The sequence below is a fragment of the Bidens hawaiensis genome, unplaced genomic scaffold (genome assembly GCF_021521415.1).
Source record: "Bidens hawaiensis isolate Kalapana, Puna unplaced genomic scaffold, B.hawaiensis_p1.1 tig00008125_1, whole genome shotgun sequence".
NCBI classification, from domain to species: Eukaryota; Viridiplantae; Streptophyta; class Magnoliopsida; order Asterales; family Asteraceae; genus Bidens; species Bidens hawaiensis.
This window is the reverse complement of record NW_027491578.1, coordinates 360,903-505,081: the sequence shown is the minus strand read 5'-3', so window position 1 is coordinate 505,081 and position 144,179 is coordinate 360,903. Positions and strand designations below refer to the sequence as shown.

Below are 144,179 nucleotides of genomic sequence, written 5' to 3'. Positions count from 1 at the left end.
AGATTCGTTAGCACCGTTTCGCCTTAAATGCTTCCTTGATGCGTATAAAGGGTACCATCAAATCCACATGGCCGTTGACGATCAGGACAAAACCGCATTTCGGACGCCCGATGGCACATTTTTTTATCAAATGATGCCATTCGGACTTAAGAATGCCGGGTCCACATACCAACGCCTGATGTACAAAGAGTTTCATGCCCAAATTGGGAGGAACTTGGAAGTCTACATGGATGACCTGGTCATCAAAAGCCTTGACCCAGAAGCGATGTTGAAAGACATCGAAGAAACATTCAACACACTCAGAAGGATAAACATGAAGCTCAACCCAAGCAAGTGTTCCTTTGGGATGGAAGAAGGGAAGTTCTTAGGAGTCATTGTTACAAAAGATGGCTTCAGAGCGAACCCTGAAAAGGTCGAAGCCATTATCAAGATGGAATCACCTACTACCATCAAGCAAGCTCAGACACTGAATGGACGCCTAGTTGCACTTAACCGCTTCTTGGCAAATCATGCGGATAGGTCGTTCCCATTCGTGTCGACGCTGAGAAACTGTTTAAAGAAAACGCACTTCCACTGGACACCAGAAGCGGAAGCAGCTTTTCAGGAAATTCGGTCACGCTTGATCGAACTCCCAACGCTCACAGTGTAACACCCCGACCAAGGGCGGATTATACATCGGGGCGCCACATATTGTTTCATTACTCGTGACACTATTGGGTGTCAATATTTAATAAATACATTCATTCGCGCACGCGCAAGTAGACATAAGATAACATAGATCATCATAAATCAATATATTATAAATCATAATATTCGAACAGCAAAAACTTGTCTTGATACATTTTAATCTAGGTCCAAAATAAAGAAAACTTCCTACGTGTCCACAAGCTCCAAAACAGCTACTGCAAACCTGAACATGTGTTAAAATAAACGTCAAACACTTGCGTGTTGGTGAGAAATCAAGTTTAATACAATACATAGATAACCATAAATCTGCGCGCAACACGTGTATGTCTGGTGTTTAACAAGGGTGTAATCAGATTGTGATCAAGCCTAAATAGATCATAGCTCATAGTTCAATCCGTGCTCCCAAATGAGCACAAAAACAAGAAAACATCTGTGCAAGTGTAAACAAAGAAAACCGTAAACGATAGGTCTCCCGTGTTCATCTAATGGATCCATGAAAACTTCGGAATAGGCCGAACAAAGCGGTTAATGATACACACATACAAATAAACAGCCAAGTAAACGTCCTCAACACATGGGATACTGCGCGACTAAAGTTCATAAACCAGTTTAAGACTCAAGTTTGTACGAACACATGAACATCCCAAAACATTAAAAAATAAAAAGGGATTAGGTACGAGATTACTCACTTGATAAACGATGCGGTGTAAGATAAAGCAAGAACCAACTTTAAACAAGCACAAGTTAACCTATCAACAAGATTATTGTTTTAATGATTTGTTTTAAGTCTTGATTACAAGTTAGCATAATTAATAAGTAAGTTATTATATATAATATATATTACCGGAAAAGCAGGGCAGAACAGGGAGGAAGACGGAGGCAGAGAGGAGGACGGCAGAGAGAGCAAGGAGCAAGAGAGAATAGGAGAGTTTAAGTGCTTTGTGTGTGTAGTGTTAGGAAAAATAACATTATTATTTATAGAGAAACCCTAGGGAACACAATCCCTAGAAAAAGGGGAAAAGATCTCAAAAAGCAAAAGATTCCAAAAGCAAAAGATATCAAAAGATATGGCAGCTGCAGGGGGCAAGATAAAGCTGACAGGGAACAGTAAACAGGCATGGGCGGGTCAGATAAAGGTACTGGTCAGGCATGGAAAAAGCATATCTCAAAAGATAATGTCAGTCACTTTTTCTGCCAACCAATGGGGTTGGTGCGCATGCTGCGCCGAAAGTAACTTTTCAGACATAAGATAGGTCAGGTCAACAACACAGGAGATAAGACATCACAAAAGCAAACGGCTAGATTAAACAGAAGAAAACTCAAAGGGTTTAGCGCGAGAAGGCTTGAGCGCACGCGCGAGGGCGAAGGCAGACAGAACGATCCTTAGCGCGCCGCGGGAAGGACTATTATCCTTAGCGCGCCGCGGGAAGAACTACCATTCTTAGCGCGCTGCGAGAAGAACTACAATTCTTAGCGCGTCGCGGGAAGAACTACCATTCTTAGCGCGCTGCGAGAAGAACTACAATTCTTAGCGCGTCGCGGGAAGAACTACCGTTCTTAGCGCGCTGCGAGAAGAACTACAATTCTTAGCGCGTCGCGGTAAGGACTACCGTTCTTAGCGCGCTGCGAGAAGAACTACAATTCTTAGCGCGCTGCGAGAACAGTTCGCCTCGCGTATCGCAGGAACAACTGGTCTTCACGCAGGCTTCCTTGTAAGGAGTCTGGCGCGTGGAGCTGCGCAGACAACCTTAGGCGGGAAGAACCAAAGGACAAGCAAAGAGTTAAGAAAAAAAGGGGGGGTTCAAGACTTAAGGGCGGGACGGCGACAAGAGAGAAAAGAAGGCGGGACGGCAACAAGAGGGAAAAGAAGGCGGGACGGCAACAAGAGGGAAAAGAAGGCGGAAAGAAAATATATTATTATTATTAAAAGTAAAATATAAGTATAAATAAATATTAAATCATAAAAGAAAGAGATCGGGTCAGAGAAACGGGTACCTGGGTCGGGTCGGATCGGGGCAGATGTCACACACAGCACCAGAAGCGGGAGAGGAATTAATCCTATACCTCTTCGCCACAGATAGAGCAACCGGGGCCGTCCTGCTAGTCGAGCGAAAAGGCATCCAGATGCCAATCTACTATGTTAGCCGTCTCCTAACAGACGTCGAAACCCGGTATTCTACCCTGGAAAAATTAGTCTTAGCACTTGTACAGGCTTCACGCAGGCTAAGACGATATTTCCAAGGTCACCCAATCACCATTCTCACCAACTTCAAACTTGCAAACGTTTTAGGCGAACCCGAACTGTCGGGACGCCTAGCCAAATGGGCAATAGAATTGGGAGAATACGCGATAAAATACAAGCCAAGGCCAGCCATAAAAGGCCAGGTCTTGGCCGACTTTATTGCCGAAGTCCCCGCCTCGCTGGAGAAAGAGTGCCAGGACGAGGCTCAACCCTCTCCAGCACAGGACATCGATGATGTCTGGCGACTTTACACTGATGGAGCAGCCAACAACGAGGGCTCAGGCTCAGGGTTAAAACTAACCAACCCAGCAGGCCAAGAATACACTTACGCTATTCGACTAGATTTTCCAAGTACGAATAACGAGGCTGAGTATGAAGCATTCTTGGCCGGGTTAAGGATTGCGCGTAAGATGGGAGTAAAGAACTTGGAAGCCCATGTGGATTCCATGTTAGTAGCCAATCAGATAAATGGGACGTACACGGCTGTGAACGACACAATGGCCTTGTACCTCGCTCAAGCAAAAACCCTCATGCGCGATTTTAACGATTGTAAGGTCATACACGTCAAGCGTAGCGAAAACAAATCTGCGGATGCGTTAAGCAAGCTTGCGTCATTGGCTTTCACCCACTTGGGAAAGGACATCCGCATTGAACTCCTTGGAGCACCATCAGTCCCACACAAAGAAGTTTGTGTCATCCAAACCGGCACGGAAACGTGGATGACACCAATAATAAATTACCTTGCAGCGGGTATACTACCAGAGTCGAAAACACAGGCAAGAAAACTCCGCTGTAAAGCACTGAACTATCAACTCATCGATGACATCCTTTACAGACGTAACTTTCTTGGCCCACTCCTCAGATGTGTTGACGACCAAGATGCCGACTACCTCCTAAGGGAAGTACACGAAGGCATCTGTGGGATACACGCAGGTCCACGCGCAGTTGTAGCTAAGCTAAACAACGCGGGATACTTTTGGCCGGGGATGCATACAGATGCACTGGCATACATCAGAAAGTGTAGGTCTTGCCAACTCTACGCACCCAACACGCATCGCCCGAAAAATGAACTTGTTCCAGTCACCTCTTCATAGCCATTTCAGAAGTGGGCCATCGATGTGACATGCCCATTTCCCACAGCAGCAGGGAACGTTCAGTTTCTAGTGGTCGCCATCGATTACTTCACCAAGTGGATAGAAGCAAAACCCTTGGCCCAAACGACCGCAAAACACATCAAAAAATTTATTTGGGAATTTATTATTTGTCGTTTCGGGCTTCCACCGAATTTGGTGAGCGATAACGGCACCAACTTTGCTGACAAGAAGCTACAACAGTGGCTGAAAGAACTTCAAATCACCCACACCTTTACCTCAGTGGCGCACTCGCAGGGTAATGGTGAGGTGGATTTGGGTTTGGGAATCAGTAGGGTTTGGGGATTTAGACGTGTAAAATAAGGAGTTGGAGGCTGAGGCACCTGCTAATAATAAAGTGGGGGGTTTGTAATTGTAATTTGTGGAGCAGAGGAATTTCATACCTCTTCGCATCAACACATATTTCTGCTGCGGCTGCATCATTTGCGATTCTCAATTCAATTGGAAGGGTTTGAGTGGGCATGTTAATTAATCAGGTTTTCTTAGGAGGGTGTTTGGGATGCGACGTTACCTATTAGCATACATGATCCCAAACGTCCCTTTATGAAGGTAAAGCCACTTTTTAAAAAAAAAATAATTACAATTTCTTTTAGTAAAGTATATTGTTTCCGTCCATTTCCATGTGGTGGAAAGACGATATTGCTCCTTCCTTACCCCTCAGTATATTGTTTGCACGTAACACACGTACCGACTTTTGGTTAAACATTTCTCTACCCATTTTTTCAACTTTTTTTCTTCTTTTAATTTGATTTATTTTGACCTGTTAAACATTTTACTTAAGCGCATAAAAACTCTAATGAGTTGAATTTGGCAGGACCGTCACAAGAGCGACATCAAGAAACGTAGGAAATAAAAGAAAATCCTATTAGAAATATACGTCGGCTACCGTACCATACGATATATCGTGAGATAATTGATAAACAATAAACATGTATCGCGTTTTTAATTGTCAGCGTCGCCGCATTACACGGGTTTTCTACCGGTGATTTTTTAAGCGTATGCAACACTTGCAACGGTGTCTTTCCAAAGGATCATAACACTTGCCAACTCTCATTACCAAATTCAAATCCCACGTACAGTAGTTCTGTCCATATTTCGGAGCAAGCATGTGAGCTGGGATTCGAATCGAAATCCCCCCCCCCCCCCCCCCCCCCAAAAAAAAAACACTAAAGTGGTGATGGCATGGAGCATAAAGTCCTATATTAAAAGAAATCTAATTCACGAAATAGTCCCAAAATCTTCAATTTGTTACTAACAAGTAACAAATAAAGGTGATTTTACTAAAATACTCAAATTTTTAACTAATGAAATAGTGTCATGTCGATTTTACCCAAAATGAACGTGACACTCATAACTTGAACCCATAGTATCTAAATCGCACTCACCAACGTGATTATTTGGCTTCAACATCGGGTTAGCAATGTCAATCTTCGTACCCGGGTTAGCAATGTCAATCTTCGTACCCGGTGTACCCGAACAACCAAAAGCACTTGATGTTTCATGAAGGTGATGTGGCGTCATATTACGCACAACGCCCCCATCAGAGGTTATCTACTACACACGGTCCAATGAGCTTTAGCTCAATTGGTGTTGGAGAAGTAAATATTTGGGTTGAAGACTACAAAATCTTAATCTCGAATTCGATCGTAACTGGGTTTTCCCCTGAATAGGAAATGGTGGGCTTGAGGCTACGCAACATTGTTTGCAATCACGGATATACGTGATCTCATTTTTCCATTAAGTTGTCCTATACAACCGAACTTTATTCATAGGCCGTTTAAAAAAATTATCACAGTTTGTTAGAAAGAAAAACAAGTACTACATAAACCGACATAGATAAACTTCCCTATAATAGTAAGTTGCTCCTTTTAGAAAAAGGCTCCCATAAATTAATGTGACAATCCAACAAATACTTCCATTATTCATAGCACGTTCAAAAATGAGCCTCAAGAGTCACTTTTTTATTTCACACATTTACTGATTTACCCCTAAATGTACAAACAACAAAGCATAGAGTACAACTCACAATCACTATCTTCATTCTTCACCCCACTAAAATAACTCTAGCTAAAACAATTTAAAGCAGCAATGATAGTATACTAGTATGGTACCATCCATCAATGCAAATCACCATCACCATCACCATCACCACTTTAAATTTATTTAGTTAATTACTGTAATTAGGCGAAGTGGCCCCAGCCTCACACGCCTTCGCCGCCGGCGACGCCTCCACCGCCGGCGACGGCGTAACGGGTGTCACCAACAGCTCCGACGGCAGGTCAGCAGACAACCCTTGTAAGTAAAAGGTGTAGAACAGCTTGAACGGAAACACCAGCTGCTGAAGCTTCACTTGACCGTACGCTCCGGCGAACACTCCGGTGCCGCCGGTGACGGAGAGGTAAGTGTCCTCTGTTGTCACGTATGCGCCTTGCACTGCGATCTGCCCGTAATCTCCCAAGTGGAAGCTGTAAATGGCTTCGTATCGGTCGCTTTTTGTCTCCGGCATGTTCTTGATTAGAATGCATATTCCGGCGGTGATTCCTAGTCGAGTTTGAAGGTCCGCGCTGTACACCTGCATCGGATTTAATAAAACTTTTAGGTCTTTGTTCTCGTCTTTTGAACGAACTAAAAATTATATCGAAAATATAATACAGACGGACAACATACTGCGGTGCTAAACTTTTTGAATATGAAAAAAGTTTTTTCAAAGTTACATTTATAGGAGTAACTTATAACATCATTCTTATTAACCAATAATATTAACCTGTTAGACTTAACTAATCAGCTTAAGACGACTAGACGTAACGAAACCAAAAGGAACTGATGTAAATGCAGCAAATATTAAAAGAAAAGAAATTGCTTTGTTGGTGAACAGAATAACGTAAATGTAGTAAAAATTAAAAGAAAAGAAATTGCTTTGTTGGTGAACAGAATAGAATGCAAACAGGTAACAGGATGCGCCGATAACAATTTTTTAACAGATAAAGTAAGTTTTTGAAAACTACATTAATAAATATTGGGGTTGTAACATTATTATTGGTGACCGTTAGACTTAACTAAGTAGCTTTATAGGCTTAGACATAATGAAACCAAAGGCAATTAATGTGATTGTCACATAAAATTAAAAAAAAAACTTTTCTTGGATAAAAAATGGGTAGCAGTTTATTTTTGTTAGTTGGCGTGATCGGGGTATTTTTTTATGGCCCAGTTTTTTTTTTTTTTTTTTTGCTAGTTTTGCCTTATGAAATTAAGTTGCCTTTTAGAAATTACCTTGTTGGTAAATGGAACAAGATCACCGAGCGAATTCACCGGCTTTTGACCCAATCGAAGATACGCCGGGCTTCCACGGTCTCTTTCATTGATCTCATACACGCAGAGTTCATGAACTTTCGCTACAGATCACACAAAACATCAAATTAATTAAAAATCCTAAAATAATTTTTGTTAAATAATTAAGGTAAAGACGAAAATGTAAAACAGTAACAGAATGTAATTCAATACAGGGTTACAATATATAAAAATAAACCGGTCAGTGAACTCGATATTAAAATCCTAAATACTATACTTTCGAATAGAAACTCCACTTACTGGGTCTGGAAGATTCTGAGGGGCTGCTTTGACTCTTGACACTAAACGCTTTCCGGCTACCGGAAACATTGACTTTGGCGGTCAATTTGTGAGAGAAAACCGGGTTAACGGAGCTTCTGAACGACAGAATATTAGGAGATGATCCAGTGGTGGTGCGTGATAGCTTCAAAGATGAAGGGATTGATTGGAGAGAAGCTGAAGCAGAAGCAGGCGCAGCCATTGAAGCAAAGAATATTATTAGTGTTTATGATGAAACTGGTGAATTGTGATTTGGAAAGTTGATGGTGGCATTGGATATTTGTGGGCATGTATATATATAGAGAGGTGTATGTAATTAAAAAGGAGAATTGAGTGTGGTGGAGAGTAGGTGGACGGTGGGGCCGGAAAATGGCCGGAGATTTTAAAAGCGGGGTTTTCTTTGCTTATTTTAACGTTTTTTGATTTATTGTAAAGACGAAAATTTGACGCACGTGAAAATTGAATACACGCTACGACCGGCCAGGTTACATTTGACCAACGTTTAGTTAACATGCTAGTATTGTACTTGTAACATAATCTTTGTTAAAATAAGTTGTCTAGTTTTATCGGTAAACTATAAAAATTGTCCTTTATGTTTACACCAAATTTCAGTGGTTATCCTTAATCTTTAAAATTAACACTACTTATACTTTATGTTTCCAAATATTACACTATTTGTCCTTTGACCATAACCCAGTTAGTATTTCTCGTTAATTCCGGTTACATGATTTACACATGAGAGCAAATAGGCCAATCAACATATTTACTTAACAAAATTAATAACTAAACTAACACGCATATAAATATAAAACAAATAAAGTATCTCTCTCCCTCCTATATCTTCTGCCACAAACCTACCACCACAACACCATCATCACCACCGTACCGCCAGCACCATCGACACTCACCATCACCGTTAACATCAACCCTCACTACTGGTGTCACCATCAACACTTGTTACCTCACTCCGGTGAGTAATCGGCGAGATATACGCGAAATTAAGCGGACTTAAACCGGCGGCGGTGCTATTAGATCTGCCACACTCCTCGAAATTGAGTTGTAATGTTATGGCCTCCACCACCACACGATGACACCGCCGTCGGCCAGATCTGTGGAGGTGGTGGTGGTTGGTGACCCAATTTTTTCTTCTCTCGGTGAGTGGCGGTGGTATGGTGGTCGTTGTTGTGGGTGTGGTGGTAGAGAAAGAAAGGTTGGACTTAGTGGTGATAATGGGGATCGTTTTGTTGGTCGGATTTGGTGGTGATAGACGTGGCGGCGTTGATAGGAGGTGATGGTTGTGATCACACAGTGGGTTGCCGGAGGTTGAATGGTGGCCAGTGGTGGTGTGGTGATGGGTGGTGATGGTAGGGTTTGGTGTTGGTGAAAGATTTGGAGAAGGTGATCTTATATATCTATACTATATATAATGTATGAGTGGTGCCCTGCTTGTGGTGCGCACATATGATGTATATATGTGTGAACCCTCGGGTGGACAAAAGTGAAATTGCACTAATTTTGACGTTATTTTACTAATCTCGTGAAAATAACGTTAAAAGTGACGGACGGTTAATCAGGCATCATGTAGTGGCGTTGATAGCCGAAAGACAAAGGTACATGCACCGATCAGCCGGTGTCCCGATGATTGAGTGCTATGTGCCTTATCTCCAAGGCTTGATGCAAAACTACTATCGAGCCGGGGGTCTCACCGAAAGCAGCCTCTCTATCCTTATAGGGTAGAGGTAAGGCTGTCTACATCTTACCCTCCTCAGACCCTACCATAGCTTTGCTATTGGTGGGATATACTGAGTACGATGATGATGATGATATAATGTATGAGTGATGGGCAAATTAAGACACTTAAGTTTTAAGTAATTTACAACTTAATTAACAAATTGTACAACTTACATAGCATATTGAAGAGGGGCAAAATAGTCCATTAGAAAATATGATGCACGTTAAACTAGGGCTGGCATATCGTGTATACCCGTACACGATAAGACACGAACATGTAAGGCCCCGTCACCGGTAACCCTACTTTCGTGTTGGATTTACTCATAAACGCAGTTCTAAATATCAGAGTTAATTAAAACATTCGCGGAATTTAAAAACTTTCATAAAACATTTCATAACAAAACACGTCTTGTCTTAAAACATCATTTTGTCTTTCAAAATAAACGAAACATTAAACTTAAACGTCTTGAGTCTTTCGATGCCAGCCTCTTATTCAGTGCCACGTGTCTCCTCAAGCGAGCTGCCTCATCCTACTCACCTGCGTGCATACTAAAAGTCAGCTACGCTGAGTGAGTTCTAGTTAATCACATAATCATACAATACATTATTACATTTCATAATTAACCTCTTAACTTTCTTTCATACACACCTAAGTGCATATACTTTGATTCTTACCTTCGTACTTTCTTTACATACATAATCATACGTTTTAAAGAGCCTTTCGCCCTATAACCTCACAGATATTATAAGGGTCTGGTCCCTAACATCACAGATATTATAAGGGTCTGGTCCCTAACATCACAGATATTATAAGGGTCTGGTCCCTAGCATCACAGATATTATAAGGGTCTGGTCCCTAACATCACAGATATTATAAGGGTCTGGTCCCTAGTTCTCGAATATTAGTAGGGTTCGATTCCCTCTTCGTTACCATACAACCATACATCATACCTCGAGTATTATTAGGGCTCTGTACCCTTTTCGTAACCATACAACCATACAACCGTCTTTTTCTTCTTTTATTAACTTTATTACGTTCATACACATAAGCATACATATCATACTTACCTTATACATAGCGTTACAACCTGACAGTACGTGCAATATCCGAAGATCGTTCACGTACCATCAAGCAATCATTCATACATATCACATATATCACATATGGCATACACTTATCACTTAGGATAAATGTGTTAACAACACATCGAGTATGCACACAGCCCCGAAAACATAACAAGGAATGGGGCTAGAAACTCACCTGAACACGGTTACGTTCACCGTTAATCGTAATCCCTTTCTTCAGTTGTGCACGGCTGACTGTATAACAAGTATACGTATCAATTAACTATCACTACTAATATTATATTTCTATCTTTATATGACCCACAACGAACGGGGGTCCGGGGGCAGCGCCCCTGGCAGCGGGGTCTAGGGGCGGGAGCCCCTAGCAGGGTCCAAGGGGCAGAGCCCCTGGCCGAAAAATTTTATTTCCATTAACTGTCTTAACACATTTTTCATTAGGTTTTTAATTTATTTCCTAATCGAACTTGACTTTAAGTGAAGTTAAACCTTAGGCGAACTTAGCTTTAAGCGAAGTTAAACCTTAAGCGAACTTAGCTTTAGGCGAAGTTATTAGTTAGGCGAACTTGGCCGTAAGCGAAGTTATCAATTAGGCGAACTTGGCCTCAGGCGAAGTTACCAGTTAGGCGAACTTGGCCGTAAGCGAAGTTATCAATTAGGCGAACTTGGCCTCAGGCGAAGTTACCAGTTAGGCGAACTTTGCTGTAAGCGAAGTTATCAATTAGGCGAACTTGGCCTCAAGCGAAGTTATCGCTTTGAAGGCGAAGTTATCGCTTTGAAGGCGAAGTTATCACTTTGAAGGCGAAGTTGCCCAGTTCAGCCGCTGTTTGGTTTCTATCAAGCATTTTTGGCGATTTTAACACCCTTGTTATGGTTCGACATCACCCACTACGCTCCCCAACCGTTTTCGGTCGTATAAACACTATAAAGCTTGGATCTTTAAACTTCAAAGATCAAGAATCATACTTTTTTGTGCTTGTTTGGATCTCGTTTAACTTGTTTAATCACAACTAATCGCTCACTCTCTCTCGGATCTCGCTCGTTCCTCTCCCTCGGCCGCCGGCGGTGTGTGTGGTGTGGGTGTGTTTTGGAGTGTTAGAGAATAAGATGGAATGAGTGATGTTTTAGGGTTTAGGGGATATTTATATCCCTTAAAGCCCATGGACCTAAGACCCATTCTCATTTAACCCATCTCAGTTAATCTAAGTCCATGATCCGCTCCTTACTCGACATTAATTAATCAATAACGCGAAATCACTAAACATAACTTTCTTTATTCAACATTAAAGTTTAGGATGTTACAGAACACGAAATGTGTATATCTGTACACGACATGAAAACTTATCATGTACCTGTAACCCAAACACGAACACGAACCTTTTACTACCTGGTATACATGATAATACACAATAATGGACAACGACGATGGTTTAAGATGGCCGGAGAGGGCTGAAGATGGACAGAGAGTGATAAACTGATGGTCGGCGACGGGTAATGGACATCAACGAGAGATGGATGATGGGCGGAAACGAGAGATGGATGATGGTTGGCGACAGGCTGAACTCTAAAGATGAAATGGCTGAGAGTGAAAGGTAGTGGACTGTGGAGGCTAAGAGAAGTGATAAACTGAGAATGGAATTTTAGAGTTAGGACTTACGATATAACATAACTATTTATATTTTATCTATATCGATATCTATACTATATATAATAAATAAGAAAAGGGTAAATTAAGACACTTTATTTTAAGAGTTTTGCAAACACTAATGCATAAAGTACATGTGTAATTAAGGGTAAACTTGTCTGTTAAGCACAATTCACCCAACTTATAAGTTTGCCCTCTCATTTTTAACCATATCATGTTTTTAGTTTCAACTTCTCACCCACGATTTTTGAACGACATTAAGTTTTTCATACTTTAATATTTTTATAAAAATGTTGCACCATAAAAACGAGTATTTCATTCTCTTTAATTTGAGTATAATATTATTATAATTTTTTCAATTGAAAAAATTAATATGTTACGTAGGAGTGTTCAATGCCTATTTTGATTGTTTTTAAACGAAAACTAAACCATTGAAAATTAAAACCAAACTGTTATTAACGGTCTGGTTCTGGTTTGGTTTAACAGTTTAAGCTTTGATCATAAAATTTGCTTAAAATGATTATTAATTTAACCGTACTATCAATTCCAACTAAGTCAAAATATGATACTTGAAAGGATAAAGGAAGTAAAAAAAACGACTGAAAAAAAAAACCCAGCCGTTAAACCAAACCGATGACCAGTTTCAAGGTTTTAAACCGAACCATAAACACTCTTAATTGTTACGTGATTAATAGAGTCCGCGCTCAAAAACCCGCTGCATCGCGCGGGCACTCGTCTAGTGTGTGTATATATATATATATATATAATTTTTAAAATAACCAGGTATTAATATGTATTTTACCTGTAAATATACGAAAATTAACAAGTAATTTCGTGTCCACCTCTTTAGTATACGAAACCTGTTAAGGCCTTACATGTTACCTGTTAAGGTCGTTAGGTACGTGTCGTGTATTCGTGTCTCGTTTATAAATTGTCAGCCCTACGTTAAACTTCATTTCTTTAAACATAGTTACAATCTTAACTCTTTAACTTTAATTAGCTTATGTAAATTTTAGTATTAATTACAACCTTAGCCCTTTAACTTTTAACTATATATTCTTTTTAATTTCACATTTAACCCAACTTCCACCCACGACTTTTAAACGTTTATAAATTTTTCATACGCTAATATATTTTTAAAAAATTGGCACCATAAAAATGAGCATTTTATTCTCCTTAATTTGAGTATGACATTGCTTTATTATTTTTAGTTAAAAAAAGTAACATTTATGTAGCGGTGTTTGCGATCCGGTTTCGATGGTTTTTAAATTAAACCAACGGTTTTTGGTCATCGAAAACCAAATAGAACCGTTAAAAATTGAAACCAAACCATTATCAACATCAATTGTATGTGTTCCCGCTGCATCGCGCGGGCACCCGTCTATTATTATATTTTATATACATTTTAGTTTAGTTATTAATTTTGTTAAGTAAATAGGTTGATTGGCCAATTTTCCCTCATGTGCAAAGCATGTGACCTGAGTTAACGAGAAATACTAACTGGGTTAGGGTTAAAGGACAAATGGTGTAACATTTAGAAACGTAAAGTACAAATTGTGTTAATTTTAAAAATAAAGGATAACCACTGAAATTTGGTGTAAAAATAAAGGATAATTTATGTAAATCTGTCGTAAATTATTAACGTTGATTATAAATTGATAAGATAATCATTTTAATTAACTTTTGGGTGTCAAAAGTAAAATTGCACTAATTTTGACGTTATTTTACAAATCTCGTGAAAATAACGTTAAAAATAGCGGAAGGTTAATCAAGCATCATGTGGTGGTGTTGATAGCCGAAAGACAATGGTACATGCACCAATCGGAGGTGTCCCAATGGTTGAGTGTTATGTGTCTTATGTCAAAGGTTTGATGCAAAACTACTATCGAGCTGGGGGTCTCATCGGAAGAAGTCCCTCTATTCTTAAAGGGTAGAGGTAAGACTGTCTATATCTTACCTTCCTCAAACCCTACCATAACGTTGTCATTGGTGGGATATATCGAATACGATGATGATGATGATGATGATATATATGTTTTGCTATAAGATATTGGACAAAATACTGATATAAATTATTGAAGTGACTATAGATGTGAAGTTAGGGTTTCACCCTTGTGAAACTTCTAACTGTTTATTCATGTTGTCGTAAACTCACAGCCTTGGTCTGGTCTAACGAACCTAACTAATTGGTTTCTCGTTTCCTGAAACTATAGTTAGTTGTTTGACTATAAACTTTCGTCAAAGCTGACCACACCAAACTGTGATAACCCTAGAACTATATATGTGATTATCAGAGCTAAGTGACGAGGAAAAAATGAGTTAACCGATTGCTTTCAATTAATCATGCCTCTAAAAATAACTGAAAAATCATACTAATTACAAATGGTGTAACTATTCCGGTCCCTGGCCAAGAAACTATACCTATTAAAGCAACTAACTAAATAACAAATATTTATATGCAAGTATAAACGGGTGTTAGCCGGCTATTTGCCGGTAATTCTAACACCCCTTTCAGGTTGGAGGGAGAGAAAGGGGCACTTTTTTCATATGATCTAATCTAATAATCGAACACTTTAAAAAAAAAACTATTGTTAATAATATAAAGTAATCGACACTTTACTTTGTTATTTTATTTGTCTTTATCTAACAGGAGTGTATGAAAACAAGAACCGATAGACAAAACCCAACAGTGGCAAAGCTTGGACTGAGGCATCCCGATGGAAGGGGGGCTCAAATTTTCGGCCACAAAATACTAAACTTACACTACGTATAAAAATTTTCGACCGAAAACAGGTAAATTTACACTACTGCGCAAATAAAGGGGGGCACCCCGAGCCTCAATGAAACTTCACAAGTGAAACCCAACGTGCATAACAATTTATTTATGTATGTTGCGTGTGTATATATATATATATATATATATATATATATATCTTTTCATCTGCATGGCAAAATATTAAATCATTATTATATTGAAATATATGGTTTTGAACTTGATGTTTTATAAACACACTGTTATTCAACAATCACAATAGTCTTATAATAAATATAAAAAATGAAAAATTTATCTATGATTTTTTAGACTAAATATTTATAAAAGAAAAAAAAAATATTATTATAGCTTTCTTCAAAATAAAGATGTCTCAAAAAATTAAATGTTAATGTACTATTTAAACATAAACTCTTTTATATGTACATTTCAATCTTAAAGAAAATATATTTATGACACATAATTATTATACTATATTTTTGTATATTAAATATGTTTAGAATATAATTTATTTATTTAATAATTCAATCCATAGAGATTGACCAATTAGTATTGTATGTTAAATTTACAATCAATACTATATTTAGAACCAATTTTTTTTTCTTTTCCATTAATAGTAGAGAAGTGATTTTGAAGGGAAATTGATAGTAAAAATTAACATCAGAATGACATGTGTCAGAATTATTTTCTTTTATTAGTATAGGTAGATTTACATCATCGTTATTATTTTGTAGCATCAACCAATTGTTATAGAATTGATTTAGTCTTTAGGCAACGACAAATATTTGGAGCGGAACTTTTGTATTTTGTATAATCCAATAATATCGTCGTAAAGTGAACTTTCTCTGGTGTCACAACTGGTGAGCTTCTCTTCATTGTGAGGTTCCCTATGCTGGAGTCGGCATTGTCTCATTCCATGGCCTTGAGGAGCATATTTTGCCATTACCTCTTGCGTCAGGCGGTGAGTAAAACATTTATCTAACATCTTTATTTGCATAAATGTTTTGTTTTACATATGAAGTTATTTGATTTGAAAATTGGTTAGATCATCTTGTTTATTTACTTATGTGTAGCATTTATCAATTGCTACAGTTAGGCTTTAAATTGATATAGCCTTTAGGCATCGATGTAAATACCTGGAGCGAAACTTTTGAATTTCGTAAAATCCAGTAATAATCGTCGTATAGCGAGCCTTCTCTGGTGTCACAACAGTGAGAGGCTCCTGATGCCAGAGTAGGCGTTATCTCATTCCATGGCCTTGAGGTGCATATTACATTACCTCTTGGGTCAGGCCGTGAGTAAAACATTTACTAAACATCCTTATTTGCATAATTGTTTTGTTTTACATATGAAGTTATTTGATTTGAAAATTGGCTGACCATCTTGTCTATTTACTTTTATGTAGCATTTATCAACTGCTACACTTAGGTTTTAAATTGTTATAGCCTTTAGGCATCGTCGTAAATACCTGGAGCGAAACTTATGAATTTCGTAAAATCCAGTAATAAACGTCGTAAAGCGAGCCTTCTCTAGTGTCACAACAGTTGAGCTTTTCTTCACTGAGAGGCTCCTGATGCTAGAGTAGGCATTATCTCATTCCATAGCCTTAAGGTGCATATTCAATTACCTCTTAGGTCAGGCCGTGAGTAAAACATTTATTAAACATCTTTATCTGCACAGTTGTTTTGTTTTACATATGAAGTTAGTTGATTTGAAAATTGGCTGATCATCTTGTTTATTTCATATGTAGCATATATCGATTGTTACAGTTAGTTTTTAATTTGATATAGCATTTAGGCATTTACAGTTTGTTAATACAAGGAGCGAAACTTTTGAATTTCGTATATCTTATAATAAATCTCGTAAAGTGAGCCTTCTTTTGTCACAATGGCTGAGCTTCTCTTCACCGGGAGGCTCCCGATGCTGGAGTAGGCTTTGTCTCTTTCCATGGCTTAGGGGAGCATGTTTTGCCATTACCTCTTGGGTAGGTCGTGAGTAAAACATTCACTAAATATTATCTTTATTTACATAATTGTTTTGTTTATATATGAACTTATTTCATTTGAAAATTGCTGATCTTCTTGTTATATATCAATTGTTAGTTAGATTTTAAATTGATATAGCCTTTAGGCGTGTCAAGTTATTTTACAAAGGGGAACAAAAATGAGAAGGATGAGAAGCCATAATTAGTTGACATGTGTCATGTAGGGACCAAAGGAAAAATGGTATAAAAGTAATATTACACATTTTCTCTCTCCACATGCAAGTCACATGTTAATTCTCTCATTATTTTAAACGTCTATAACTTTTTCATATGATATTTTAAAAAAAAAAAAAATTCACAGTAATAACAAACGTTTTTTTACATTTAATATGAGTATAATTTTTTTATATAAGAATAAAAAATAATTTACGTCATTGTGTCTTTCTGTTTGTTATTGTGTTTTTTCGCCATTGTGTCTTCCATCTGATCATTGTGTTTTTTTAAAATACTAATAGCCCCATTATGCAATAGTATATATATAATGAAAAGTACTAACAAATTATCTAATACATAAAACACAATGATGAATGCATATTACACAATAACCTGAAACGTAAAACACAATAATGAATACATATAACAACACAATGGCCTGAAACGTAAGACACAATGATAAATTCATATAACACAGTGGCCTGAAACGTAAGACACAATGATAAATTCATATAACACAGTGGCCTGAAACGTAAGACACAATGGTAAATGCATATAACACAATGACCTGAAACGTAAGATATAATGGTAAATGCCCTGAAACGTAAGACACAATGGTAAATGCATATAACACAATGGCCTGAAACGTAAGATATAATGGTAAATGCATATAACACAATGGCCTGAAACGTAAGACACAATGGTAAATACGTATAACACAATGGCCTGAAACGTAAGACACAATGGTAAATACGTATAACACGATGGCCTGAAACGTAAGACACAATGGTAAATACGTATAACACGATGGCCTGAAACGTAAGACACAATGGTAAATGCGTATAACACGATGGCCTGAAACGTAAGACACAATGGTAAATGCGTATAACACGATGGCCTGAAACGTAAGACACAATGGTAAATGCGTATAACACGATGGCCTGAAACGTAAGACACAATGGTAAATGCGTATAACACGATGGCCTGAAACGTAAGACACAATGGTAAATGCGTATAACACGATGGCCTGAAAAGTAAGACACAATGGTAATTACGTATAACACGATGGCCTGAAACGTAAGACACAATGGTAAATACGTATAACACAATGGCCTGAAACGTAAGACACAATGGTAAATACGTATAACACAATGACCTGAAACGTAAGACACAATGGTAAATACGTATAACACAATGACCTAAAACGTAAAACACAACGGAATCTATATATTACACAATGCCTTGAACGTAATACACAAAAAACATAATACTATTTTTCTCAAATTAAGTGAATATTGATCACAATTACTAAAACACAAAGATAAGTATAAAGACAAATGTTGAGCACAAAGACACAATGCAAAACATAATGACCGAAATATATAACACAATGCATAGAAAAACTCAATCAAAAACACAATGAACAACCAAATAATACAATATAAAAAAACCCATCAACTTTTTTTTTATTTTTATATAACAATATGATATTCGTATTAAAGATAAAAAAACGCTTGTTATTATGGTGAAAAAATTTTCTAAAAAATGTCGTATGAAAAAGTTATAGACGTTTTTAAATGATGGAGGAATTGACATATGCCTTGCATGTGGAGAGAGAATGTCTTCATAAGTGGGTTATTACCTTCATGCCATTCTCATATATTTTTATTCAATTTTTATTTTTGAATTAATCTCCACCATCCAAATCTAAAATCAATGGATTAGATTTTTTCCCACCCTTCTCATTTTTGTTGTCCTTTATATTTTAAAGTTACCCTTCTTTAGGCATCAACGGTTTTAAAGTATGGAGCGAAACATTTGGAATTCGTATAATCCAATAATCGTTGTAAAGTGGTCTTCTCTGGTGTCACAATGGCTGAGCTTCACATTGTTGAGAGGCTCCGTAGGAGACGTTATCTCATTCAACGAGCTTGAGGATTATATTTTGTCATTACCTCTTTAAATTAATATTTTTATTTATTTACACATTTTTGTTTTACATATGAAGTTATTCAATTATGAAGTTATTCAATTTGAAAATTGGCTAATGATGAATTTGTATTACATATAATAATGCCTGCTGATGAATTTGTATACATATGATAATTTTCTTTACTTTGACAAATTCATTAATTTAATTTGTTACATTGACGTATCGCACTCCGTTTTTTAGTAGATCTAAATAGTGCTATAAGTTTTGAAAACATACAATTGCTCCTTGATGTAGCGAAATCATGGCAATTAGGATCTTAAGACGCAACAACACTTATGATGCAAGGAATAATAGACTTACATTACGGTATTTTTTTTCTTCCTCATTCTTATTTTAGTTTTCGTCTCACGGATCTTGGTTGCACTTAAATCACCCTCGTGAAGAGGTGCACTCCGATACCATTGATGTCCAATAGCTTTGATAGCAGTGGCGTAGCCAGAAATTTTTTTCTACGAGTTCGGAATATTTCGAGAGACGAGCGACCGATTGTTTATCACTTAGATTTGGGTTTTCTACGGGTTCGATGTCAAAATACACTAATATATAAGACTAAAACAAAATTTTGTACGGGTTCGTCGGAACCCGTTCCTCTAAAGCTGTCTACGCCCTTGTTTGATAGTAATGGCTGGATTTAGTACTACCTCGTCCATTGAGTATAAGAGAGCAAATGATGGTATTTTCATTCATTAGTTAGTTAACTTAAGTCAATCAAAGGACGGTTGGAACATATAGATTTCTATGTTTGTTGTTGTCAATAAACACGAGCGAACAAAGATAAAGATAATTAAATGAATGTAAATGAGCACAAGTTTACACAGATGAACATTAGTGAACATACTTATGTACATGAAAAGCTTGTTTGAAGAGTGTTGTTCAAGTTTTGGGTCCATAAGAAGACGTGGAAACCGATCTATTGTCCATCAACTTAATTTAAAATGGAAGAACATACACTCAGTGGCGGAACCAGAAACTTTCAGACGGAGGGTCAATGTATATTTAACTTAGATTTTAGTTAAACCATCAGTGAACAGAATTAAAAATTTTTAGTGTAATAATAATAATATTTTTTATTAATAAAAAAAAATTTAATGGTAAGCTAAAAGTAAAAAAAATAAAATAAAAGCTAAATAAAAGACTCAGTTAGTTTGTTGATTATTCATATTAAAATTAATGTTAAATATTATTATTGTTACTCTTATTATTATTATTTAATTCTTATTACACGCTTTCTTTAAAGTATCTACAAGAAACATGTAGCAAGACCTAGACTATAGGCTTTTATTATTTGGTTTTAATTTTAAAATAAGCCCTCATCGATTCTCGTGTGCTTCATCTTCTTCAAAACTTCACGCAACACCTTCCATATCTGTAAATCTCACAACTTTCCGATGAACCTTTTTAAAATTTTCTTCTATAATTTCACTGCCATTTGTTGCTACTACTCTTCAACTAACAACTTAGGGGTCAAGATAAGAAAAACCTATTGGGTGAACGAACAAAACGTACATGGTCGGAGCATGACCGGAGGGTCAACTGACCCCCTTGACCCTCCCGTAGTTCCGCCGGTGCATACACACGAAGGCTAGCAAGTTCAACAATAACATAATTAGGGCTCAATGAAAGAATAAAAGCTCTAAGAAAGGATTTACTCAACTAGGAGCATGTTTAATGTCATTTGAAATGGGCCAAGGTTTTTTTTTTATTGGGTTTGAATAGTAATAAACAGGCTTATACTGGACAACTCCATATCGCGCCATGTACTCATGTAGTCCAATCAAAGCTTACACGACACTGACCAAGTCTTGTGTAGCCTATTCAAATTAGCTCAACACGGTTCACACTTCACATGGCACTAAAATTAGCATAAAAATTCTGACATAATAATATACAATAACTACAGTATGCATATAATCTGTTAGCAATGTAAATGATTTACAATTGTAAAAAGAACATTATAACAATGCAAATTCTTAATTGGTAAACAAAGAACATAAATAACTTTAATGAAAATTATGTTCACACAATAAGTAGATAATCGGTCCATCTTTATTGGACACATGGCAAAATGAGACAAGATAATTTACCAACTTGTGACTATTCAAACTACTATGTTCATCATTATTATCTTGTTAATAGATTACCACTCTGAGGAAGAAGTGGTTGCATGCTTAACTTCTTAGTTTTTTCTAATGCCAATAACATTAAAAAACCATAGGGCCATTACAAGAAGCAAAGGCTGAAAACATAAAGGAATATAAATAAAGGACAAACAAACAATTACAATGAGAAATTAAAAAAATTAAACTAGCACCACTTCTATCATTCAAGGGTGACACTTTTGCTTTTATATTTTACCCATAAATAGGAAGTCGTTTTTATATCGTTCACCACTTTAGATACCGAAAATGAGACATTATAAATAAGATCCTTGATCTCCAAATTATCCAACATGTAACCGCCGAGATGGATTGCACTGCCTGACACTCCGCGTTATTTCTTAGTTATAACATGTTAAGAGTTTATACTATGAACTTTCAATTTTATTAACATTAATTATTACCATTAAAGTAAATTCCCGTTGGACAGGATTCTCTATAGATGATATACGGGTATGGAAACTAGAGCATCTTAGACAAAGCCGCATGACTATAAATCAAAGTGTAAAATGTCTTGCCACTACGAGAGATGATTTCTTTCCGTAACCAACCTTCGAAATTATGATGTGGGCCCAAGTATAGAAGACCGGGCAATTATGTTTTTGAAGGCCCAAGATCGCGCTACAAAAAGGGCTTCATGAAAATGGGCTTAACTTGGGCTACAGGCCTTCGTTTCTAGCGTTTTACCAGTTAAAACGACCGTTGGAACGTGGGCCAAGTCGTGGTAACCAGCCGTAGGCGGGTTATCCCATTTATTTTTCCGATATAAGGCCTCTAGATATACTTTTGGGCCACTTTTATGTTTTTCGTCTACTTTTTGTGTTTTGTTTTGGGCTGTTGTTGGGCCTTTAGTTGTTTATTTCGGCCCAAACCTATTTTGGCTTATTTATTAATATGTTATGAATGTAATGTGACTGATCATTTATCAGAATTAATAAAAAACTTTTGACTTTTCAAGTTCTTTGACTTTTGGGTCGAATTTGGGGGTTTGGGAAGGATTTTCACGGGTATTCCAAGAATCAACGTGTTTAGCCTTCGGATTCTCATTGTATGCTGCATCACATTAGAATAAGTATTCGTTCAACAAAGGCAATATAAACACTATACATAAAAGAACGACATATGCTCTAACCTTTTTCCCTTAAATTACAAGGTATGTTGATGCCCGGGACAGTGTGACTTTCGAACACTGGAACAACAACCCACATTCTCCCCGGACCCGGAGTATTGCTGGTCGGATTCGGGTCAAATACCATATAACATATAAAAATTCAAAAATACAAACTATAAAAAGAGTATAAAGTATTTAGAAAACATATATTAGAAAGAAAAAAAAATAGTTGTAAGGTTAAGTGGACAATAATGGGAGTGGGGGATAGTAGGGCTAGTTGGATTGACATAAAAGAGAGTGGAATCTGTTAGGGTAGGGGCTGAGGGTATAAACAGCCCGAACCCATCGGCACCTACCTATAATAATATTAACAATAATACAATACAAACCCCCAAAAAAGATTTCATTTCATTTACTCGTTTTAAAACAATAATAATAAAATAATAAATAAAAAGGAGACCTAGAAACAGACAAACGTCCTACATCCACCCACCCCCAGCAGATCCGAGAAATGCGTTGATCAGTCCCTCACTCTCTAGCCCACCACTACCCTTTCCTCAGCGCGTCAATCCACGCTCCATACTTTAATAAAATAATATTATTTTATTAATATAAAAGTTGTTAAAAGTTGCAAGATGAAATTGTAATTGAGGATGTATGTTGGAGTTATGGTTGCATAACACTGTTTTAGTAATAGTAAAAAGCTGAACACTAACCGAATATTGTAATGTGTCATGAGTACTGTTTTAATGTATCAAACATTTTTAAAATTAAAGTATATAGGAGGAATAATGTTTATACGGTTATTTAGACGTGTAATGTATATCAAACTAGAGGAATGCATACAAGTATTTGTGTAGTTCTCACGATCAACTTAAAAATGATTATATAATGAATGACATTCCATATATAAAGTATAACATGAAGGCTAACATAAATGATGATACAATGTGCATACATCTAATTACATTTTCACACAAAAAATTCTTTTATTGTTTATAGTATGTAATCTGGATGTTGCTCGAACGTTGTAAACATAATATCTTCTTGATAACTATTGCAAAATACATGACCATGTATTGAGTTTGCACGATACAGTTATGCATTCTTAATTTTGAGTATTTTCTGATTATTTCTTGAAGAGTCAAAACAATTTTTTTCAACGCACATATTTACCTCGACATGAACAATAATGAAGCAAATAAGCATATATACAATGATACAATTATACATCTTTACCGATAAATTTGTGAAAAAAATCATGGAATACTTTTTTATCGTATGGGATTTCCTTAAGATTACAAAACCAACAGCTTCTTTATTCAAGTTCGTTAGTCTTTTTTTAGATAATTAATCCCTTAAAGATTATTAGAAGAAAGAATTCTAATGATACTGTACAATTGTACTCGATCCACCATTAAACAAGCATTTTGATATATTATGATTCTGTTTATGATTCTTATTATTTTAAAGATTTTGTGTATTCATGTATAACTAGACTTGGTATTATGGTGGTATAAATGTTATCTAAATACTTAAAAACAAATTTATAAATAGTTTTGCATATTTATTTGCTGTGAATAATTGGATTGCATAAGAAGGTGTCCATGTGACGTCGTTTCAACAACAACCAAGCAAAGCCCTCAGAATCCGACAAAGTCTGAAGCCATTTTACCCCCCTCCCATCAAACGTGTGATGCTAAATTCATTTTAGAGTAACTTGTAAAAAGTCCTACCCTATGATATGATATGATATGATATGGTTGACATTACGAAGATACTACTCCTCTTTTTTTTTTAATTATATTTTATTATTACAAATATTCTTTTTAATCTTTAAAACTTTTTCAAAACAAATGATTAAAAATAGTATGTGGATCAAGAATTTTCTTTTCAACTCCTAAATTTTAAACTTACAAATTACATGGAAAAATCAAATAAAAAGAATAACAATCCTAACAATTGTATGAAAAAAATTCAAATATTCAATTATGTTAACCATTTAGGACATGGGCGTGGTGGTGTGGTCCATGGAACGTTGAACTTGTCACGTATGCGTCACCTTATTTTTACATTATTTTCATGCGAAGTAAAAAAAAATATGGAGCATGGTCAGTCACGCAAGAAAAAAAAACAAGTCAACAATCATTTGATATATTTTTTAAATGGTCCATTAACAACTTGTTTTGTTTATTAAGTTAGCCTTAACTTGTTACCAAATTAAAACCACAAACCTCAAATTTGTAACTTTCAAAAATATGTTACTTTGCTAAAAACACATGGACGTTCTGCAATTAATTCTTATCTCAAATTATACAAATGATATAATCGAATGTTAAATGTTTATTCTATTTAAACATTTATGTCATACTTAGTTCACAAAATAATAACAATTGATATTGTAGGATTACAAATGTAATAATTTCTCTAAATGGCTATATCCATATAATTGATTCACGCTAGCGTCTCTAACCTCATTTAAATACATTGAGTCATTGATTAGTTGTTGCCCTTCGTGTGATCCTTTAAGATCATACGCCATTGGTTACGTCACCAAATACCGCTACTTAGGCATCTTGATTCTACATTTATATTAAGTGGTCATCTTTATCATTTGAGTGAGACATAAGCTTACAAAGGTATATAATCGGTAAGTTAATTACTAAGAACTGAAGAAGTTTAATTAACTAGCGTATCTATGAGAAACTTGTAAAGACGGTCATAACCCGTTCTATTTGTTTAAATACTTTCGTGAAACAAACTACTGGTGGATACTAGAAACGGACATAAACGCAAGTTCCATCTATTTATTTACTTCCGTGAAAGTTTGTGTATTTATGTTCCTTTACCTTCATTCGTTAAGGTTATTTTATTTCGTTCATTTTTTTTAATTTACATATTGATGACAACAACCCATCAATTCATTTCAATTTTCCTTAATTCGCAGACAACCGGATTTAATATGCACGGTGAAGTGTTAATCCTTATCATGGATTAATGATGGTGATTTGGATATGTGAGTGAAAATTTTGAGGCTTGCAATTTGTTTTTTAAACATTTTTTTTAGAAAACTCATAACCCTTAGGTGATTAAGAGGTTTGTATATGCTACCGGGCCATCAACTCGAGGAAATTTGAATTTTGTGTTTTGACTTAGAATTAAATTAACACAGTGTTGTCGATTTACAAAATGTTGGATGTTATTGAGTGATTAGGCCATTGGGTATACTTTAACATCCAGCATAAGTTAAGATGATACGACACTTTAAATATGCATTAAACCACTCATCACTAGTGTTAAGTGTGTTAAAAAACCCTTGGATTATGCTTGTTCATGGGTTAAAAGGAACAACATGTATTAATTACTAATTTATTTGTTATTTTAATTATGGGTTAAATGAGTTAAACAATTTCCGTTAGATAACATAGAGTGAAAGAGAAAAAAATGAGAGATGTAAAGCTTATGTGGAATTAAAATGGGTTAGAGTATACCCCATGACCTAACGTTATTCAAACTTTATTTTGGATATTAGTGTAAGTTTAATTTTAATCGAAGTCCGGTTTGGATATTCTTGTTACATGTAATTTGATTCATGTAATTTACTTTTAGTTTGATATTAGACTATAACATGGATATTGATATATTTAGACATTATTTTTTTATATTATTGTTTACTTTTAGTGATTTTCGTTTATGCTTTTTTTCCGGTTTATTTATGTTTATTTAGAATTCTAAAGAATGATCAAAAATCAACAAAGTCAAATTCATTTTTAAGCGAAGAAACAAGAACAAGAAAATTCATTTGTTAAATATATTCATATTTATTCGCTTGTTCACTTAATAAAATGAGTGCAAATATGCTTAGTTCGTATTCATTTGGTTTATCTATAAACAATATTAACAAATATATCAATCAATCAATCAATCATACCCAGTAAAATCTCACCGACAGCAAAGCTATAAGTAAGGTCTGGGAAGGGTGGGATGTAGGCACCCTTCCATTCACCAATTTGAATAACTAAAAAATCTCTCCATTTGTGAATCTTTTTCATCCACCACCTTCCATTCACCACCTCTCAGTTTACTCTGTCATCTTCCACTATTTGTGGTGGTGATGACATGCATATTTGGCTTTTGCTTTTCCATAATTCAGAATAACAATAATAACAATAATATATCTTAAATATTAAAAAAATAAAATATATATATATATATAGATAAACACACGGCTAGGTCAAATGCCAATCTGCAAAAGGCGCAAATGTGACATCCAATAGAATAAAACACCAAATTTACTTTAAAAATAGTTCAAAGTGGTTTTATAATAAGGAAGACAAAGTGAAGGGATCAAACCAAAAATAGTCAAAATATGTTACGTACGTGTACTGTAACAGTTTGGCCAAAAGTGTTCGATGTAGTAGTGTCGGGACTGATTGTAAACGTGAACAACTTCCAACTACGAAACTTTCTATTGAATATTGCATGAGTGAAATCAGCCGGGGCCAACAACAAACCATCACCACTTCTACTCGAACACTAAAACGATGTTCATATAAAAGAGATACTTTTTTTTAATTAATCAAACGAATGACTAATACAATGAAAAGAAAAACATACGATGAAAACAATAAACCGTAACAACTTCTATTTCAAATAAAATTAATGCCATAAATAAAACAAGTTATAGCATTCATTGGGACATCATATCTCATTGGTGGTACGCAGATTATAGGTTCAGATATGTATTCTTAGCTTTTTAGTTTTTACTATGCCAATTTTGACTTGGTATTAAGTATCACACATCTAACAACTTCTAGTTAATATATTATACTTTGATCGATTTGAAGATTCTTGATGTTTAACAACGTTAGATTTTTATTGTGGTTTTCATTTTTGAGATTTTGCAGTTGAGCTTAAGAAATTAGATGAATTAGATCTCGAAGTTCAAAAGTTTGATTACACTAGATGAATTAGTCGATTTGTAATTGATGATATTGATCACAAAATTAGTCTTGGGTTATTTACGAATTTGTCACACCGCGATTGATTTTTAAATTGAAATCGATGCTCAGTATTCTTGCGTACGTAATGCACGATAACTGATTATTGTACATTAACACTCTCTTTCACACACACATGTGTGTGTGTAAAACAAGTCTATATCATTTCTTGTCTATACCATAAGTAAGCAAGTTATATGATTATCCGTCTAGGGCATAGACAACCCGACGACCCGTAAGATACCTCATCACACGTTACTCAAGGTTTAGGTTTATAATGTATACAACGTAAAACAGATTTATGTTTTAGCCTTGTTTATATTTTTTACTTTTAACATTTTTCGTACATTTAGCATCTAAAAATATTCTTTTAGAGCTAAATGTACAACATATCCTGTAATACTTAACTTTTATAAGGTGTATAATTTATGACATATTTTTGTTTGGCCGGTTCTTGTTTACCTTTAACTTTTAACATACATTCGATCCCTAAAAATATTAGTTTTTAAGAGTTAATTGTACTAACATATAATGTATGTCCGTTTAACCCAGTTCTATTTTAGTACAATAACTTTATAACTTGTTAAGTAAGTTTCACAATAACTTCATTTAATACAAACAAAAACCTCATGTAATATAAAACAAATAATCAACATATAGATGTATAATAAAATAAAATGCAAATCTAACAATACTATTAAAGCAATACATATTGTCCACATGTCATTCAACTAGCCTCTCCACATCAATTGTCCACATGTCATTCAACTAACCTCTCCACATCAATACCACATCATTGCCAAGTCATCTATTTTCTTTCCTATCTTGTATATTATTAAATCAAAAATGATGTTAATGATAGGAATCGAACCCTGGCACAATCCCGAGATGGAAACCTAACAAATGCAACAATGGCCAGCCAACCAAGGACTACTGATGTTCAATTATTTGAAATACAAATCCTATATATTGAAAAAACCATTGTAAATGGAAGGTTTTTGTAATTATGGCAATGGCTGAATTTCTCAATACATGATCAATAATCATTTGAAATTTGAACTGTTAACCGACATTAGTTATTTTATATATATATATATATATATATATATATTATGACGTCAACCGGGTTAATGTCCGGTCCAACCTCTCGGGTCGGATCCGGGTCGATGTCCGGTCCGGGTCTGAAAACATTGATTTAAATCTTAAGATTTTTCACCCTAATCATTTTAATTTCTCTCTCTCTCCCCCCCCCCCTCTTCTTACTAACTCCACCATCTACCGTCTTTTATATTCCGGTAATGTAGATCGGGATTAATCGTTTTCCGGTAAGGTTATATATTATACTCTAATGACCAACAATGTTATATGATTTTCCGGCAATGTTATATCTTTTTCCGGTAAGGTTTTCCGATATGGTTTTATATTTATTTTAATTGTTATATAATTTTGTAATAATCTCTTTAGGTTGTATATCAAAATCCAAGATCGAATTGATATTTTGAAGTTATTACGGTTTTCCGGTAAAGTTTACGGTAAGATTTTTGTTTTCCGTTTTTGTTTGTATTTATATTAATTATTATATGATTTTCTTATAATCTTTTTAGGCTCTATGTCAAAATCGAAGATACATGGTGATTTTTCCTATTTTGTTTTTCCGGTGACGCGATTCAAATATTCTGGTTATCAATTAGAACATCAATTTTACATTTGTTTACATAATTCAAATCTTTCATAATTGGTAATTTGTTTATTATGTGATATTAATATTAATATTTAATTTTCTCATTTCAGGTTCTGTTCTCAACTTGATATAGCTAATTTCGTGGGTTGAAGATTTGTTAATAAGATATCTTATTTTTTGTTTAATATTGATGTATATTTTTGTTATTATTCATGTATTTATGTATTTTTCGCAATTAATGTAATTTATTTGATTTTTATATAATCAATCATATATTGTTGTTGGTTAAAGTCCATTTAATATATTTAATCATAAACGATGTATTAAAGAAAAATTTATATGTATCTTATATTTATATATTTATTAATGATAATCTCTATAATTTATAATAATTATTATAAGTTTAGTAATTTTGTTATTATTAATTTATTACATTTTCTAATTAGTTGTTACATCTTATTTTGATTGAAATAATAACATTTGCACCTTACCATTTTTATATTTCAATATCTTTGACTTAAACATTATTTTGTTATTATATTGTAAGATACATTATATTTTCTATATATAACCAATTACGTTATATATGGAAAAAACCCAATAAATAAGTTATAAAGTTTCCATCATTTTAATTATAAGATTTGCAATATAATAATTTATTGCAAATAAGCATTTACATTATATTTTCTATATTCAATGTATTTTCATGATTTTAATTACATAAATACAATAGTTAAGTTTCCATGATTTTCACTTATGGAAGTCAAATTAAATTAAATTATTTAAACTAATTAAACTCAAATTTATTTTATTTACACTAATAATATTGTTACACATATTTATGTATTTTAAGAATGATTTCAAATATTGTGATAACCAACTATCATTTGACCAAAATGATATAACTATAATTAATGATATTATATTTTGCCAACTTCAAAACAATTTATACTTTTTATATATGTAAATCGTTTGAATATATATTTTTGCAATATATGTTGACCACTAATTAATTTATTAGTTATGACGTCTTTGACCATAATACTTTCTTTGTTTTACAAATACAATTATTTGACAAATATATATGAACATTAGCTCCATGTGATAGCTAAAAATTAATCAAATAGAAAAGAGTTTAATACCAAGTTTATAACCAATGATGTCTATATAAACGTATGAATGAATGAATGAATATATACCAATTACGTTGTTCTGTTAGATAAATTTATAAATGTTACTTTTAGAGTTAAATACGTATTTTTTAATGGGTTAGCTCGGGTTTGATTTTCCTTTTAACACACACACACACACATATATACTTATTTAGCAATCGATTTTATGATAAAGGCACGAAAATACTATTATTACCCCTATATTTATGTAACATCCTAAAATTTTAATGATGAATAAAGGAAGTTATGTTTAGTGATTTCGCGTAATTGATTAATGTCGGTGAAGGAGCGGGTCTTGGACTTGGATTAATTGAGATGGGTTAAATGAGAATGAGATTTCAGGGATATAAATACCCCAAAAATCCCAAAATATCTTCATTTTCCCCCACTCTCCTAAACACACACATACACTCACACCAAGCACACCCAAAACCGCCGCCGGCCGGGCCGAGAAAGAAGGAAGGATCGAGCGAGGTCCGGGTAAGAGAGAAAGATTAGTGGTGATACCAAGTTAAACGAGATCCAAACAAGCTCAAAAGGTATGATTCTTGATCTTGGAAGTTTAAAGATCCGAGCTTTTAATGTATAAACGACCGAAAATGGTCGGGAAGTGTAGTGGGTAGTATTGAACCTTAACAAGGGTGTTAAAATCGCCCGAAATGTTGATCAGAAACCGAAACAGCGGACATCTGGGCAACTTCGCCTTCATCTGGGCAACTTCGCCTTCAAGCGATGAACTTCGCCTGCAAGCTAAGTTCGCCTGATGAACTTCGCCTGCAAGCTAAGTTCGCCTGATGACAAGTTCGCCTGAGGTTTAAGTTCGCCTGATGATAAGTTCGCCTGAGGTTTAACTTCGCCTAAAGCTAAGTTCGCCTGAGGTTTAACTTCGCCTAAAGCTAAGTTCGCCTGAGTTCGCCTGAGGTTTAACTTCGCCTAAAGCTAAGTTCGCCTGAGGTTTAACTTCGCCTAAAGCCAAGTTCGTTTAGAAAATAATTTTAAAATCTAATGAAAAATGTGTTAAGACAGTTAATGGAAATAAAATTTTTCCAAGCTGACCTGGCAGCTCGACCCCAGCCAGGGGCTCTGCCCCTTGGACCCTGCTAGGGGCTGCCGCCCCTAGACCCCGCTGCCAGGGGCGCTGCCCCCGGACCCCCGTTCGTTGTGGGTAGTAATTAAGACTAGAAAGATGTTATAAGTAGTGATAGTTAAATTGATATGTATACTTGTTATACAGTCAGCCGTGCACAACTGAAGAAAGGGATTACGATCAACGGAGAACGTAACCGTGTTCAGGTGAGTTCTAGCCCCATTTATGTGTTATGTTTTCGGGGCTGTGTGCATACTCAACATGTTTGTTAATACACTTATCCTAAGAGATAAGTGTATGCCTTATGTGGATAATGTGAAATGTATGAATGATTGCTTGATGGTACGTGAACGATCTTCGGATATTGCACGTACTGTCAGGTTGTAACGCTATGTATAAGGTAAGTATGTTATGTATGTTTATGTGTATGAACATGATAGAGATAATAGAAGAAAGAAATGATAATGTATGGTTGTATGGTTACGAAAAGGGTACCGAGCCCTAATAATACTCGAGGTATGATGTATGGTTGTATGGTTACGAAAAGGGTACCGAGCCCTAATAATACTCGAGGTATGATGTATGGTTGTATGGTTACGAAAAGGGTACCGAGCCCTAATAATACTCGAGGTATGATGTATGGTTGTATGGTAACGAAGAGGGAATCGAACCCTACTAATATTCGAGAACTAGGGAACCGAACCCTACTAATATTCGAGGAAGAAGGGTACCGAGCCCTAATAATACTCGAGGAAAGAGGGTACCGAGCCCTAATAATACTCGAGGAAAGAGGGTACCGAGCCCTAATAATACTCGAGGAAAGAGGGTACCGAGCCCTAATAATACTCGAGGAATGTAGGGCGTAATGCTCTTTATAACATAAGATATGAAAGTAAGTTAATACAAAAGGAAGTAAGAAAGTATGAAAGTAAGAAAGTATGAATGTAAGGAAGTATAAAAGTATGAAAGTATAAAAGTATGAATGAAAGAATATAATGTTATGTGAATGGTATGATTATGTGATTATCTAGAACTCACTCAGCGTAGCTGACTTTTAGTATGCACGCAGGTGAGTAGGATGAGGCAGCTCGCTTGAGGAGACACATGGCACTGAACAAGAATCTGGCATCTGAAGACCTATGATGTGTTAATTTTAATGCTTTAATGTGAAAGACAATAAATGTTTTGAGACAAGTTATGAATTATGTAAAGTTTTATGAAAGTTTTATATTCCGCGTAAATGTTGTAATTAACTCTGATATTTAGAACTGTGTTTATGAGTAAATCCAACACGTAAGTAGGGTTACCGGTAACGGGGCCTTACAATTTACTAATATGTTTTGTAATTTTTCAGGTCTCGGACTTCACGTATGTTGAAGTATTCCTTATAGATTGCAATTTTTGGATGTTGATTTATTTAGATGCTTAATTTTTAATTAATATGTGTTTTTTTCTCACGTTATAAGTTATAAAATTGTTTTAACTTTTTATTTATCTTTGTTAGTGTTTGTGTGTTTTTGTATTTAAATTTACATTACAATTTAATGTCTCATAATTTATGTTAAATTATTCTTTTTTATATAAATATGACATTTGCATTTTACTAAATTTATAATATATACATTAACCTAAAATATTTTTCAGTTTAAGGTTAAACATCCATTATAATACAAATTAATGGTTACATAATGTTATTTGAAGTTAAAAATCCGTCATTAAAAATATTCTAATATCAAAATACTATCAAGATTTTTTTTTAATTCCATTAAAATACCAATTAATGGTTACACGATTCTAATTGAATTTGAATTCAATATTATATAATAATAATATGTTAATTATGTCAAAATAGATGCTTAAAATAAAACTCGCATTAAAAGTTTTTAAATCTCAAAATACTTTATAGGTTAATGTTTTTTGAATAATTCAATATTATATTAAAATATTTTAATTATGTCAAAAATGTTGCTTAAAATAAAACTCTCGGATCCTTAATTTATGCATTGTTTGAGTCTTCTTCTCCAATTCTTTCAACGTTATATAAATACATTTTTTAATATGTGACAACATTTTGTTCTAAAATTTATTTTTATAAACATAAAATGTATAATGATATCGGTATGAATGTTTTGTTTTAAAATAAATCAAACACCAATGTTTGGTTTGCAAATTATAGTTTATAATTAATAGTGTATAAATATATCAAAATCTTATTGATATACATGTATTTATACATCTAGGATCCCTTGTAAAGTTGTGTTTATTTAATGTTTCGAGTTCGTTTTAGTTCGTGTTTTGGTTTATTTTTTATTATTTAAGGTTTTGAGTCAAGTTTTATATATTTATCGTGTTTTAACTCTTTTGATGTCTTGCATGTTAAACTTAATTCTTTCTATCATTTCATGCGAAGTTTATGTTCGTTTTACTCGTCAATGACTACATGATTAGTTCACTTAGAGTTTCGATTTGTTTTCATGTAGATGGTGGCTTTGGAGTCAAGGAAAAGAAGTTCTAGAAGTTTCTCATCGTTACTTGGAGTTCAAGAAAGGAGCCTAACATGAATAAACAAGAAATAATTGCAAAAAACGAAAATTCCCCAAAAAGGGGCGCTGCGCCGCGCCTAGGCAAATGCCCAGGATGCCTAGGTCGGGCGCCTAGGCCTTCTGGTCAGCCAAAAATTGCAAGCCCAAGCCCATTCTCGCTTATATAAACATCTTCATTCCCTAGCCGATCCTAAGATTAATTGCAGCCGATTTTGAGAGGGTTTCCAAGGGTTTGAAAGTGTTTTGGAGTTAGGAATCAAGGAGGATCATCAAGCTTTCATACAAGCGTTCAAGAGTCGATTAAGACCGGTTCTCTCGTTCTTTATCTTTGTTCTTGTTCATTATCTTTCATGATGTTTCTCTTTGTTTTCAATACTTGTTTAGGATTGTTTTTAATAATGATTCTAGGCTAGAATTCATATCTACCTAGGTTTGATGAACATGTGTTAATTTGATTCTTGCTTTGGATAATGTTTTGATTATGGTTTTGTTGATTTAATAGTAAAAAAACTTGATTTTGTTTTCATGATGCATATAAGTATTTATTATATTGATTGATTGTTAACTATTGCTTCACATAGATCTTTTATCTTTTGATTGTGTTCTTTAGATTTAGAGCTTATGTTTAATCAATTACTTGGTGTTTTGATTATTATGATTAAATGGGCCCGTTAGATCATAGAAGCTTGTTGATAGTTGGTTAGGGTTTTAAATGTTTTGCTAAATTCTAATAGCTGTAAGGTGAGGAGTTGTTCATGTGTCTTGGTCAATTGCATGCTAGGATAGTTAGTGACAATATTCTTGCTTATTGTGTTGATCCATGTTCATGATGTCATGTTAGCTTATCAAGTTATTTAGGGTTTAGTGTTTCGTAAGATTGTTTGCTTTAGATACTATTAATTAACCCTAATTGATGACTTTGCGGAAATCAATTCAACTGATTGCTTAATAATCTAATAATTGTTCTTTGGGATTTCATTTGATTCAGTCAAAGGTCCTTAGGGTTTTGTTAGATGAATATGTTTAGAAATCAGTTTCCATAATTATGTTATTGTCCATTGTTTGATGATTGTTGATACATGAGATTCTTACCTAGGTAGATTCCTTCTCTTATTGGTTTCAATCTTGTGTTTAAAATTGCTTGTTTCTCGTTTACTTGCTTATTTGTTCTCTTAGTTTAATATTAGTTTAAAATCCCCCTTAAAACATTAATAATAAATAGTCGTGTCGTAAGTCGAGTCTAATTAGTTAATTAACGTAATTTATAGAGTCCTGTGGGTTCGATATTCCAGACTTACTTAGCTCTAATACAATTGACCAGTTCACTTGCCGGTGTTTTGTTTAGTTGAGTCTTATGTCTAGTTTTTTATTACTTGTTTAATTTAGTTAATATTTAATTGACTGTTTTTAGCAATCACTTATTATAAAAGTCATAAATAAAAATCATTATATAATATAACTCAATTTACGTATTACATGATATATTTTTTTACTTTTATTATAACTTGCATCCGTGTGTAGCGCAGGCTTTCATTATTAATCATGTTATTATTTTAATGATATATTTAATTTGGATAATATTATTTTTTAAAATTTTCAGGTGGTGAAACAAAATGAGTTTTTTTTGTTAGAATATTTGAAGAAGTTGATGGTGGTTTAATATGAAAGAACATGTTTAGATCTTTTTGTTGATGTTTTTTTGTGGTTTGGTGTACACTAACTTATTGTAACTTTAAACTTTTAATATCTAGACATTGTAAATGATTAACGTTTTGATCCGAAAGTTGAAGAAGTTTTGTGTGCTTGAATTTGTTATACAAATTTATTATGTTTAGTGACATGTTATTCCACCCGCGTGTTACGCGGGTATATACCCTAGTAAATTCAGTGGCGGATCTAGACTCGAAACCGAGCCGTAGCGCTCAAATTTCCCCCCCCCCCCATATTTAATACAATGTTAACGAAACAAATATAAAGAACACGATAACAAATAATATTAAACTAACCGGGTTAACGAACCAACAGTGGCGGATCTAGGTTGGGCTGTAAATATCTCCTCTTCGATTTTTGATAGCTTGAAACCGAGCCATTACATCTTCTTCATTTACTTTATCAAACGTTTCTCTTTCGACCGCACAAACTAAAGCATTGTTCAAATACTCATTACCCATTCGATTGCGCAAATCCGTCTTGATAAGCTTCATTTTAGAGAAACATCTTTCAACGGTTGCAGTTGCAACCGGTAAAACCAATGCTAGCTTCAATATCCGATAAACCAAAGAAAAAGTTGTGTGTTTTCCGGTTTCCACCATTACACGAGCAAGATCACCCATTCCACGAGCAAGATCACCCATTCCACCAAGTTTTGCAAATTTATTGTCTTCCTTTAAAGTGTAATAAAAGGTCGTAAGATCACCCGGAATACACCCTCTTTCTTCGTTAGTAAAATCATTCGGATCCATCTCTGAAAAAGCGACTATCTTAGATATGTCAAACTTGAAAAACGAATCACAAGGATTTAAACCCGACAAATTTTCTAACAAAGTAGTTGAGACCTCACTACTTTTGATTGGTTGGGTTGGGTTAATGAGTTTTTTGTTTGGGCTTTATCTTTTGATTGGGTTTAAAACATATATTAGTTGGGCTTAAAATCTTAGCCGAAACGTTATTTTTTTCCAACCGTAACGAAAGACGAAAGTCGACCAAAATTTTTGTTTTTACACTACCCGTAAAAATTTGAGCCGTAGCGGAGGCTACGGCTCGGCTTAAGGTGTTCCGCCCCCGACTAGTAATATACCAAAACATGTAAAAAAACATCATATTCTAAACGATGTATAAAGCCCGATAAATGCATGCAATGAAAAATACAATCGTTAATATATAAAATAAAAACACAATAACACAATGCAATGTACAATTACCCAAAGTAAACCAACTTAAAAAGTGAGTTGTAAAAGAAATTAGAATGATGGAAAGTCAACTAACCTTTTTTTGTTTAACGTTTTTTTGCTTTTTAGCAATTGATTTAACTATTTTCTCCGTAACAATTTCAGAATGTTTATTTAATCCTGAATGTGAAAACACAATGAGAATAATAAAACATCTAGTGACCTTACTCGTTTACTAAACAAGATTTCTTAGTGGATGTACATACATTTTGGTAAATCGATTTTCAAACGACATTGTTGCATAGAGAATCAAACTTAAAAAATAAGAAACCCTCTCTTTTGCGTTCAAGATGATGAGAAACACAATGACGTTAATGCTCCTGACTTGACTAATATAAAGAAGAAAAAAACTTCCCCCTATTTATAGAAACGCTACCGCGCCAATACTCACCATCATCTTTTAATCTTACGTTCTAGAATTCTTTCTAGCTTCTTAAGGCTTCTTTTGTCTTTTCATTATAACTCTTCTTTATATAGAATGTATATTCGTTAACTAACAACATGCTAACAAAAGAACATTAACGATGCTAATGAGGTGAATCTAATACATTGATACAACATGAAAAGAAATTAGACTGAAATCATAAATACCGTAATTACATTTTTAACGAATCACATTGACGAAAACTACATTTTACTGAGAGTAAAAAGTTTTGTAATTTAATATTGCATGAAAATGAAAGTTATTATTTTATTATTAATAATGTAATATGATAATAAGAATGAAAATGAAAATATGAAATGACTAAACCAGCGCGTGGATACCACCAAAGACCCCTCCTATCATCTGCTACATGTATTGTCACAATCACCTTCACCCCACCCTTCCCATTTCACCTTTTATATCTCCGATCCCCATTCCCACCACATTCCATCTCTCCCTCTAGTCTCAATCATCAATTACACTACTTTTCTTCACTTTCTCCGCCCACAGCTATGGTGCCGAGACCATGAAGGAGCGTCAACGATGGCAGCCTGAAGAAGACGCTCTCTTACGCGACTACGTTAACCATTACGGCCCCCGAGAATGGAACCTCATCTCCCAACGCATGTCCAAGCCTTTGGACCGTGACCCCAAATCCTGCCTCGAACGCTGGAAGAATTACCTCAAACCCGGTATTAAAAAAGGCTCTCTTACCCCACAAGAACAGTCGTTAGTCATTTCTCTTCAAGCCAAGTACGGCAACAAGTGGAAGAAAATTGCAGCTGAAGTACCCGGCCGCACCGCTAAACGGTTAGGCAAGTGGTGGGAGGTTTTTAAAGAGAAACAGTTAAAGCAGCAAATACAAAATAATAAAAAATCCGGTTCGTCGACTACAACTTCAAATCCTGTTCCTCCACCTGTTGCAGTAGTCTTTGGTTGCTGCAGCTCTCCTGAAAGAGCTGTGCAAGGTACTTACGATCATATTTTAGATACATTTGCCGAGAAGTACGTTCAGCCGTACTTAAAACCGTCTATGCCGAATCTGAACTCTCCTATTCTTTCGCTCGGTTCAGGTTCGGGTTCTGGTGGTGCTAGATCCGAACCTGAACCGAGCTTAACTCCATCCATGGTGGTAGTTCCGCTACCACCATGGATGAATAACAATGCGACGTCTAGCCTAACGTCGTCATCGTCGACAAAGTCAGGTACACCTTCTCCTTCGGTGAGCCTGACTTTGTCGCCGTCTGAACCGGTGGTCCTGGACCCGGTTGTTCACTCGGTGCAGGACCACCGGACGTACTTCCCGGTTCAGCAAGTCGGGACGCTGGTACAGTACTGTAAGGAGGTGGAGGAAGCGAAGCAGAACTGGGTGCAACACAAGAAGGAAGCCACGTGGCGGTTGAGCCGGCTGGAGCAGAAGTTGGAGGCGGAGAAGAACCGGAAGAGGAGAGAGAAGATGGAGGAGGTGGAGGCGAAGATACGGTGTATTCGAGAAGAGGAGACGGTGGCGTTAGGGCGGATGGAGGCGGAATACAGAGAACAGTTAAATTCGTTGCAGCGAGATGCGGAAGGGAAAGAAGGGAAATTAATGGAAGCTTGGAGTAATAAACAGATGAAGTTAAGTAAAGTTGTGGAGCAGATTAATGGTGGGTTAATCCAACAGCATATGATTAGTGGACCTAATCATCATCATGGGTTAAGTTAAAATAATGATTGAATTGATCAGTTTGTTGAAGGAAATTTGAGTGTTGAGTTCTGTAGTGTGTTTTATGATGGAGATCATGTAATGAATGGATAATTATTAGCAAGTAATCTTTCAATTTTGTTAGTTTATGTTGTTTGTGGTTGTGAATGGATGTTGAATTATAATATTTTTTTTAGTAGCTAGAAATTCAATAAATATATGTAGTACATGGAAATAAAAGTTAATAGGCAATAATAGCAAAAGAGTATATTGTTTGAAGTCGTTTAAAATGGAAAATTTTGCGTTTGTGACATCTCAGATATAATGAAAAAGCAAATGTATAAACTTATTAACATTATAATGTTAAAAGTTAAAAACCTTTAAAGACTAAAGTGCACTTAAAGTTTTTTCTTTTTTTATACATTTAAACATAATAAATATAGTATAAAGTCACCATGGAAGTATAAGTATTGTACGTCTCATATATTGCATTCTCTAAAGTATCATAATAGTCATTGATATCATATACTTTGAATGACAATCTTTGTAGTTGTAAATTTTAGAATTAATTGTTAATTTGAGATCCCAGATTGTATTTAGAAGAGGCGAATGTTCGTTAAATGCACTAATAAGTGATTAATAACCCAAGCGTATTTGTATAGATATAAAACATTAAATGTGTGGTGCTGCCTACTACCATTGTTTCAGTTAGAAAGTATGCGTGTGCTCATAATATGCGCATAAAAAGATGATACGTGGTTGTATCATATCTAATTCGTTTAAATCGATCGGTATTGCTTGATTTAAAACTATGATCATATACTAGTAAAACTAGATTCGATTGTAATTCACATATCCGTTTGTTAGGTTTTCAGTTTTCCTATATCCTAGCCATAGCTATTGAAGCATATATAATGGCCGTGTTATAGAGACTACTTTTGTCATTTTCACAATATTCTGTTATGTATATTTATTTATTATTGCAGTTGTTATTTAGTGCTATATTTGAGAGGGAGAGAGAGGAATGGGGTACGTTGGAGTAAGTGTAAATGATGGTATGCAGTGTGGTGTCAAAAACTGTTTGATCATTTTTGTGACAACAATAACACCTACCCTATTTCTTTTATTTTTTTCCTCCTAAATTTTACTCTCTTTTGCTTTTCACTTTCTTCAGTTTTGCAGGGTAGGCCAAGCCATGGGCAGATGACTTGTTTTATTCATTGGTGGTGGGGTTGAGGGTATTTTCGACTATTACCTATAACTCATTAAATACGTCTATTAGATATATATGAATTACTATATAAAGCACATTTTCTTTTGACTAAATCAAACTAAATATATGAGTTTACTAGATTCATAAATTGTACAAAGACTTGCTTTACACTTGGAAAGAACAAAAAAACTTAATCCGGAGCTCTAGTGGTTGTAGAGCAGTTGGTTGTGGAATGTGAACGAGTAGTACTTGGTGGTTGTCCGGTTGATGATGACCATGTAAGATGATAAAATATTGGATGATCAATTTCATTCAATAGATTAAATTATATAGAAATAAACCAGGACCGTAGTCTATAATCCTAAACCCTAAATATTATATTTCATAAATTCTTAAGAGGTTGAAGTTGTGATAGTCATTTAGGTACTCAAAGCACCATAGTCTAACATGGCAGAGTTAATGCTTTAGGATAGCCTTTCTTAAATGCTTGTGGTGGGCTGAGAGAGAAAGGAGAGGCATAATATGTTTCTCAAAAGTAAAAGTAAACATGGCTTGAAGTCATTCCGTTATTACACATGGAATCATACATAATCAATCAAAACTAATTACTCTTGAACCGTTAAAAGCATTCCCAGCTCATTAGATATATTTTTTTCTATAATTTAGCTAAAAAAACACAATTCCATAAATTTATCTATAATTTTTCAAAATTCTTTCACATTCTATTCCCTATTCATATTCATAAATTAATTCTTTATTATTTTTTTCTCTTTTGTCTTGTTATATAGCAAATACCCGTGATTGGGAGATATGTGATATATTACATGGCATGGATCAAAAGCGAGTCCCTATATTTAGGGATTTACTTTAGTTGTCATATAACTCACCCATATAATAGGGAATGGATTGGAGTGATGATTTTGATGATTTTCTTAAAATTTACCCTATATTATATGAGTCTGACAACTTTAGAGAATGAGTTGAGAATGCTCTAATGGGCGACATGTAGAATTGGCTAACTAGATAAATGGTTGGACAAGATTCTCGTGGTTGGAAGAATCATATCAGAGTTTATTTTATAAGTCATTCAAAGATAAAAACGTATTGTAAACTATATGTTTTCACAACAATATAAGCCAGGTGAGGCTCATTATCACATTCAACAATCGTTGTTGATGTGGTTTGGTTCCTTCAAAACAAGGTCTGACTCTTAGTATGCATGATGAGCCTGTAAGTTCTAATAATCAAGGTACTTTTCTTGAAGATTTGAATAACGACGTTATCAACGTAAAGATGGATACATGGAGTATATAAGAGGAGATATGACATATTTACAAAAGACTTTGTGTTCGAATCGTTTTGGACCTATTCCGAATCCAAAAGTCCAAGGATCTTAACTTCTTCCACGATCTTGGCGATAGAAATTGGTTTTCTTTCAAAAGCGAGCTCATTTTTAGCCTTCCATAAACATCAAAAGGTTGTTAGAATAATAAAATGAGACTTGAGCGAACTTATGAACCTCCAAAAGATCTTTAATACAAAAGACGAAATCGATGAAATCTTGCACCATTGGGATATAAATATGCCAAATGGATTGTGCAAGATCCCAAGTAACAAACATATGATCTGCCGACTAATCACGCTCACCGCAACAATTACAAAAATTAGAGTCGGACATAACATTCCGTTTAGCCAACTCCATCATGGGTAACCTTTCCAATTCAGCCCTCTTAACAAGAATATTAACCTATTAATTTAGGTACCCTGATTATTCCATGTAATCACATAGTTTCGGAGCTCCATAACCGATTCTTGCAGCCGTGCTTTAATACTTGCAAATGAAAACGAAGACGAATCATCCCATTGATCTTTCATTGTAGAAACAACGACCCACCGACAGAAATCCAACAAAGTTTCCATCTCCCTAAATTCCAGCCATAAAAAAGAGTTGAGAGGTTGAGACCGGTTCCAACACCAACACAACCCTTCCGCCCCAACAATCAGCCGATCAACCACACGAACGCAGTAACTTTGTCTCATTAATTGAGAATACGACATATGATTTAAATAAATACATGAATGATATATATGTGTGTGAGAAGTTAATGAATGGAGTCAATACGTTTTGTTCTGAAAATGAAATTCATGAACCTAATAAGATGGTAGCATGCTACAACATCTTTTGTCCAAAGATTTTTATTTATTTATTTTTTTAAATATGAAGTTTATTAAGAATGGGTTTACACAAGTAGATAAATAATATTTTTTCAAAGATTCATTGGTAAGCTATATCTAAAACGATATTTTTTTAAGTGTTGGAAATAAAACAATTTAACATCAGTTTAATGTGACCTGAATGCCACATCTACAAACTAATACATCAAGTTCTAAAAATGTAACTAACGTACACCATTGAATATATAAAAAAACTCTATTACAACTTAAGCTATGTGTAGTGGGGCACGGGAGATACAAAATTGGGCGTTTTGCGTCATGTGACGCCTGGTCAGCAAAGAGTGATATTTGTTTTTGGGTATAATGGTGTTGTAGCCCTATACACACACACACACATATATATATATATATATATCACACACAACATATATAATAATATACGAGAACCAACTTTTTGACTTTGTATATCCTGATATTCTACAGAATTACGAGAACCAACATTATTTTCAGGATAGAGCAATACTTGCACCAACAAACGAAATTGTTGATGAGATTAATGATACTTTGCTCAAGTTTTTTCCAGGTGATGAAGTCGAGTACTTAAGTTCGGATACCATATGCAGTTCAGAATATATCAATGACACTGTTGATACAGCTTTATACTCTCCTGAACTGCTTAATGGTCTAAGAATATCCGGACTACCAAACCACAAACTGGTGCTAAAAGTTGGTGTTTCTGTTATGCTCCTTAGAAATCTTAACAAAAAAGAAGGCTTATGTAACGGTACTCGACTACAGATTATATCTTTATGTACTCGTATAGTTGAAGCCAAAATTATTTATGGAACTAACATTGGTCATACAGTTTTAATTCATAGATCGCCACTGACTCCATCAGACAACAAAATAGCCTACAAATTTCAAAGACGACAATTTCCCCTTGCGGTATGTTTCGCAATGACGATAAACAAAAGCCAAGGTCAGTCGTTATCAAGGGTAGGTTTGTACTTAAAAGACCCCGTGTTCTCGCATGGACAACTATACGTCGCCTTATCAATAGTTACAAGCATGCGTGGTCTAAAGATTCTGATTCTTGATAAACAAGGTAATCTGACCAATACTACAACAAATGTTGTGTACAAGGAAATTTTTTCTTATTTATAAAATACTTGTGTAATTTTTTTTTATTCTTGTAATATTAATGTAATTTGTAATTGTATTAACAATATATGACAACTGTGTTATTGATTGTATTTCGGTTAATGTTTAAATATTAAAATTTTTATTAATTGCCCGTGTAATACACGGGTCTCAAACTAGTATAATAATAATACACACACACATCATAGGCGACAAATAATTGTAGCCCACCCACAATTTGCCCCATTTGTAACCTTTTTGCGCCTATTTCTCGCCCACTGGCCTTATATACCGTGAAAAGTAATTAGTATGAGAGGTAATATATTGACGGCTAACAGTTTTCCTTTCCATGACTTGTTTTGGAAAAACATCTAACCTAAAACGGTACGTGATAATCGAAATAACTTACTCGAAATATGAATGTATATACCCTGTACCAAGAATGGTCTCACACCTCATCTCCTTCATATCATATATAGAAACAAAGTGTGATCCATGATCAATACAAATTCCTTTCGCATTATTTTGTGACTTGTACGAATGTCAATAAATGCAACCAAACTATAGCAATAGATATGCGTGGGTAAAACAACATTTCCCCCCAATCGTATTTTAGCATAATTGCATTCATGAAGATTAGTTTTGACATTTGTAGACATATGGCTATTTCACCTATAATATATGATAAATATAGAAATGTCGGTGCCACAAAGATTGATAAACTTTTAAGTTGCATACTGTTTACTACTTTAGTTTATTTGTTTGAGTAGAACATCAATATGATGCATTGGTCTTGTTTGTATTTATTAGGAGTGTGTTGAGTAATTAGGGGGGTGTTTGGCCTAGCTTTTTTAATAAAGCTTATAGCTTTTTTAGCTATTTTTTATAAAATAAATTTAATTTGGTGTTTAGTTTAGTTTTTTAAGCTTAAGCTTATTAGCTTATATAGACTCATTTGAATAAGCTTTTTTGAAGATGGGTTTTTAACTTATTTAAAGAAGCTTATTTGTGTAAGGATATAAGCATAAGTCAAAAAATAAAAGGTAGGCCAAACACCCGCTTAGTGTGCACATGTTTAAATCTTGCGTGTTGCATTTGCAACCAATTTTGTGTTTCCTTTATTTGTTGCTTTCTGCATTGATAGGTGGACCTTCATTAGTGTATTACACTTTCAAGTTTATGCTAATGCTATATAAGATAGTGATATTAGATGTATAATTTAATAAAACTTAATAGCTAATAATCAATTTATTTTTGTTATTTTTCTAATATGCTTAGTTTTAATACGTTTTTTTTGCTTACTAATTTGTTTTAACGATTTAGTTTTGGTACCATTAATACTAATCAATTTCGCATCGGTTTGAGGCCGCAATGCATGGATTTGGGTTTTTTTTGTTTCGAGAGGGTTTTGATAATCAATTTATTTTTTTTGTTTAGTTACGGTAGTGTCATAGCCCTAGACTAACTGAATGTTGTCGTTTCGTTAACGTGATGCGCGATTTTTGCTTTTTTAATATGTTAATTTGTTGTATTTGAGCATTGACAAATTTTTTTTTTTTTTCAATATTACACTATCAACCTGACACAACACGTCAGGAGTATCACCTAGTTTGGATCAATTTTGAACACAAATAAATGTATTAACACCAGTAGAAAAGAAACTTATATATTATTTAAAAGACCACATATACAACAATTTTAATCGGAATTTTCTATTATCTAAAACTCATTAATCTCTGTCATAGTGGCAGGAGACTTGGGTTTTCCAATAGAGACACAAGTTTAATCCGCACTTGTGACAGTTTTGATGGAGATTGAAAAAAAATTGAGCTAGGTTTTATATAATTTACTATAAAACGATTACAATAAAGTGGCAGGCAATCGGGCAACAAGCTGCGCCGCAACCCCCTTTTGAATCTCGAGTCCACCTGGGTTTTAGTCTCATCATGTGTTACGTTAGAAAGTTTTGCTCTTCTTTTGGCGTAACGACCGTCAAATGGCAACCGGTGGTATGGTTTCATGAGGAAACTCCCAAGCCATTCTTTGAAGCCAGCGTGTGCCTGGTTAAAACAAAATAGTCTGATTAAAGTGAGACAATAAGACTCTCCAAATTAGAGAATGCTGTTCCGTTCAAAAAAAAAACTCGATAAAACCCACGTGGACGGTTTAGATCTACGATAGATCTTAGTTTAGTTATCAACTACCACGAAAACAGAAAAGGGTCCCAAAAAGTCAAACCTCAACTTAACTTGAATCTAAAGGAGATTACGAGATATTTTCTTAGATAAGACATAATCTAGTCTCCAATTAACCGATCCATAAACCTTTGCAGGTCAAACATTCCAAAACCCATCATCGATCTGAATGTTCAACTTTGGTGGGTGTACGTTGACGTATGACGGTTAGGTTTGCTGTATCAATGTCGTTTGCATATCTTCGGATCTTCAAGTAACTAACTGGGTGATGAGACCACGTCGTTTCATCATCAAGCAACCTAAGCGTTTATTCCCAGAAGCAAGCCTCCGTACCATGAAGTGAGTTTCCATTATTCCTATATTAAGTTGTTAAGTAATACTTTATACTTAGTTGGAAATTTTTTGGACAAAATAATCTATATCTATATTATATATAATACGCAAAATACGGGCAAATTAAGACACTCATTTTTAAGTAATTTATAACAATTAAAGTATTAGGTGCATGTATTAGCAAGGGTAAACATGTCTTTTAAACCCAATCCATTCAACTTGTCACTCATCTTTAATCGTATTATGTTTTTAATTTAACTTGTAAACTAACTTCCCACCCATGATTTTTAAACGACTATAGCCTTTTCATACGTTAATATTTTTATAAATAAATTGCACCATAAAAACGAGCATTTTATTCTCTTTAATTTGAATATGATATTGCTGTAATTTTTTTCATTTTAAATAAATTAATATGTTACGTAGGGGTGTTCAGTGTCGGTTTTGATGGTTTTTAAGTTAAACTTGTGAGTCCAACCGTTAATACTTATTTTTTGTCGTCCAAAACCAAACTCAACCATTGAAAGTTGAAACCGAATCGTTACTAACTGCCTGGTTGCAGTTTGGTTTCACAGTTTAAACTTTAATAATAAATTTAGTTTAAAATAATTAATAATTTAAATGTACCATCAATTTTAACTAAAAACCAACATAATATGATACGTGAGATGATTATAAATAAAAAATGACAATTTTAGCCACATAAATGGTAAATATTAATGGAAGATTTAGGACGTGAAATAATAACAAACATTACAAAAGGAATCATATTGTAATTAGGTTAATTTACACTCTTTTCTGGTTTCATATGGCCGGTTGCAATATAAACCGCGAACCAACCGTTCACTACGTTTTGAAAATTTTGAAACCAACCAACAAACCGAAAGTAAAAAAGAAAAAGAAAAAAGAAGTTAAACCAATGACCGATTTAAACGATTTCAAGGTTTTAACCGAACCATAAACACTTATATTTGTACGTGATTAACAGGTTCAAACACCCGCTGCATCGTGCGGGCTCCCGTCTAGTATTACTAAATTATTAACGTGTTCAAAGAGTAGAGATCATTGGAGACTCATGTGTGCGAGCCACACCATCGGCCGGGGCACATAAGTTGTTTCGGGGCACAAACCTTTTTTACATATTACATATATATGTTTTTTTTGTTGTTAAAAATAACGTTATTTGCAATGGTTTATGTGGTTCTGTTTATAACAAATCGGTCGATAAAAGTTTTATCCATGTATATTAGCGAATGAAGAACTTTCGTTAACGCCTACTGGGCTTTTTTTTTATTCGGCTTAGGTATTTAAATTCTAGACCCTGATAGAAATGCACCTCCATACTCTTGGTAGAGATGCACCTCTATACTCTAATGTGTGTAGTTGATGTTTTATTAATATTGTTTAATAAAACTTGTGAGTTGTGACACTTCCTACAATTGTTAATAGTGTGTTTTGAATATGTATTTTCTAGTCAAAGTGTTGTTATTAATATTCATTATAGCCTAAGCTCTCCATTGATATATATATATATATACCAGATGAGTTCGATTAGTCCTATATTAATTTGCTAATGTTAGAGACACGCTCAGTTATAAATTGTATATTTTGAACACGTATTTCCTAGTCAAAGTGTGGTTATTAGTATTCATTGTAGCCTAGATTCACCATTCATCATTGTACTTAGTATATCTCACCAATAGCAATGCTATGATAGGGTCTGAGGAGGATAAGATGCAGACAGCCTTACCTATACCCCATAGGGATAGAGAGTCTGCTTCCGGTGAGACCCCCGGCTCGATGGTAGTTTTGCATCAAGCCTTGAACATAAGGCACATAGCACTCAATCATCGGGACACCGGCTGATTGGTGCATGCACCCTTGTCTTTCGGCTATCAACGCCACCACATGATGCCTGATTAGCCTTCCGTCACTTTTAACGTTATTTTCACGAGATTAGTAAAATAACGTCAAAATTAGTGCAATTTCACTTTTGTCCACCTGAGGATTCCACATATTTACATTATATGCCCACCCTAGATTCACCATTGTATATGTATATTGTATGATTTGTGAATAAAAATGTGGTTGTTGATCATTATCTTATATATAGTCTTATACTTTTATGCTTACAAACTTTAAATCTATTATGAAAATTCACAGGACTCGAAGATTATTTGGGGTATCTGTTTCTCTGATTATTATCAATCTGGCCTCCATAATGGAGCGTGCAGACGAGAATCTTCTTCCATCAGTATACAAAGAAGTCAGTGAAGCATTCAATGCTGGACCATCTGATCTTGGCTACTTAACATTTATTAGAAACTTTGTTCAAGGTTTAGCGTCTCCAATGGCCGGAGTCTTGGTATTAACCTACGACCGTCCCACCGTTCTTGCCATGGGCACACTCTGCTGGGCAGTATCCACGGGTGCTGTAGGCGGCAGCCACTATTTTAGTCAGGTGGCGTTTTGGCGGGCTGTTAATGGGTTTGGACTGGCCATTGTGATTCCTGCACTCCAGTCGTTTATTGCGGATACTTATAGTGATAGTGTGCGAGGGACAGGGTTTGGGTTTTTGAGCCTTGTTGGATGGTGGGCGGGATTGGTGGTGGTGTGGTGGCGACGGTTATGGCTGGGCATGAGTTTTTTTGGGTGCCTGGGTGGCGGTTTGCGTTTGTTTTGATGGTGGGGTTAAGTTGCTTGATCGGGTTTCTTGTGTTCTTGTTTGTGGTTGATCCTAGAAGGCTAAATGATAGTGATCATGCTGGAGAATCGAGTTATCTTGAAAGGTTTACAATCTTACTGGAATTTTTTTATTTTTTATTTTTATTTTGCGTATCTTTTAATTTTTTTGTCCATTTTAGGAATGAATTATTGGAACGAGGACGCAATTCTGGTTCTGTTTGGGCTGAGTCGTGGACCGCTATGAAAGCTGTGATTAAAGTAAAAACTTTTCAAATCATCGTGTTGCAGGGTCTTGTTGGTTCGCTCCCGTGGACCGCAATGGTGTTTTTCACTATGTGGTTTGAACTTATTGGTATGTATGCACTTATCGGTGTTTTTCATCTAGCATAGTCTACGGGTAATAATCAACCTGTAAATGTGATAAACGGGTTGTGGGTTTAAGGAAAAATGGGTTTAATGGATCATACACGAGTTAGTGGGTCAACATGCGTAATTAAGTGGCCTAATTATTTTCGTGTCGTGTCAGAAATTATCACTCATAGTCTGGTTGCAACACTTGCCAGTTATCACATGATGTTTTAGGTTTTGATCATCAGAAGGCTGCAACCCTTTTGAGCCTTTTCGGGGCAGGGTGTTCTGTCGGGTCACTATTAGGCGGGATCATAGCCGATAGGCTATCCCAACATTTCCCTCATACGGGCCGAATCATGTGTGCACAATTCAGCGCGATCATGGGGATCCCATACACTTGGTTTCTCTTACGAGTAATCCCACAATCGGTCTATAGCTACCACACTTACGCAGTCACACTCCTCTTAATGGGCCTTACAATAAGCTGGAACGGAACCGCATGCAACGCGCCAATGTTTGCAGAAGTAGTCCCCACCAAACATCGGACGATGATCTACGCATTTGATCGTGCATTTGAAGGATCATTTTCGTCTTTTGCTGCGCCCATGGTCGGGATCCTGGCAGAGAAGATGTACGGGTACGACCCGAAATCTGTGGACCCGATTGCGGGGTCCACTAGAGAAGCGTTAGCATTGTCGAAAGGGCTTTTCGCGATGATGGCGATTCCGTTTGGTCTATGTTGCTTGTTCTACACCCCGTTGTATTGGGTTTTTAGACGTGATCGTGATAATGTGAGAATGGCTGTTACAAAGGAAGAAGAAATGATATGATTCATATTCTTGTTTTGATTTATATGAGCAACATTAGTGTAGATTAATCATACATGTAACACGAACATACTGAGGATTGGATTCTGTCTTTTGTTTTAGGACATTCATTTTTGCGCAGTTATACGTCGTTAAACATGCCACAGCAAATTGTACATGTCGTTACGTATCATCATAAATGTACTGAAATATGTAAATTGAACGAACTCCTTAGAAAAGTAAAGTAGATACGCGAAAAATAGATACTCAATAAGAGGTTTCATGTGTAAACAAAAAACACATGAAGTAAGTTAAGATACAAGTAAGGTTTTACAAAACATTTATGATTAAAAGAGTCACTTCTACCTAAAATTCATACAAGCAATAGTTAATCAAATCATTTCTTCTTCTTTTTGAGTAGCGATTCGAACACTGTCACGATCGTGTTTAAAAACCCAATACAACGGGCTGTAAAACAAACAACACATCCCGAAAGGAATCCCCATCATAGAGAAAAGCGCCTTCGACAATGCCAACGCTTCTCTTGTGGACCCTGTGGTTGGATGCACTGATTTCGGGTCATACCCGTAAACCTTCTCTGCCAGAATCCCGACTATAGGCGCAGCAAATGACGAAAATGACCCTTCCAACGCGCGGTCAAACGCATAGATCATGGTCCGGTGTTTGGTGGGGACCACTTCTGCAAACATTGGCGCGTTGCAGGCAGTTCCGTTCCAGCTTATTGTAAGGCCCATTAAGAGAAGCGTGACTGCGTAAGTGTGGTAGCTCTCGACTGTTGGAGGGATTATGCGTAGGAGAAACCACGTGTATGGAATCCCCATGAACGCGCTAAATTGTGCGCATATTATTCGACCTGAACGCGGGTACATTTGAGACATTCTGTCTGCTATGATCCCACCCAAAAGTGAACCGAAAGAACACCCCGCCCCGAATAGGCTGAAAAGTATTGCAACCTTTTGGTGATCAAAACCTACAAAAGAAACAAAAGTTATATTTGATGTGGGCCCAAGTGTAGAAGACCGGGCATGATGTTTTCAGGAGGTCCAAGATCGCGCTTCCAGAGGTGCTGCACGAAAAATGGACATAACTTGGGCTACGGGCCTCCGTTTCAAGCGTGCTACCATTCAAAACGACCGTTGGAACGTGGGCCACGTTGTGGTAACATGCCGTAGACGGGTTATATTTTCGAAATAAGCCTTCTAGATACACTTTTTGGCCACCTTTATGTTTTTTGTCTAGTTTTCGGGTTTCTTTTGTGCTGTTGTTGGGACTGTGGTTGTTTGTGTTAGCCCAAGCCCATTTTGGATGTTTATTTAATATGTTAACTTACTTTGTGACTGATCATTGAGCAAATTTTATAAAAATACTTTGGATTTTCAAATTTCTGCCTTTTGGGGTCGAATTTGGGGGTTTGGGGAAGATCATCACGGGTATTCACAGAATCAATGTGATTAGCCTTCATTCTCTATTAGTACGTTGCGTCACAATTTCAACCTGTTTAATTATTTGATTGACAGATGCTCACCTATTAACTCAAACCACATAGTGAAAAACACCATCGCGGTCCACGGGAGTGAACCAACAAGACCCTGCAAGACGATGATCTGAAACGTTTTGACTTTCATCACACTCTTCATCGCGGCCCATGACTCAACCAAAACCGAACCAGAGTCACGTCCCCGATCCAACAACTCATTCCTATAATTCATAAACATAAAACATCTTAAAACATTATAACTTATAACTTATAAGTAAAAATCCAATTAAATTTCGGTACCTTCTAGGATCAACAACGAAGAGGAACACAAGAATCCCGATTAAACAACTTAAAACCGAGATAATAACAAATGCAAACCGCCATCCGGGCACCCCCCAAAACTCATGACCAGCCATAACCGTAGCCACCACACCACCACCAATGCCGCCCACCTTCCCAACAAGGTTCAACAACCCGAACCCGGTCCCCCTAACACTATCACTATAAGAATCAGCTATAAATGACTGTAGTGAAGGAATCACAATGGCTAGTCCCAAACCATTTACAGCCTGCCAAAACGCAACCTGACCAAAATACCGGCTGCCCCCCATAACACCTGTGGATAATGCCCAACAAAGGGTGCCCATGGCTAGAACTGTCGGTCGGTCATAGGTTAGAACCAACACCCCGGCCATTGGAGATGCTAAACCGCGAAAAAAGTTTCTCATAAACATTAAGTAGCCTAAGTCAGATGGTCCTATGTTGAATGCTTCACTGACTTCCTTGTACACTGATGGAAGTAGATTTTCATCGGCTCGTTCCACTATAGCCGCTAAATTTATGATAATAAGCGAAAGAGAAATCCCAAAAACGTTACGGGCCCTGTGATCATATGATGAAAGATATCATATAACATATACAGGGAGTTAAGCATATTATTAGTACACATGCTATAATTTAAGTTATTGGATTTTAATAATCCCAACTTTCACTTACTGGCCCGGGTTAGTCCAAACTAAGGATATTATATGTTTACAAACAGCCAAAACTCTGAACATATTTTCTTCCAGCAATCTTATACGTATTTTCCACCTCATCAAAAAGCTAACAGTGTTACTTTTCAGTCAGTACGGGATTGCTGGAGGAAAATACGTTCAAAGTTGAAACTCTGTACACATTTCCTGAGTTGGATTAATCCCGACCAATAAGTAAAAGTTAAGATTATTAAAATTCAATAACCTTATAATAATTTATAGTATTATACATGATTTAGATTCATCCGGTCAAGAACTCCTAACATGTCATTAAATTCTGAATTCATAGAAGATAGAACTACAAAGTTGACTTTACAATAATAATATCAAATAAGTTGCTTCAAAACTAAATAAAATGGGTACCAAATACCAATTTCACATCTGGAAAACTAACACAACAATTATAAAAAATAAACTGTAATAATAATAATAATCCAAAACGGTTATAATTAATAGACAAAACAACAAAACAGAAACAATGGAAACTCACTTCATGGTATGAGATCGGAGACAGGAAACAATATCTTAAACCGAAGATGCCAATACGATGTAATCTCATCGGCCAGCTAAATCAGGACAATGATGTGCACATAATAATAATAATAATAATACTGGGCCTGTAATTGGTCAACACACCCACCAAATTGGAACACCTAAATGAGGTATGTGAACAGCAATATCATCAAATGATCTTTACGAATCCATGAAATAAATGAAAAACGACAACCAGATTTCTCAATTGTTTTGGTGGGATTTAGTACAATTTAAGGTTTGTAGTTTATGTTTATTTAACGTAAATCGAAACAATCCACGTGAGTAATCTTTTATTTATTTATACCTAGTTGATAATCGAATCTAAACAAAATAAGAAAATTGTGTAAATAACTTTTATAAGTACTAGAAATAGTTAAATCTAAACTATTGTTACTTTTAACATGTATTATAAATTTATAATTATAATAATGCATGGGTCAAAACTCAAAAGTATAAATCTGAAGTGTCGAGTCTATCATCCAATAGGCTGCTTCATAATGTATATATATGTGGATAGTGGAACAAGAAACAAAGTGTGTCGATCATTATGTATTTTCTGACTTAAAGATGATGTTACATGAGTTTGTTAGAATCAATATAGGTTTTAGATGTTCTTTTTTTCATTACTGGTGCATGGATTTTTTAATTTATAGAGGTGTAAACGAGTAGAATCGAGTTCAAACTCATCTAAACCTAAGAGATCTCGGGCTCAACATCGTCTTATTTCGAGCTCTATTTCTAAATCTCGTATTGATTCGTGGTTAATTTTCAAGTTTGAGCTAGTTTATTATCTATTAGTTAATTAATATACACTTATAGCTATATTTGTGTATATATGTATAATTTTAATTTTTATATATAACAAGACATATTTATTTAGTTATTTTACCGTAGAACATATATAATAATTATAATTAAGTTATAAACGTATATTCAACATGCTAAATAAAGGTTCTATAAAGAATATATAGACTTGTTTGGGCTTACGCTTGATAAAGGTTTAGCTCAGGCACTTTTATTATGCATGCTTATTAACAAGTTGATTTCGTTTAAACTTGACAAGCTTAGCCTGCTTACACCCTAGTAATATTGATCGTTTTTAAGTTAAAGCCTTGATTTAAAAATGTATTGAGCGTAAATTTGTTATCATAATCAATTGCTTTTCTAATTATTTTTCAATTTTTTTAAGCTTAAAGGATTGTACACCTAGCTTAAGGGGTTGTACCCACTTTCTTGAGCTTAATGAGTTGTAATCCTAGCTTAAGGGGTTGTGCCTTTACTTCACATATACAAAACACAAACTTTTTAGTGTTTTTATATTATTTACGTTTCAGTTTAGTATTTGCGCGTAAACACGTTGAAACAGACATGTGTGATTGAACGTTTTACATCCAATTTAAGTTTGGTTTAACAGTCTCGATGCAAAGCACGGGTCCGCTCCCTTCAACACACAGCTTGAACAAAACATTTTAACATTACTTTCTAATGGTTTTACGCCCCCGCCACGACGGCGGGGGGGGGGGGGGGGGGGGGGGGCTTAATACTAGTTAAGTTAATAAAAAAAGACGTAACATTTTAATAAAATTATAATGTTTAGTCGGCTGTAGAAGTTAGTGAGGATGAGCGTACGTGGTACCCTATCGATGGACTCACTAATAATAAACAACTCTCTAATACGAAGGGAAATAACAAATTCAAATATACAAAGGGGCAAGACGTTACACGCCTTCAATCATGATTGAATACAATTTTTATATTTTTATAATATAGATTTATCTTTTGGTTTCATAAAAGAGGTACACGAATCAAACATGCTATTTTTTATTTATGTACCATTATAGAGAGTACATTATACAAACACAGATCTAGTTTGCAAGACCAAGTAATGTATTATACCAAAACAAGATGTAGTTTAAACTAAAAACAACATTCTTATTGTGCACACTAGCTAGTAGTCTACGAGTACTTCATATCCGTGTTGATGTTCGGGTAGGTTCATTCCTGCCCGGTCTTGACTCGCACATAGTGGGTTTGCTACGCAGAACAACGGTTTCAACTGTCAAACGCGGGCCAAATCCAAACAAAACACCCCAATCTAAACCTTCACCGGTGGTACTTTTTCCATCCTCCAAAGACTTATTTCTCATTTCATCAATAATGAACAACACACATGCACTAACCATGTTTCCATATTCACTTAGCACGTGCCTACTGGCCCTCAACTTCTGTTTATTAAGGTTAAGCTTTAGCTCCACGTGGTCGAGTATGCTTCTACCACCCGGGTGAACAATCCAAAACATCGAGTTCCAGTCACGTAGACCGAGTGGACGAACCGCTTGCAGTAATGTATTCTGTATGTTGTCAGAGATCATGTTGGGTAAATTATTGTCTAAGTGAACCTTGAGCCCATCCTCCCTCAAGTGTAACTTTACCGCCGTCTCAGTACCCGGTATGATCGTTTGATTAGCAGAAACAATCTCAAACAATGGGCGTTCAACAACCAAATCTGGATCCGAACCCATAACGATCGCAGCCGCTCCGTCCCCAAAAAGTGCTTGCTCGACCAAAGAGTCAACGTGGTCCTCACTAAGTCCATGAAAGATACTAGCCGTGATCTCTAAGCATAATGAAAACGTTAATCTTGAATTTTGGAGATAAAGATTAAAGGAGTTATAATTCTTGGTGAATTATTTATTGAGTTTTTATATTTAATTAGGAATACTATTAGGTTTATTTTTGTTAATGTATTTGGTTTCCTAGTTTGAGTCTAATTAGAAGTCTTGGTGAGCAAGATATTAGTTTTAGTATAAATAGATGGTTAGGGGTATTGTAATTTGTGTGCTTGGTTTATAATAATAAAAAGAGTCGAACAAGTTTGTTCAATCTCGAGTTTGTGTGTTCGATCAAGGGCCTGATTTCCAACAATTGGTATCAGAGCTTGGCGTTGGCGGTTTTGAGAGTCGACCTTAGAGCAGCGGAGCAGCCCCTGTAACGTCGGGGCTGGGGAGAGACGTTTAGTTAACAACGGACGGTTTTGGTGGTAATCTACGGCAATAAAGGAGTGCCTATATATGGTGGGAACTAACTTGGGTAGTGGAGATAAAAGCTTAATTGGCTTGCATGGGAATCAAACCACCATATTGATTGATGTGAAGGTAACTTTGTCATGAGAGTATGATCGAGCAGAAGAGGGAGTTTTAAACCCGGTTTTTTTAATCGTATTTTAATGTGTCGGACACTCTTTCTAGCCAAGGAAGAAAATCGTAGCGAGGAGTTCGATTTTTATGGTGGAAAAACCAACGGGCGTGTCGCGGAAGAAACGAAAGAGCGAGGAGCTAAGGAATTCGTTTGACGACCGAAAAGGCGGAATAGTGAGGTGCTATTGTTTTTGTTGGTGGTTGATATTAGTGTGTGCATATCAAGGAAGAGTGTGACAGGGTGGTAAAATTACGATCAAATAAGGGTTGAATCTATTAGCAGAGATTTGCGGGTAGGCAGGGGAAGAAGAAAACGGTAGAAGCGGGGAGCTTGTTTTTCTTTGTTCGGTGGTCAAGAATGGTGTAGTTCTAGGACAGGAAAGAGGCATTGGATTTGTCGATCATTGGTATGGGTGAAACGGGTCCAATTCAAGATTAAGAGGGAGAATGAAGACGTGAATCTTGAATTTTGGAGATAAAGATTAAAGGAGTTATAATTCTTGGTGAATTATTTATTGAGTTTTTATATTTAATTAAGAATACTGTTAGGTTTATTTTTGTTAATGTATTTGGTTTCCTAGTTTGAGTCTAATTAGAAGTCTTGGTGAGCAAGATATTAGTTTTAGTATAAATAGATGGTTAGGGGTATTGTAATTTGTAAGCTTGGTTTATAATAATAAAAAGAGTCGAACAAGTTTGTTCAATCTCGAGTTTGTGTGTTCGATCAAGGGTCTGATTTCCATCACATACAACAAGCACACGCGAGCCCTTATTGTTTTCAGCAAGGTCCTTGGCTAGACGAAGGACCATGCCTCCAGCCGAGCACCCTTGTTGGTACATCATGAGCCGGTTGACCGAAGGGTTGAGACCGAGTAGCTTGGTGAGTTGATAGTCAGCACCGGGCATGTCGATTCCTGAAGTGGTGCAAAAGATGACATGGGTGATCTTAGATTTTGGGAGTCCCCACTCGTCTATGGCTTTCGTGGCGGCTTCCTTACCGAGATTTGGGACTTCGGTGCTCATCAAGTCTTGGCGGGTATTCAAGGATGGACTCGAGTACTCGCACATGTTCGGGTTTTCTTTTAGAAACTCTTCTGTAAGGTCCATGTATCGCTTCTTTATCATTGTTTTTGTCACCTACAAGTTCATTATTGTGTTATATCATGACATATTCAATGTTAATTAAGGAAGCGGCACGAAATAATACAAGTAAATACTTACAAATGCGTTTAAACTTGTTTTTAAGATTAACCATATGCTCTCTCTTTGTAATGCGAAAATAGTAGTCAGCGTATTCAGCCTGAATATAACAATTGGGAGGAGTTGCGGTGCCAATGGCAAGAATCGTGGCTAGACCTTGTGCGCGTTGGGTGTCTCGAATGTTTTCAACATCTACAACCTTGTGAACTGATGCCATTTTTTTTTAACTTGATCTGTTGAAGCAAATGTTACCATTGTTACATTAAATAGGAGTTCTCTAAGGCAACAAGTTAATTGATAGTACAAACTACCAACACATATTCAACTCTTAGTAAATATATATTACAAGTGTCTTTTGTGTTAGGATGACGTGTAATGTCTCTACATAGGTTTATTAAATAATGTAACATCTTTGTTTTCTGGATATATAATCAACCAGTTTTCACCAATAATATATTTGTATATGTAATTATTAGAATATATATTTTAGACAAATTAGCGCCACATTGAAAATTTTGAAACATACCCAATACACGTTTCTGGTTGCGCACACGTGTAGATTAGTGATTAATCGAGATTAATCAGAGTCTATCAAGAATAATCGGCAATTAATCGACGTCTAGTCAAGATTCTTACAACATATTTGTAACTGTTAAATCTTCATCTGAAGAAAAGTAAAAATGAGTGGTGAATATTGATTATATGAACCAAGAGAGAAGAACACGGTGGGATATTTTGTTGTTGGGAGGTGGGTTTGGCCAATAAGGGTTAAGGGAGGAAGGATCCAAGGCCACAACCCAACTAGCAAGATGAAAACTTACATATGAAGGACAGAAATAAAATTTTGAACGATAATTTCTATTATTTAGAAGACTTGAATCTTTACCCGAGACCACCCAACTTTAGCTTTTGTCAATGAGCCGCTAACCCCATTACGAAGAAAAGCAAAGAAAACATACAAAACCCTTTTTACTTGAAAAAGCTTCTTATTTTTCGAAGAATAAACATTCATTTCATATAAACTGACTTTGATTTTATTGAAGAGTGAAGAACCATAGTTTTGTTTTCCATAGATCGATTTGTAAAAAGATTTTCTTTTTAAGAAAATAAAAATTATCAAATGTTTTGAACTAAACGTACTCGTTTCTTTTAATCTTCTAATGTGATTTCTCTTTTGTAATAGCTAATTTTCTAATGTGATTACTAATACCTTTCAAATAAATTTTCATTCAGAGTTTCTTAAAAGTATTTCTAATATAAGTTTTTATAATCGATCAGTGATGGACCAAGGGTCGAAGACAATGTTTTCATAGGGTTGGAAAGGTTTATGGCCAGTTAATTTTCATTATATAATGATGTTTTTCAGTCTGATTTGGGTTAACTCTGATTGGGTCATGTAACCAATAATTAAAGTAAATTTCATATAATAAAAACATAGTACATTAAACCTCATTACAAATGCATAATAATAATAATAATACACTATATTTAAGATTGTTCTCTGCAATTTTTCATGATGCATGTCTATTGTTGCTTGTCAACATAAGGTACTGCTTTATAGCGTGTATCCTTTTCCTTTAATGCAATTCTGACGTCAGGCCGTCGTTTTTTAATTTTCTTGGAATTTGGTTGGAGCAAACTAACTTTAGGTCTTAGGGTAGCCGACTGATTTTGAAAACAATATTGCTTCTGACATATATTATTTATATATTAAACAAATCATAAAATTGATGGTTGGGTATATTTTCTATATTTTAACATATTAACTGCTTAACATAATTAAGTTTTTTTGTGTGAATTGTGATACTTCAAACGTGCTTTGTATTTCAGGTTGTTGATGTTTATTGAGGCTATATACAAGCTTGCATTAACGTTGCGGAAGGAGTTGAAGTGACAGCACGTGTTTCAAGGCATAAAAGAGTCAAATGGGCAAAATTCCTTGTTAATGAGTCTCGTCGTGCTACACAACGGGAGGGAACACACTCCCTCACGCTACGCGAGGGAGAAACAAAACCAAACACAACTCTTTTGTTCTTTGCGCTATGCAAAGGATGAGTAATGATGATTCCGAGCTTTGCGAAGGTGATCAAAGACGGGAAAATTAAACTTAATTGTTACAAAACCAATTTTGAGCCTTATTCGACCTATCCTTCATTTCATTTCATAGACCATTGACGACCTAGGAGACGATTTTGCGCCATCTAGGAGCTCCTGGTTCGCTGATTCATCCATGCTTCTACACATAATCGAGCTAATCATCATGCAAAGGCAATGCTAAATCATTTGTGACCACTTTTGTCACACCCCGACCAAAGGCGGCGGAACATGCTAAGGTGTAACGATTGCCCATAAGCGCATGACACTATTTAAAACGACAATATTTAACAAACTCATTTCATTTCACATCATCGAAAATGTCACATAACAATATTCATAAGACAATTATAACAAAATATAGCAAATCAAATGTTGTTCATTTTTGCTAAATATCCTAAAGGTCTCGATGACGTTTCCTTCACAAGCTCGGGTCAACCTAGATGCAAACCTGTAACATTTCATAAAATAAAGTTTATCAACACAAAGGTTGGTGTGCAATTCATAAGTTTGAGCATATAAGTATATAGTAAGAAAAGCCACAAAACTTGTATACGAAACGATAAATAAAAGCAATAACTTGGATGAATAGATATCGCTAACACATTAGCGACACCTAGCTATAAGGGGATGCCAAATAGTCTAGGATTTTATAGTTATCGTTAATTGCATTACGTTAACGACACCTTGCTATAAGGGGTTGCCAAATAGACTAGGATTTTATAGTTCCACCAACCAAAAGCGATAAACACATGACATATAATCATAAGACACCAAATCGAGCAATTATTTAAGTAAAAACAACACTTGTGGTTTAAGATTCAAGTATAAAACATTTAGTTGCATAAGTATGAAATGTCACCCAAAAACGAAAGATGGAAAACGGGGTATGAAAGTACTCACGTTCAAGTAATAAACTTGAAAGATGGATGATTTGAAGTTTAACCAGAACGACGGGTTTAACGTACGAAGCCTAAATAAAAGAAAGTCTGGAATTAAAAGGTTGTCTTGAAGGTCTTTAATAAAATACATGTTGAGAAAAAGTAAACAATTAAAATTCAAGGTTTAAGATGTAACTATTTAAGAATTTATAATAATAACCCTTTAAAAATGTAAGTTTGCTCGAAACCGGGTCAAAGTATCTAACCTTGATATTTACTTAACCTATGTTAAGTAATAAGGTGGGAAAAATGCAAGAATGCAAGTTCCTTTGGAATAAAGATACTAAAACGGGTATTTAACTAGTGTTCGGGTTGTTGGTTCGGGTCTTGATAATTGGTCAACCCAAAGTCAACTTTCCAAAATAGTAAATGTCATGAGATAACTCAATAAAATATGATAACACTTAACCAAGTATGTGGTTCTATTGTTTTAGAACTAACAACACACGTTAAGCGAGTGTTCGGTTTCATCGGTCCCAACTTTGTTATGAGATCAAGTTGGATCCAACATTTCCAACTACTTAAAAAAATAATTAAAATATGTTTTAAGCTATTTTTAAAGAAATATACAAGTCTTGATAGCTAAAAACACACTTGTGTGTCTTAAGCGAGTAAAAATCGGTTTAGTTCGGTTTGGTTCGGTTTCCATCTCACAATAAGTTCATAGATGGTTTCCACATGCCCAAATATCAAAGAACTTGTATAATAATGTACAAATGAAAATACTTAAGTTTTACAATAAAAAAGTTAACAATAAAGTCTTTAAACAAAAGTTCGGCTTTCGGTTAAGATCTTGGTTCGGGTTAAGACCGAGGTAAGATTTCACAAACCCATAACCATAGAACTTATAAAAATGATTTTAGAAACTTAAATCTAGCATTAAACATGTTTAAACAAGTATTTAACAAAAACTAGTAAACAAAGTTCAGTTTACGGTCTAGAGCTATTTATGGTTAAACCGAGGCTAGACTCTTAGAACCCTTAACCATGGAACTTGTAAATATGATAAACAAACTAAAATGAGCAGAAGTTAAGCATGGTTATTATGTATAAACAAGTTATATAAGTGTGTATATATATATATATATATATCAAGAACACGAAGTCCTCCATGAAGCATTGCCTTACGAGGCCCGAAAACCTCACCGATCGGAACCAGAGAAGTAACCACAAAATGTAACAAGGGGTGTATATTATATATATGTTGTGCCATAAACAAGTATTAGTAAGACCATATGAACTAATTAGAATGAAAGAATAAACTCAGTTTGACTTTTGGAAGTCAAACATTCAAGAACACTAAGAAAATAATCTTAAATCTTTGATGTTTGAGAGAGTTTTTGGAGTTGTAGCAGGGGAAAATTAAGGGAAATGGTGGTGTATATATAGGGTAATGTTGGTGGTCAAACATGGGTGTTAATATTGAGAGTTGCATGCAAAAAGGATCCAAACAAAACACAAAACAACAAAGAAAATGAGCTGCTGCAGCTGAGCAGGTCACTATACGCGACGGGTGTGTGTGTCCCATCGCGCATCGCGATGGGGTGCTGCCTGATATTATTCAAACTTTCAAAATGGCAGAAATGGTCCCCGAAGTTCGTTTTAAGTGATTTTTACGCGTTTTAAGGACCGATGAATGTTTTCAAGACCCAACAAGTGTAAAACAATATTTAATATAAAATCCATCATTTTGATTATAACATAAGCTTCGGTTTACAAAACGGGTCGGTTTACATAATAAAACAAATACAAAAATGACCCGAAATTGACGAATGTCACAACTTTAGTGTTGGAAATTAATTTAAGATGAATGGATATTTTATTTAGTTAATATATTTATATAACTCTTAATATGTTGAAATACAAATAAACTCTTGTGTAAAGTTTTATTTATGTCACTTGATGAGATTTATTAGAGTTTATGTCTCAATTTAAGTGAGACATTTCACTCATCTATAGTGTATAAATTTGCCTAAAGTGAAGAAGAGAAGTCTTTGAAAAAAAATAATGATCATAAAAAAAAAGTCTTTGTATATTTATTTTCAAGAAATAGAGAAAAACTCTCTAAACTTCATCTTTATACTATCAAGTTCTAGCACACTAAAGTATCCGGTGTAGCTTCGGGCACGTGGCCTTTCCCGGCAGTACATACTGCTTCGGCTGTTGTACCATGGGAGACAAACGTGGTGTCTAAATAGAGGCGCAAAATCTGTTTTTGAAGGACCCGTGTTGAACACGAATCCTCAGCCACAACCGTCAATATTTTGTTTGCTTTTTATGATAGTCAAGGTGCTTAGTTGAAGACCAAATGTGATGAAGAAACAAGATAAGAATATCTCATGAAGAACCGATAACGAACCCGCTAAAGACATCGGAGCCTATCAATTTTGAATATAAAACAAAATTGTATTTTATATTCAATTTATTCTTTTTGTAAATGGTATTGTACTACTTTATTTCTCATTACTAACGAGAATATTGTTATTGTTTACTTTTACCATGTGACGGTTACTCTTTTACTAGCCCTACTTTATGCACATGTCAAAAAAATTAATTTCCCTTTTAATTATCAGGTCCTCTTTTCTCTCTGGCCAACTTAACTTACACTCTTAGCGGGCACCTCCGGCTTCTTCCACAGGTCGCCGGAAAATTTCCAGGAGTCTAAGCTCAATTTTTATTTTCATCGTACATTCTCACTAGTTTCACAGTGGTCAATGTCAAAATTTTACAGGCGTCGGTCGGAATTTTAACACATATATAGCACTAATTTTTTTCTCACAGGGGTCGGCCGACCCCGTACAACCATAGTAGGTCCGCTACTGGTTGGGAGACTCGTCAAGAATGTTTTCTGTTAAGTTGATCAAGAAGTTGATAGAGTCGTGTCGGGATGTCAGCCAATTTTTTTTTATAATGAAATGGTGTAAATAGGTTCCGTCAACATGCAATATTAATTCACGTGTGGAGGGCTGAAATGAACCAAATCCCAACTCTAGATGCTCTTATCAGAAGAAATATTCAAGTGTCAGCGAGTAGTTGCATTTTATGTGATTCGGGGACCGAAACTGCATATCATCTTTTTGCGGCATGTGTGGGTGCTTCGAGAGTGTGGCAGACTATATGTTCATGGTGCAAAGTGGCCCTGTTCACTATCAACACGGTCCGGGGTTGCTAGAGATTTATCACCAAGTGGGGTTTGGGGAAAAAGAAAAAAAAGGCTTTTCACGTTATCGTCATTATTGCTTGTTGAAGAATATGGAAGGTGAGAAACGAAAACGTGTTCCAAAGCAAAGAGATAAAGATTGAGGAAATATTGGGAGAGATTAAGATGTTAGATTTTTTATGGTCTAAAAATAGATCGAAACATATATAAATCGATTTCTTGATCGAATTGGTGTAAGTGTGTAACTTTATCTTGATGTAAGTGGTGTTTTTGACACTCCCCGGTTTGGGGTGGTGGGTCTTGGTGGTTTGTGTGTTTGATAAATTTAACATTTCGAAAAAAAATATCTAATCATGTATACACCATCACACTTCAACTAAGCTTTCATCGATCCGATCATCGGAATTTGGAAATACAGATTACACTAAAGCAAGTTTGTAAATTCCCGAAATTTCAAGTAATAATATTTTGCATTGATTTGTTATGGCGGAAAAGTTTACTGAGACAGTAAATAAATAATAAAATAGTAATAAAGAAGGAAACATAAGTAGGCAAATTAGATAGGATTAATGATGGACTAAAAAGGAAAGATGAGTCTTAGGTTCATGGGCTTAAGGGAGTATAGATACCTCCTTAAACCCTTAACCTTTCCATTTCCACCCCTATTATCCATATTATTATCTACACACCTTAAAACACACACTTAAGCCAAGTATATCTCCCTAGCCGCCGGCCACCATCCGAAACCCCAAAACCAAGCATCATAACATAGGATCTCCGATCATACAAGTGAGCTAACAAGTCCAAAATCACGTGTCAAGCTAGCCGTGACCTAGGAACATCATAAAGGTATGTTCTTGATCTTAAAGGTTACGTTTTTATGAACAAATAACCATGAAACTTGAACATAGAATAGATCGGGTCTAGATAAAACATAAAGTTGACAACTTGATGATTAAAATGGACGTAATGGACTCATGGTTAGATGCGGTACATGAAGGAAACCCTAGATTTAGCTTAATGAACATTTTTACGCTTAATGGTTCGAACTTTATGCTAGAAACGGGTTGGGTCTTGGCAATGGGGTGATAACGAACGTAAAACAGTTAAGGAGGTTGGGATTTAGGTGATTAAAAGTGTGATTATGGATCGTTAACCGTTAAACGAGCCTAGAACGGATTTAAAACAGGAGCTGGAAGCATCAGACATGGGTTCTCGGGGACCTGAAACCGCCTTGGGTTTTCGGCCAACTCGAGAACCCAGTCAATATGAGATCTCGGTCAACGAGAGTTCTTGGTGACCAGGGTTCTCGGCCACCGAGTTCTCGGTCAGATATGGGTTTTCGGTCAAGCATGTGTTCTCGGTCAGACAAGAGTTCTCGGCCAGAACAGGTTCTCGGCCATTTAGTCCCCTGATGACTTTGGGCCTCGCAAGTTGGCCCAGGTGCCATGATAAACAATGGGCCTGAACTAACTAAGCCCACATGGTGCAAGCCCATATTTAATTTAAACAAACCAGCCCATTATCTTAGGCTTAACAAATAAGCCCAGCTTAGAAAATAATTTAAAATGTTAATGGAAAATGTGTTACGCCAGTTAATAAAAATAAAATTTTTCTTAACCCCAGGGTAGTTTATCATAAAAATAAAAATTTTCAGATATTATTTGGGTCACCTTAACCCCAGCCAGGGGCTCTGTGTAACACCCCGACCAAAGGCGGATTATACATCGGGGCGCCACATATTGTTTCATTACTCGTGACACTATTGGGTGTCAATATTTAATAAATACATTCATTCGCGCACGCGCAAAGTAAAAATAAGATAACATAAATCATCATAAATCAATATATTATAAATCATAATATTCGAACAGCAATAACTTGTCTTGATACATTTTAATCTAGGTCAAAAATAAAGAAAACTTCCTACGTGTCCACAAGCCCCAAAACAGCTACTGCAAACCTGAACATGTGTTAAAATAAAACGTCAAACACTTGCGTGTTGGTGAGAAATCAAGTTTAATACAATACATAGTTAACCATAAATCTGCGCGCAACATGTGTATGTCTGGTTTTCAACAAGGGTGTAATCTGATCGGGACCAACTCTAAGATTCATAGACTGCCAGTGCTCACAATTGAGCTCACAAACAAGAAAGACTGTGCAAGTGTAAACAAAAGAGAAAATCATAAACGATAGTTCTCCCGTGTTCATCTAATGGTACCATGAGAACTGCGGAATAGACCGACAAGACGGTTAATGATCCACACATACAAATAAACAGCCAAGTCTACGTCCTCAACACATGGGATACTGCGCGACTAAAGTTCATAAACAAGTTTAAGACTCTAAGTTTGTATGAACACATGAACATCCCAAAACATTAAAAGCAAAAAGGGATTAGGTACGAGATTACTCACTTGATAAACGATGCGGTGTAAGATAAAGCAAGAACCAACTTTAAACAAGCACAAGTTAACCTATAAATAAGATTATTGTTTTAAGTCTTGATTATAAGTTTGCATAAGTAAATTATTATATATAATATATATATTACCGAAAATCTGGGCAGAAGAGGGGAGAGAACGGAGGCAAGAGAGGAGGCGGCAGAAGGACAATCGGCAGAGAGCAAAGGAAGAGAGAGAACAGGAGGGATTAAGTGTTTGTGTGTGTAGTGTTAAGAAAAATAAGATTATTATTATTTATAGAGAAACCCTAGGGAACACAATCCCTAGAAAAAGGGGAAAAGATCTCAAAAAGCAAAAGATTCCAAAAGCAAAAGATATCAAAAGATATGGCAGCTGCAGGGGGCAAGATAAAGCTGACAGGGAACAGTAAAAAGCATGGGCGGTTCAGATAAAGGTACAGGTCAGGCATGGAAAAAGCAGATCTCAAAAGATAATGTCAGTCACTTTTTCTGCCAACCAATGGGGTTGGTGCGCATGCTGCGCCGAAAGTAACTTTTCAGACATAAAGCAGATTAGGTCAACAGCACAAAAGATAAGACAACACGAAAGCAAACGGCTAGATTTAAACGGAAGAAAACTCAAAGGGTTTAGCGCGAGAAAGCTCGAGCGCGAAGGCAGACACAGAAGGTCAAGAGAGCGCGAGCGCGAAGGCAGACAGAACCAACCTTAACACGTCGCGGAAAGAACTACATTTCTAAGCGCGCCGCGGGAAGAATCACATTTCTTAGCGCGCCGCGGGAGGAACTAAAATTCCTAGCGCGCCGCGGGAAGAACTATAATTCTTCGCGCGTCGAGGGATGAACTACGATTCTTAGCGCGCTGCGAGAAGAACTACAATCCTTAGCGCGTCGCGGGAAGAACTACCGTTCTTAGCGCGCTGCGAGAAGAATTACAATTCTTAGCGCGCTGCGAGAAGAGTTCGTCTCGCGTATCGCAGGAACAGATGGTCTTCACGCAGGCTTCCTTGTAAGGGGTCTGGCGCGTGGAGCTGCGCAGACAACCTTAGGCGGGAAGGAACAAAGGACAAGCAAAGAGTTAGAAGAAAAAGAGGGAAACAAGGCGTAAGGGCGGGACGGCGACAAGAGGGAAAAGAAGGCGGAAAGAGAGAATGAGAGGGACGGGACGGCGGAAAGAAAGAGAGAGAAAGAGGCGGGAAGGAAAATATATATTATTATTAAAAGTAAAATATAAGTATAAATATTAAATCATAAAAGAAAGAGATCGGATCGGAGAAACGGGTACCTGGGTCGGGTCGGATCGGGGCAGATGTCACAGTCTCCCCTACTTTAAGAAATTTCGTCCCGAAATTTATCTCGAAGTAGGTTGCGCAGAGAACAGGTGCGGGTACTTGATCTTCATTTGATCTTCCCTTTCCCATGTAAACTCGGCTCCGCGCCTGGACTCCCAGCGAACTTTCACGATAGGGATGCGACTGCGCTTGGTTTGCTTAACCTCGCGATCCATAATCTCAACAGGCTTCTCAACGAAATGCATAGATTCATCAACTTGAACTTCATCAAGTGGAATGTGAAGATTCTCGTCAGCTAAACACTTCTTGAGATTGGATACATGGAACGTTGGATGCACATTACTGAGCGCGGGCGGCAGGTCAAGTCTGTAGGCAACTTTTCCTACACGCGCGAGAATCTTAAATGGTCCAACATATCGAGGAGCAAGCTTACCTTTCTTCCCAAAGCGGACAACACCCTTCCAGGGCGACACCTTGAGGAGAACAAGATCACCAACTTGAAATTCGAGAGGCTTCCGCCTACGATCTGCGTAACTCTTCTGTCGGCTTCTGGCAGTCAGCAGATGATCACGGATCTTGGCGATTTTATCGGTTGTCTCTTGAACAAGTTCGGGTCCTGTGATTTGAGTTTCACCCACTTCGCTCCAACAAATCGGGGAGCAGCACTTACGACCGTAAAGTGCTTCAAATGGGGCCATACCGATACTGGAATGATAGCTGTTATTATAAGAGAACTCGATCAAAGGCAGGTGCGAATCCCAATTACCTCCAAAATCAAGAACACTAGATCGGAGCATATCCTCAAGAGTTTGAATAGTTAGCTCAGACTGACCGTCAGTCTGAGGATGATATGCCGTACTTATGTCCAAGCGAGTTCCTAGCGCAGATTGGAGAGATTTCCAAAAGCGAGATATAAAACGGCCATCGCGATCGGATATGATGCTCAAAGGAGTACCATGGCGGCAGACAATTTCCTTGACATAAAGCTGCGCGAGTTGCTCAACACGGTAGTTTTCACGAATGGGCAGAAAGTGAGCAGACTTAGTCAATCGATCCACTATTACCCAAATGCTATCATGTTTGCTTGCTGTCAAAGGTAACTTGGTAATAAAGTCCATCGCTACACATTCCCATTTCCACGTAGGAATTTCTGGTTGTTCGAGCAAACCAGATGGGCGTTGATGTTCAGCTTTCACTTTAGAACAAGTCAGACATTTAGCTACGAACACAGCAATATCCTTTTTCATACCGGGCCACCAATAAGTAATGCGCAAATCCTTGTACATCTTATCAGCGCCGGGATGAATGGAATATCGAGATTTGTGCGCTTCACTCAGGATATCAGCGCGAAGATTCTCATCAAAGGGAATCCAGATGCGATTGAGATAGCAGAGAATTCCACTCAGATTAGGGACAAAGAGTGCTTCCGCGCCACACGCTAACTCGGCGCGAAGGTTACCATTACTGATGGATGCGCGCTGCGCGTCACGAATACGCGATTCAAGGTTGCTTTGAATCGGCGCGAAGTGAAGCTGGGTGCGCGGCAAGATACAGTTAAGTTGGCAGGGTTTTCGGCTGAGCGCGTCGGCTACCACATTAGCCTTACCAGGATGATACCGGATCTCACAATCGTAATCGCTGATGAGTTCGTTCCATCGGCGTTGCCTCATGTTAAGTTCCTTCTGATCAAAGATATGCTGAAGGCTTTTATGGTCAGTGTAGAGGATACACTTAGTACCATAAAGGTAGTGTCTCCAGATCTTCAAGGCAAAAACAACTGCGCCTAGTTCGAGGTCGTGAGTTGTATAATTCTTTTCGTGAACCTTGAGTTGCCTTGATGCGTAAGCGATAACCTTGCCTCGTTGCATAAGAACACAACCGAGACCTTGGTTGGAGGCATCGCAGTACACGACAAAATCATCATTACCCTCAGGTAGCGCAAGAACAGGAGCTTCACACAACAATCGCTTGAGCGATAGAAAGGCTTCTTCTTGCTTCGAGCCCCAAATATACGGTTTATCTTTGTGCGTTAGAGCTGTTAAAGGCAAAGCGATCTTCGAGAAGTTCGAAATGAAGCGCCGGTAATAACCAGCTAAGCCCAGAAAGGAACGGATCTCAGAAGGAGAGGATGGCGTAATCCAGTTCTTGATTGCTTCAATTTTGGATGGGTCGACATGAATACCCATCTTGTTAACAACATGACCAAGAAACTGTACTTCATCATACCAGAATTCACACTTGGAAAGCTTAGCATAGAGTTGCTCAGCTCTAAGCTTTTGCAATACCAATCGGAGATGTTGCTCATGCTCGGCCTTGGTCTTAGAATACACCAGAACATCATCGATAAACACGATCACGAATTTATCCAAGAAAGGCCTACACACCCGATTCATTAGATCCATGAAAACGGCGGGTGCGTTGGTTAAACCGAAGGACATGACCAAGAATTCAAAATGGCCATAACGAGTTCGAAAAGCAGTCTTCGGAACATCTTCATCGCGGATGCGCAACTGGTGATAGCCAGAGCGGAGATCGATCTTGGAAAAACAAGAGGCACCTTGGAGTTGATCAAAGAGGTCGTCAATGCGCGGTAAGGGATACCGGTTCTTAATGGTGAGTTTGTTCAACTCGCGGTAATCAATACACATGCGAAACGATCCATCTTTCTTTTTAACGAACAACACCGGAGCACCCCAGGGCGAAGAGCTAGGGCGAATGAATCCTATAGCAGTCAACTCTTGAAGTTGGCTTGCCAATTCTTGCATCTCAGCGGGCGCAAGACGGTAAGGAGATTTAGCTACGGGGGAAGCACCAGGGACAAGATCAATACGGAACTCGACTTCACGAGCGGGAGGGATACCAGGAAGATCATCAGGAAAAACTTCAGGGAAATCACGCACAACAGGGATATCGCGAAGCTTCTTTTCTTTAGCAGGTTTAACCACATGGGCTAAGAATGCAATATACCTTTTCCGCATGAGCCTTCGGGCTTCGGCGCAAGACATAAGTTTAAGACCGCTGGAGGGTTTTTCGCCGTAGATGTGAAGATCACCATTTTCTCGAGGTATGCGAATCATCTTCTTGGCACAAATAACTTCGGCGCGATTCTTCGAGAGCCAGTCCATACCAATGATAACATCAAAGCTTCCAAGAGGCATGGGGATGAGATCGATTAGAAAATCGTTTTCGTTAAGGTTAAGCGTGCAATCTTTAATCACTGAGTTAATTAAAACAGTTTCGCCATTAGCCAATTCAACTGAAAAATTTTCTTTTAAGTCGTTGCGCGGTCGCGCAAGCTTCTGCTCGAAGGCGCGAGAGATAAAACTTCGATCGGCGCCAGTATCAAAAAGTATAGAAGCATAAAACCCGTTAAGCAAAAATGTACCATTAACTACGTCATTATTCGCTTGCGCTTGGTGCGCGGTTATGTTAAAAGCTCGTCCGCGTGCCACTTGGTTCGAAATCTGGTTCACCGGATTCGCTTGCGTAATCTGAACTTGTAGTCTTGGGCACGCGTTCCGGAAATGACTGGGATCACCGCAGTTAAAGCACGATCTGGGTCGTGGGTTTTGGTAGGTTGGTTGTGGGTTCTGCGGGTAGACTGGTGGTGTTGGCGCAATTGGATTGGCGGGAAGGACTCTACAGTTTTCTGCAAGGTGACCAGCGCGGCCACATCGGGTACAAAGTCGACATGGGACTTGAGGTGGGTGGTGGAGTCTACAGGTTGGGCAAAAGGGGTGGTTTCCTGTGTAAGGTTTCTTAGTTGGCGGGGCAGGGAGTGCTGGATTGGTTAAGGCATAGTTGTGGACTACAGGAGGTGTTGGGTAGGCTGACAGAGGGTTAGGCGCATAAACTGGGTGTTGGTAGGTGGGTTGCTGGACAACGGGCGGGTTGGTAAGCGCGTAAGCTTGTCTGCGCCTACGTTTCTGGTTATGGTTTGAGGATTCTGGTTTGGTTTCTGTTGGTTCAGGGACAGTCTTGGTGAGTTTGGTCTTCTCAGATCCCCGCAGGAACAGGGTTCCTGCTCTGACATGGTTGTCGCTGAGCACAGCGGCCAATTCAATGGCGTCAGAGAGGGTAACTGGGTTTCTGGCCCATACAGAATCTTGAATTTCCATGGGGAGACCCCCAAGGAATTTCTCTATGGCTCGGCGGGAAGGGGTAACAAGGTGAGGGACAAGCAGGCTTAGTTCATGGAAGCGCGTCGCGTACTCGCGCGCTTCACCGCTGTATTGCTTCAAGTTCCAAAATTCCTCCTCCAGGCGCTTAACTTCGTTGGGAGGGCAGAATTCTCGCGTCAGAATTTCCTTAAATTCCTCCCAGAGCATGCTGGAAGCAGCTTCTGCGCCACGCGCATGAGCTACTCCATTCCACCATGTAAGCGCTCTAGATTCCAGGACACTGGAAGCATATAGGGTTCGTCTGTCTGAGGGGCATTGGGTGTGGAGGAAAGTGTTTTCTATTTTCTCAAGCCACTGGAGCATCACGGTGGCTCCTTCAAGACCTGTGAACTTTGGAGGGTTACCCGCGTTAAAGGACTTAATGTTGTAACCAGAGGTGTTGGTATTGTTTTGGCTCAAAGCTTGGGCTATTGCGGCGGCCATTTCCTGGGAACGTTGTGCGAACGTCTGCGCGCGGCTTCTTTCTTCTTGAGATGGCGACGAGATAGCGGAGGCATTCTATAAAAGTTTTAATTTTAGTTAATATCTTGGTTTTAGCACAAAGTATAACCTCGAAAAGCTTGGTTTCACGGAGTCAGTTACTGTCAAAAGTTAAAGTAAAATAAATGACCCTAAATGCAGACTTAATAAAGGTAACAAATTCGAATCAAGAATCGACAATTCATGTATCACCATGACTTTCCGAATTCCCAATTTAAAATATACGAGCAAACGAGTATTGGAGATTGACGATTCATGTATCACCATGACTTTTCAATCTTCAATATAAAATACACAAGAAAATGAGTATTGGAAGTTGACAATTCATGTATCACCATGACTTTTCAAGTCTCCAACCTTAGAACATAATCGTAAATGGAAATTGAAAATCAACTATTCATGTATCACCATGACTTTTCGGATTTTCAAATCCAACAAACGAATATGTAAGTAAAATCAATAAAAATCGAAATTCAATCAAAAATCGAAATATCGCGGAATAAAACATAAAATCATATACTGCGCAAGCGCGAGCATATTCATAAATAACGAGTAATTAACAATAAGCGCGCAAACATGAGATTTCTCTCATGCGCGAGAAGGGACTCTTAGGTATTCTAGGCCGTTACGTCTAACCACCTATCCTAAAGTCAACGAGCTCTGATACCAATCTGTAACACCCCGACCAAAGGCGGATTATACATCGGGGCGCCACATATTGTTTCATTACTCGTGACACTATTGGGTGTCAATATTTAATAAATACATTCATTCGCGCACGCGCAAAGTAAAAATAAGATAACATAAATCATCATAAATCAATATATTATAAATCATAATATTCGAACAGCAATAACTTGTCTTGATACATTTTAATCTAGGTCAAAAATAAAGAAAACTTCCTACGTGTCCACAAGCCCCAAAACAGCTACTGCAAACCTGAACATGTGTTAAAATAAAACGTCAAACACTTGCGTGTTGGTGAGAAATCAAGTTTAATACAATACATAGTTAACCATAAATCTGCGCGCAACATGTGTATGTCTGGTTTTCAACAAGGGTGTAATCTGATCGGGACCAACTCTAAGATTCATAGACTGCCAGTGCTCACAATTGAGCTCACAAACAAGAAAGACTGTGCAAGTGTAAACAAAAGAGAAAATCATAAACGATAGTTCTCCCGTGTTCATCTAATGGTACCATGAGAACTGCGGAATAGACCGACAAGACGGTTAATGATCCACACATACAAATAAACAGCCAAGTCTACGTCCTCAACACATGGGATACTGCGCGACTAAAGTTCATAAACAAGTTTAAGACTCTAAGTTTGTATGAACACATGAACATCCCAAAACATTAAAAGCAAAAAGGGATTAGGTACGAGATTACTCACTTGATAAACGATGCGGTGTAAGATAAAGCAAGAACCAACTTTAAACAAGCACAAGTTAACCTATAAATAAGATTATTGTTTTAAGTCTTGATTATAAGTTTGCATAAGTAAATTATTATATATAATATATATATTACCGAAAATCTGGGCAGAAGAGGGGAGAGAACGGAGGCAAGAGAGGAGGCGGCAGAAGGACAATCGGCAGAGAGCAAAGGAAGAGAGAGAACAGGAGGGATTAAGTGTTTGTGTGTGTAGTGTTAAGAAAAATAAGATTATTATTATTTATAGAGAAACCCTAGGGAACACAATCCCTAGAAAAAGGGGAAAAGATCTCAAAAAGCAAAAGATTCCAAAAGCAAAAGATATCAAAAGATATGGCAGCTGCAGGGGGCAAGATAAAGCTGACAGGGAACAGTAAAAAGCATGGGCGGTTCAGATAAAGGTACAGGTCAGGCATGGAAAAAGCAGATCTCAAAAGATAATGTCAGTCACTTTTCTGCCAACCAATGGGGTTGGTGCGCATGCTGCGCCGAAAGTAACTTTTCAGACATAAAGCAGATTAGGTCAACAGCACAAAAGATAAGACAACACGAAAGCAAACGGCTAGATTTAAACAGAAGAAAACTCAAAGGGTTTAGCGCGAGAAAGCTCGAGCGCGAAGGCAGACACAGAAGGTCAAGAGAGCGCGAGCGCGAAGGCAGACAGAACCAACCTTAACGCGTCGCGGAAAGAACTACATTTCTAAGCGCGCCGCGGGAAGAATCACATTTCTTAGCGCGCCGCGGGAGGAACTAAAATTCCTAGCGCGCCGCGGGAAGAACTATAATTCTTCGCGCGTCGAGGGATGAACTACGATTCTTAGCGCGCTGCGAGAAGAACTACAATCCTTAGCGCGTCGCGGGAAGAACTACCGTTCTTAGCGCGCTGCGAGAAGAATTACAATTCTTAGCGCGCTGCGAGAAGAGTTCGTCTCGCGTATCGCAGGAACAGATGGTCTTCACGCAGGCTTCCTTGTAAGGGGTCTGGCGCGTGGAGCTGCGCAGACAACCTTAGGCGGGAAGGAACAAAGGACAAGCAAAGAGTTAGAAGAAAAAGAGGGAAACAAGGCGTAAGGGCGGGACGGCGACAAGAGGGAAAAGAAGGCGGAAAGAGAGAAGGAGAGGGACGGGACGGCGGAAAGAAAGAGAGAGAAAGAGGCGGGAAGGAAAATATATATTATTATTAAAAGTAAAATATAAGTATAAATATTAAATCATAAAAGAAAGAGATCGGATCGGAGAAACGGGTACCTGGGTCGGGTCGGATCGGGGCAGATGTCACACTCTGCCCCTTGGACCCCGCTAGGGGCTGCCGCCCCTAGAACCCCGCTGCCAGGGGCGCTGCCCCCGGACCCCCATTCGTTGAGGGCAATAATTAAACTGGAAACACGATATGGGTAGTGATAGTTAAATTGATACGTGTAATTTTTATACAGTTAATCGTGCACAGCTCAAGAAAGGGATAACCATAAACGGTGAACGTAACCGCATTCAGGTGAGTTCCTAGCCCCATTTCCTTGTTATGTTTTCGGGGCTGTGTGCATACTCGATGTGATAGTTAATACACTTACTTTAACTGGTAAGTGTATGCCTTGCATGGTTTATATGTTATGTATGTATATCTTAAATGTGAATGAAAGCTTGTCGGTACGTGAACGATCTTCGGATATTGCACGTGCTATAAAGGGAGGTAGTTATATATATAGATGAATGTGTATGATAGATATATGTACAATATATGAATATGTATGAATGATTAAAGAAAGTATGTATGTTATGGGTTTGTAAAGACAGTATGCACGAAGATGAAGAAAGAGGGATCAGACCCTAATAATATCTGAGATAGAGAAGAAAGGGATCATACCCTAATAGTATCTGAGATCGAGAAGTAAAAAGGGATCAGACCCTAATAATATCTGAGATAGACAAGAAAGGGATCGGACCCTAATAATATCTGAGATAGACAAAGGAAAGAGGGATTAGACCCTAATAATATCTGAGATAGAAAATGAAGGGATCAGACCCTAATAATATCCGGGATAGAAAAGGAAAATAATTTATATAGTATGAAAGTAATAAAGTATGAATGTATGTATGAACTTATGTAATGAAAGTAAATTAGTAAAGTAATTATTATGTAACTTCGGATGTATAATGGGAGGTAAGTGTATGTATTGTATAATGTGTGATTAACTAGAACTCACTCAGCGTAGCTGACTTTTAGTATGCAAGCAGGTGAGTAGATTGAGGCAGTTCGCTTGATGAGGACACATGGCATCGAATTGAAGACGATGGCGTCTCAAGGAAATGTGTTATGATGTTTTAAAGACTATGTTTTGTTTTGAAACGACTATCAATGTCTGATAAGACAAGATTGAAAGTTATGTAATGTTTTATGGTTGAAGTTTTATATTCCGCGTAAAGTTTTAATTGACTCTGATATTAAGAACTGTGTTTATGAGTAAATCCAACGTCCAAATGTGAGGTACCGGTAACGGGGCCTTACAAAGTTTATTATATGAAAGCATTCTTATACATATTAAACCGTTACTAATTTATTATTAATCAAAGTTGGAGCCCAAAGTTGATTCTTATTATTGTGCTCCAATTCAACCGTCAGTTTTGCGTAGTAGGAGTGGGTTTGCTATGCAAAACAACCGTTTCAACTGTCAAACCCGGTCCAAACCCAAACAGAACACCCCAATCTAAACCTTCACCAGTGGTGCTTTCTCCATCCTCCATAGATTTATTTCTCATCTCATTAATAATAAACAACACACAACTACTAGTCATGTTTCCATATTCACTTAGAACATGCCTACTGGCCCTCAACTTTTGTTTATTAAGGTTAAGTTTCAGCTCCACCAGGTCAAGTATGCGTCTACCACCCGGATGCACAACCCAAAACATCGAGTTCCAGTCACGTAAACCGAGTGGTTGAACTGCTTTCATTAATATATTCTCAATATTCTCAGAGATCATATCGGGTGCATCCTTGTGCAAGTGAAGTTTGAGACCATCCTCCCTCAAGTACAACTTTATTGCCATCTCAGTGTCAAGAAACACTAAGTGACCCCGAGTAGATTATGGATAATCTGGGGGTTAAGTAATGTTTCCCACGAGGGTTAGGTCCGGCAAAGAAGGATGTTCTTCAGATGACCTGCAAAACAGACACCGTGAGCTCGTCACTGAGAAGGGGGGGGGGTTCCTCCTTGTGACCACCCTCCGGCGTGAGAATCAGACTAGATTGCTCTGAATATAAGTGTATATTGAGAGAAATAGCTAGTGAAGGTAAGATACTAGATGATCCTACCGTTCCAATGTGTTGGAGTATTTATAGCCGAAGGTAGGTTTCCAAGCAGGTACAGCCAGCTGTATAATATTCCTGTTCTACCAACTATGGGCTACGCACGTGCCATGCTGGTTGGTGGGTAGGCAGCGACTGATAGTGACAAGGCCGGCTGTGTACTGTTCCCTTTCCACCAACTGCAGGCTATGTGCGTGCCACGACAAGGGTTGGTGGGTAGGCAGCAGCTAATAGTGACAAACAGTACTAGAGCATGCTCCTCCTCGTACTGTTGTCGGTGAGCTGTCACCCTGTGATTGGTTCATGGGCTGCTTTGGTCAGATCTTGTCTATTTTGTCCATACCTTGGCAGGTATAGTACAAAAGATCTTCCAGAAGCATACGGACTGGCTCATTTGGGCGGGAGTATTCCCGCCTTGCTCATTCCTTCAGGTGACACTGAATTATTGAGTTAGTGCCTTGTGCGTGTAGCCTTGCTATTAGTGCGGGTAGCCTTCCCTGATGGCTTGTATCCGCAGCTGCGGGGACAGGCGGGGTACTTCACCATTGGGAGGCTTTCCCTGCGGGAACAACTGGCGTACTGCGCGTAAGGTCTTCTCTGAGCATGGTGGGTCCTGCGGAACCAGTTGGTCCTTGCGCAGACGTCCCTCTTCAATGTGAGTCTTGCGGGTCCAACTGGGCTCTGCTGGGACCTACCTCTTCAGGTATGATCGTTTGATTAGCAGAAACAATCTCAAACAGCGGATGTTCTACCGCCAAATCTGGATCCGAAGCCACGATGATAGCAGCAGCTCCGTCCCCAAAAAGTGCTTGGCCGAGTAAAGTGTCGACATGGTCCTCACTGGGTCCACAAAAGATAGTAGCCATGATCTCTGAGCAGCCAACAAGGACACGCGAGCCCTTATTGTTTTCAGCAAGGTCCTTGGCTAAACGAAGGACCATGCCTCCTGCCGAGCACCCTTGCTGGTACATTATGAGCCGGTTGACCGAAGGGGAGAGACCGAGTAGCTTGGTGAGTTGATAGTCAGCACCGGGCATGTCGATTCCTGAGGTGGTGCAAAAGATGACATGGGTGATCTTAGATTTTGGGAGTCCCCACTCGTCTATGGCTTTTGTAGCGGTTTCCTTACCAGGCTTTGGGACTTCGGTGATCAGCAAGTCTTGGCGAGTATTCAAGGATGGACTCGAGTACTCGCACATGTTCGGGTTTTCTTTTAGAAACTCTTCTGTAAGGACCATGTATCGTTTCTTTATCATTGTTTTGTCACCTACAAGTTGGTTTTTAGTAAAAATTTATATAGAAAAATATAGAAAAGAAATTGAAATAGATTTATATCAAATATAACTATAGAGTAAGTGTAATATGAAACAAAAAAAACTTCAAGTTCAGTTTGAAGGAGAGAACTCAGGCTTACCAAGCCGGTAAGCCTGGTTACCATAACTTTGTATAAAGAAAATCCATATTAATCGTATGAACTGTTTAGCAGGAGTTTCGTTCATGTTTGTTCATTTAATAAACGAAGGACCATGAACAAAAAGTTTGTGTTCATTTAATTAAACAAACGAACACAAACCTATGTTTCGTTTGTTCATTTATGTTCGTGAATGATCTTTTTTGGATGAGTTATCTACTTAATGCTCTATTTTTATTCGTTTGTGTTCGCTTACGTCTGTCCACATATTATGTTCGTTTTATATATTCGTGAATAGTTCGTTTAGATTTTAATGAACGAACACAAATATGTTCTTTTATTAATCAAATGAACATGGACACAAATATTTGTTTGGTTAAGTGTTCGTGTTCGTTCCACTACTAGAAAATTAGACATTTTTCTACGACTGATTTAGTAGGAAATCTGTTGGAAAACCCACTTTCCAACAATTTTCCAACAAAATGTGGTGCTAGAAAAACAAACGGTTGAAAATTAAATTGTTTTCAACCGTTTTCCAACAACATTTTTTACAAAATACACCGTTGCAAACTTCCTACAACTTTCCTACAAAAACTATTTTTCTTATTTATTTTTCATTTGGGGTTAGTTTATACAAGCATAAAAAAACAAAAGAAATAGTTGATAAGTATTTTTTTTTTGTTGGAAGTTTGTTGAAAAGTTAGCAACAATTTTCCAACGGAAATTCTATTGTTACTATTCTGTTGCAATATTGTAGGAAAATTAGAGCTTATTTTTTTTGTTGGAAATTCGTTTGAAATTTGTTGGAATTACTTGTCATAGGAATTTTGTAGGAAACGTTTGAAGGAAAAGGACATGCTTTCTAGTAGTGAATTATGTTCGTTTAGAGACCTACCTATGCCATAACTTAAGTGAAGCGAAATACTTACAAATGCGTTTGAACTTATTTTTAAGATCAATCATATGCTCGCTGTTTGTAACATGAAAATAGTAGTCCGGGTAATCAGCTTGATTGTAACTATTAGGAGGAGTTGCCGTACCAATGGCAAGAATAGTGGCTAGACCTTGTGCCCGTTGGGTCTCTCGAATTTCTTTGACGTCTACAGCATTATGAAATGATGTCATATTTTTCTAACTTGATCTATTCAAGAATATGATATAGCTGTTATATTTTTTAACAATATATAGGAGTTGATCTACAAAATAGGAGTTGTTTTTCAACGATAGATGTGTATGTATTGATTGGTGTATAAGAGCCATTTTTCAACAACTTATAAATAGGAGTCATTTCATTCTTAATGAGTATAAATAGTAGTTATTTTCTCAAACGACACACGAGTTACTTTTTCAACGATCCACATAAAAAATGATCCATAAAAATATATAATTGAAGTAATTTTCTTCAAAATAATCCAATAAACATCACGAAGCATTAAAGGATTTTTTAAATAATATAATTAATGATAGTTACGATTAGGGGTTGGGTCGATTTATACGATTTTAGGTCAAACCCATATCCATAACAATAACCAATATGTTGATTAATATATTATCATAATTATAACCGATTCGTTATGACAGTTTCGGTTATCAGTTTTGAAGGTTATAGTGATTCGGTTATGAGTCAGTTAACCGTGACCAAAACAATGTAAATGAGCCTGAAACTTTGGTACTCAATATTACCAAAAAAAATAAATAAAAATGACATGACATAGTTCAACATAATATATAATCCAAATCCATAATATTAATAGTATATATTCAAACAAACAATAAATGGATTAACTTTTTAGTAAAATAAATCATATAGTAAAAAATGAGAGCATTATTAGTTTATTACCTTCTTTAATTTTCTCCAAATTATCAACGTCTTCTAATTATGCTCCATAAAGTTGGGAATCTTATAAATGGGGCGGTTCGGTTTTGACGGATTTGAAATTATCTTTAACCAAAACCGAACCGTATTTGACGGTTTTCAAAAGTTCGTTAGACCGACCGACTGGTTATGTTGGTTATCGGTTAAAATCGGTTTGGTTATGTCGGTTATAGTTCGGTTAACGATTATGACGGTTAATTTTTACACCCCTAGTTATGATTGACTTGTTAGATGATATTACTGGAAATGAGTATTATACTATTTTTAGTAGTAAAGAAAAGTTTGAAAAAAACTTGTGGTTGAATCTTACTAATTTATTAAAACAACATAATTTGTACACGTGACATTCACCTAGGTTGTCTACATAGAATGTCACCTAGATGTCATGTAGATAATTTTCTTTTTAATCATTAACTATTACCTAAAATATCCGGCCACCCATTTAAGTTTTAATTCTCGCGGGTTTTGGGTGCCCCGTTAACCCAACAACCCGAAACTTTAAGTACTGTATTATGTTATATCCTTTATCGGTCACAATCATTCTCATTCGCTACCATCATCCAAAAACCTAATCGCCTCTTCAGTTCTCCTTCGATCATAAATTCAGTCTTCTATCTATCTAAGGTATTCTTTTGATCGATTATTTTAATGTTTAATTGAAATCGTAGGTTATCAAAACCCTTACCTTTTGAAGTTTAATTGCAATCTTTGTTGTCCATTATAAACGCAATTAGTCACTATAAACCCTAATCCAATTGATTCTCTACTATTTTTATCTGTTCACTTATCAATATTGTTATCTTTGTTATTCACTTATTCCTGATCAATCAAATGAACCTCGTAGTTTGATAATAATTTTATGATAACTTCAATATTATCATTACCTATTTATTATATTGTGATTAGTTAGATAAGATAGACATGTACTTACCCGCATTTTGGTATTAAGGATAATCATGTTGAAGTTGAAGTTGATGGTGAAGATGATGATGATGATGTTCAACGACGATCTGTAAGTATTCGTTAAACTATATATTGTAAATAATGTTAGTAACATATATATTTTGCTAATAAAAATGATTAAAAAAATGAAACAAAATATAACATGCACTAAACTATTATCCGAAAAGCTGTTAAAGTTTAAAACCAATGGAAATGATATTGCTGAATTTGAATTCAAATTCATGTCATTTTCGTATTATTTGGAAACAACCTTTTATTTTGAACAAAATTTTAACATGTTTTTGAATATTCAACAACTTTCCAAAAATCCTAAACATAATAATAATATACGGGATTTAAAGTTCAAATTTCATAATTTAAAATAAAAAAATAGTAAAAATTATTTTGTAAGTCAAATTTCATAATTCAAAAATACATATTAATTTTTAAAATTAAAAATACATGTTTATTACGTTTAACTTTAAACCTAATTTAATTTTACGTAAATTAGAACATTAATATTTATTTGTAAAATCTTTAATTAATTTTAAAGTCAAAACTTTTTAGTCTTTCGAAATTTATATAATATTTCATTTATTATAAACCGTTTTCTAAGTTTCACAAAATATTAATGTTACTAAATTTTAGAATAATGTATAATAAAAAAACGTATTATATTTTAACTAACATATTTTTTGAAAATAATATAAAATTTTAAATTTTAACATCCAAACAATTTGATGAAATTTCATTTATATATGAGGTGTGAAGGTGTGATGAGTCATGATGAATGATTTACTGCCTCGTCATGTCTATCCATCCAGTGCCCCATTGACAGCTGGATCCCTCTTAACCTTCACGTGTCGTCTCTCTAACCCTACCCATCCAAACCCAACCCAACCACCATTTTCGAACGCCGGTTCAACACTCTTGTGAAATTAGCCAAACCACCACGGCTCATATTTACTCTCCGCTTATACCGCCGGTGGAACAGGTCCGACTATCTCTCTCTCTCACTCTTTTATTAATTACCATGTTCAAACACACACACACAACGTTATTAATTATGATGCAGATAAGTTAGCAGTAGTCTTGTGAAGCTATTTTGTTGAATTACTGATTCAATTTGAATTTTGAATTTCATGATATTACGCCTTAGAGCTAGGGCTCAGACTCGATAATGAACGTAAATATTTACAAATTTAGATTAGGCGTATGTTATGTATCTAATTTGATCAGGTACTACCGTACTAGTGGTTTCATTAGGTAGCATAAGCACAAATGATCATATTTATTTGATGACTAATATAATATACGAAAGACGCAGTAATTATGGCTCAAGAAATCAAGGCTGGCTTAAACATTAAGAGCCCAGAAAATCGTCTTTTAAGGGGGGGGGGATTTCTTAATATGGAATGTTTTTGTAATTCATAGGATGCTTATTCTAGTTGAAGAGAAATATATAATAGAAAGGAAAAAAAAATATTCTAGTTCATTTATATGGATTACAGAAATAACGTTTAACTACCGTAGATAGTAATCAATGAATGGCAACAGGATTTTTAGTTCATTTATATGCTGTTGTACCGATGAAAGATTGTCGGTGACACAAATACGGGTTGCAAAAATGTGGTCCAGAATTAGTGTTGCAAAAATCCCGATTAGGCATCGATTAATCCCTGATTAATCACTAGTAGCCACTTCACTGATTAATTTTGGGCTAGTCGACCAATTAATCGGTCAATGGTCAAATCCGGCCAAAATCAGCGGTTTACGGCGAGATTCCGACCAAAATCAGTGGTTTCTGGCGAGATTCTGACCAAAATCAGCGGTTTCCATCGAAATTCCATCAAAAACCAGCGGTTTCTAGCGAGATTCCGGCCGAAATATGTTTGTGTATGTATAAAACTGAAAATTACATATAGAAATATGTGTGTATATATATAAAACTGAATATTATACGTTAAAGTTCAATCCGATTAATCTCAATTAATCCCGATTAATCGCTAGTCTCCACCCCACCGTCCAACTAGCGATTTTTAAAACATTGTCCAAAATACAACTTTTCACATTGAGAATTGTGTAGGTTAGGGAAACATTTGAGAAAGGTTTGCTTCCTTGATAAACCTTATTACTTTGTTGGTTTTAATGTTCTATCCTGTAAAGATATGTTTCAAAGGGATTAATTTTGGCCACATACATACCGACTACATTTGTAGTTTTGCTAAGTTTGTCGTTTGCTGTTTTCTTGTTAGTTTTCGAGGTTCATTCCTAGGTGACGTGAGGCATCATCTTTAAGATAATATTATTAAGATAATATTAAGGCATCTTTTGGTTCGGATGCAGAATGACGAGGAATGCATATATAAGCTAGACGAATAATCTTTTTTGCAATATCTGTCAATATTTGGCTATCTCATGAATATATGGGAAAGCTGATATAAAATTGCAAGTATTATATTACACACATGGCACATACAAAAGAACTATTGGAGGTTGAAAAAAATAGAACTAACATAAAATCTTTGTACCTAAAGGCCAAAGGTGATGTCAATTTTAAGTGTACATGAATTAAGTTTGGGCTTGACATTTGCTTTGCGTGCATAGCTGTAGAAGTACTTTGCGCATGCTGCATGGCTAAAAATGGCATGCTTTCACACCCATGGTTATGGGGTATTGTTCATTTGTTTGATTATATGTCAAACATCTCAAATACCCATTTATGACAACAAATTTGTGCGGAGGGGGTCACATGGACCAAAACTATAGCATTGAAATTAGTATTTCAATATAAAAGTTGACAAAAAAGGAAATACTTCAATTATTGTGGGACATCTGGAATTGGAAATTATTGCAACTTTATGAGATATTTGGACTATTTTAAGAGAATAAAATATTTGTTTTGAGTCTTACATTTTTGCGAACAGGAAACTTTGTCTTCAAAATAAAATTAAACTTTGCTATGCTTTTTGCAATCATTTCTATTTCGAGACGGCGAGGCGCGCTGTTCAAAGATCATAGTTTTTGACCAAATGTTATAATATTTAAAGATTTAACAGTTAAATTATCCAAGTGTTTGAGAGAGGGCATAATTGTGTGATGCCGAAAGACATTTTGATTTTTATAGATCTGAATTCAGCAGTTCTTAACAGCAACACAAGTTTCATAAAAATAACTAGCAGGAAGCTAGAATTACAAATCCAAAACACCTAATCTAAAATAAGTATCAGCAAGCAAATCCGCTCTCAAAAAACCAGACCTGGATGATTATGTAACTAAAGCATCATCAACACTCTAAACAAAACAATTAAAGGCGTTGAACTAATTTGATCCTGAAAGACACCACAAAACTACCTAAAAGAAGTAAATATGACCTCAAACTCCTGGGGATCTAGAATTATATGTGCGAGAGTCGGTAAAATACTCTTGAATTCTGCAGTATTAGGACCGGAAACAAATCACTACCCTTGAGCATAAAGAATGACTAATTTTAACATGAGCTGTTAATGAATTTGAACAAGGTCCGAAAACTAAACAAAATCAGTGAATTGGTGATGTATATGACTACATCTACTTTTAAAGGGTTGAGCTAAAAGAGTAGACTATCTGAGTGGTTTGAAAGTAAAGCTGGTGCTTCTCCAGATTCTGTATTTTTGTGGCCCAAAATCCCAAACTAAAATTTGCAGCCACCTGGAAGGAGAAGTAGTTTTTATGTATCAGTTGTACTCTAGATTCTCTAGTGAATTCATCATCTAATCAAATTGTATTCATGTAATGTCTCTATATGAAGATGCATTATCTTATTGTTTTTCTGTGCTTGTAACTTTGTGTAGCAAAACAGAAAAAGTTAAGTACCAAAGCAAAAAGTGTTGCTCATCTGCTGGGTTTTCTATTATAAAGTGTGTGGTATAGATTGTTATTATCCTGTTGGTTAACACATTTTCTTTCTTCATTCATACTAAACTAAGAATTTTAATTTTGGTTCATGTAATTCTGGTATAGATTGTTATTATCCTGTTGGTTAGTGCAGTCATTTTGAATAATCAAATGCAGCAATCAAGTTCCAGCTACTGATCTGATCTAGTGTAATCGTGCCTTTTAGAGATGCTTCATTATGAGCAATATCTATTAAAAAAATCATCTTTAATGAATGCTGTCAAACATCTAAACATATAAGATGTCTTGCTGTCTTTTTATTATAAATATTTTTGCGTACTTTTCACATAATTTATCAACTTGATGATGACAAGCTATCATGGTTTAGTTCATTGATTGATCACCATTCATCACTAAATTTGATTTTTGCAGGTGCTTCTCGGTTGTATTCCTAATACATAAAAAGCCCTCAAGTTGCTGAGAATTGTTGGTTGCACATTGATATTCCAACCAGTAGTTTCATGGGGACTGGAGAGGAAAGCTCACCTGCCAAACATTCCAAATCTACTTCAAACCAGGTTTCCTCACGCTTTCTTCTGTAAATTATTTTAAGTCTTCTGTGTGTAAATAAAAAGTTATCTCACTCTCCTAACTACAGGAAACACCCCCACCCTCATATGCTGATTGGTCAAGCTCTATGCAGGTACATGTTATAAACTTCTTTTTATTAATAGATTTATTAAAACAGATGTTATGTGATGAGATGAATTAAAACAAGGTGATGTATGTTGATTTCGTAATTTTTAATGACATATGTGTTCAGGCTTATTATGGCTCTGGAGTTGCTCCACCTTTCTTTGCTTCAACTGTTGCTTCAACTCCTCATCCATATGCATGGGGCGGTGGTCAGGTAATCATCTCTGTTCACATGTAAACAAATGTTGAGGCGCATATGTTATGTAATAGTTGGCATTTATCTAATAATATATTGCATGCCAAATTATTTCAGCATCCTATGATGCCACCTTATGGAACTCCAGTTCCATACGCTGCACTATATCCACCGGCAGGAGTTTATGGTCATCCTGGTATGCCTATGGTAAGAATTGTTTTCTACATCATATGATGTAAACTGTAAAGTGCATATGTTTATTTGATTGTCATTGTTTTGTTATCTTCCTTGTAGACCCCTGGCACTGTGCAGCCAAACACAGAATTGGAATCAAAGGCCTCTAATGGGAAGGACAAAGTCAACAAAAAGTCAAAGGAAACTTCTGGAAATGCCACTGGGAAGACGGCTTCAAGTTCAGGAAATGACGATGCCACCCAAAGGTTTCCATATCTAACTTTAGATTCATAAATTTAATTGGTGCATTCTGACATATATTTTATTTTACTATGCCAATTTCAAATTTTGAATATAAACAATAAACAGTGCTGAAAGTGAAAATAATGGCTCATCTGATGCAAGCGATGAGGATAACCAACAGGCATGTGTTTCGCCTTAGTAGTCAGATTTTTTTTGTAGACTAAAACTATTTTCCTTTTTCTTCGTATACTGACATGCCAAATTGGTATTTTCAGGAATATTCTGGAGGCAAAAAGGGAAGCTTCCATCAAATGCTTGCAGACGGTGATTCTTCACACTTTAACTTAGTTTTATGTGCTTATGTGAAATATTATCATAATTTTAATTTTTCATTCTGCAGCGAATGCACGAAACAACAATTCTGGACCCAATGGTCCGATGCCAGTTCCTGGGAATCCTGTAGTTTCTATGCCTGCTACCAATCTTAATATGGGGATGGACCTGTGGAACCCATCTGCTGGACCTGGGTCTATGAAAATGCAACCGAATCATTCTGGTGTGCCACAACCAGTGGTTCCACCACCAATAATGGCTGATCAGTGGGGTCAGGTACACAAATTAGTTATCTGCTGGTTAATCACCAACCCCTTTTTTAAAAGTTCCATGATTTGTTTTTGAATTTTGAGTTTTTTTTTAACTTATAGACATATTTAACGTTTTGAACAACTAACACATGCCGCTTTATTGACAACAGGATGAACGAGAATTGAAGAGGCAGAAAAGGAAGCAATCCAATAGAGAGTCGGCTAGAAGATCAAGGCTGCGCAAGCAGGTAATGTATACTAGAGATGTTTGTTAAAAAATGAACCGGATATAAATATATTTAATTTACAGTATATAATATTATATTATACTTTAATTTCCCCAGGCCGAGTGTGAAGAGCTACAGGCAAGAGTAGAGACACTAAACAGTGAGAATCACTCACTTAAAGATGAGTTGCAGAGGCTTTCTGAGGAATGTGGGAAGCTTACAGCTGAAAATGATTCAATAAAGGTTTATTAACACCAAATTATTTTGCATTTCATCATGTCACATTATTAAATTAAAATTATTACATGTATATGTTATATATGATTTATGTTGGTTGGACAGGATGAGTTAACTAGGTTTTTTGGACCTGAGGCTGTTTCAAAACTCGATGCACATCTTCAATCTCGAACGAACGAAGGTGAAAGTTGACATGATGACAACAAAGTTATTAAGCCTTATACGATTAGATCAACAACCATTTTCGAGTCATCAAAAGGAATCGGCTTTAGGATTCATTTGAGGAAACGCAACATGCTCTTTATACACCTATTAGCCAATGTAACCGTGACATTATAAGATCTTTAATATTTTTGGTCTTGATGCTTGCTGTTGTAGAAGTTAAAGTAATACTTGGAAATCTAGGAATTACATGAGAATTATGTGTTCAAATCTCAACTTCTTTGTTTAAAATAGTTTTATGAGTAATCATATCTGGAATGATCTTTTTTTAAGATTAACATGCAACTATGAACCACATCTACAATATAAATATCTTGTGGTACGATTGTTCACGAGTTGAGCTGAGCCAGGGTCATACTGGAACTCAGATTGTTTTACGAGCCAAGCTGAGTTAATTCGTTTACAGCCGAGCTCTAATATCGTTGGTGTATAGTTCGAGAGACAACGGTACGGACATTCTTGTACATGTTTCTTAGCTTGAATTACGGATCACCTCAATGTATTTATGAATCGTCATTGACACTAGTCAATTTCAACAATTGCTTCGGCTATAAAAGTTTTCTGCCATGGCTTGATTCCTTGTTTAATCCTAGATCTAAACTCAAAACACATTACACTATGCAACAAGACAAAACTATTTGATTCCATGCGAATTAGTTAAATATATCCGGAGGTGGAGGTGCACAAAAAAATCGGTTTCAGAATTGAAAGCCATCCCAAACTGATTAAAGCACCGGTTTGTAGCCGACTAAGGGCTGTTTGGTAGCCTCTGGATGACCATTAAGAGGCTACCTCTTAATGGTTCATAACCTTTTAATGGTTAAAAGGTAGACATAAGTCTGAATGGTTAAAAGGTAACCATTAAGAGGTAGCCTCTTAACCATTCAGACTTCAGGTTACCTCTTAACCATTAAGAGGTTATAAACTATTAAAAGGTAGCCTCTTAATAACCATTCAGAGGCTACCAAACAGCCCCTAAGGACGGCTATTCTTGACCCAAAATGAAAAAAAAGTTTTTTTTTGTCAGTTGACATGATCATAAAGGCATATTGTCATGCTAACTAGTTTTTTTGTCAACTAACATGATCATAAAAGTCACATTTAAAAAGGTCATTTTCAGGGTAACCCATTTTAAAAGAGAGTTTGTGTTAACCTGTATAAAATAAAAGTCAGGTTGTCATATTAACTCGTTTTAGTATTTAAAGAAAAGCTTTATATAATTGGTTTAATGGATTTTAATAATCCCTAGTTAGGGCCGTCTCCGAGAATTTAAATACCTCGACCGAGCAAAATAAAAAAGGCCCGTATGCTTTAACAAAAAAATTTTATTCGCTAGTGTACATTGATAAAACTTTTATCGACCGGTTTATTATAAGCAGAAACCATACTTGTCATGTACTCATCTCATAAGCCATTGTAAATAACCTTATTTTAACACCAAAAAACATATATATGTAATATGCAAAAAAAAAAAGTTTGTGCTCCCGAACCTTATGTGCCCTGGCCGATGGTGCGGCTCGCACACCCTCCGAGCCTCCCCTGTCCCTAGTGAATGGTATTGGCCGATAATAGTTCCTATTCATTTTATCGTCACTGGTTGTCCCAAATTTAATAAAGTTGGTCCCCAATGCCCCCCCGTTAAAAATGACTTAACGACGTTATACTTTTTTCCGAATTTCAAACTAATGTTTTAGAGCTTTTGATCGGAAGAATGATACGAGTCGATTGATGTAAAACTTAGTTCGAAACGGTTCTCCAAAACGATGAAATAATGCTTCAATTTGAGTGGTTGAACTTACAATTAACAAAAATCAAGCCGTTTGGATTATCGTTTCGAGCTAAGTTTTACATCAGTCGATTCGTATTCACTTTTCGATCAAAAGCCCTGAAACATTACTGTAGTTTGAAATTCGAAAAAAAAAATATAACGCCGTTAAATCCTTTTTAACGGGGGACCACTGGTGGCCATCTTTTATAAATTTGGGACCACCAGTGACGATAAAATGAATAAGAATTATTATCGGCAAATACTGTTCAATATGAATTATTTAAATCCAATAAACCTATATAATTTATATTTATTTATTTTCATTTTTGTGAAGATACATTTGCAATTTCTAATCTTTTTTTAAGATATTTAATTTTTTTTAAAGAACTTAGTCATATTTTACATTTACTTGGCCATCTCTAAATTATATTCATTTTGTTTTATAAAATTTTTAAACATTTTTTACTTGACAAATACACTTCCAATTTCCATTTCAGATTTCAAGAATTTTGAAAAACATCATTAAGGCATTGTTTTCTATATTATTTAGTTGGTCATAATAATACTTTTGTTACACCATTACTTGTCACACTCAGAAAACATATCAAACACTGAAACACGTTACCAATACTGCTTAAAACCCTATAACCTGCTTATTTTTAAACTAGCTATTATCCAATGACATTATATTTCTATTTCACGGGTGTGGAACCGGTTATATTGAAGCGTGTGTTTAAACAGGTAGTGAAAAATGATTTTTTCTCTAAACTAGCTGTTATCTAATGACATTATAGCCGCTTTTTTATGTTTTCTTTGCGACCTTTGTGCTCCCCATTCATTTGTATAACCAGATATTGAATGTTTTGGTTTAACTGTAACACTAAGAAACACTCTCTATTCTCTTAACATCAAAAACATTTTCAAATGGCTTCGAAAGTGAACAATCATCTGTTGATGTCGGATCTACGTCAATCACTTTAAACGTTTTTGCAAACCTGAACCGGTTCTCAAAAGAAAGTGCTCTCTATTAACTTTGTACATACCTGCAGAACCTATTCCAAACCGGTTAACTAAAGAAACAGTTTTTGCACACCTATATACAAGGCCCAAAGGTAGCATCTGGTTGGGCTAATAGGCTTATCTCATGACTTTGAAAATCTATCATGTTTCATATTCCTTTGAAAAGGGATATCCGGATATATATTTCCATGCTAACCATGTTTAGTTGTTGACTCATAAAATTGGAACAATCATGGACTTCTTTTTAAAAGTGGAACAAACATGAACAATTGATCATGATTCATGACCCATGTGTGTGAGCATGGAATCCATCTATATGTGTCACACTTGTTCCAAAAGTCTCAATTAAATCGGGACACATTATCTTTTTGCTATCATTTTAAGATTATTATTTTTTTAGAATTTTCTCTCTTCTGTTTTAAATAAGCGGTTTATTTTTTATTTGTTTTGAACTTGTATGCAAATAATTTAGAAATAGGTTTATACATTATTAAATAAAGATAAAATGGTTTACAAAATATAAAGCTTTTTTCTAAAGTGCTTTTTTCCCCCAATAATGGCATGTATAAAAAGCTAAATAAATAAAAGATAACACTTCAAAATGTCAATATGTTGTACTTTCCTAAAGCATTTAAAGTGCATTATAATTAAAAATAATATTTTTGTCATTGTAACATTTTTAATCTGAAATATTTTTAGAAGATAAAAATATCAAAAATTATTTTAAGAATATTTATTTTTAAAAAAGTGGTTGATTTGTGAGTGAGTTATTATACGTGGAGGGGGTATGCAAAGAAATCATAATGGTATATTTAGAATCTCCATATTATTCTTAACTTTTACTAATAGACTACTATTCAGTTCTAGAAATGATTATTAAAGTTTAAACTTTAAAAGATAATTTAATGCTGTTAACTGAGAATATTCGAAACACGTATGTATAATCAAACATTGAGAGTGGGAGTTGAAGTTAAAAGTGTGTCATGATACATTGAATTTGTAAGATAAAAAGATTAACATGGAAGAATATCAATCTCTCTTTTTTCATCTTTTGGAATTCATAAAATATGACGATATTGTGGCTTGAATGTGTGTTGTGCCATGTTTGGTTGTTAAAAATCAAAATGAGAGAACATCTCTATTAGGGCGGGCAATTTAGACACGATACACGAATATACAATACGAATCTACACGACTTTAACAGGTATCATGTATAGCCTTGACATGTTTCGTGTACTAAACCAGTAGACACAAATCGACTTGTTAATTTCCGTGTCAAAATAGGTAAAATACCCGTTTACCTGTTAAGTACTCGTTATTACCTGATTAGAATTTTTTATGAATAAAAATAGAAAATAATATAATATGTTATTAACTTATTACCCTAAACATTTAACCCTAGATTTTATACCAAACAATTGAACACAGTGCACCTTATTCCAATCCAACATCAAGTAAACGCCGCACAAATCCTTCTTCGATTCTCCCTTTCCATATCTTCGATAGTCCAATGGGTTTCCTCTACATCTTCGGTAGTTACAACTCTTTGATTCTCCGGTCTACCTTTCCACGTCTCCAATTCCCCAACAGTTTGGCCTCCTCACAGTTGCATATTCGTGTTTCTAAACATCTCTTATCATGTATACCTAGTATTATTGTATTAACATGTTCGTCTTCGGGTTTGGGATATAAGTACACGATAATTTTTCATGTCATGTACATGTATACATGTTTCGTATTCGTGTCTCGTGTAACACGATATGCCAACCCTAATCTATATAAAAAAAATTTAAAATTAAAGTTGATAGATTGTGTCTTGATTTAATCCATGAATTTTAGGGTACGAAAGCGCGTACGCTTGAATTTCTTGTGTCCATGGCTTTGAAAATTGAAACATGAATTCAACGTACATATTGGGACGCATATTGCCATATGTTGAGTCTTAAACTCTTAATTAGTTTCTTTGATCAAGGTTGTTTATATATTCAAATGTTCAAACTATAGCTTACTAGAAAAGATTCATAAGTCAAACATCACTACTCATACCAGAACCATGCATCTAGTACACGTACATTTCATATCCCTATTTTCAAAATCTATGAGCACCGGTAACGGACGACGTTCCAAGTCCTTCTTGATCGTTGGTCCCCATTACTCGCCTTCTTCCGCCATAAACGATCCGTAAGTGTGCAAAGCCATTCTCTGTCGTCAGCGACAAAGATCTTCCATGTTAGAGTTTATAGAGGTCAATAAACCCGTTGCTGATGATGCTATGATTACTAGTATTATTCTCACCTCTCAAACCCATTGTAAATCGAAATCACACGAATACCATACTTTCTTATAATACCTTATACTAATTAACCATTTTTTATAAACGATACAACTTACAAGTTAGACAACTACAACGCTTATTCACCAACAACTAACAAGTCCATGCTGACGTGGCAACAAGCGGCCTATCATGCCAACAAAGCACCATCTCCGCCTGTTGCTTCGCCACATGGAACCCTCCACCCTGTACCCGCCTCACCAAACCCTCGGCTTGAAACTCCGCAAACCGACTCATCCCAACCGCCTTCATTCCCGCCGTAACCAACGCCTCTCTCCACGGCGTCACATTCCGGCCCCCATACTCAACCATCTCCATTATCTTCGGCAACAACACAAACATCTCAATACACCTCATCCACTCACCTCCACCGACGTTAACCGCCTCCAACGACTCCAGTATCGTCGCGTACATCTTCAAACCGTCAATCACCGTTTGCCGAAAAACCGCCGGTCCGAATCCGAATCCATTCAATTCACCGTCCACAAACACCACGACGTTCGGCGAAACTCGCCGAACGTCATTAACAAAATTAACACAGATACGTCGAAAAATCATCGGCGAGAGAAGAACCGCCGTCTTCTCTCCGTTATAGAACTTAACCGCTTTAAATGAAACAATTTCGAAAGCTCGAATCGATACAAAATCAATCTCAAAGCGTAATTTCAAATCCGTACAGAAATGATATAAATTCTCTCTTATTAACCTAGATTCCAGTCCGTACTCTTCCGGTACCACGGCGGTGATCCTCACCGCCGGTGGATTAACCTTCCGAGCCACCGCCTTCTCCGCCACCGCTTTCAGAAACGACGCCCATTGATTACCAAACCCTATGTCAAAATCGATGACGTGGACGTTCATCGCACCGTCCACGGCATCTAATATCAATTGATTAGCCGTAAAGCTAGAGAACATCGGAATCGGAGAGATGCTTGAGAACGTCTTTTGCGCTTTGATCACTTGTACAATCTCATAAGACGTACAACTCTGGAACCTCCGAGTTGACCCGGTGAGTAGACACTGGATCGCTTCTTTAAAATAAAACGCGGCTCGCTGAAGCGGCTTTCCGTTAGGGGAAGTTAGCCGCTTGTTGAGCCGCGTTAGTATTTCCTGTGCCAGGTGGCACGACTGCGTTTCGAAACACTCGGCTAACATAATCAGATCGTCCGTAAAATCGAACTCGTGTACGTCAGCATGCTGACTCATCAATTCGAATATATTTTGGTTGGAATATGGAAAATATGGATTTAACGTTTCGAAATCTGAATAAAGAAAGGGCGGGAGATCGGGTAAATGATTAATATTATTATTATTATTATTATTATTAATATTATAATTATTATCATAAAGGCCTAATTCTCTAATGAGAGAATCAGAATCATATTCTTCAAGTTCAAACTGATTCATCATTCCATATTCAAAATGCTTGTCTTCTTCTTCTGATGATGATAATAACAAACTAGTGTTGTTATAATCGTAGGAGTTGAAGTCGATAAGCGGACTGGGCGGGCTGCGGCGAATGTCAAGAACTGAATTGGGTTCGTAGCGGGTACTATCGAGGGATGAGAGGTTAACAGGAGGCAGTTTCATTACTCAAAGGTAATGTAGTTTGATGACTCTAATTTTTTGGTTGAAATTTTGTGGGCGGGTGTGTAAGGGTGATGATTGCAGACTTTTTAAGCGCATGAATGATAGGAAAAGTATTACTATTAGTGGTGGGGACGCCCATGGATCCAATGTGCATGCCCATCGAGAGAAGAAATAAAGCATAAAGTGGTTAAAATAGGTGAAAAATATTTAGAATGGATCCAATGTGCATGCCCATCGAGGGAAGAAATAAAGCATAAAGTGGTTAAAATAGGTGAAAAATATTTAGAATGAACCTAGAGTCTTTTTTTAGATGGGATCCTAATCAAAATAATTTTGATGTTTCACGTATACAAGAATACCATTAAAGAGGAAACTTATTATTATAGAGAGTTTTTTAAGCCATTTTTCAAGCTTGAGATTTTTAAAATCTTAACTCTTAACTATCATCTTAATAGTCTGATACCATTGAACCAGAAGGTAAATGACAAAAGCTATCATAAATAAAATGAATACATTTTGATGTGCTAGATATTATTTAAGTATTTGTGCAATTCTAGATGATGTTTAGTTTGTGTGTTTATTGGGTGATAAAATAGTACATCATCTAAAATCACTTTATATAACTTGTGTATAGAAATTGTACATTGTGTAATATGTCAGTATAAAATATGGGTTTACTACATGCACAATGCGGTGTTTCCAAAACACCAACCCAATCAGTCGCGAATTGGATAATCAGTCGCGATTTGATGTATTGTTTTGAAAAATGTGTTTTTTTTGTCTTTTTTATTGTTGTATTGTTTTTTTTTTGTCTTTTTTTATTTCCTCATTTTGTTTGTTTTGTTTTTTATTAGTAGAGTGTGACCATTTATTATTTTCAACATTTTTTGATCGGCTTTAAAATTACAACGAAACAACAATTTTAAATTTGAAAAGAAACAAAATAAACAGAACGAAATTTGTATAAAATAATAAATACATAACAACGAGTTCGAAAAAAAGAAACAACATATAAAAACAAATCTAAAATGCAGCACCACCCGCGTCGTCATCGCCATCTCGTCTGCGTGTGCCCGGCCTCCTCTCATCATCGTCTCCATCTCGGGAGTGTATGACGCCTAACGTGCTCCCCTCGTGGTCGAAACGTGGTGTCGGTGCTGTGTACCGGTGACCATGTTGTTGGGAAGACATAATCCCAACCACCTAGGCCATCTGACTCTTGAGTTGTGACATTCCGTACTCTAGTCTCTGTAGCCGGGAGTCAGTGGCCGCATCCAGACGCACGGCGCGATATGTACGCGGAACGTGCTACGGGTCATCCTGATGCAGTGGCTGTTATGAGCACGATAAGATAACGCTGATAAAACGAAGATACAAAAAAAATTAAAACGATAAAATCAGAACGTACCTGATCACCGTCCTCACCGTCCGCATTGTCAACCGAGACATCCTGAATATACACCTACGGCTCCTCGATTGGCGGAGGCTCGACCCGCGGGTAGGCAGTCGGTTCATGTAGCCCAAAGTCCCAAACTCACCGCAACCCGATTAACGTACTTGCCACCGAGCAACGACCTGCGGCCCTGCCTGTGCCAGTAAATGGCGAAGTAGTCGCCGAACGCGCAAGCTAGGTTGCAGTGTCTCCCCGTAATCAAGCAACGCAAAAAAAAAAAAAAAAAAAAAACAGGTCACGGAGGTTGCAGTGATCTGCCCCCAGGTGACGACTCTGCATGGTTAAAGAGATAAGTTTGTGTATGTACTTGTACAAAAATACAATACAATATTATTATATTATATTATATTATATACATATACATACATGTGCAACCGGTCCCTGATGGATGAGGCCTTGGCGTCTAGGCCGATGGAAGGCCAAGGAGCATCGCTAATCGCCTTCCACCAATGCCTCAACACGTCATCCGGTGTCTCGTGTATGCTCTCCGTGTAAATAGGCTGGAGTAACTCCTCTTGTGTGTATAAGGCGAGCACCAAAGCAAACTCCTCCATCGACAGATAACGATCCTCCCCGAACATACGGAACCGAACCTCTGCCCAATCAGTATCCGCACCATCAATCAACATATGGACTTGCGGCTCTCCAGCTGGCCGTGGTCTGAAACAATATTAACATGTTTGTTAAATCTAGTTTATACGTTATTTGATAAGAAAAAAAATACCTAAAAAAATGAACGTAGAGTAAAACTTTAGCGTGAGCGCCCGCCCGATTGGCGATAAACAATCTTTCCCATGATGTATCAGTCCCAATAATATTCTTCAACCTTTATTCCGCCCGGCAACTCTTTATAAAGGTCGTAGACAAGGTCATGCCAACTTGCGGCGTCATACGCCGAAGCTGCGTAAACCGGACATGGTAATTGGACTCTGGGTCAAACGTCAAAGGCAAGTAGCCATATAGAAGCTCATCCCCTTCAACGTAGTTATTCGCCATATATATTTAAGATATAATATAATTTTTATTTTATTTTATTATAATTATATAAAACTTATAACGAGTTTGTTAACAGACTCGTTTTCAAACCAGTTTTCAAAACCGTTTGTTAACCTCAAACCCAAATTTAACCCGTTTCATAGTCAACCCCGTTTTCAAACCCTTAAACAAACCCGTTTTGAAACAATTTTACTAACCTTAAACCCAAATCTAACCTGTTTTCAATCCTCAAACTCAAATCTAACCTCAAAACCTTAATATAACCCTTAATCTAAATCAAACCATATATAATACAAGTATTTTACTTGCTTTGATGTTGCCGGGTCGGATCTCAAATAGATAGGTGTGTGTTGTGTGTTTTTGTTGATAGTGTATGTAATTAGTGACGGAGAGGGGTATCTGTGGGTCTATCCTCCGCTGATAGCCCTCTCCATGGCTGATTAATCTTTAAATCAAATCCGCCACAGATAGCTCTATCAGTGGTGGATTTACATTATTAATATTATATGTATTTTATATGGGGAAAGTGAATACGGTGCTGTCAGCCGCCTAACCTTACACGAAAAACACATCAAAACTACGTAGTTTTTATTAAAATAAACCCTAAAACTAAAAAAACACGCACCTGCCTTTTCTCTCTAATGCATCGCCTATGCTCTCTAGTTGCAAAGCCTAGGTTCATCAGTTCAAGCCATTGACAATTAACAAGGACAAAGATTGGATTCCAGACATCACATCAGGTAAGGTTTACGGTTTATAATTGAATACTGTGTTCTCAGTTTGAAATCGATGCGCTTGGTGTGTGATTGTTTCAGATTTTCTAGGTTTTGATGCAGTACATATTGAGATTGATCATCAATTTATGTGTTTCAGACACAGATTTATACAGAATAGGTTTTAATTTGAATCTAACATTTTAATTGGTCTATAAACCCTAATCCCCTAAATCTTAATTTTTTTACCCAATCTAGCTCTTTCTCACACAAGTTGCTAATTCATGTATTTTTTATCTACTCTAATTTTTTTAAACCAATTTCAGATTGTGTAACTTGTTATTCTTGATGTATAAGCAACACAGATATTTGACAGTGGTACCGAATTGATGCATATTTGTCCAAATGCAATTAACTAAACTCCCATAATTTTTCATTACCTTGCATCTATCAAGAATAACAAGTAGACACTTGTGGTAAGCATGTACTATGTAGACACTTGTGGTAGGCATGGTAAGCTGTTCCAAGGTTTATGCTCCCATAACATGAAGGTTAAAGATAAAACATGTTCATTACCTTGCATCTATCAAGAATAACAAGTTATACAATCTGAAATTGGGTAAAAAAAAATTAGAGTGGACAGAAAATAAACGAAATTAGCAACTTGTGTGAAGAGAGAAATAGCTAGATTAAGTAAAAAAATTAAGATTTAGGGGATTAGGGTTTATAGACCAATTAAAATGTTAAATTCAAATTAAAACCTATTCTGTATAAATCTGTGTCCGAAACACATAAATTGATGATCAATCTCAATATGTACTGCATCAAAACCTAGAAAAACTGAAACAATCACACACCAAACGCATCGATTTCAAACTGAGAACACAGTATTCAATTATAAATTGTAAACCTTACCTGATGTGATGGCTAGAATCCAATCTTTGTCCTTGTTAATTGTCAATGGTTTGAACTGATGAACCTAGGTTTTGCAACTAGAGAGCAGAGGCGATGCATTAGAGAGAAAAGGTAGGTGCGTGTTTATTTAGTTTTAGGGTTTATTTTAATCAAAATTACGTAGTTTTGATGTGTTTTTCATGTAAGATTAGGCGGCTGACAGCACCGTATTCACTTTCCCTATTTTATATATATTGATTTATAATATTTACATAATAGTAATACATTAATGGTATGTAACATTCAAAAATTTCGAGCAATAATATTTTTAAAGTATTTCTTATGATAAACGAGTTTACTTGACTTGACAAAGGAATAATAAAATATTAAGAGGGAATTAAGTAGGCTAATTAAGAAGGGATGAAAAATGGACCAAAAAGGAAAGATGGGCTTAGGGTCCATGGGCTTAAGGGGTATAAATACCCCCTTAAACCCTAAACCTTTCCATTTCCATCCATCTTATCCATTTTTACACCTTAAAACACACACTTAAGCCAAACCTTCCCTCCCTAGCCGCCGGCCACCCTCCGATTACGCAACCGAGCATCGTAGCTTAGGATCCTCAATCATACAAGCAAGATAACAAGTCCAAGATCGTATACTAAGCAAACCGTAACCTAGAAACATCAAAAAGGTATGTTTCGATCTTAAATTTTACACTTTTATTAACATTTAGCCTTGAAACTTAGAACGAGATTAGATCAGGCGTAAATAAAACGTAAAGTTGTGAACTTGATGTTAGAAACGAACTTAACAAACTCGCGACTGCTTATGACACGTTTAAAATGAACCCTAAACTTATTATTAAACGTTTTGAGCTTAAAGGTTCAAACTTTATACATTTTCGGGCCGAATCTTATTCAAAAACGGCCGTGGGAATGTTCGCGAGATTGATTAGCATCATCTCTAAGGGTTACGGGTTGAACATGGATGTTAATGAAGTTAAAATCGAGCCCCGCCGCTGCTGTTAATAACTTCGCCTATCCATATGTTTGCCTGAGGATAAGTTCGCACGTATGCAAGTTCGCCTGGGGTTAACTTCGTTACATGTAAGTTCGCCTATGGCTAACTTCGCTAGACACAAGTTCGTCTAAGGCTAACTTCGCTAGTTATAAGTTCGCCAAGATGTGAACTTCGCCAGTTATAAGTTCGCCAAGATGTGAACTTCGCCAGTTATAAGTTCGCCAAGCTGTGAACTTCGCCTAATGCTAAATTCGCCAAGTTAACTTCGCTGAATGATAAATTCGCTTAATATTAAGTTCACCAAAAGTTAAGTTCGCTGAGAAATACAATTAAATCCTAGTGAAAAATATGTTAAGACAGTTAATGTAAATAAAATTTTTCCCAGCTCGACCCCAGCCAGGGGCCCTGCCCCTTGGACCCTGCTAGGGGCTGCCGCCCCTAGAACCCCGCTGCCAGGGGCGCTGCCCCCGGACCCCCGTTCGTGGTGGGTTATATAAAGATAGAAAATACACTATGAGTAATATAAGTTAATTGATACATGTAAATATTATACAGTTAGCCGTGCACAGCTCAAGAAGGGAATAACGATTAACGGAGAGCGTAACAGGATTCAGGTGAGTTTCTAGCCCCATTTCCTTGTTATGTTTTCGGGGCTGTGTGCATACTCGATGTGATAGTTAATACACTTACCTTAACTGGTAAGTGTATACCTTATATGGTTTATATGTTATGTATGTATATCTTAAATGTGAGTTAAAGCTTGTTAGTACGTAAACGATCTTCGGATATTGCACGTGCTAACAAGGAAGGTATGTTTATGATAGATGAATGTGAATGATAGATATATGTACAATATATGAATATGTATGAATGATTAAAGAAAGTATGTATGTTATGGGTATGTAAAGACTGTATGTGATGAAGAAAGAGGGACCAGACCCTAATAATATCTGAGATAGAAGGGACCAGACCCTAATAATATCAGAGATAGAGAAGTAAAAAGAGACCAGACCCTAATAATATCTGAGATAGACAAGAAAGGGACCAGACCCTAATAATATCTGAGATAGACAAAGGAAAGAGGGACCAGACCCTAATAATATCTGAGATAGAATGGACAGTAATATATATAGTATGAAAGTAATAAAGTATGAATGTATGTATGAAATTATGTAATGAAAGTAAGTTAGTAAAGTAATTATTATGTATCTTCGGATGCATGATTAAAGGTAAGTGTATGTATTATACGATACGTGATTAACTAGAACTCACTCAGCGTAGCTGACTTTTAGTATGCACGCAGGTGAGTAGAATGAGGCAACTCGCTTGATGAGGACACATGGCAGAAGAATAAAGTCTGGCATCTGAAGACTTAAAGACATTTTAGTATTTATAATTAAATTGAAAGACAATATGTTTTATTAAGACAAAGTTATGGATTTATATGTAATGTGTTATGAATGATTTAATGTTCCGCAAATGTCTTAACTAACTCTGATATTACGAACTGCGTTTATAAGTAAATCCAACGTCCAATGTGAGGCACCGGTAACGGGGCCTTACATGGTATTATTTATAAAAGTATTATATATATTTTATATATAGTGAGTAATAACATTTATACAAAATAATACATTAATACGTATTATTTATAATAATATTATATTTTTTATATATAAAAATATATAATATTATTATAAATAATACGAATTTATGTATTATTTTGTACAAATATTATTATTCGCTACATATAAAAAAAATATATAATATTACTATAAATAATACCATTAATGTATTAATGTTACTCTTAATATATTACTATTATGTAAATATTATAATTCAATATATATATATATATAATATAATATTAATAATGCCAATCCGCCACTGATAGTGCTATCCGCGACGGATTTGATTTACAAATTAATCAGTCATGGAGAAGCTATCAGCGGCGGATAGACCCACAGATTCCCCTCTTCGTCGCTGATTACTTACACTATCAACAAAAACAAACAACACACGCCCATCTATTCGAGATTCGACCTGTTTGACATAAGCTATTCAAGATCTGACCCGACAACATCAAGGTAAGTAAAATCTTGTATTATAATCTAGTTTGATATAGGGTTTGATTTAAATTAAGGGCTAGATTAAGGTTTTGAGGTTAGATTTGGGTTTGAGGTTTGAAAACGGATTTGAAAACGGGTTAGATTTGGGTTTGAGGTTAGTAAACTTGCTTCAAAACAGGTTTGTTTAAGGGTTTGAAAACAGGTTTGACTATGAAACGAGTTAAATTTGGATTTGAGGTTAACAAACGGATTTGAAAACGGGTCTGTTAACGAACCCTTTATTAAGTATTATATAATTGTAATAAAATAAAATTAAAACTATATTATATCTTAAATATAGATGGCGAGTAACTACGTTGAAGTGGATGAGCTTCTAGATGGCTACTTGACTTTGACGTTTGGCCTAGAGTCTGATTACCATGTCCGGTTTACGCAGCTTCAGCGTATGACGCCGCAAGCTGGCACGACCTTTATAAAGAGTTGTCGGGCGGAAGAAAGGTTGAAGAATATTATTGGGACTAGTACACCATAGGAAAGATTGTTTACCACCAACCAGCCAGCTTATCGGGCGCTCACGCTAGAGTTTTACTCTACGTTCATTTTTAGGTATTTTTTTTATTTTCAAATAACTTATAAACCAGATTTAAAAAACGTGTTAATATTGTTTCAGACCACGACCGACTGGAGAACCGCAGGTCCAGATGTTGATTGATGGTGCGGGTACTGATCGGGCAGAGGTTCGGTTCCGTATGTTCGAGGAGGATCGTTATCTATCGATGGAGGAGTTTGCTTTGGCGCTCGCCTTGTACACACTGGAGGAGTTACTCCAGCCTATTTACACGGAGATCATACACGAGACACCAAATGACATGTTGAGGTATTGGTGGAGGGAGATTAGCGATGCTCCTTGACCTTCCAGCGGCCCAGACGCTAAGGCCTCATCCATTAGGGACCCATTGCATAGGTATGTATGTATATAATATAATAGTACTGTATTGTATTTTTGTACAAGTACATACACAGACTTATCGCTTTGACCATACATGGACGTCACCTGGGGGCAGATCACTACAACCTTCGTGACCTGTTTTATTTTTGCGCTGCCTGCTTACGGGGAGACACTGCAACCTAGCTCGCGCGTTCGGCACAGGCAGGGCCGCGGGTCGTTGCTCGGTGGCACAAACGTTAAGCGGGTTGCGGTGAGTTTGGGCTGCATGAACCGACTGCCTACTCTACCTATTCAGCCGCCGATTCTCTCGCAAGAGCTGGACCGTTTACGGGCACAGAGCATTCGCATCGTCCGGAAGATTAACGGCCAATTGCACCTGGTCACTGATCCACATGCTTCACCCTACGTCGAGGTCCCACTTGTCGATCCTCCGCCAATCGAGGAGCCGGAGGTGCATATTCAAGGCGTCGCGGTTGACAATGCGGACGGTGATCAGGTACGTTTTGATTTTATCGTTTTAATTTTTTTTTGTATCTTCGTTTTATTAGCGTTATCTTATCGTGCTCATAACAGCCACCACATCAGGATGACCCGTAGCACGTTCTGCGTAAATATCGTGTTGTGCGTTTAGATGCAACCACTGACTCCCCGCTACAGAGACTAGAGTATGGAATGTCACAACTAAAGAGTCAGATGGCCTGGGTGGTAGGGTTTATGTCTGCCCAGCAGCATGGTCACCGGTACACAGCACCGACGCTACGTTTCGGCCACGAGGGGAGCACGCCAGGCGTCATACACCCACGAGACAGCGACGATGCTGAGAGGAGGCCAAGCACACGCAGACGAGATGGCGATGACGACGCTGGTGGTGCTGCATTTTAGATTTGGTTTTTTGTATGTTGTTTCTTTTTTTTCGAACTCGTTGTTATGTATTTATTTTTATTATATAAATTTCGTTCTATTTATTTTGTTTCGTTTCAATTTTAAAATTGTTGTTTCGTTGTAATTTTAAAACCGATTAAAAAATATTGAAAATAATAAATGGTTACACCCACTAACAAAAAAACAAAACAAACAAAATGAAGAAATAAAAAAAAAGACAACAAGAGACAAAAAAAACAATAAAATAATAAATAAAAAGACAACAAATGGACAAAAACACACATTTTTCCAAAATACCCCACAAATCCGCCACTGATTGCCCAATCCGTGACTGATTGGATGAGTGTTTTGGAAACACCAAATGGTGCATGTAGCAAACCCCAAAATATAACATGTGTCAAGCGTGGCTAAACTCAGCCTACAACTTTAGTTCTTAGCCAACATGCCTGACTTTTGAGTTGGATTCAAGATCCGTGTTTATTCACTAGCCGGCTCATTCCCTTCCGTCTTAGCCTGCTCCAACTCGATTTGTGGGCTAAAACTTCACTAAGTCGTCTTCTTTTTAGCCGCATAAATATAGCCGCTAAATTTTGAATATTGTTACTCACCTAAGGGTCAACGTCCGTGAACACTCGACCAATTCAATAAACTAAAACATTTATTCTAAATTAATGCAAAAATAAGATACTACTAGTAAAAAAAACATCATTTTTTATCTTTTCTTGTTTCATCCTCTTCATCGATTTCAATACATAAAAATCAATGATTAAAATAAACTTTATGTATAAAGAATTCCGTAACTTTTAAAATATCAAAATTAGGTTTACAGATATAACTACGACTTACTATTATTAACTTTTAGTTGTAATACGAAAAATATAAATAAAAAGAAAATGAATATAATGACATACACATAAGTAATAATTGTGATATAATAATAAAATATAAATCTAGAGTAAAACCAAAATTCATGAATTACAATATGTTTTATGTTCGAAAGAATCATTACGAAAACAATACATTATGAGTCTCAATATAACCAAAAAAGTGTATTTAAGATATTTAAGACAAGAACAAAAAGGCTTACCTTATAATAGTGTTATGCAACTTCCAAAACATTTCGTGTTGATAACGTAATCAACAACTTATTAACTACATGGAATATGCATATCATCATAGGTATAAAGAAAAAGAGCAGTAGAGAAGAATAGGGTTTATTAATCGAGATGATATCAAATACAAAAATCAATTAGTTATAGAGTCGTAACGTTTATACAAATTTAATAAAATTTGAGGGCTAGATTGTGAATAGTACGTTACTAAGTTATAAATTTTCATAACAGTAAAGACTAATACAATAGTGTAAATGTACCGTAGACAGTTTCGTTTCAATTAATTTATTAAAAGAATGTTTTTTTTCTTTAAATAAAAGACAGTTTTTCGTTCTTATTTAATTATTTATTATTTTTATAGTGTTATTGAAACCCTTTTGAGTCTGCTCCAACCTTTATCTCGACCTCCCTCGTCTTTTTGACAACCAACTTTGGACTTTTTCCGACGTCCTCTCACGTCATTCACTCCACCGACACTCTATTTACATATAGCAAGTCTTAACTACTAAATTATATAATTCTTATGCCAATTAGTATATAAAAAGGGTATCAAAAGACTTGTAGTTTATTGCTATCGAAGTGTGTGTACGTATACTAAGCTCTTCAAGAGGTTTAGAATTATAGTCTTATTTTTAACACATGTGTATGTTTAGAAGTTGCACTAGAGGGTGTTTGAGTTACTCTACAATCTATATAACTTTACCATATGTTGATATTTTACATAAAGTAAAGTATATTCATTTGTTAATATTTGGGTGCGTCTGATTTTTACTAGAATTCCATATTGAACTCTAACTACGGTATAGGTAAATCACAAATCCAACTGGCTAAGTCGGTTGTTTCGACTTCCGATAGACTAGTCGGTTTTATTAATTTTGTGATATGATGAATTGATTGTTTGAAGTGATAAGGTTTGAATCAAATACAAATAAAATTAACATGCTAATTATGAGAATCAGATAGAACAATTATATATACAAGTAGAATAATTATGTAATTATTCCCTCCGTCCCATTAAATATGTCCACATTTTCTTCTTATTTGTCCCGTTACAAATGTTAACTTTCAAAATTTATTAACCAACTTCCAAGTTTACCCTTAAACTAATATTAATAAACAATATTGATGGATCTAATTTTCAAGGACATTACTGTCATTTGGTAAGCAAAGAAAACAATAATTAATCTACCTTAAAATTTGTGTTTTTCAAACTAAGATATTTTGATTGGGACGGAGGGAGTCATCATAAAGTAATTACATAATGACTCTATGATGTAATTACATAATTATTGTACTCGATTCTCACAATTAACATTTTAATTTCATTTGTACGATAATTTTCTCGTATTTTGTTTCAATCGTTTGTTTCTATTAAAAAACAATTAACATTTCCAAAATTTCAAACAGATTCAAACCAAGCTTTTAATATTTCATATCACTTGCTTTGATTTGATCAGTTCGATAGATTTGAACGTTTTCAGTGAATCCCCTCATGTTATACATGTCGAATTGATAAGTGTTTATACTTTATACCTTATATTGTATAAAAACACCACAACCTTAGTTAAAATTATGTGTTAAAAGTTAAAGCACTGTAACTTTTGTTTTTCTTTTTATTTATTTTTGTGAGTTTTAGTAGATAGATTAACTATTTGTAGTTAAATGTAGGCTCATAAGCAGCATATAATGTACACATGAATGAATAATTGAATATGCAAAATATATGCTTGAAATCTACATATAGTGTACAATGAATATTATATGTAAACTCACATTAGTGTATTAACGGGTGTTTAAAGTTTTTAGAATCCAACTGTATTGTATGCATTAATGAATACACTAAAGAGATGTGTTCATTGTTTGGTTTAAAAACATAAAGCCGTCAAAACTGGTTATCAATTTGATTTTGTTATCAGCTTTTAAACATTTTTGGCAGATTTAGAAACTTTAAACTCCACCGAATGTTTTGTTTGCATTTTATACTTGAAACCCGAAAAAAAAAACAAATTGAATCATTAGATTTGGGACTACATAAATTATATTATTAAACCTGGGCTTCTTCATTTCTATTAGTTAGACTATACATATGATTGAGTTTTGATTATCAACCAAGCTAACGGATTTAGTTTGTTCAAGTATTGCAATCAATAACAAATCCAAGACTCTACTCGGAGAAGACAATAGATTGAATCATCTTGCTTTAAGTAAGTTTTATTTCCTTATATCTATTCGTTCATGTACATGGCCTGATACTATTATTTTTTTCCATATAAATAAATAAAATATCTTTTATCTTATTTTATTATCGTTTTAATAAAATAATAAGATATTTTATTTATTTATTAATACATATAGTTAATAAGATCCAATCAAAATCCAAGTTAATAAGATCCAATCAAAATCCAAGTTAATACATATAGTTAATAAGACCCAATTTTTTGCCTATGCTATATATAGTTAATAAGATCCAATCAAAATCCAAGTGTAACACATTGACAATTAACAAACATGCCCCCCCCCCCCCCCCCCCGGGTTGTGTGCCTAAAGAAAAGAAGTAAAAAAGAGAACACAAAAGTAGTCCATAAGTCTATAAAAGTTAAAGGAAGATTGGACGAATATATTCTTCCGTCACTACCAAGTAAATAACTTCATTTTATTTTTCAAATATATACGTGCATAATAAATTAATCAAGAACATATAAATCTATTAAGTTTCATTTCGTTTTTTTAGATTAAAACGCAAGAAAACAGTATACAACTTAATGAGCTGTCAACAAACACTCGACAATCAAGTTGAACTTGAAGTAAAAGTACGTAGTATAAAGAGTACTTCTTTTGTATGAATCACGTTAACACGCTTTCTTTCTACGAGTTTATACTTATAGGTGATATTATTAAGCATAATTGAAAAATACATCTTAATACATAATCAATCTTTTTATAATCACTATATTCTTAAAAACAATTATGGTTAATATGATCAAAATGCATCCACTTTGATACCGTTTTTATCGTTGAAGAGTCAATAGACCCTCTTGTAATTCCGCATCTAAGTCTCATAATTATGTCTAGTAAATTGTAACATTGTATTTATATATTATAGCAAACGATTGTTACAGTTGGAAATTGAGAGTTGTAAAATCAGTCTCTATACTTTAGTTTAATTTTTGTTGTTTATCATTAGTTAATTATTTGTTTTCTTATGTATTTAGTTTAATTCATTTTCGTTTGTCTTTGCTTAATTATTCTTTTTCTTTGGTTTTAGTTTAATTTTTTTCACAAACCAAACACGTGTCAAGATATTTTTTGGTATACTAGAATTTTATTTTTTGAGTTTTCTTTTTCTTTTTTCTTTGAAACATAAATAAGATATGCTTTTGTTTTTTTACTGTGGTATATATCACAACTTTATTTTTTGGTTGGTTTTCTCTTTTGGTTGCTATACTAAGTGTCATACCGTATCGATACTGGAACTAATTGAGTAGACATCGTTTGATTTCCCGCCGCAACGCTCGAGGTTAACTTACTAGTTTCTTTTTAATGTAAGGAACATGGGAAAACCTTATTATATGTGTTTGGTGATCTTACGATAGCAACTTTATGTGTTAAGTTGGATACATTTGGGTATAGTTTTTACATAAGTTACATATTTTTTCAAGCTTATTGCATTAAAAAAGAGATATCTGAGATCCGTACATGTAAATTGTAAAGATGTCAAATTAAAAATATACTTTTGATACAGTTATTCGAATAAATTATGATAAAAGTAAAGTTATGTTATGAAATATACTTGTAATATGCAATAACGATTGATAAAATCATAAAACTAAAAGCTTCGGTGTAACTTTTTTGCTTTTGATTTTATGTTTTTTTTTCCTTTTAAGTCTTTTTTTACGATAGAGGGCTAAAAAGCTAAAGTGATCCCACTTTATAAAGATGTTTTTGAGGACATTAAATGTGATTTAAAAATTAAAAATAAAAATAAACACTTGCGTTTCTATGCTGATTGCGTGTCAATCAAATTGTGAAAAGAATATTTATAAATTTTGCGGTGTAGGTTTTAAAGTTTAACCTACAAATCTTGCCGTTTCGTTAGTCCAACCGCGCAAATTATATGTTACAAGCTTTTTTTTTTTATTGTTATTATCCATGTGTTTTCAACCTGTGGGCATATATGATATTATGATGTCAAGTTTAAAGTTTATTTCCCAACAATTTTAAGTATAAAATAATTAACTAACTAATAATTGATTAAAATTTTCTATAAATTTGTTTTTGACATGTAAGAATAAATATATAATAATATATATTTATATATGACCATTATAATCATTTATATTATAAATATCAAAATTATTAATTATACCTTGTTATATATTAGTTTGGTAATTGTTGATGAGCCATATTACATTTAATTAACTAATAAAGAGTTTCCCCTTTGGTGTATATAAAGAGAGATAAATATTAACATCATAATCTAATCATACACACATAATAGTTTTGTGTGCCTCCTCTCTCCTAAAATCGGGTTCATCTTAAGAACCTTAACACCATCCTTAATTATACATCCTAAAAGGGAACTCGATAAAGATAACAACCATGTCGACTATCACAATCTGTTGCGGTTACTACTCTCCCTGCTGTAAGTCTGTAACAGGTACACATATAGTTATAAATTTATAATATTTATTATTTTTCTATTGCTTACATGAAGAACTGATTAAAATGATATTTTTACACTTGAATGCAAGACTTTGTGGTTATAATGTTGTTTATATTGGTCTCAGGATATTCAGTAAATCTTTTTTCATTATCCATGTGTTTTCAACCTGTTCCGTGCATATATGATATTATGATGTCAAGTTTAAAGTTTATTTCTCAACAATTTTCAGTAAAATATAATTAACTAAACTAATAATCGATTAATATTTTCAGTAATTTTGTTTTTGACATTTTTACACTTGAATGCAAGACTTTGTGGTTATGGTGTTGTTTATATTGGTCTCAGAATATTCAGTTGATGACGTCAGAAACTTAGCAATTAAGGTTGGAAAGAAGATGTGCCAAAGGGAGATGCTTGTTGATTACAAAAGATAGATTTATATGAAAGTGGTATTAAACATATTATTCCCTGCCCATTCCACTTTTAATCATTCATCCACTAATCACTTATATAGATATTCACATATATGCATTATTTATTTATTCTTGTATTATTTATACAATTTTTAATAGCAATTAAAATATCATAGGATTGTACTATACTGTAACATTATGCACACTATGTTCTATACTAGGATAATACAATCTCATAATACTTATGAGATAAAAGTAAGAAAAAAACTTGTAAAAATGTGACACATATATCATGTCGAATAATATTTATAAAAGGAACATATATTATGGTTTTAAGGAAAGCTACAAGAAGTCATTGTTGATTTTTAAAATCTTTTTTTTTTCAATAAAAGACACTTTATTCTTTAAACTGATTTATGATATGTAAAGAGAAAGAGGCAAAAGGTAGAAAAGGGTATCTTTTTATCTTCTATGGGACAAGTAATTAACCATGCAATAGCATAATATGTAATGGTCCTTTGGGTTGTTTTATTCAAAATAATATCATGGCCCAACAAATATTCGGACCCATTTAATCCATTATTCGTATTTTTAGATAACAACTGTGTTAATACTGGTGAATCCAAGCTTTGGGCTTTGGGCTATTTTTAGTTCATATGGTGAAACTATTGGGTTGGGTTATTATTAACTTAATTAGGTCGCATATATCTCATGTTTGTTATGATACGAAACCATGATACTAATATGGCCCTCTGTTGTAAGTGTAACATTCGCACCTGAATAATAAAATAAACTAGTTTTTAGCCTGTGGGTGCACCCCCCCCCCCACCCACACTGGGACCGAAACATGTATAATTCTTGTGTCGTCTATTGTTTTTATTTTCGATATTTGTGTATATCTTTTTGTGTGTATATATATGTGTTGTCGCATCCGCGTTATCGCCTTACAATTAGTATCCAAATAATATCGTCTAATTCATCCCAAACTCATATCTCAAAGATTAGAAGTGGTAGTAATGTTACACCTTTCATTGCCTTTAGGCTTTTGATACCTAGGCTACATGTCATGCACTGGAATATCAATGTATACCATGTCCCTGAATTTACATATGATAATATTCATCTCTTATAAAAAAAAAAGTCATTTATGGATATTATTAGTAGAGCCCTGGAGAGCTAGTCTAGGCCTTTGTTCGATCCACAAGGATCAAATCAAATGAATGCATTTATCTTTCTGTTAAGCGAAGATATATTTCTAACCCCTCAATAACTAATAATAGCGAGACGCAAATTTTTTAGTTCGTATTTTTCTAGTAGAAATAAAAAAGGATATAGGATTCCTTACTATTCAGAACTGAATCGAATGACATGTACTGGTCGTTGTAATCTCAGATAGCCGGGCATTCTCGAGGGAAATTCTAATTTATTTGGAAAGTGGAGAAGAAATAGAGTCATCATCCCACTCGACTCGATTCAAGAAGGCGAGAACCAACAAATACCTTCTTCAGGTATAGCAATTGAAATCCCCAGAAATGGTATTCTCCGTGCAAACAGCATTCTTGCTTATTTCGATGATCCTCGATATATAAGAAAGAGCTCGGGACTTACTAAATATGAGACTAGAGAACTGAATTCAATCATCAACGAAGAGGATTTGATTGAGTATCGAGGAGTCAAGGTAGTCCACATTTGGCCAAAATACCAAAAGGAAGTAAATCCATTTTTTTTATTCTAGCGGTAGTCCACATTTTGGCCGAATCTTCTTCCATAATGGTACGGCACAATAGTATTATTTGCTCATCCGAAACATACACGTCATAGACATCCTTCATTTCTATGTTCTAGAAACTTGTATGTAACTATTGAGAATGAATATATTATACATGATGTTACATACAAGTTTTTCCCGTCATTTTTTGATCCCAAATCGCTCTTTGAATTCTTCGATTCACTGATAAATGTATATCATGGCAAGCCAATATATTATTTGGGACCTTAGCGGTCCGGCTTGTAGTCGTTCTATCCGAACTTTGGATGCTTCTTTTGTCTTTGCTTGACGTAAGGAGTTAGGCAAATCATATGAATATAATTTACGATGAATTTATGATCTTTCAATTGCAAATCCCACTGCTGTAACAATTTTTTTTTAAACGCTTCTTTCAAAATGATACGAAAATTGGTTTCAAAATAGATGGAAAACATATATACTCTTCAAATCTGATTTCCACCAGTCAACCAGAATACAGATTTATACAGAAAGTTGATGTTCAAAAAAAAAAAAACAGGGCGTATCACAAAAGGAGTGACTAGAAATTTACAAATAAAAATTGTAGTTTAAATTAAAGTTTTAAAAAGTTTGTAATCTTTTATCAACCACATCACATAAATATAATTTATGCAGTGTTTTAAACATTTACTTTAAAAGGTCAATCTACACAGTTGTTGGGATAGTCAAAAGAATAGAAAAATAATTAAAACCAAGATAGATAACATAAGTTATAACTTATAATCAAATATCCAAAACAGACATCACACACCTCTATGCTCTTAACAAAACAAAGGCAATATTATTATCACTTATGATAGTAATACAAACAAACACTAAAGATGGTTATCCATCATACTCTCCCTGATTGAACTTATTCTCTGGGTAAAAACTCGCCACCACTTGGTTCCCGCCAAACTTCCTTCCGTTTAATCCTGCCCGAGCTTTTGTTGAACTCTCCGTGTCTGCATACTCCAAAAAAACCTACACAAACAAATAACCAACCACTAACTGTAAGTTTGTTTTAATGGTGATTAACGATAATAGAAAAGAGTTAAAAGAGTGAGCTAACCTTGCCAACCCCTGCTACGGGTTCACCGTTAGGATTTGGACGTGGGATGACCACGTTGACTAAACTACCTGCAAAATTATAACGTTTCAGATCATAAATTATTATCTGGCGTAAATATCACATATAGAAATTGAAATACAAACACCATCTTACCGAATTTTCCACATTCTACTTTCATATCTTCCAATATGTCTTCATACTCTTCATCGTTTACAAGCTCTTCTTCAGTTACCACTTGTGTCAAAAATAGAACCTTAGTCGGAGGTGTGCCAATGCCAATTGCCCCAGGATGCAACATTAATTTCTGCAAACGAAATGATGTTAATATAACAAAATAATAATAATGATTATGAAAAAAATAATAAAGTAAAAATTCAAACCTGCAATGCAATTTGTTGTTGTGCATGTAAGAGTATACTCTCCTGTTCAGGCTTGGGTTGGATTTGACCTTGGTTAGCCCGTCTAACCGTGAGGGTTTTATCACCCATTTTGATACCATTCAGAGCTGCACAAGCGATATCTGTGACAGATAAATCTTGATACACACAGAATGCATAGCCTTTTGAGTTGCCAGTCTCTCTGTCTTTCACAAGATCAAATCCCCGAAGAGCCCCAAAAGTCTCCAATAGCTCTCTGACCTGAGCCTCAGTGAAATAGTAAGGAAGGCCACCGACAAATATGCGGTCAGGACCCTCGAGCCCACCAGCTGAACCAGGGTTTAGCCCAACAGCAGCGAGGTTCAGGTTGGGATTAGGTTGACTTGGACCAAGAGTAGCAGCTAGTGAGGGATTGTAATCACTTGGTCTCCTGACCTTTACAGGTGCACCCTGCAATGAGAACAAACATGAAAACGAAGATTAGCAAAATAACTATATAAAAAGATTATTAATTAGTAGAAGATACCTCAAATATAATGCCATCCAAAGCCATTGCATTACTAGCCTCCTCAACCGATCTCATCTCCACAAAAGCAAACTTCTTTTCATGATTAATGTAAACATTAACAACAGCATCGCCTGACCATGTTTAAGAAATTTCATATTAAATTTTAGAATATTAAGCTAAAAAGGATGCTGCTTTGTTTAAAATCAACATGTAATGTACTAACCTGGACCAGCAGTATTTCCACCAATGGCAGCCATAACATGGCTGAAAAAGGTAGCCACAGTCTGCAAAAATTAAAAAAAGAAATGTTTACATATATCCAACAGAGGAAAACAAATAAAAAATTTACATATATAATTAGAGAACATGAACAGACCTGTTCATTAGCAGATGGTGAAAGTCCACCGACATAAACCCGTCTTGCATGTCTAGTGGCCTGAATTGCATTATTTGTTAGTATTTCAATCAGAACAAAAGTAAAAAAAAACACATGAAATGTAAAAATAACTATGTCATCCAACCTGCTGAGTCATTGCTTGAACTGGAATAACAGGAAGAGCTCCAAACTGCAAACGAACACAAGGATAAAAAAATGTAATAAAGTAAAAAATAAAACAAGTTACATGTGCAGATAATCTTGAATAGATAATAGATTAATAAATTACCTGGCCAGATGGCAATGGGAACATGTTCTGGAACATTCCAGGAACGGCTGGGGAAGGCACCGGGACTTGACCTGTAACAACCACAAAATTAAGTCTCTGGATAAAGTATTTAATATGAAACTTCTCTAACTCAGCCATAACGATAATGAACCAGTAATTTAAGCAGGTTTATCAAATTATTTAATCTACATTCGTGCAGCAGATGTAAAGCTACCAAAACAAGCAATTCCCAGTTGAAAACGAACAAGACACATCATACCATTGCACTGATCTTCCTTGTATAAATAAGCGGCTCACCCCCATTCTCAGCACAGTGGGGCTAGTAGCCCAAAATTGCCTTCTTAGACTTAAAACAAAACATAGAACAAACAAAAAACACCAAAACACAAGACAAAACAAAAACCCCTCTCAGTTCAAGATTATGTCACCAAGTAAAGAATATAAATTTCTGAATATTTTAGGGATGATGACACTGGGACTTTGTTGGTACAAGTAAATTTGCTTACCAAAATAACACCACGCATTTTGGTACGACTTTTCCACACTATATCAAAGACAAAAATGAAAAGTTATCAAGATATTTAACTTAGTTACGAATGGTTGGACATGTACCTGGATTAATAGCAGCAGCACCCGCCAAGATTGCAGAAGCTGGAGGAGCCATATCAAAACCACTAACTCTTTTGCTGTACAAACACCAAATATAAGTATAAACTTCATAAGCATATGTGTGCATATTACAGGTTTCAGTAAACAGAATAACACATGCATGATAGATGGCCAACAATGACTAATGGTGTATATGCCATCCACCATTAGCAACTAAAGAAGTTAAAACAAGATTTAAACTTTTATGAATTTTATAAAAATATTACTCATGAAGTATATTAGGTAAAGAGGTGCTTTTAAAAAAGAAGTTTGGATTGTAAAAGATTTTTCTTTGCAGTATTAAACCATTAGTTACATCTGTTACAAGAATGCATACTGCATTTCTTAAAGCTATAACTGTACCTGATAATACATGGACAGAAGAATAAGTCAACGGAAATGATTAAAGAATACCTTTTGGAGCGTGAACGTGACCGTGACCTTGATCTATGTTCAGACTTAGCTCTTGAGCGAGAGCGAGAACGAGATCTATGTCTACTTCGCCTATCTTCTTCTCTCCGCCTGCAAAAAAAATACAAAATCAGAACAAACTTGAACTAGTAGATAAAATTATTCACAATTAAACAAGTATTACATAAACTAACTTGATGAAATGCACAAAAATGAACTTTTAAAGCATCAATAAGGATAAAAGAGGTAAACCAAACCATCAACCATGAATATGAACATATAATGCAAAAACTACTATGATGAAGTTTCCAAGATTAACAAACTACAGAAAGAAAATAATGCCATGTCAAAAAAGATGCAATTTCACCTATCATAATCTCGACTCCTGCGATAGTCATCATCATCATCTCTATCACCTCTTCCCCTTCTTTCACTCCGTTCCCTGTAACGGTCTCTATGCCGATCACGATCCCTTCCTTTGTCTCGGTCTCTGCTTTTCTCCCTGTCACGGTCTCTGCTTTTTTCCTTATCTCTGTCCCTGTCCCTCTCTCTATCCATATCACGGCCTTTATCCCGCCTCCTTTCCCTATCCTTTGACCTGCTTTTTGAAGACTCCCTTTCATTGTCACGAGAACCACGCTGCAAAATACCACAGAAAACATTAATATCCACACATAATATCATACAAGATACAAAAAAAAGCTTTACTCCAAACCTCTAAATGATCCTAGTCCTAATGGTACACGCATTAGAATTAACAACAGCTTTCATTAAAGCAATCTTTTGGAACACCTTTACACATATCACTCCTAACAGATATTCGTACAACTTTATCACTACAAAATGTTCACGCATGTTACTGGGCACATAAGTTCAATGTATTGGCATAAATATCTCCTAATTTATTTAAAAAAAAAAAACTCTTCAAAGAATCTAAAAATCACATGATCTCCAAACTCATCAAACACTCAAAATTAATGTAGTTCCTTTTACGCTCAAATAAACCACCACCCCTTCCAAAACAAAATTAAGAATACAATTTAGGGGGTGTTTGGGATTGCTTATTTTCACCAACTTATAACTTATTAATTTTTTGAAAAGGAATAAGGTGTTCCGGATTGCTTTTGGTGTATGAGAGAAAAGTTAAGAAGTTACACTTTTGTAACTTATTAACTTATTGAAAAGTTGTAAGGATATTAACAAACAAACATGAACAAACTCAACTCCTTAATGAACAAACACGAACACGGATTTTCGTTCGGTAGTGTTCGTGAACCGTCCGTTTGTCCTACAAAAGCTTAACGGATGAACACGAACAAGGTCTATTCTGTTTCGTTTACAGCCCTAAGTTGAATGCAGTTGCATAATTCATAAATGTCTCCTTTTATTTATGATTAAATTAAAAAGGCAATTAACCATCCAGCAAGCCAATTTCAAAACCCTAAATATCAATGAGTCAATCTAAATTCAATAGAATAATAATATTAATCTAAATAATTAATAATTAGGATACCTGTGACTTAGAATCGGAGAAGTCTTCCGTTACGGCGGCGTGGTTGTTAGCACCACCGACCTGAGGCGATGCATCACCACCGCCTCCGGCAAAGTGTTCAACGTGTTCTTGAGCGTTGTTGTTGTTACCTTCGTACCTTTGTTCGTAATCCATCATGCTCTCTCGTAATTGATTCTCAGATCTTCCTTATGTCCCCAAAATATCTATTATTATTATTATTGTTGTGTTGAAATAAATAATTTTAGGGCTTGTAAATTATTAAGTTTTTATATGATATTAATATATACCCTAGGCTTGGGCTAGGCCGGTAGCCGCAGAGTAATACTCGCCTCGGGAGGCTTCTAATTGCGTCTCTTTATTACTTTTTTATTAATATTAATTAATTAATAATAATAATAATAATAATAATAATAATAATAAATTGAATAAAATAGTTTTTTAATTTTCTTAATCCTCGCAATCTAAATTTTAAATTTTTTAATGGCGAGATGAAAATTTAAGGTATTTTTTAAGTTTTATGGTTTTCGTTTTTCTTTTAAGGCTTATAAGTTGTAACAAATAACAATTAACTAAGTTCAAAGTTGAATACAATTCATTTTACCGTATTTTTCGATAGCGTTTAATTGACAAAAAGGATGAAAAAAATAATAAGAAACTCATGTTGATGTAAATTAAATTCAAATGTGTTTTTACAATATTATATTTCATAGCGATAGTTTTATTTTCTTATCAAATAAAAGATAACAGTCGTATATGTTCTAGTTTTAAATATTCTAGATTTTAACACGTCTAGTAAGGATAATCATTAGTCTATATGTAACAACTTTTTTTCTTTTTAATTTAATGAATATACAAATTAAAAAGGGTTTTGATCGATTACAATTTGGGTTTGGCACAATGGGATTGTTAAACAAACATAAATGATCATTAACCTTGCGGAGGAACCTTAAGATTTTCAGGGCATTGGATTCTCACCAATGTTTGTGTTATTCAAGCCGACATTCTCACTTCCACTTCGTCCACTACCGCTCACGCGGGTGCTTCTTTGCAAGCTATTAGCAAAATGATGATTTTAAGCATATATAAAATGAATCAGATCTACATACACAACATTCGTCAATCTACATAATCAAAGATGAATCAAATTATTGTGACCTACCAAGATCACTTATTAAAAGATTAATCAAACCAAAATTTCATCAAGAAACCCCAAATTTGATTGTTTTGAACATTCATGAAACTAGGTTTAATTAAATGCAACATGGTATGCTCTTTTGATCTGCTAGCTTTTTTTAGAGACTCGTGGGCAACCATTAATATATATTGACTTATAGACAACTTATTTTGTTTATATCATAGCTATATGGTTGTGGTGTTTTATAAAGGATACAACAACAATATCTGTTAGTGAATGTGTGTGAGGGAAAATAAACTCAAGTCATCTAATGATATTAACCTTTTTCTATCACCTTTTTGATAATTATATGGATGATTTAAGCACAATTTACGGATTTGGTATGTGTCAAATATCGCGGTGTGACACATGTCATCATGTTGGTTCAGAAATTGAATTTTAAAAAATATATGTTAAATATAGGGTTTTTGTTGTATATTGGGGGCAAAAGTGTAAATAATTTTTAACCAACAAATACCACAAAGGTTCCCAACTAACAAAGAATCAATGTTCTACGACTCTACCATCGAAAACAACCATTTTGCATAGTTCGATCCCTACCGCAATCTCCACCGCCAAAGATACGTCTATGGTTTGACAAACAATAGGAAACAAATACGTAATCCAAACATGAACCTAACCGTGTAATTAGCTTCTTCTTTTTTTTCCGGTAAACCCATTATTGTTATTGTTATTAGTTGAACTTCAACTCATCAACATTTTATAAACCATGTGTTTCAATCTTGCGGCACTAATTTAGAATATTACGCATTGTTGTGATTAAAAGAATTTCGTCATACTGTTCAAAAAATATTATCTTGTTCTTGACCGCTTGATACTAATATTTTTTTTATTTTAAATAAATTACGAAAACCGGAAGGCTTTTCTTAACTAATAGATGATACGTAAAGTCGAATATATACTATGCATGTTACTGTGAAGTTCATATTAAATATAGGATCTTAAATATAGTGGCATCAAAGTCTACGGGGCGGTCATGTTGGCTGCTATATTGTCGAGCAATATATGTACTTATGTATGCTGCATATTATATAAGAATAGATACCACTATACTGCTTGGGTATTTCGGATATGTCAATAAAGTTGCATACTATGTTACTATCTTTTCACATAAAGCTAATTGTTATGATTATTGATTAACATCAATTACTATGCCAATAATGTTGGATTACATATGAAAGTAATTATGCTTAGAAATTACCAAATATAATATAAAAGTAAAGCTCACCCAAACCAAAAGCCAATAACATATTAAGTTACATATAATAGCATACCTATCTATATTATTAACGTGGCTAGTCATGACTCATGTCAAAACGCATCGTCTCTTTCTTACTCTCTTAGATTATCTCCAACAGGGGCATTTAGAAGATGCCTTTAAATGACGTGGCAAATTCCTGGAAAGAATTAGGGGTAATGCACGTGGGTGCGTGAGGTGCATTTAGGCTATTGTGAGAGGAAATGAGAGAGAAAGGAAAAAAAGAGAATGGATAGGAGGAAAAAGAAGAAAAAATAAATAAAATTTGGGTAAACAAATATGTGGCAGGTAATAAAAAAAAAAGTAAAAGTGTGCTTTGCATTGAAAATGGTGTTTGAGGTTGTTCGGTAGCCTCTTAACAGTCATTAAAAGACTAACACTTAATGGCCCATAACCTCTTAATGATTAAAAGGTAACCTTAAGTTTGAATGGATAAGAGGTAACCATTAAGAGGTAGTCTCTTAACCAAAATTTGCGTCAAAAGAAACAAAACACGATCAAGCCAAAGGACTTGAATTTGCTATTTTTCTAAAACAAGTAACACCGACAACGGCATGCTAGATGATTTGGCTTTCGAGGAATGATGTATTCTTTAATAAGAGAATATCTCATAGAATAGTACCAACTTTCAAAAGTGTTCCAATTATGTAACTTATGCATATTTTTTTCAAATCGAGTCTCACCGATTTTTTTGTGCGTCCAAAAATAAATTGAGGATAAGATGTGGGGGTCAGAATTTGCAATATAGTAGTTAAATTTAAAAAATTTTAAAAAAAACATTATATCTATTAAAATTCAAAAATAAAAAATAAAATCTACGTCACCACTCAACGTCAACATAAAAAAAGATAAAAAAAAAGTTTCGTATGTGAAACGAAAAAGAAAAACGCTAAAAAACATGTTAAAACCTTTAATTGAATAAAATATGAAAGTTGAGTTACTTAATTGGAACACTTTTTAAAGTTGAGTGACAAAATTGAAATACTTTTAAAACTTAGTTACTATTATATGGAATTGCCCCTTTTAATAGCACACCCTTTACAATGTCCAAGATGGCTTTTGAAATCAAATCGGCGTCCTTATGAGTCAAACAAAGGAGCAAAAGGCTTAGTCTCAATTGGGAGAAGTGATGTCGGTTTAATTTCATTAACTTCCCTTTATAAACTTTGTTGCTTAGCTTTTCCGTTTTTTCTTTTTATTTTCCAGGCTACTTGCCTCTTAGTAGCCTCTTGTATTGTAAGTGATTACTCTTTGGTTTCTTTTTATATATATTTGAGAGTAAAAAAAATAACACCCACAAGAGAAAAGTCAAAGTGGCAGTGTGAACGCATTTTGGGAGTTCATTTATATCAATAGAATGTATTAAAAAGATGAAACTGACTGTTAGTAGCTCTATGGTGGCAACTTTCAAAACATTTAAATAACCATATTTACTCATCCCCAAAAATCCAAGAAAACTCATTATAACTTTGTAAAACCTCCCTCAATGCACCAGCAAAAACATGCTCAAGTGGTTGTAGGCCGTCGCCTGAAAACACAAAAAGGGAAAAAAAAAAAAAAAAACTATCAGTGTTCCAAATGTGATGCCAGATTTAGTCCTGCGTTTCTCATAAGGTTTAATGTGGTTGCATTACTACGTCCAAAACAGAGCATGCATCGAGTTCATAACAAATACAAAACGTAAAGTGTAAATACCAAAACATAACCAGGAGTGGCAGACAGCAGTAATAGTTTTCATAATCATATTAAATTTAAAATTTACTAAATTTTGACAAATAGATCAGCCCACTTTGATCATAAAAAAAATTAACCCGATTGGTCTTCCCAGAAGGCGTTCGACCACCTAAATTCTCCATTTATGCAGCACAAAAACAACTAACAGTACAAACAGAAGACAATGATAAGTTACATGAGAATTGTACCTTTCATCTAGATAAAATTTTATGTCGGACTATCCCCGCTCTTCAAAACCCATAGAGCATTTTGTGTGATGCATATTTCACTCAAGACCTGAACATTAAAAACACAAGAAGCAAAGAGCAAGTGTTTCAATCATCACTAACTTAAAATCATCACAAACAACCAAAGCAAAAGAATCACATGAAAAAATCTCACCTTTTGATACTCAGCATTAGTTATCTGTCTTTTCAACGCCATCTCGGCAGCTGCAAAAATGTGGGCCTTTTTAAGCTTCCCACCAGGCCCTTGAGCTTTAAAAAGATTTATGACAATTTTCCTGGTATAAAGAATCAAACCAGAAATTTTAATCAAACTTAATCGTCACAAAACCGAATACCATTTTTAAGTCAAAACTTAAAACCGGTTATTAACCTCAAGGCATCATATTGAGGGTAATCTGGTGATGATTTTAGAACAAAGGATCCATGTATGTCAACAGCAACTTCAGTTAAGATTCTTTGAAGCTCTTCCAGAGGTGCATCTGCTGCTGCAGCTGCAGCTTTTGCCTCTCGAGTGCCCTTCCGTTGTTTGTTTTCAGAGACTGCCATATCACGCAATCTTTGGCGTATTTGGTTCATGCTAACATCATCAAAGATAACCCGAGAAAATTAAAGGTATGACTTCTATAGTTAAAAAATAAATAATGCATTAAATAAGAAAAGAAGTATACCTGCAAACCTTGTAAACTTGGAAAAGTTTCTGAAGGGCCTTGGGTAAAACTTCTCGAGTTTCATCCGATAATGGTGGTTTAGAAGAAGGTGCAGTTGTGGTTCTTGGTGGAACAGCATTAGTACTGTTTGATGCTAAAGGACGCCTATCGACTACATTAGGTCTCGATTTTCTAAATAAATTATCCATTATTGATGACTCCACAGTATCCCACTGTTCCTTTTGCTCCTTAACAATGCCAGGATATGTTTTAATAAACTTCTCGTCTGGACACTCTTTAAATTTCCAATCCCTGAAGGACTCTCTATTTGCAGCAAACTCATTCAATATCTCTATCCACTTATTTTTGAATGTAAATTGAGTAGGTAATTGTGATTCTTTTAAAATAGGATTTTTGCTAAATTTAAGCATTACAAAATTTCTGAATAAAACATCTTGTCCTCCATTAGTCTGAAGCTTCAATCTACTTTTTGCTACCCATAATCCTTGAACTAACTGAGCATGTTCCTTTAGGACTTTGAACAATTCGTCATCACTAGCATCTGGAGCCATGTGTTTAAGAGTGGTATATCGGTTTACTGAAGGCCCCTGTTGAGAAATCATAAGTAAATCAATGTTCACTTATAAAATAACTACTGCAGTATATTTATAATCCTATAACTATGTGCACTTCATAAGGGAAAATCTGGAAGCTAACCACTTGAGCAATGCATTAACAAGACATTTGATGTGTGCCTTATTATAGATATAGTTATAACAAATTATCCGCACTATTTTGTGGACTTTGTAATTCGTAGATTTCGATACTTAACAGTGTAAGCTGTTAGACCTTAGGTAGTCAGGGAGATACGCTGAATTTGAAGCCTAGTGTGGATCCGAAACATGCTATTGATGAAAAGTTTAAGTTTTTCTGTTCAGGAGACCCGTAGTGGACCGTCATCACTTTCCATAGCAGACTGTTACCTCACGCCATAGCGATCCGCTACCAACCAACCATGCTGACGTCAGTTAATGAGACAGCATTGACCGCACGTGCAAAAGTTTCATAGCGAACCGCCATCCATGCAGCATAGCAGTACGCTACCAACACATCGAGGTTAAAACCCTTAAAATCGCCTATATATGCTGTTTTGACGGTTGTTCTCGTAACATTCGACTTCCAGATGACTCGTGGTGATCAAAAGAACCTGCTTGAAGCTTCAAAACGATTTTGGAGTGCAAGGTTGAAGATTTGGAGCGTATTTTGGTTTGTCTTTAAGCAGGTTTATGCTTTTGTTTTTTCAATTTCAGTTTCAGGCTTGTTCATCAAGATTTCTGCTGTTTATGTTTTTATTTGTTTTCAGTTGTGATGAGTAGCTAAATCTTGTAACTGCTTAGGCTATGAATGATTATTCATATGTTTTACTTATCTTGGGTTTAATTAACTGTATTTCGTAAGGGTTACTTAAATCGGTTACTTGGTGTTCCTGGTCTGTTTGTGGTCTAGCTAGCCATAGGATTCGTGTGTGTAGATATTTTATTCAATGGTTTAACTTCCCTTAAGACTGAGAGGTGATAGGGAGTCTTGCTACCTTGTTTCATTATTCGAGTAGAATAGAGCTGCGTGAAAACGAGTTTACCTCTTCAGTTTTGATTTCATGCAATTATGAGTCCTATAGTAGTATAGATAGACCCCTTTATCTAGGTGTTCATAGATTCGATATCCAAAATCTTGTTCATTTATCCATTTATTATTGTAACTAAGTTTCTAGATTTTCAAATTACTTGGTTTTAAACTATTTAGTTCTACAAATTGAGAAACATGTAAAAAAATCCTTTTTAGTTATTAAAATAAACTATTATTCCATTCTTCTTAAAATGGCTTGACCAGAATAGAGGAGAGTAAATGTAGCCCATCAACAGTAAATTACGTGAAAATGTGTCAATTTGGGGTATAATTTATAAATGATGAGTTAAACACGTAAAATTAAATAATCAAACTAATAAGATAACATCACTAGGTATTTACAATGCAACATCCTAAACTGCTTTATTTTAAAAATAAATCTTCTACTTAATGAGTAGCTTTGTGAAGCTAAAAGAAGACAAAAGTTATGACCGGTGCCACAACCGGTCCAACCATTTTGCCTCATATAGACAAGATATAAAAATTTTTAAATCAATAAACTAACCTCAAGAAGGTATTTCTTAAAACGCTCTCCAAGTGGAAGTTTGAGCAATGAGCTGAAACATCAACCAAGAAATTGCAATAACTATGATGGTTGTATGTGTGTATTTATGTACTGTAATGACAACAATACAAGCATAACAAATAACAATACAACAAATAGAACATATATTAGGAGTGCAAACGAGCCAAGACACTCGTCAACTACTCAAAATCAGCTCGTTAGAAGCTCAAATCGAACTGAGGTTAAACGAGCTCGAGCCTAAAAAGTAAGCTTATTTAATAAACACACTTGAGAGGCTCGCGAGCCTAAACAAATCTATTATTTATATGCTTTTTATTTAACATATTAAAAAATATAATTTTTAAAACTTACTATATATAATTTTTAATTTACTATACATAAAGATATGATAAAAAATAATAAGTAATAATATATAATCTGTTATATATAAAAATTATAACTATAATATATAGAAATTAAGTTTAAAAATAAGTGAAACATTTAATAAATAACAAATCAGTCAAATTCGAGCAGAACTCGAGCTTTAGTAAAAGAGCTCAAAACAAGCCAAGCTGAAACTTGAAACACTACCCACAAGCCAACCCAAGCCAAGCTCAAGCCTCGACGGACTCGGCTTGGCTCATTTACATCCCTAACACATACCTTCGAGATGACCCTTTGGGTCTGGGTTTGCCACTAGTGGCAGGACACAAAGAGTCAATATAATCAGACCTGCATCCAACGTAACATAGAGAAAAAGGTAAGCGGTATGCACATTGTACATAACAGAAACTAAGAAAATCTACAGTGACATACTGCTTCATGGAAAACTGTATGTGAGAATCTTGTCTTGCAACCATATTTTCCATGTATCGATGTGACAGTGAACTCCATTCACCATGGTACTTGAGGGAAATCCACTTCTAAAAAATACACAAACATGAAACAACATATATATCTAAATTAAATGAAAAGCAATTGAAATATAAATAAAACATAAACAACTATCACACAAAAATAATACCTCTTTAGTATCCGTGTTTTCCTCAGTTACAGTTCCTGCTTGCTTACCCTGGATAATTAACATAAAATAAACCAGAAATCTTTTCAATCATATACAAGTAAAATCTTTAACGAACTATCATAATCTCATGAATATATAATTCTAAAACTGTAAGTCTGTAATGCATGCTGCATGTTATAACCATAAATATACTAGAAGAGGCCACACCAGTCGTACTCGTATATTAATTATTAGCAAGTATATTTTTCATTGATGATTTCACCACCACTCCTTGATTATAGTAGACACTGACAAGAGAAGAAAAGACATACTGCATAAGCCGACAAGAATTCAAAGAGATACTACACCTGTTTCTTGGCTTGCTTTGTAGTTTTTTCATTCTTGACAGTTTCCTCATCAGGAGGTGACTTCTGACGCTTAAGATGCTGCATTGAAGGCCGTAGCTGCACAACTGCATCAATGGGGTTGAGATGCAACTGCAAAAGCAATTGTGAAAGAAGCAATTTCATTATTACATACATGTATAACTTTTGTCAAATGGCTAACCTGCATGTTTGTGTTTGTATGTAATTCTTTGAATATTTGGCATAAAAGATGAAAGTGAACAGAAAACACACACCTCATTGCGAACTAGAATCCCTACAGCAAAACCATTTGCTACTGGTGGCGTCCATGCAGTAGACAGTACCTGTTTTCTCATTGTTTTCTCATAATCAACATCAGTATCATAATTCTCTGACTCGGCTTGAATAGACATGTCAATCTCCACCTCGGCAGATTCCGGTTTGACCCTAACCTGAAAATTTGTATTATTTAAACACATCAATAAGTCAAAACCAATAACCATCCAACACCATGAGTCTTTTAAAGTATGAAAAGAGTTAAGAGCTTAATACATACCTCGGAACACCTGTCATCGAGTTCATAAGGCCGCCAAGACGGTCTTAAAGGATATTGCAATAAATATAGCTGTAGAATGTAACAAACCATCAGTACACTGCACACTCATATTCAATGCACGTGAATATGCACCACGTTCAAGTTTGCATTTCTACTCTTTATACTACTAAGCCTACAGGTTTTTCATTAGCGATTGGGACTTAAAAACAGAGTTACATTTCATAAGCATAGTTTATCATAACAAAACTTTGATTTGTAAAGTAAACCATTCATAATTTCTACGTCCACCTGGTGGTTTTTACATATAACCTCCTACTGCGTTTACCAATCTAGGCCCGTACCAGTTGAGCTTTTGAAACCAAGGTGTATGTATCAAAACATATACTGGTAAGTGAAAAACTACTGGTACCAATTTCATAGAAATCCATTAAACATTTAGGTTTGATTTTATCAGTCAAAAGCATCTACTCCCTTGTATCTTTAACCAACCAACAATACCATCAAGCTAATATTTGGCAATAAATTACAATCAACAATGTAAACATATAACTCACTGCAGTTAGTATCAGACAATTACAATTGAGGGAGACATTGTATCCATGCCTCTAGATAAACCTAATTTAGATAAACAGTTATATATTCATGTACAAAATTATCTTAAAATGAGTACGTAGAAAACAATACAAATTTACCAAAATTGAGAACTTAGGAAACAATACAAATTTACCAAAAATGAGAATGTAGGAAACAATATCAACTACAATACCCATGGCCGGCCTTGAGGGTGTGAGAGCCGCGATCGAGACACAATTTTTTTGGTGGCCAAAATTTTTTTATATAAATATTTTAAAAAAATAATTCAAATGTATTATAATTGAATTTGATCCGTCTTAAAAAATATCGGGCTCAAAAAAATTTTCATTCATAATCCACCGAACAAAATTTAGGTTATTAGCTTATATATATCGTTACTCGTTAAAGCCTACGGGCCTTTTTATTTCTGCTCAGCTGAGGTATATAAATTCTAAGAGACGGCCCTGACATTCTGACAATACCAATCTACATAAGCAATGGTTTATAATAACAAAGAAAAATACCTAATAATAACAACAAAATACTAAATCAACAAAAACTTATAACGTCTCAAAATCGAAAATCAGCAAATAACGAACAAAAAATAGTTTTTAACCTAATATTAACAGAAAACTGGCTCGGACTGTTTTCATGTTAAGAAGTATTTGTATTTGTATTTGATCACGAAACATATAATTAACATAACCTTAGAATTGGCATCAGTTGAAGAAGTAAAAAACACATCAATTTCTCTAACAACTTTATCTTCTCCATCTATTTCCATCTCCGTCGTAACAGAACCGTTTTCCACACCACCATTAACCGACAGCTGTTCAATTGGCGGCAGCGGTGGCTGTGGTGGTGGTGAGTCATCTATCTCGACCTTAGAAACCACAACGGGATTGGAATTGGATGGCTGAACCGGTGCATCCGGTTCGGGTTTAGGTAGTTTAGGAAGAGTTTTAAGCTTGGCGTTCTTAGGAGCGAACTTTGGTGCCTTTGGAGCCGGAGCCTTCTTCGGAGCATCGTCGAAATCGATATCCATGGCGAGTGAAAATGGCGGTGGGGCAGACTTTATTCTATTGCTAGGGTTGCAGGTTTTGTGCACGGGGATTTCGGTTTGGGCTCAACACCGAATCAAAGAATACTGAAACTGGGTTTGGCGGTTATGTGTGTTCGTGTTTCGGGCCGGGTTTGGACCCTTTGGACTAGGGGTGTAAACGAGCTGATTTGCTTGCAAGCTAATTAAGGTGGTGTTTGGGATTGCGGACTTACAAATTTTTTGAAAAGTAATAGGAAAATTGATTTTTATTGGTTTTAACTATCGTTTTTTGGTCGTTATCGGTCCCAACTAACGAATTGGTTGCTATGGTCCCAACTTTTAACGTATTTGTTCTTAACAGTCCGTGACTAACAGAATTCTAACGTCGTTAGTTTCATGTCGCCGAAAAAATGTTTTTACCTGGAAAACACACATTATTTCCCGAAAACTCGACAATTTTGTCCCAAACATAATGGTAACTTTGTAACGTACCTTAAGGAGCTTTTTTCTAGTAAAAGCCCTGATTATTGAGGTCGTCGGAACCCTAGAACCATTGTTGGAATCAGTTGATGATGCTTAAGTGATGGTGGTGGCGGTGTTCAGGTGGTACTTCTGGCAAAAAAAATCAACTTTCCCGGCCAAAAACGTTTTTCCGGCGACCATAAACTAACGGTGTTACTTTTGTAACTTATTAACTTAATGAAAAGTTATAAGGAGACAAAATAAGGAATCCCAAACACCCCCTAAGATTAGAACGAGTGACGGATCTATAATATTTTGCCAGAGGTAACATAGTTTTTTTTAATCGCACAACAAGAAACCTTTTTTATCCACTTCTCAAGTATGGGCGTCTGGTTTCGCGTTTCGCTCGTATTGGGGCCGGTTATGCTTGTATGAGCTGCGAAATTTTCTTATAAATATGTATTGTGCTCTGTTTCTTTCAATATCACTGACAATGACGGAACTTAAATATTTAAAGTAGGGGAGCTAAAAATACTTTCCAATAAATCTATTTATAAATATAAGATAAAAACAATGACAAAACATATATATTGAATATTACGCCGATCAAATAATTAAATATATAAAATACAATGTATAAGCATTTGTTTTTCACAACTCAGTTTACAATGGTTCAACAAAGTAATAACTAACATTATAAAAAACAAACACAACTATAAAAAGAAAAATACTTCAGGATAGAAAATGGTAATTATCTTCACGGAACTGTGGAGTGGATACAACGGATGTAGATGTTGAATGGATATAGAGTTGGGTAGAGAGTCCAACAATACTTTCTCGAGTAAATAAGATGCAACAGAAAATTAGGTTTTAGTTTTTAAAGTTGGGCTAGAGTTGTTTTTTCAAAAGCCCACAACCCGATATATTCTTCTTCTTTCTTTTCCTCTGTATTTTTAATATTAGAACACACCGGAAAGCTGAAAATCTCGCTAGAATAATCTCTAAAGGTATGCTTCCGAGCCCAAAAACAGAGGGCCACTGCTCATGGGCAGCCTAATATAATCTCAGGGGTAACGTAACACGTAAAACCTAAAAAACAGTAAAAAATTCCACTTCGCCGGAAAAGTTGAGGGATAGCGGGTGCTACCCCTGCTCTTACCTTACATCTACCCCTGGTCATGACTCAAATCGATTAAAAAAAACTCGAATAAAGCCAGTGTAGTTATCGAGTTCTAGCTCGAGCCTTGGATGGGAAGTTCATCTAGCCCATTCGAGCAATAAAAATTCTTGTGTATTTTTAAGTTTTGGCTCTTTTGGAATTTGAAATTGAGCCGAGTTTGGGCTCGTTTAAGGTTATCATTTTCAATACATATGAAAAATAATTAAAAAATTATATAAGTTAATTAAACAATAATAAATGAGTTGAGCTAGAGCTTGAAAAACGACTAATGAGTCAAGCTTAGGTTCTATAAAAAAACTTGAAATAAGCAAAACTTAAGGCTGGTCAAGCGTAGGCTCGGCTCGGCTCGGCTTGACTCGGTTACATGTACACCCCTAGTTTGAACTAAAATAAGCATGAAGGATTACAAAAACGACAAGAATTTGAGAAATAGTAAATGATTACAAAGATGACAATAAGAAGAGAAAAGGCTAGCGGTGGTTTTTGAAGATTCGGTTATGTGCAAAAAAAAAAAAAAAAAAGTCTAAAATACACAAACTTTGTAAGCGGTTCTCATGTAGTTTTTGTTGGCATATTGTTTTTATCTTTTAAATGTGAGTATTTATACTGAAATCTCTATATCATGTAAAAGGTTTACAATGTTAGTCCACTGTATGTGATAAACCTTTTAAGGGTTTGCAATTTTGAATAAGTGATGAGAGACTATTTTGATTGTCAATAATGAGAAAGGTCGATCAAAATTAAATTAATAACATATGATATAAACACATTATGTAATGAAAATAGGTAAAATGGTTAATACATTAAAAAAATTGGCATATGAAAGTTAAAAATTTTAGAAAACAATGGTAAATGGTCATTTATTAAATTGTTATTAATGAGTGGGGGTATATATGATACTTTAATTTAACTATTGGGTAAGGGCATATATGATGTTTTAATTATTTTTTAAAAGTATATATGATATTTTTAGTTTTGCTTTGGTATATATATGATATTTCTAATGTTTGTAACGGTATATATGAAATTGATCCATAAAAATGTATCTACCAAAAATCCTATGTGTTGCATTATGGTCGCTCTCCATCCCTCTCAAGCCATTAGATTCTAATGTTTGTAAGAGGTTTTTCATGCGTTTGACGGGTATGGGTTTCACCAAACCTGGATAACTCTTAAACAAGTTATAACATCTCAAATGAAGGCTTTCAATGCATTTGACCCGCTTTTCCGGGTATTAGTCTCACTAAACACAGATAAACCTTAAACAAGTAATAACATCTCATTAAATTTACATATATAAAAAAAACAATCTCACCAAACCTATATAGCTCTTAAACGGATTATAACATCTCATTACATTACAAATTAGTGGATCATGGGTCTCACCAACCTGAATAACATATAGCATCTCATTTATTTGTGAAACATTTTTATTATTAAACCCTAATTTAGTTTCTCTATATGAATTTAGTTACGTTAGTGATTATTTTTCTTCAAAGTTTAACATAGAGAAAACGTTTCACAAAGTAATGTTCAAATTATAACAAATGAACATAAAGGAATAACTATAAAACATTAAGTGGATGATTCATTCAATGTTGAATAAAAGAATGAACATAAACGAACATAACCATTAATAAATGGATCTGAATTGCCATTGTGAACAACTATTAACACCCTACTAGTAGCTAAATCATTTTACTTCTCATGTATAGTTTTATAACGATATACATGTTTGAATACGTTATAATGGGTGTGTACATTTATAACATGAATATACTTAGAACTTTTGTAGGCTTTTATAAAACAACTAATTATTTGAAAACCTTGAAAAGACAATTTTGTATTGATTGGAGCTACATGTGCGTAGATAAAAGATAAAATACAATAATTATTAGCGTATAAAAATTTACATGACTTCCACAACCTTTGATCTAAAGAAAACTCTAAATCACAAATACGCCCCAACATTCTCCACTTCCACTGTCACCGATCCACCGCTCCACCACGCCATCTCCACCGCCACAAGTCCACCAATTGTCACATCAAACACTCCCGCGTCACCATTACCAATGTTGACAATCCACTCTTTCTTTTTGTTCTCATGTTTGTTTTTAAGCAACTGATCAATTTAACTTCGAAATTGATCAAATAAATCATCAATTCATCTAAATAAACACACCTGGATATTCATTTGAATCAATTTTTTGCCTGAGCGTAAGTTGGTACTTCCTTGAGCGTATTAGGGTTTGGAATTTAATTGAGTGTTTTTTGTGTTTTGGCTTTGAGCGTTTTGTTTCTGGATTTGAGCGTAATTCGTGTACGTTTTTCTACGTTAAAGATCATTGCACGATAACTTAACCTTATATATCCGAATTGATTCAATTGAATATCCATGGTGGCCACCGATGTGACATGCTTTTTGCAGGAAGGACAATCTCCAGCGTTAAGCACCATGCTAGAGGGTGGTGTTTGACGTTAACAGGCTTAAACGCTATCACGTTAACATACATAGGGAAAAACACGAGACACAATGGTGATGTGGCGACCGACCCCGACATAAACAATGGTTAACACCAACCGACGTTAACCACAACGAACGACCTTATGCATATTTCATATCATAAAACTCAATATTACATAATTATTATAATATCCGTCCCGAACCCACCATAATTTTCCATAATAACGTGACAGGGTTCTTGAAAATAATCAACTTTGAGAAAACGTTATACGAGCGATACACCATACTTCTAAAGATTGTGGGTCAATGCCAAGAAAAATGTGCATTATGGGCACTTGAGTTGACACTGACCGCATGCCTTTCTCGAAATACGAGTTCAAACTTTCATATCAAAGAAACAACCGGAAACGGACTAGAAAATCCAATTTCGAATTGACGTTTCGATCAATCCCATTCCCCTAAAATCAAAGTTCCCATTATTGTTTTCCCAATTGTTAGATACAAAAAAGTTTGTAACGTGACAGATTGTTATAGTCAAATCATACTCATTTGACTCGAGCCCTAGTGAAACCGATAACTATACAAAAGGAAAAAAAAAACCCACAAGGAGATAATAATATCATGAAGTGTCCGTGCTGCGGGGCGGCGCAGGGGCGGTCGGCCACGACGTCCGCCGGCCGATTCGAATGCATATCCTGCGGCCGCGTAGTCGAAGAACGCCAAACCCAAAACCACCACCTCTTCCACACACGCGCACACGACACCCCACTCTGCCTAGTAACCTCCGACCTACCCACACTCCCACACACCACCACCACCGTACCCGAAGACGACCACGACGACCCGTTCGAACCCACTGGGTTCATAACCGCATTCTCCACGTGGTCACTCGAACCGTACCCGGTGTTCGCCCAATCGTCTGTTTCGTTCTCCGGACACTTAGCGGAACTGGAACGGGTTCTCGAAACGACGTCGTCGTCGTCGGCGTCTGGGCCGTCGGTGGTGGTGGATAACCTGAGGGCGTATCTGCAGATTATTGATGTGGCGTCTATACTTGGGTTGGATTGTGATATATCGGATCATGCGTTTCAGTTGTTTAGGGATTGTTCGTCGGCTACGTGTTTGAGGAATCGCAGTGTCGAGGCGCTTGCGACTGCGGCGCTCGTGCAAGCGATTCGAGAGGCTCAGGAGCCTAGAACACTGCAGGTGTAGTAATTTTTTAATTTGTATTTGATGTTTGTTGCATATGTTCAGTTGAGGTATTAGCAATTTAGGAATACAATTAAGGTGATTACGATTACGGTATAGAAAACTCACTGATCTGATAGATTAAAGGGTTGAGTCGGTCCAGTTTCTGGCTAAAACCGAAATGTCAGTTTTTGATTTTTTGAAGATCGTTCTGTTCGGTCTGGGTTAAAACTGAACTAAAAATCGAAATGTAGGTTTTTGACTTTTTTAGACCGTTCTGTTCATTTTTGAACTAAAAAACTGAAAACCGATATTTAGGTTTTAGATTTTTTGAAGACCGTTCTGTTCAGTTTCAGGCTAAAACTGAACCGAAAATCGAAATGTAGGTTTTTGACTTTTTGAAGACAGTTCTGTTAGTTTTTGGGCTAAAACTGAACCGAAAATTGATATTTAGGTTTTTGATTTTTTGGAGACCATTCTGTTCGGTTTTTGGCTAAAACTGTACCGAAAACCAAAAGCAGGTATTTGATTTTTTTTGAAGATCGTTCTGTTCGGATTTGGGCTAAAACTGAACCGAAAACCGAAATGTAGGTTTTTGACTTTTTGAAAACCATTCAGTTTTCGTTTTTCTAATCATTATTTTATTTGGTTTGGGATCGGTTTCTGTTTTTTCGGTTTTGTCATTTAGGTTTGAAAATTTTGGGCCGAAAAAAATGTTAGGCCAAAAATAATGGATTTGGATTTTAAATTTTTTTCGTTTGTTAATAACTGGTATTTTGGCCCTCCGCGTTGCGGGGGTGTGAAACTGTGAAAGAATAACCGAAGAAACTAACGTTGTCCACACGTTACTACGAAATCGATCGTTGATTAACGTTCATTTATAACATTCAAGACATTCTATCAAAAAAGAACACTACAGGTATACTATAACTTATTATTTAAAATTTATAATTCTCTGCTATTTGATTCAATTGAGCTTTTCAATTTGGATTGATTTTTGTTGCATCTGTTTAGTTAGTATTAGGTTAGCAATTTATGAATAATACAAGCATATTAAGATGTTAAGATTCAATCAATGTGAATTAGGGTACAGAAAACTCACTGATCTGATAGATTAAAGGGCCGGGTTTCGGTTTTGGGCTAAAATTGAACAAAAACTAAAATGTCGGTTTTTGAGCATTTAAAAACCGTCCTGTTTTGGTTTTTAAAAATTATGTATTTAATATGTTAAATAAAGGGTTGTGTCGGTCCATTTTTGGGGCTAAAACCGAAATGTCGGTTTTTGATTTTTGAAGACCGTTCTGTTCAGTTTCGAGCTAAAACTGAACCGGACACCGAAATGTAGGTTTTTGATTTTTTGAAAATCATTCAGTTTCCATTTATTTATTTGTTTGTTTTTGGTTTTCGGTTTTCGGTTTCTGTTTTTTCAGTGTTGTCATTTAGGTTTGAAAATTTTGGGCCTAAAAAAAGGTTAGGCCAAGAAAAATGGATTTGTACTCTAATTTATTTCGTTTGTTAATAACTAGGATTTGGACCCCCGTGTTGCAGGGGTTGTGGCAGTTTAACAGAAGAAACTAATGATATCCACAGGTTACTACGAAATCGATCGTCGATTAATGTTCATTTATAACATTCAAAGACTTTCTATAAAAATGGTTTTGAGATTAAAAACAAAAGTTTTCTTTTTTTTTTTTTGGTTTTGGGTTTGGTTCGGTTTCTGTTTTTTCAGTTTTGTCATTTAGGCTTGAAAATTTGGGGCCGAGAAAAAGGTTAGGCCAACAATAATCGATTTGAACCTTAATTTATTTCGTTTGTTAATAACTAGTATTTTGACCCCCCGTGTTGCGGGGGTGTGAAAGTATAACCGACCGAAACTAACGACGTCCACGCGTTACTACGAAATCGATTGTCGATTAACATTCATTTATAACATTCAAGACTTTCTATAAAAAAAGAAACAACCATATCCGCTTCATGACCATCACCCACCACGACACCACCTCTACCACCACACAATGTCTTGCTACTTGAAAATTGTACTCGGAATCCCTGTTTTGTTTATTGAAATTGTTGTTTAATTTTTATGTTCTACATGCATGTAAGTTGTTTGATGAAATGCTTTACCTTGAATCACCTACTTCAGTAAGAAGACAGTACAATAATTTATGCAAAGCTTACAACACCCAAATGCATATTACAAACATATGATGCATAAGGTACAAGAGGTGATGGCGTGATGCACACCCACCTTTCAAATTAATCAACTATAAATTAATAAATTATTATAATTTGGGCTAAGTATATAGGTTAAACTATATGTTAAATTATTATAAACTACTTAAAAATTAAAATAAAATCTATAAATTCGGTTTGTGTTTTTGGTTTTAGTTGCACGCAAAACCTAACCGAAAGTTTGGTTTTTATGAAAACATTGAACCAAACTGTTGGTTTTTGTTTTGGTTCGGTTATTTTGGTTTTCGGTCATTTTTTTTGTTTCAGGCACACTCCTAGATTAAACAATCGGTAACTTGTGAAACAGGAAATCTCAATTGCAGCAAATTTACCTCAGAAAGAGATTGGGAAGTACATCAAGATTCTTGGGGAAGCTTTGCAATTAAGCCAGCCATTAAACAGCAATTCCATCTCGGTTCATATGCTCGATTCTGCACTCTTCTGCAGCTTAACAAATCTGCACAGGTACCATTTCAATATATGGTTATAAATTTATTATGTTTTTGTGGTTTTATAATTTTCATTTACAAATTCCCTTATGCAGGAGCTTGCGACTCATATTGGTGAAGTTGTGATCAACAAGTGTTTCTGCACGCGTAGGAACCCGATCAGCATATCTGCAGCCGCCATATATTTAGCTTCACAGCTTGAAGATAAACGAAAAACACAAGCAGAGATTTGTAAGGTCACGGGTCTTACAGAAGTCACTCTTCGTAAGGTCTACAAGGAGCTTTTAGAAAACTGGGACGACCTTCTTCCTTCAAATTACACACCCGCCATTCCTCCTGAGAAAGCTTTCCCGTCTGCTACAATTCCTGCAGGGCAGTCTTCTACGACATCCAGAACCAATGATGGTGTAGAAACTGATATTAAACTTGTAGAAAGTAGAGATAGCATTAATCTTGAGCACCCATGGAAGTTTCAGAGTCAAAGTGTTGCAAGTACACAAGATATGGATGTAGACGGCGGCGGCGGCGGTGGTGCACGTGGGTGGCCGACACCTCTGCTGTCGGTTTCTTCTTCTTCTTCGTCGCATGCCAATGCTAGATCTATACTAAGCCCAGAGGCGGTTTCAGGTATTGGAGATCTTAATAGGCATGGTAATGATAATAGAAGTTGATGTTTCTTGCTATACTCATGCAAATGTAGCTGTACATTGTGTTTGTTGTTAGTTTCATAGATTTTTACTTGGATGTTTAAGTCGGATCTTTGTGGCTCTGTTGTTTGATTTTGATTGTCTATATATGTAAGTTCGCCTTTGATAATCTTTCTTTTCGTTTCGTGGCTACCCTTGCAGCACACGCTGGTGCACCATGTGTGCAAATCAAGACCCACTTTTGGTACCAGCCACACATGGTAGGCTCATTTACATTTTACACAAGATATCAGATTTATATACTTTGCGAACTTTATATTTAACCTAAAGATTTATAGTGATTATATCCGACGTAATCACAAGACATGTTTTGCTTGAATGATGTCAAATAAACACCAGTAGCATATTATTACCTCAATACTTAGAAACCACACAGATTATTTATAATCAGGGCCGTGGTACAACTGTACAGCTCCATGAGTGTGTTCGTACACTCCAGTTTTAGCATACATAGAAGCGTGTGGCGGTGGCTTTTAATGTAGACACTAGCAGGCTGGTGTATCGTACGCCCCTTAGAAGTCATTTTGTCATATATTCCATCTTTAAACTTGTTAACATCAGTCCCAAACCCAACGCATTTTAACGTTAATTTTTAAGCTATTTATTAATTCACAGCAAGCACACAATGCAATAACTTAATATTCAATTTAAATCATCATTACTTTATTCATTATTGTTTTGTTGCAAAATTATTTTGATTTGTTTGATCACACAACTACTTGTGTGAAGTGTTTTAATCCGCTTGATCACACAAATAAATGTTGTCATCCATTCAAGGTCGGTTAGTCACACAACTACGTGCACGACCCCATAGGTTCAAGTGAGAATTTAAACGTATAAGGTGTCCTATTCAGTAGGTTTTGAAAAAAGGTAGATACAAATTTCACAAACATGCTACAAGATCGCATATAAGCCAGTTTATTTAAAACACATGGCATACATACATATGATTTTTTTTTAACAAAAATAATGTTTACATGAGAAATGAGAATACTTTAAAAAATGGTATGTTTTTTTAGAGTTTTTCAAAAATGGTTTTGTTATGGTTCAAAACCACGGATTGTGAAGCCTTTTACCTAATTTCAAACATGTGTCAGATCCAAACGATTGGGTTATGGTTGGAAGAATTTTAAAGCAAACCATGACCTGAAATCATGGTTTGGCATTGAAACTACATATTGATTTTACTAGTTTTTATCCCCCATATTACGGGAGTTGTTTTACATTACTCGTTTTTAATATTTATATACCTTTTTTTAGTTTAATTTTATTTATTGTAATGAAATTTATAATATATTTAGAGTTTGATGATAAAAGAGTTTCACAAATAACTAAGATATATGGGTTTAGTGAGACCTAAGACCCGCTTATTTTTTACTATAAAATTGTTTCTTAATCATAAATAATATCTTTTTTTAAAAAAAAATCATATAATAATTTTTAGTATATCCTATTTTATAGGATTTTCACATCAATAATTTAGTGAAAATATTTTTTTATTTAATGAGATGTTATAACCCGTTTAAGAAATATCTGGGTTTGGTAAGACCCATACCCGTGAATTCGGTTCAAATGCATGAGAACCTCCATTTAAAAATCAAGTAAATCTGGTGACTCCTAAAAAAGGGGGAGCGACCATATCGCGACACATAGGATTTTTATGTTTTCGTTTATATATATTATAGATTAGCATGCCAAACCACTATGTTGTTTAGAACCATAATTTGCTTATTATAATAACTTGGATTCGGCCCAAGGTTGGATATTGGGCGAAAAGCTTACACCAAAAGTGAATGAAAAAAAAACCCTTACAATTCTTAAAAACATTCTCATATAAACACCCTTGAAAAAAAAAGAAGTTCATACATATAATTTCCTACTTGGGTCATGCATGTAACACTCACATATGCTTGTATGATCTTGCTTTTCTTGATTTCTCACACCGGTTCGTTGACTTTAGGAGCAAATTCTATGTCAAATCCACATCTACATGTTACTAACATACCATCCCATTTCACACAAGTTCGTTGACTTCATTTAACACACCACCCTTAAACGTATCAAATTAAGATGTTAGAACAATAACATTTTAACACAAATGTTAGATTACATTCCAACTTACCCCTTTTGACTCATTGACTTATTTTTTGATAAAAACTCAGCTTCCATTTTTCCACCTATAACCTACATAATTAAAAAACACACACACACAATAAAACATGATACAAGTTAATTTTAGCGACTATATATGATTTACTACATCGTTCAAAGCTCGGCAATTACTTAGAAAAATTTTAGCGAAACATATATGGTCTCATAAAGACTAATTATAGTCTATGTTTCAAAATACCTTTACCATCTAATGTGATAGTTGACTAATTGAATGCTTTTTAAGTACGAGTAAAGTTAAAATACAAAGGGAAACAAAAATGAGAAGTTTGAGAAAGATTTGTAACCACACAAAAAACTCATTAAAAATAAATTAAAAAATAAAAAAAAAATCATAACTCAAAATATAAATAAATAACAAAATTTAAAAAACTAAAATGTTTTCGTTATCATTCCCGTTAAAAAAATTGACGAAAAGACACAATGTTGAGATAAAAGACAATGATGAAATGAACAAAAGACACAATTATAACGAAAAAAAGACACAAATATCGCAAAATATAATACAATATAAAGAAAATAAAAGACACAATGTCAAGAAAATAAAACACAATCAATGATAATATACACAAAACACAATGATAAACAAAAAAACCTTATAAATGATCTTTTTCACTCATCACCGTGTCTTTTTTTTAGAACGAGAAAGACAGTTGAAACATTTTTGTGTTGTTAGTTTTTTAATTAAATTTTGAGTTATGATTTTTTAATTATTTTTTTGTATACATACAAATCTTTTCCATTCTTTTTATTTTTGTTTATTTTTGTAGAATAATTCAAAAATAAGTAACAAAAACTTTCGTTTGATAAAATTATTAAAAATGAAGAAGAATAGACTTCCTTCTTTTTTTTTCAAATAAAGCATATAAAATGAATGAAAGTGACCTTTTTAAGTATTGGGTTAATAGTTTAAATATAATTTGAATTGGAGAAATTAAATGAAAAGGAATAAATATATTTTATTATATATTTAAACTTTATTAAAATAATAATAATAATAATAATAATTGACAGTCTCGTACAAAGAAAGTTACAAAACCCTATAAACAGCGACAGACAGTTGCGTATCGAAATCAAATTGCGTGAAAATTGACCCATTAAATAAATCCACACCTTCAAACCAAACGGGTCTACCGATGACTGTCAACTGAACTACTGCACCTCCTTCGATTCATCGCTTTCATGAGGTATATACCGATCACAATCATCCGATTTCAATTCCTATTCATCCTCTTTACGTTCGATCGTCTCAATTTTGTTTATCTAATCGCTAATGCCATTAGGTTAATACCTAGGGTTTTACGTATTAGTATAATTACAAATTGAATAATGTCTCTTTGTTGATTGATCTTCTAGTTTGTTACTCACTCTCGCTATCGTGATTCGTAATTGATTTTGACGTTACATATTAATTTCTTTTTACTTTTAATGTGTAATATGTAAACATGAACAATTTAGGGCTAGTTATTTGTTTCTCTGGTTGTAAAAGTGAGAGTGTTAATATGTAAGTGTAGCTGATGATATTGTTATTAATTCAGTTTCTTAAACCTTTTAAATGTTGATGAGTTAGGCTATTTGAAGATGATAATGTTGTTTATTTTTTTAAGCGTTACTGCAGTTTGATTTCATGTAGTTTCACAGAATCGATGTTACGCTTGTCTTTACATCATAATTTTTTTAGTTTTTAAGAGTCTTCGTTCTGATTTATGTGTGAACATCGACAATTTCTGGTTAATTATTTGTTTCTCTGGATGTAAAAGTGAGAGTGTTAATCTGAATAGTGTGGTTGATGATATTGTGATATAAGTTATTAATGTTCATTCGCCCGATTTTTCTAAAGGAGTCTAGTTTTTTAAATCCTTAAATGTTAATGAATTAGGTTATCTTGAGTGTTAATTTGAAGATGATAGTGTTTTGTTTGTTTTCTAAACATTGCCGCAGTTTGATTTCATGTGGTTTCACAGAATCTATGCTACGCTTGTCGTTACATCTTAATTTTTTAGTTTTTAAGAGTCTACACTCTACGGTCTGAATTTGGGAAGAATTATGTGTGAATATCAACAATATCTGGTTAATTATTTGTTTATCTATTTGTAAAAGTGAGTATTAATCTGAATAGTGTGGCTGATGATATTGTGATATAAGTTATTAATATTCATTCCCCCAATTTTTTTAATCACTAAGTGGTAATGAGTTAGGTTATCTTGAGTGTTAATTTGAAGATGATAGTGTTTTGTTTGTTTTCTAACATTGCTGCAGTTTGATTTCATATAGTTTCACGGAATCGATGTTACGTTTGTCATTACATCTTAATTTTTTTAGTTTTTAAGAGTCTACGTTCTGAATAATGTGTAAACATCAACAATTTCTGGTTAATTATCTGCTTCTCTGTTTGTAAAAGTGAGTATCAATCTTAGTAGTGTGGCTGCTGATACTGTGATTTCAGTTATTAATGTTCATTTTACCATTTTTTTTCAAAAGGAGTCTAGTTTTTAAAATTTCTAAATGTTAACGAGTAAGGTTATCTTGAGTGTTAATTTGAAGATGATAATGTTTTGTTTATTTTCTAAAGTAAAGTGCCATTTTAGTTCTTGTGGTTTGGCAAATAATGCGAATTTAGTCCAAAAAGTTTATTTTTTGCATATGAACCCTCCACGTTTCTCAGTTCTTGCCAATTACATCCAAATCACTAACCTCGTTAAATTTTATCGTTAAGTCAGGGGTAGACATGTCTTTTCAATATTTCTTTATTATAATACTTGTTTAAGTAAACTGCGGTTTTCATCCCCTTGGTTTGTCAAAATCTGCAGTTTTAGTCCAGTAGTTTCAAATTTGCAATTTTCTTCCTTATGGTTTCATTTCACTTGCAATTAAACCCGAATTTATTAACCTTGTTAAGTCTTGTCGTTAACCCATTTGCGTGCCCCTCATGTGACAATCAATTTTGTCTTTTTTTCTCTCCAAATAAACCTCAGCCCTAAATCGCAACTCCCTCACGTGAGGGGCTGGGGTGTATTTGGGGAAAAAGGGGAAAAAATAAGGAACAAAATTGCCCCTCACGTGAAGGGCACACTGATGGGTTTAACAACCAAACTTAACGAGATTAGGGAATTCGAGTTTAATTGCAAGTGAAATAAAACCATAGGGAAGAAAATTGCGAACTTGAAACTATTGGACTAAAACCGCAGATTTGGACAAACCACAAGGACGAAAATCGCAGTTCACTGAAATAAGTATTATAATAAAGAAATAGTGAAAAGACATGTTTACCCCTGACTTAACGATAAAATTTAACGGGGTTAGTGATTTGGATGTAATTGGCAAGAACTGGGAAACGTGGAGGGTTCATATGCAAAAAATAAACTTTTTGGACTAAATTCGCATTATTTGCCAAACCACAAGGACTAAAATGGCACTTTACTCTTTTCTAAACATTGTTGTACTTTTTACCAGTCTGCGATCTGAATTTGGGTAGAATTATGTGTGAACATCTAATAATTTGTTTCTCTATTTGTAAAAGTGAGAGTATTAATCTGGTAGTATGGATGATGATATCAGTTGTTAATGAGTTAGGTTATCTTGAGTGGTACTTTGAAGATGATAATATTTTGTTTATTTTAACTGACTTGTGTTTATTTTTGAAACATGCCTGCAGTTTGAGTACCTGAAACTTTTGAGTTCAACACAATGGACAGCGGTAAAAACACGAGCAAGTTTTTTGCAGCAAGAAACAACAAGATCTACATGGACCTAAAGTTCATTATACGTGAGCACGCGCTTCAGTTCCTTCCTGCAAAAACGCTCATCAAATTCAGGGGCGTTTGCAGAGACTGGAAGATGATGATCTCAACTCCTTTCTTTGCTCACAATCAATCACTTTCGTTCTCATCTTTATCAGGTGTGTTCTTGCAATCTCTAGAGGGCCCACCAACATTCATATCCATTGACCCGGTATCTTGTGGGGTCCCCGACCCTGCTTTGACCTTCCTTCCCAAACCAGTTAATGTTTTAGCCTCATCCAATGGATTACTCTGCTGCCAGGCCAAATCAGGCGACCGAGCTTACTTTATTTGCAACCCTGTCACGAAACAGTGGAAAAAACTACCAAAACCAGGCATGGACCATGGTTCCGAACCAGCTGCGGTTCTTATTTTCAAACCTTCACTGTTGAACTTTGTAGCCGAGTATAAACTCGTTTGTGCGTTTCTATCGTCTGATTTTGATGATGCTACAGAGTTTGAAATTTATTCCTCGAAAGATGATCAATGGAAAGTATCCAGTGAGATTAACTTTTCTGCCAAGAAACTGGTACCTAAATCGGGCGTGTGTGTGAATGATGTGGTGTATTGGCATTCAACTTACGGAAATATTTTAGTGTTTGATATGATAAAAGATCGATCTCAGGTTATTCACGGGTGTTATGGTAACGGGACTTTAGGAGAATTTAACGGGAAACTTTGTTCGGCTTCTGTAATCGGACACATTTTAACAGTTAATGTGATTGCAAACATCTACTCCAATACTATGCAGATGAACAGCCGAGCCCAACTATGGGAAGATAAAATGAGGATCCCTTTACCTAATCAACTGCTTAGTGTCAGTTCATATCCATGCCCTGTTTTATGAGCTGGGAGTGAAACTGTGTTAATTTCTAGTGGACGGAGTGTTTACATTTGTGATTTGAAGACCAAAGAATTTAGGTTACTTGGTGAGGCGCCGGCTGATCAAAAGGTAGTACCTTATGTGAACAGCCTTGTTGCTCTTTGAGGTCGTTTCAGGTATGTTCGTGATGGCTTCAGTTGTTTATAAATCTTGGATGGTCTAGAACTTGTTGGATTTTATCTAGTTGTTTTCAACTCTTTTGGAACCTTATTTGCTTTTGTGTTTCTTGAACCTTTGACCCTTTATCTGGATATCTTATATTTAACTTTTCGGCGTGGCATCTTCTTTATTTAGTTGATTTTAGAACTTTGTATTGGTTCACAAACGGGGTTGAAATCGTACGTGGCAAGTAAAAAAAATTGCTGTGAACTGACCCGAGGCTGTTGACTTTGCTAAATCGGCCACCTTGTTATCTATAGTTCATGATACACTTAAGAAGGCCATGAGTTTGAATATGAGGTTTAATCTATGGTGATCTTTGAATATGAGATTTTGATAGCTTGCCTTCTATTTTATGTTATTTAATTAAAGTTACTTGTATGGGTGATTCATGTGAAGGTCATGCTGTGATATTGGTTCAAACTTTTCGAAAAATACATCTATAAGTTTCACTATCTTCTCGATGGTAGCACGATTAGTCAATTTGCGTAATTAACCTGACCTTTGTTGATATGGATATTCATAAAGTTTTACCATTAAAAACAATTCGTTACACGTTACTTTTTCTTCACGTACCCGTCCCTATGTGAAATAAGTTACCTGAGCCTCTCTAATCTGAGGTGCACAAAAGAACCGGTGAACTTGGTTTTGAACCCGATCCGAATCCAATTTGGAAGCTGGTTTGAGCCTAGAACCTGATATGTGCACCTCTCTGATGCCATCCAAGGCAGACCAAAGCCATGATGCAATCCTAAAAGCAATGATGTATGGTGCAGTTACGTCATCCCAAGCTCAAAAGACAATCTTTATAAATTTGTGGTCAATATGAATATATAATTTACTCAAAAGAACTTGTCTCTTTTAACTTTTAAGAACAGATATATTTTAAACGTTTGTTCTCATCTATTGATTTGAACATATGGTTCAAAAGAGAATATAAACAGTTCGACTTTTGAAATTTGATTAAATTCTTTAACTAGGATTTTAACATTAGAGTATTAGACAAAAGGAAGCAGTTAAGAACAACCAATGAAATTAATTGTTCAGTGGCATTTGATGTTCATTTTTGTGCATTTAAAAAAAGGAACTTCTCATATCTATGAATACTCGACGACTCCACTGGAAAAATGGGCGTCTATAGCGGTTGTTTGATTGGTTACGACTACTCTCTCCAGTCTGTTCCCCTTAATTGCTGATCTTCAACTCAACAAGAAGTCTTCCGTGTTTGGACATGACATTGAAGAACTCCGGCTCTGCGCGAGGCACTCCTTTAGTTTACTCGTATCCAGCCTCCAATATTTCAAAATCTCTTAGTCCCATTATTTTGACGAACACTAACACACACCCCTTAATCCTACTCTCAATCTACACTAGTGTCAAACACGGCACTCAAGCCCTCAATTTTTATGGAAATGGACACCATATTACATAATTACACACCTCACCCTCTTAGTCCATTTTTTTAGAACGGCTAACAAAACCCTCTTTATCCTAGAGTTGTAATATGAAACAATACCACTTTATTAAAACCTGGTGGTTCAACTGGGAACTAGATAGGCTTGTTATATCAACAACCTAGCCACTCGTGTATATACTGAACGGTTTGAGTG

General features: G+C 35.5%; 8 protein-coding genes and 4 pseudogenes across 14 annotated transcripts; 5 read left to right on the top strand and 7 right to left on the bottom strand.

Annotated features, from left to right (window-relative positions):
- Window positions 1–5,975: 5,975 nt before the first annotated feature.
- On the bottom strand, window positions 5,976–7,922 carry LOC143637152 (allene oxide cyclase, chloroplastic-like). The gene is made up of 3 exons (XM_077104601.1): window positions 7,669–7,922; window positions 7,351–7,472; window positions 5,976–6,652 (listed from the first exon to the last, which is right to left on the bottom strand). The coding sequence occupies exons 1-3, from the start codon at window positions 7,886–7,888 to the stop codon at window positions 6,248–6,250; spliced, it is 747 nt and encodes a 248-aa protein (XP_076960716.1). The 5' UTR covers window positions 7,889–7,922; the 3' UTR covers window positions 5,976–6,247.
- A 29,716-nt stretch (window positions 7,923–37,638) lies between these two features.
- Window positions 37,639–39,069, top strand: LOC143637151 (protein rough sheath 2-like). The gene has a single exon (XM_077104600.1). The coding sequence runs from the start codon at window positions 37,754–37,756 to the stop codon at window positions 38,930–38,932; it is 1,179 nt and encodes a 392-aa protein (XP_076960715.1). The 5' UTR covers window positions 37,639–37,753; the 3' UTR covers window positions 38,933–39,069.
- Window positions 39,070–45,619: 6,550 nt separating this feature from the next.
- LOC143637150 (uncharacterized) lies at window positions 45,620–49,931 on the top strand (annotated as a pseudogene). Its single transcript, XR_013154381.1, has 4 exons — window positions 45,620–45,973; window positions 48,131–48,756; window positions 48,832–49,004; window positions 49,235–49,931. The product of XR_013154381.1 is annotated as an uncharacterized LOC143637150 (transcript).
- Window positions 49,932–50,142: 211 nt separating this feature from the next.
- LOC143637104 (uncharacterized) lies at window positions 50,143–52,218 on the bottom strand. Its single transcript, XM_077104555.1, has 3 exons — window positions 51,608–52,218; window positions 51,356–51,528; window positions 50,143–50,800 (listed from the first exon to the last, which is right to left on the bottom strand). The coding sequence occupies exons 1-3, from the start codon at window positions 52,039–52,041 to the stop codon at window positions 50,202–50,204; spliced, it is 1,206 nt and encodes a 401-aa protein (XP_076960670.1). The 5' UTR covers window positions 52,042–52,218; the 3' UTR covers window positions 50,143–50,201.
- A 2,624-nt stretch (window positions 52,219–54,842) lies between these two features.
- On the bottom strand, window positions 54,843–57,489 carry LOC143637123 (2-pyrone synthase pseudogene; annotated as a pseudogene).
- An 18,406-nt stretch (window positions 57,490–75,895) lies between these two features.
- LOC143637148 (chalcone synthase-like) lies at window positions 75,896–79,122 on the bottom strand. The gene is made up of 3 exons (XM_077104597.1): window positions 78,927–79,122; window positions 77,278–77,853; window positions 75,896–76,344 (listed from the first exon to the last, which is right to left on the bottom strand). The coding sequence occupies exons 1-3, from the start codon at window positions 79,120–79,122 to the stop codon at window positions 75,896–75,898; spliced, it is 1,221 nt and encodes a 406-aa protein (XP_076960712.1).
- A 2,542-nt stretch (window positions 79,123–81,664) lies between these two features.
- LOC143637149 (G-box-binding factor 1-like) lies at window positions 81,665–87,642 on the top strand. 2 transcript variants are annotated; one of them, XM_077104599.1, is made up of 13 exons: window positions 81,665–81,809; window positions 85,124–85,269; window positions 85,350–85,394; window positions 85,515–85,601; window positions 85,701–85,790; window positions 85,878–86,023; window positions 86,127–86,181; window positions 86,276–86,324; window positions 86,401–86,514; window positions 86,545–86,609; window positions 86,755–86,832; window positions 86,929–87,054; window positions 87,154–87,642. In XM_077104599.1, the coding sequence occupies exons 2-13, from the start codon at window positions 85,213–85,215 to the stop codon at window positions 87,238–87,240; spliced, it is 999 nt and encodes a 332-aa protein (XP_076960714.1). In that variant the 5' UTR covers window positions 81,665–81,809; window positions 85,124–85,212; the 3' UTR covers window positions 87,241–87,642. The 2 variants fall into 2 exon arrangements, with proteins under 2 accessions (XP_076960714.1, XP_076960713.1); XM_077104598.1 differs by having other exon boundaries at window positions 81,666–81,809; window positions 86,401–86,609; window positions 87,154–87,638.
- A 4,717-nt stretch (window positions 87,643–92,359) lies between these two features.
- LOC143637146 (scarecrow-like protein 15 pseudogene) lies at window positions 92,360–94,168 on the bottom strand (annotated as a pseudogene).
- Window positions 94,169–111,722: 17,554 nt separating this feature from the next.
- Window positions 111,723–116,358, bottom strand: LOC143637145 (splicing factor U2af large subunit B-like). Of its 4 annotated transcripts, XM_077104596.1 has the most exons (13): window positions 116,107–116,358; window positions 114,961–115,232; window positions 114,597–114,704; window positions 114,147–114,220; window positions 113,535–113,605; window positions 113,391–113,435; window positions 113,246–113,305; window positions 113,093–113,153; window positions 112,888–113,000; window positions 112,365–112,811; window positions 112,138–112,288; window positions 111,985–112,052; window positions 111,723–111,896 (listed from the first exon to the last, which is right to left on the bottom strand). In XM_077104596.1, exons 1-13 carry the CDS (start codon window positions 116,260–116,262, stop codon window positions 111,759–111,761), a joined length of 1,764 nt encoding a protein of 587 aa, XP_076960711.1. In that variant the 5' UTR covers window positions 116,263–116,358; the 3' UTR covers window positions 111,723–111,758. The 4 variants fall into 4 exon arrangements, with proteins under 4 accessions (XP_076960711.1, XP_076960710.1, XP_076960709.1 ...); XM_077104595.1 differs by lacking the exons at window positions 114,961–115,232; window positions 116,107–116,358 and adding an exon at window positions 113,794–113,880 and having other exon boundaries at window positions 111,727–111,896; window positions 114,041–114,220; window positions 114,597–114,711; XM_077104594.1 differs by lacking the exons at window positions 114,961–115,232; window positions 116,107–116,358 and adding an exon at window positions 113,794–114,078 and having other exon boundaries at window positions 111,727–111,896; window positions 114,597–114,710.
- A 3,805-nt stretch (window positions 116,359–120,163) lies between these two features.
- On the bottom strand, window positions 120,164–126,923 carry LOC143637144 (uncharacterized). The gene is made up of 12 exons (XM_077104592.1): window positions 126,562–126,923; window positions 125,283–125,351; window positions 125,002–125,178; window positions 124,730–124,858; window positions 124,383–124,430; window positions 124,175–124,281; window positions 124,022–124,090; window positions 123,359–123,410; window positions 121,189–121,775; window positions 120,891–121,097; window positions 120,675–120,795; window positions 120,164–120,569 (listed from the first exon to the last, which is right to left on the bottom strand). The coding sequence occupies exons 1-12, from the start codon at window positions 126,898–126,900 to the stop codon at window positions 120,501–120,503; spliced, it is 1,974 nt and encodes a 657-aa protein (XP_076960707.1). The 5' UTR covers window positions 126,901–126,923; the 3' UTR covers window positions 120,164–120,500.
- Window positions 126,924–131,624: 4,701 nt separating this feature from the next.
- On the top strand, window positions 131,625–135,885 carry LOC143637143 (plant-specific TFIIB-related protein 1-like; annotated as a pseudogene). The gene is made up of 3 exons (XR_013154379.1): window positions 131,625–132,209; window positions 134,731–134,888; window positions 134,968–135,885. The product of XR_013154379.1 is annotated as a plant-specific TFIIB-related protein 1-like (transcript).
- Window positions 135,886–138,855: 2,970 nt separating this feature from the next.
- Window positions 138,856–142,693, top strand: LOC143637142 (putative F-box/LRR-repeat/kelch-repeat protein At1g11620). Its single transcript, XM_077104591.1, has 2 exons — window positions 138,856–138,935; window positions 141,404–142,693. Exon 2 carries the CDS (start codon window positions 141,436–141,438, stop codon window positions 142,372–142,374), a length of 939 nt encoding a protein of 312 aa, XP_076960706.1. The 5' UTR covers window positions 138,856–138,935; window positions 141,404–141,435; the 3' UTR covers window positions 142,375–142,693.
- The last annotated feature ends 1,486 nt before the right edge of the window (window positions 142,694–144,179 follow it).

Coding starts and splice junctions, on each gene's coding strand:
- LOC143637142 (XM_077104591.1), top strand. CDS start 141,436: ATGGACAGCGGTAAAAACACGAGCAAGTTTTTTGCAGCAAGAAACAAC.
- LOC143637145 (XM_077104596.1), bottom strand. CDS start 116,262: ATGATGGATTACGAACAAAGGTACGAAGGTAACAACAACAACGCTCAA. Junction 113,436..113,534: donor TCCCATTGCCATCTGGCCAG/GTAATTTATTAA, acceptor GTTCGTTTGCAG/TTTGGAGCTCTTCCTGTTAT. Junction 111,897..111,984: donor CCGTAGCAGGGGTTGGCAAG/GTTAGCTCACTC, acceptor TTGTTTGTGTAG/GTTTTTTTGGAGTATGCAGA.
- LOC143637152 (XM_077104601.1), bottom strand. CDS start 7,888: ATGGCTGCGCCTGCTTCTGCTTCAGCTTCTCTCCAATCAATCCCTTCA. Junction 7,473..7,668: donor CTCAGAATCTTCCAGACCCA/GTAAGTGGAGTT, acceptor TGTGATCTGTAG/CGAAAGTTCATGAACTCTGC. Junction 6,653..7,350: donor TTGTTCCATTTACCAACAAG/GTAATTTCTAAA, acceptor AATCCGATGCAG/GTGTACAGCGCGGACCTTCA.
- LOC143637144 (XM_077104592.1), bottom strand. CDS start 126,900: ATGGATATCGATTTCGACGATGCTCCGAAGAAGGCTCCGGCTCCAAAG. Junction 124,431..124,729: donor CAAAGCAAGCCAAGAAACAG/GTGTAGTATCTC, acceptor TTAATTATCCAG/GGTAAGCAAGCAGGAACTGT. Junction 124,282..124,382: donor AAAACACGGATACTAAAGAG/GTATTATTTTTG, acceptor TGTATTTTTTAG/AAGTGGATTTCCCTCAAGTA.
- LOC143637149 (XM_077104598.1), top strand. CDS start 85,213: ATGGGGACTGGAGAGGAAAGCTCACCTGCCAAACATTCCAAATCTACT. Junction 85,270..85,349: donor CCAAATCTACTTCAAACCAG/GTTTCCTCACGC, acceptor TCCTAACTACAG/GAAACACCCCCACCCTCATA. Junction 86,182..86,275: donor GCGATGAGGATAACCAACAG/GCATGTGTTTCG, acceptor TGGTATTTTCAG/GAATATTCTGGAGGCAAAAA.
- LOC143637104 (XM_077104555.1), bottom strand. CDS start 52,041: ATGTTTATGAGAAACTTTTTTCGCGGTTTAGCATCTCCAATGGCCGGG. Junction 51,529..51,607: donor TTCGTTGTTGATCCTAGAAG/GTACCGAAATTT, acceptor TATGAATTATAG/GAATGAGTTGTTGGATCGGG. Junction 50,801..51,355: donor TATGTGGTTTGAGTTAATAG/GTGAGCATCTGT, acceptor TTTCTTTTGTAG/GTTTTGATCACCAAAAGGTT.
- LOC143637151 (XM_077104600.1), top strand. CDS start 37,754: ATGAAGGAGCGTCAACGATGGCAGCCTGAAGAAGACGCTCTCTTACGC.
- LOC143637148 (XM_077104597.1), bottom strand. CDS start 79,122: ATGACATCATTTCATAATGCTGTAGACGTCAAAGAAATTCGAGAGACC. Junction 77,854..78,926: donor AAATAAGTTCAAACGCATTT/GTAAGTATTTCG, acceptor ACCAACTTGTAG/GTGACAAAACAATGATAAAG. Junction 76,345..77,277: donor GATCATACCTGAAGAGGTAG/GTCCCAGCAGAG, acceptor GGGGTCACTTAG/TGTTTCTTGACACTGAGATG.